The 127,033-nt window shown below is 32.0% G+C and overlaps 1 protein-coding gene and 1 long non-coding RNA gene across 2 annotated transcripts; one reads left to right on the forward strand and one right to left on the reverse strand.

The window, feature by feature from the left end:
- Positions 1-19,695: 19,695 nt before the first annotated feature.
- Positions 19,696-28,471, forward strand: LOC112646014 (uncharacterized). The gene is made up of 4 exons (XR_003127424.3): positions 19,696-19,735; positions 20,476-20,540; positions 26,355-26,600; positions 28,296-28,471. It is a non-coding gene; the product is annotated as an uncharacterized LOC112646014 (long non-coding RNA).
- A 3,518-nt stretch (positions 28,472-31,989) lies between these two features.
- SI (sucrase-isomaltase) lies at positions 31,990-120,838 on the reverse strand. Its single transcript, XM_025425462.3, has 48 exons — positions 120,682-120,838; positions 119,225-119,342; positions 118,029-118,165; positions 113,012-113,129; positions 112,608-112,717; positions 111,554-111,705; positions 110,050-110,221; positions 108,060-108,159; positions 106,828-106,940; positions 104,106-104,231; positions 103,377-103,508; positions 103,168-103,287; positions 101,214-101,327; positions 98,159-98,243; positions 97,085-97,202; positions 95,535-95,706; positions 91,855-91,971; positions 89,748-89,902; positions 88,637-88,721; positions 87,868-87,924; positions 86,853-86,977; positions 85,145-85,233; positions 81,963-82,012; positions 81,099-81,269; positions 78,703-78,858; positions 76,852-77,055; positions 74,227-74,381; positions 72,558-72,726; positions 69,867-69,963; positions 69,653-69,765; positions 69,445-69,570; positions 67,857-67,985; positions 66,806-66,916; positions 64,815-64,877; positions 58,410-58,526; positions 54,349-54,436; positions 53,308-53,446; positions 46,955-47,088; positions 45,738-45,772; positions 45,539-45,655; positions 43,340-43,488; positions 41,210-41,294; positions 41,069-41,125; positions 40,362-40,483; positions 37,677-37,765; positions 35,692-35,741; positions 35,286-35,453; positions 31,990-32,231 (listed from the first exon to the last, which is right to left on the reverse strand). Exons 2-48 carry the CDS (start codon positions 119,340-119,342, stop codon positions 32,163-32,165), a joined length of 5,478 nt encoding a protein of 1,825 aa, XP_025281247.3. The 5' UTR covers positions 120,682-120,838; the 3' UTR covers positions 31,990-32,162.
- Between the last annotated feature and the right edge of the window lie 6,195 nt (positions 120,839-127,033).

Consider the following 127,033-nt stretch of genomic DNA (forward strand, 5'->3'; position numbering starts at 1 on the left):
TGCTATCAATAACTTCATTTCATTTATCAATTTCCACAGAAATTTCTTATGAATGAGAGAAAGTCAAAGGGATTCTTTCCAGGAAATGAGGAAATTTTAATGCCTGTGTTCATCAGTACCACCTATCACCTGGATTATTTATTTTCTTTATGCCTTTGTCATTGCCCACCAATTTACTCATGCACTTTTTTTTCTCCTTTCTTTCTGTTTCTATTTTTTATTTGGAATGTATCTTCCTTTCCCAGCAAGAACAATGAGGATATACAAGAATAAAGAACCATATAAAATCAGGTACAGAATACTGACACACTCTGAGGAATACACATTCCCCCTGACATTCCTAGTAGCCAACCTACCATAATAGCTACATTTTTGAATTTCAGTATAATTTGCAATGTAAGAATTTCAAAGATGTCAACAGAAAAGAGATTTTAACAATTGAAGATCCTGGTAAAAGAAAGAAAATAATGAATTTTTTTGTTTTGAAAGTCTTGAAGTTTTGAATATTTTATCCAGGTAGTCCACTTTCAATTATCTATGTTCAGTGGAATAATGCTATGGCTCCCCTACATGAAAATATTAGGAAATTCATGAAATATTATATGTATCTTGGTGTTACCAGGAAAACAGTTCATTTGTTTTGTGTATGCTCTTAAGGTGATCATATCATGATTAGGAAGTAAGGTAGAGATATTCATCCTTTGAAGCCAGGCAGTTATTGAGGGAAAATAGGCAGAGTAGAGTTAGAAGTAAGCCTCTATATTATTATATAAATAATGCACATATATAAAATCCAGAATTACATATACCTACTTTATAAATATTAAATTGATCTCAAGCTTTGAGAAAACAATATTATCCTAAATGGTCATAGGAACAATTATCCTGAGTATTTGGTCTAGTTTTCATAAATTACTTCAACAAATGAGTAAAAAATCCCTCATCCTAATAGAGCTTGCTTTCCTTTCACACAAAATATATTCTAAATGCTCTAAAATCATACTATTTTTGTACCTAAATAATAATTGCTGTAATACATAAAGATTCATGTTGCATGTTTTGAGCTCCCAGGAAATCACTCTTGCTTATTCACTTTTGATTTAATTTAGTATCCCCTCACTATCACCTGAAATGGAGTTCACCTTTGTTGGGTGTCTGGCCAAAAGACACAATCTAGCCAAAGAATAGGAAAAGAAAGTGTTTTACTTGCAACAAGTAAAAATAAACACCAGGGATATTTCTCAACTATTGTCTCCTCAAACAACAAAACTGGGGAAGTTTCATGCTAAGGGGGAAACATATTCCTGAAGGGGCTTGTCCAATGGGGAATTCAGCCTCAACTTGGGACCAAATTATTTCAAGGTTACATAATCCAGGTTGAATTTATGAGGGCCAACAAGAGTCTGTGCCATCAATTCCATCAATTCTCTGGATTTAGTCATCTGAGTGTTCAAAGGTGTTTAGATCCTGCAAAGATAACTAAAGAACATGTTGGAGGGTTAATCTTCACTTTTGAATTAGGATTGGAAATTTTACAACTGACTCATTGTCCTTGATATGATGAGGCCATCTCCCAGCCTGATAGTAGCTCTTCATTCTTAATTTTTTTAACAAGATGGCTGGCTGCCTAAAATGACTCTTCTTATGCCAAGAAGGCTATGTCTGTTTTTTATTGTTGTTGTTGTTTTTCTGGAGACCCCTAACTCTTTCTGCTTACATCATCTCTAATGGGTCATGTTTTTGTTCCATTTATGTTCATTCCAGTCATGAGCTTTCCTTGAGTCAGACTTTTTAAAAATTGTCAGCCTAGATTCCATCACAAAATAATCTCAATATGTAGCCTCTAAAACACCCCTATGATTCCATCTTCTCAGTTTCCTTTCTCAGAGTTAAATTAATATGTGAAATTATTTGATACAAGTCATGCAGTGAATTAGTGAACCAGGCCTAAACCTATGACTCAGATTCCTGATTCATTTTATCTAACCTTTTAAGCAACACTTAAGTACTTTAAACCTTTTTTTATGTTCCATCTTTTATCAGAGCATTCTACTAGTTATCTTCCCCAAACATTATCTGTTCCCTATCATTAAATGGTGTAGATAATGACTACTATCTCCAAAAGCTACCTTTTACTGTTTTTGAAGAGAATTCCTTTGTGGTTATATTTGATTTTCACTGCTGTGACCTTGTTCTTTTTATCACAAATGTGTTAGCTGTCATAGGTCATTTTATATCCATTTTTACCAAATGTATTGCTGTCCTTCTAATTTCTTTCTATTGTCAAGGACATTTCTGAATGTCCTCAACAGTAATGAGCAGACTATATAAATTACTGAAATAAAAGTGTATATAAATAAATCCTTTCAGCTCCAGAATTTGAGAGTAGTATAAAAAGACATGGAAGCTGATTTTAAGCTGTGTATATTATGCATCTCAATATTTTTCATTTCAAGTTTATAGTGAGTAAAGTATATGACTGCTTCCTTATTTTTTCAGTGTATAAATACCAAAATGCATAGACATAGCAGATGTTTTACAATCAATATGAAGTAGAGGTTCAAGGAATATAGGATAACTTGAATTTATCCTGCATCCTTTGGCCTCAATCCATAGGCAATCCTAGAGCAACATGAGTCATGCAAAATTTAGTTACTTTTTGGTATAGAAAGAAAAGATATTTATGAAAAATTTGTGCGAACATCAGTTTACAAAGTGTTTTCTTATTTCTGATGCCAGTATTTTATTACTCTTTTGTTTTTGTTTTTAAAATTTTATTTATTTATTCATGAGAGGCACAGAGAGAGAGGTGGAGACATAGAGGGAGAAGCAGGCTCCCTGTGGGGAGCCTGATGAAAAACTCGATCCCAGGACCCTGGGATCACGACCTGAGCCAAAGGCAGACACCTGAGACCAGGTGCCCCTTCTTTTATTAATCTAAAACTGTTTGAATTCATAGGTTATCCTCATTCTTTTCCATCTTCTCTAAACAACATCCCTCCACTATCACAATATATACTCTTCACTTTCAAAGCCAGTTTCTAGACACTTCCTACCAATACATTATAGTGAATATATGGTACTTCTGATCTTCCTAGCATTCTCTCCATTTTAGAACTTCTTTTTTCTCTTCAGGCTGTAAATCTCATGAGCCTACCATTCCCAAGAACTGGGCTGTCCACTTGGCAAAGATTAGCTGGTCAGCAAATCCTATCCACCTGCTCACATTAGCTGGTTCAAGGATAGTCAACTCATGTGAATAAATCAATCAATAAATCTCTCCAAACTGTGTTGGTGCCATTGAAAAAGATATGTACTCTCTTTCCTCTGCAATCATTAACCATAAGGATAATAAAAACCTTGGAGATATTAGTGACTTCTTTTTACTTTCATGCATACAAAACTTGAATGAAATAGTGCAGCCTGGGTGGCTCAGGATTTAGCGCTGCCTTCAGCTCAGGTCATGATCCTGGAGACCCAGGATTGAGTCCCATAGTCAGGCTCCCTGCATGGAGCCTGTTCTTCCCTCTGCCTGTGTCTCTGCCTCTCTCTCTCTCTCCCTCTGTGTGTGTGTCTCTCATGAATAAATAAAATCTTAAAGAAAAAAAAAAAAACTTGACTGAAATAAAGCTAAGAAAAAATAAGAAACTCCTCTGTTCTTAAGAGGTACCGGGAAAATTATGCAATATTGCTGCCTTTCCAGCCTCTTTGTGTAATAGCCAATTATGCTTTGACCCATGTTATGGCATGAGAAATGCATAAAATCCCAGATGTCTTTGGAAAATGATAGGGTGAGGGCCATATGAAGTATGTCCTGGAAAACAGAGGCTCACAGGTTAGCTGTAGAAAGAATAAAGAGTTAGTGTGAATATTCTTCAAATGTTTAAAATCTGCAATAATTTATTGTATTGGCATGAGACATTTCTTTAAAAAAAATAACAATTGTTCAAAATGCATCTTCAATGAAAAATCCTATTCCATGCATTTGCAGAATCTAACTTTGTCAAACATTCAATGGAATCATGAAAAAAAGAAAACTTTTTGCAAAGTCTAGTCTTATAAAAAATATTTACTGAAGAAAACCACTCTGAATGAGGGCAAAAAGTAGTGCCTGTAGAAATATTTGAACTAAAATATTTATACATTTCAATACAAAATAATAGAATTAGGTATATGCTCCATTTAGCAGAATTGGTTCTGAGTTTACAAGTCCCTGAGAACCTGTGTGAGAGTATTTTAATTAAAAATGCTATTTTCTACAGAAAAGAATCTATGAAAGGTGTGAAAAATTTCAAGTTTAGAATATAAAATATAACACTAAAAAAGATTCTAGGAGGGGCACTTGGGTTGCTCAGTCTGACTCTTGATTTTGGCTCGGGTCTTGGGATTGAGCCCTGGGTGGAACTCTGCGCTCAGCAGAGAGTCTGCTTGAGATTTTTTTCTACCTCTTCCCCTCCCGCCTCTAATAAATAAATAAATCTTTAAAAAAATAAAAAGATTGTAGGAAATCTAATGAAAAATTAGAATAATGAGGCTTTGATGGTTAAATTTATGTGTCAACTTGGCTAAGCTATGGTGCCCGGGTGTTTGGTCAAATACTTCAAAGGCTATCTAGTCTAGATGTCACTGTGAAGGTATCTGATAGCTGTGACCAACATTTATAATTAGTAGACATTATGTAAGGGAGATCACCCTTGATAATGCAGATGGACCTCATCCAATAATTCAAATATTGGATTGAGACTTAAGAGTTAAAATAGGTTTACAGGAGAAAACATTCTTTCTGCATCCAGACTGTAATATAGAAACCTTGTCCTAATTTCCAGTCTGGTGGCCTGCCCTACAGATTCTCAAGAAAACATCAAGAAGTGATTGTGTTTAGAATATGGCCTGAGAGAACCTTCTGGACATTTCCTATTGCCCAGTGTAAGTTGAAAGGAAAAGAGAAATTCCCACATCCTCAAGTACAGAAAGCTATAGCATAAACTGGTCAGAGCTCAAAGTCCAAGAGAGAGGAATAAAGGATACTGAGGAAAAGACCATCCTCAGTCAAGACCAAGGGAAAGTAGACAACCATGCTGATGGCTAAAGGGATAGATGGCATCAATTACCAGACAGGACTACCTTCATACTATGGAAGACCCCCAAACTAAGATGTAATGTTGGAAAACTTAGAAACTGCACTTGCTTAGATAACTGTTCTCAACTGATAGCCAAAGTTATTACTTAAAACAGAAATTAAACTAATTTAGTGGCAAAACATTGTTATGTTTACATGTATTAGTGCGAAAACTGTATGCTCTATTCAACATCCACTCATGATAAAAATTCTCAAAAAAACTGTTGGGGGGAAAATCTTCAACTCCCTAAGAAATATTTAAAAGAAAAAAAAAACCCACAGGGAATGTCATATCTAATGGTAAGTAAATAGGTACTTTCTTATTAAGATGAGGAGGAAGGTATGGATGTCCCTTCTTACCGTATCATATCATACTGGAAGTCCCCCCTAATGCAATAAGGCAAAAAAAAAAAAAAGAGAGAGAGAGAGAGAGAGAGAGAGAGAAAGAAAGAAAAAAGAAAGAAAGAGAAAGAAAGAAGAGAAAGAAGAAGAAAGAAAGAAAGAAGAAAGAAAGAAAGAAAGAAAGAAAGAAAGAAAGAAAGAAAGAAGAAAGGAAAGAAAGAAGGAAAGAAAGAAGAAAGAAAAGAAAGAAAAGGAAAGAAAGAAAGAAAGAAAGAAAGAAAGAAAGAAAGAAGAAGAAAGAAAGAGAAAGAAAGAAAGAAAGAGAAAGAAAAAGTATATAGATTGGGAAGGAAGAAATAAAAAATAAAATAGTCTTTGTTAGCAGACAATATAATGCCTATGTAGAAAATCCCAAAGAATCAACAAAAAGTCTACTGGAATTAGTAAATTTTGCTAAGCATGTAGAATTTAGATTAAAGCAATAATGATCTGCTAAATGCTTTCAAATAACATGATTACAGTATCAGAATACTGTACATATGACATATATTATGAAATTAACCTACTGAGCCAGCCAGCGCCCCCTTATATCATGTGATTATGTGTAACTACCTCTATGCATCTCTCACTAATGCTTCATATGTAAATTGAGGTAGAATCATCTCAGTCTTATGACACACAATTGTATTTTTAGCTCTTTGAGGATACTTAAGAAAATCTCCCATGTTTTATTCTTTCATTATTTACCTAATAAAGAGGGGGGGGGGAGCCCAAAGAAAATACTAGAAGATCTATGGAAAGAAAAAAGTTTTGAGGGCACCTGGGTGGCTCAGTGGTTGAGCATCCGCCTTTGGCTCAGGGTGTGAATCCCAGGGTCCTGGGATCGGTCTCCTCACAGGGACCCTGCTTCTCCCTCCACATATGTCTGTGCCTCTTTCTTTGTGTCTCTCATGAATAAATACATAAAATCTTAAAAAAAAGAAACAAGTTTTGATAATTTGACTATATCAGCAAGTCTCAGTTCTCTTCTTTTTAGTATCTACCTCCCAGTTTCTGTTCTTCAACTGTCTGCTGCTACTCACAATCCTGTAGCCAAAATACATGATTCCTTTTTTGCTTTTCACTGCCATGACAAATGTTATACAAAAAAAGTGATGTGCAAAACTATGGGAAACTATCTTATAAATGATAAAAGGTATAAATATGATCCAATCCAGAAAATGTGTATTTCTGACCTGCTTTCCAGAAACTTAAAATGCATTAATTTCTGCCTACCAGGAAATTAAAAAAAAAAAAAAAAGTGGAATGAATGGATGCAAACTACTGAGATGAATTTCTGGTACATTCTAAGTAGTTACTTGGGATGATGTGAGATTCCTTGAGTGGAAAGTGGAACTCTTGTCATTTGGGTAGCTAAGCATTTACATAAATCTAAACATTCAGATATTGTGCTCTCCATCACTTTTACAAAAAAAAAGGAGGAATATCTCACCATTCCAAGCTTTAGTACAATGCTGAGCATAGTAGGGCTTCAAAGTACTTTTCAATAACTGAATAAGACATCTAGACAACGGCAATTGAGAAATAGATTATAACTAATATGCAGCTTAGTTATAACATGACCTTCTATGATTTATGGCACCTACTGAAGCCACTGATTCCTAGATCATATCTCCAAATAACAAAATATGTAATCAAGGGTTATGATCTAAATGGTGAATGCAGGCATGGAAAGATTAGTGAGGGCTCTAAAACAAATTATTAGTGCTACATATCATGCTGCCTACCCACTTCCTTTTAAAAGCACATAGTATTAGCTTTCTTTTTTTTTTTTTAATTTTTATTTATTTATGATAGTCACACAGAGAGAGAGAGAGAGGCAGAGACATAGGCAGAGGGAGAAGCAGGCTCCATGCACCGGGAGCCCGACGTGGGATTCGATCCCGGGTCTCCAGGATCGCGCCCTGGGCCAAAGGCAGGCGCTAAACCACTGTGCCACCCAGGGATCCCTAGTATTAGCTTTCTAGGGCTACTGTAGCAAACTAAATAGCTTAGAACAAAAGAAACTCGGGGCCTTACAAATCTGGGGGTTAGAAGTCCAAGACCAAGATTGTGACAGGATTGGTCCTTATGAGGGCTGTGAGGCAACATCTCTGTTCCTTGTATGTCTCCTAGCTGCTGGGTATTTGCTGGCAATCTCTGTCATTCTTTGGCTTGTAGATGCATCACTCTAGCCTCAACCTTCATCTTCAGAACACCCTCTCCTTTTGTGTCTTCTGAGAGTCTTACCTCTGTGCTGCCCATCTCTATAACCAAATTCTCCCCCGCTTTTTTTAAAGATTTTATTCATTCATGAGAGACACAGGGAGAGAGAGAGAAGCAGAGACACAGGCAGAGGGAGAAGCAGGCTCCATGTGGGGAGCTTGATGTGGGACTCGATCCCGGGTCTCCAGGATCACACCCTGGGCCAAAGGCAGCACTAAACTGCTGAGCCACCTGGACTGCCCCCCCCATATTCCCTTTTTAATAAGGACACCAGTCACATTGCATTGTGTTCCACCTTAACGACCTCCATTTAAATATATATGTATATGATTGATTGGTTTTAATACATCCCTATAGTACTCAGTGTTCATCAAGATAAGTGTACTCTTAATCCCCTTCATCTATTCCACCCATTCCTCCCCTCCCAACCTCATCTCCTGGTAACTATCTGTTCTCTATAGCTAAGAGTCTATTTTTGGTTTCTCTCTTTCTCTCTCTCTTTTTTCTTCTTTTTTTGTTTGCCTAACAATCTCATTTTAACTTGATTATTTCTATAAAGACCATATTTCCAGAAAAGGTAACAATTTAAAGTATCCCCTGATGGGGGTTAGTACTACAGCATATTTTGGGAGACTAACACACTTCAACTCATGATGATATCATTTGTTATATCCTTATATTTTAGGAAGCAAGGCTAAAACAGTCCAAAAGAGTAGAAAGGGAACTTAACCTAGTCTGTGGATAGGTGCTCACTCTGTTTCTGACAAACCAGAAGCCATAGGAAGAACTCATGCCACGAGAGTCTCATTATAAAGGTTACTCTAGGGATGCCTGGGTGGCTCAGTGATTTAGCCTCTGCCTTTGGCTCAGGGTGTGATCCCAAGGTCCTGAGATCAAGTCCCACATTGGGCTTCCTGCATGGAGCCTGCTTCTCCCTCTCCCTGTGTCTCTGCCTCTCTCTCTCTCGGTCTCTCATGAATAAGTAAATAAAATCTTTTTTTAAAAATTTGAAAAATAAAGATTATGTGTATAAATCTAGTCATGGAAAGAAATATTATGGGATTAAAATAATTAAGCAATTCAAGCTTTAATTAGGAGGGCCTAGGGAGTGCCTGGGTAGTTCAGTTTATCATCTGACTCTTGATTTCAACTTAGGTCTTAATCTCCGTGTCCTGAGTTCAAACCCTGCATTGAGCTCCACACTGGGTCTGAGTGTGGGCCTACTTAAAAAAAAGGGGGGGGGGGGGCAAGAAGAATGGCACACATAGTATTTCTCCTAGATAATAAGTCCTAGGCTACCTCATGCAGCCAGGTATTCAGGCAGAGCTGTCCCCTAAAATTATAGAATTAACTTTTTCACCAGACAGAAGAAATTACTTGTATCCTCTCCTTTAATTTATATATTTAACATCCTGTGACACATATTTCCTTTTTGGATTTTCACAGATTCCTTAGGAAAATTACTCTCATACATCACGCTCAGTTTTGCCCAAATTTGGTAACTCTTTATAAATGAAATAATTTCAAATTACCATTTTTAATCCTTTTTGAGTTTTATTATCTGCTTTTCTATGTGTTCTAACCCTTTAGCCACTTGTATCCCCACACCATGGTGTTACAACATCTGTTCAGCCATGAATCTGCTTTCATGCAGTGTACTCTCACTGGCTACTCTTTTTGAATTAAACTTTTGAATTTTATAGATATATCACTTAATAACTTCCTTAAAATGACAAAATATTCTTCATGTGTTTACAATGCTATTTATTAGATATCTGTATATTTTTACCACAAAAGTAAGGGAAAGATGTGTCAAAAACTACCTTGAAACTCTATATACCCTTTTCCAGTTATTTTAAGCAGATAATAATAAATTATCACTTAAGGTGATAATTACTCACCTTAATTTTCTTTCTGCTAATATACACAGGCATTACTACTTCTTCATCATTGTAATTAAAAGAAGAAAATTTAGGAAAGAGGCTGGGAGTGCAGGCCCCAAAGTGAGGGAAGGAGTGTGGCACCCACCCCGTGTGCACAAGGGTTGGGGCATAATTCATGCTCAGTTGGTTGGCCATGGCCATTAGAATAAAAAAGAAAAGAAAGAAAGAAAGGAAATTTTATAGACTACTCAGGTATAATCTAATGGCTAAGATATATTTTTGGTTTAATGATAAATTTTTTAAACAAGTATGAAAATGTAATTTTTTTCCTGTTCAGTTGAATTTGTGGACAATACTGATAAATGCGGAATTATTAGGCAAAAAACTAATGCTCTTTTTATGGAGAAAGCATATTTCCTTCCCACATCTGTACATGACTTATTTTTATAATTTTTAAATAAGTGATTCTGCTTTAACTCTTATTTAAAAAAATTTTTTAGCATTGTATATATTTTTTTTCAAATACCTAAGCAATAATCAAATTGCCTTACTCTTTTAAACATGAGTATAGTTTTACTGTTTCTTCTATGTTCAGTAGACATAAACATTATCAATATACCTGAGGATATAATATTTCTTGTTCTTTCACTCTATTTGTTAACATTTATAAGTATTGATACTTTAGGACCACCACCAACAAGATGGATTTTTTTTTTCTGGAAATAACAGGTTTTAGATTTATAGAAAGAGAGAAAGAATAAAATTTATAAATTTTTATAGATGATTTGTGAACTATCATTTCAAGATAAATTAAAAATATGTCTCCTTGAGGGACGCCTGGGTGGCTCAGCAGTTGAGCATCTGCCTTCCGCTTAGGTCATGATCCTGGGGTCCTGGTATGAGTCCTCCATTGGGCTCCCTGCAGGAAGCCTGCTTCTCCCTCTATGTCTCTGCCTGTCTCTGTGTCTCTCATGAATAAATAAATAAAATCTTAAAAAAAAAATATGTCTTCTTGGTAAGTGTACTCAATGATATGGTTCCTTATTATCATAATTTAGACTGCACCATGTCTATTCAACATGTTTTTTTCTCAGAGGGCTTATTACTATTATATGACAGGATTCAAAGAATTAGGGACATGGAGATATAATGCCAAATCCTATGAATTTATAACCAGTTTCTAAACTTTTTACTGTTTTTATCTTCTAGTTTCAGTAAGTAAACATTGTAGAAGTAAAACTAGTCTTGTACACTTACACAAATATTCCATGTAGAGGTCTGCAAGGTAGACCTTCAGCATAATTCATCTATAAGTAATTTCAATAGCACCTAAGCTCATGTACAAGTGTACATGCACACACTTTTTGAATATAAAATAATACACAATTTGTATGGTTATTAAACAGAACAGCTGGAACTCAGTTTTCCTAAACAATGCTATTACATCATAGAAAATTAAATTAAACTAAATAGTTGAATGAAATTAAAATCCCTGTATATTCTCTTTTCAAGAACAATATAGTTGTATTTGTCAACACATTTTTTTCTAAAATCTAAAAGAATATTTCAGCTTGCTATAAGTACCTAAACCAATATAATTTGATGTTAAGAAATATGTTACTACTTTGGGGTGCCCGGTGGCTCAGTGGATTAAGCATCTGCTTTCATTTCAGGTCATGATCCCAGGATTGTAGGATAGAGCCCCAGGTCCCGTCCACACCCACTTTTCCCTCTTCCTCTGCCCTTCACTTTCCTAGTGTGTCCTCTAAGGGATACAACTGTGGAGATGTGCTCCTTCCAAGTAAGAAAGAGTGAGAAGGAGAGAGAAAAGAAATAACTTGGTTAAAATATCCTGGAATCAAACACATGTCATAGGTATAAGATGACACACTCATCCCTCTCTGAAATCCTAAAGTTTAAAAAATGTTTAATCATATAAAATCTATTTTCTCTTGTTAAATAAGGAAGCAGTACTGCAGAATATAAACATCTGCTCAGTGCATATGACTTTTCATAGATATCCTATTGTAATAGATTCCCATAACAATATTCAAAGAATCAGAATAAAATTAGTTTTTATACCCAGAGAATCATTTGAGTAACAGATGGAAAGCATTGTCCAGTATTCAATGGCAATGAATAAAATCAATGTTAATTCAAAGTCTTCTAATAGTTTGCCATGTTATTCTGAAATGAAAAGTCTTAGATTTCTATTTGTAACATTGGAAAATAGTAATATTTTTACTAAAAGATGCTTATGATTAATTTAGAAAATGACACTCTGAATCATGATGCAATTGTGTCTTATAGGAAATCATCATTGTAAGACTGATTAAATTTGGCTATGCAAATAATTTATGTAATCTAGGTAATAAAAATAGGAATTTCACTAAATGGGTTACCTTGCCTCCCCCAAATTAGTATGGTACAACCCAAATCTAAGCAGAACAAATAAATTTTAAGAGGACTATACCAATACTCTACTAATTATATTATTTGGAATAATGACTCCACTATATGTTAAAACATATTATGGAAAATATATTTGATGGACATATGAGCTTGAAAATTGCTATAAAAACTAATTTATATAAGTTTTAATATTTCAGGATTGTATAGTACACTTCATATGCTAATAAACATTTCAATTTCCATAAAAAATATATGCATAGAATCTTTCCTTTTTTTTCCCAGGATCATCTCCTAAAGCAAGTATTGTGATAAATTATTGTTTGCCAATTCTATAACTTTTTTAGATTAGACAATTACTCCTATATTTTAGAATCAAAAATTAGAAAACAATTACATTTTACTATAGAATGAAAAATGAGAAAAAGGTATTTTGAGCCTTAACTATTTTAAAAAGTAGACCCAATATATCTAATTTATCTCTGTATAAGATTTTTATTGCAAATAAGAAACAATATATGCAATGATTATGTTATTTTTATTGTAAAACCTTATCTTACTCAAAACTGACAGTGAAATATCACCCCCCATGAGATAACCATTTTGATTTTCAATCATTTTTCAATATGAATTATTAATGTAATTATTACTCAATATTTGCTAACTGACGGTTTATTCAATACTATTGAAATTCATTATAAACTAATCTGATCTATATCTATTTCCAATAAGCATTTGTTATTTATTAAGTACAAAATCCAACCTCATGGGAGCAAACATTGCTAATATAATACCCAGAGGAGAGAAATCGCCTAAGCAAACAAACAAACAATAAGAAAATGGAGTCTGTCTCTGGAAATTTCAGGTATTTTTCCTTTTTTTTTTTTTTTTTCATTAGAATTTCTTTGTGTTTCCCTCACCTTTTTTGTTGGACAAATGAGCATTATAGTGCAAATGGCATATTTATATTGAAATAGATTAACTATACAAAGTAAAAGAAGATATTAATAATCTGGGATTGCTAAAAAAAAACAGCTCTAATTTGAAGTGAAGGTAGTCACTCATATATTTTACCAGTTGTCCTATTCCTTAACAAAATTAAATATAAAATTTCTAACTTCCCTAAAGAAATGTCTTGAATTACTCCTGGATTATTACAAATTTGGTAAGGGTGGCCAGGGTGTTTTTGTCTATAAACTGCTCACTTGGGGTTTGGAAATGCTGAGCCTCAGAGAAGTTAGTGATACAGGTGGGACTAGACTGCAGTTTTTAGTTCTCAGTTCATGTTTTTTTAAATTTTCTTTTCATATTCTACCATTTCATTATTGAAGTTGGATAACATGTTTTGTTTTCTTGTTTCCTGTGCCTCTCTGATGACTTTTTCTCAATTCAACTTGAAATTATTTAATCTCTTTGACTTCAGGAGATCATTCCCTGTGTTTTTTAATATCACTCAGACTAATCTTAAATTATCTTCAAAAGTTTCTTTTACTTTCCCAAATATTAAATGTTCATCTTTTCCAGAGTTCTCTCTTTATCGCACATTTTCCTTATGTTAGATGCCCTTCAATGATTATTTCACTTACATACATGATTTCAACCAGTATACTGGGTAAGAAACTGACTTTTGAGCCAGAAAAAAGGTGAAATAAAATATTTAACTTCATAAAAGATGATTGAAAGATGCTTGATTGTTTCTACCTAATTCTCTCCTTCCTTGTACATCCAAAAGAAAAAAGAAATTTTGGTAATTTTAGCAAATTCCTGCTGTGCTATCTGCCCAGCAACTCCTCCTCTCTATTTTGGAACTTCCCCTTGTTTTCTTACCTTATCATCAATATCTCAGTTGATAGTACTACCATCTTCCCAGTTATCAAGCTACACAAGAAAATCACATAGGCATTTGCTGAGCCAGCTCTTCTCCACTGCTGCTGTTCCATTTTGATGCTCAGCTCCTGGCAATTGAACATCTGTGTGCTGCAATTCTTTACACCACTGAAATTCTTATTTCTGCAAAATAAAATGTAGAGCAACTATGTCAAAGTGGTTTATAAAAATTCAAAACATCCAGATATTATTAATCTCAGAGCTAGCCGATTTTACTCTCAAGCACAATAATAAATTTATCTGATGGTCTATATGCCCTAAATTTAAATGCACATTTTTTGAGATCTCTAGTAAGAAGAAAGTTGGCCACTTTGTCCATGGTGATTCAGAGAAATCAGTATGTGTAGCCACAAGTTTGTACTGCCTTGAACTATCCAAGAACCAGAACCTGCCCAGCAGCCTTGCAAATTCAGGAGAAAGATTTTTTATCAGGTCACCAAGAGTGAATTTATTTTTCTCAAGCAATCTGAAAGAGTCAGAGTTATAGCTTTCTTTAAATAATTCAAAGCAACTTCTTGAAATCAAGCCAGAAGTGCAAATATAAATATCTGTAATGAAATGTCATAAAAACTTTCATTTGCATTCTTGGTTCGGACAATTCATGAATGACTGGGTAAGTCTGTGGCATGGTAATTTGCAACTTTGCAGTGGAACAAATTCAATCATACACATGTGGAAAGGAGTCATTTATCTGGGAATTGAGCTTAGTTTACTACACAGCGTCAAAAACTCCATGCAGTTTACCTCTTCTACACGTGTGTCTGTTCCCTCAATGATCTTAATGTGAGGCTGGAGGGTATTATTGAAGATTTCATTGGTAGTTTGTATGTATAAAATTTGGAAATTTGAGTCCTGGGAATGAGCTTACAAATGTTTAGTTCCTAATAAAGATAAGAATCTTAAAAACCCCTCTCTGAAACTACCATATACACACATACATAAACACATATTCATGCACAACATGTTGTGCTAGGAAGGCTGTAGTCCTAAGGTCATTTGAAGGTAAAAATTAAAGTCAAAGAGAAAGAGATTTTTATTCCTTTTCACAGAATAAAAGAATATGATTTTATCTTTTCTAACACCTTCCTAATGACAACATAAACAGAATATTTTAAAACAACAGTTTTAAATAAAACTGCAATGCGGTAACTCCTATAATTACAAGTCTATACATTTTTCTAAGATAGTACTAGTTATAAAATGTGTAAGAAGAACAGAAAGAAGAATATAAAATCTGTTGGACTTTTTATGCTGCGACACTAATGCTGAAAATTAAACATTCTATAAGAAACAGGTTTTGATGTCTCTTCACATATAAATATTGAGATTTCTAGAATGGTGGTCATCAAATGTAAATGACAGCCATTTTGGGGTGGTGTGATCTGGATGACTTTAAATATTTTCTCTGTAATTTTCTGCTTTGCTTAATTAAAAAAATGGCAATACGGTGTATTTACTTAAATAATAGATAATTTAAAATAACAAAAACCCTTTCTATTATCTTTATATATTACAGAGGCCTTGCATGCTTTTATTATGCACTAAATACAATAGAAAGATCAGGTTCAAGTCAATTGAGTTCAATGCACAATAGTTTTTTATTTTTTATTTTTATTTTTTTAATTTATTTTTTATTGGTGTTCAATTTACTAACATACAGAATAACACCCAGTGCCCGTCACCCATTCACTCCCACCCCCCCGCCCTTCTCCCCTTCCACCACCCCTAGTTCGTTTCCCAGAGTTAGCAGTCTTTACGTTCTGTCTCCCTTTCTGATATTTCCCACACATTTCTTCTCCCTTCCCTTAGTTTTTTATCGAAATGGAAGTGGGGAGAAAATGTTTTTCATGGATTATTTCTTTTAGCATTCTTTCTCAAGACAAAGCTAGATGTAATCACATGCCCTGTTTTACATTTCATATATTTCTATTCAGCTTTAATTTACTGATGGACCAAACAAATTAATGTCTAATCAGAAGATACGTATTCAATTTAAATGTATTATTAGTGATAATAATTATTAATGACATTGACTTCAATATATTGATCATTTACTGTACCAGTCATGTGTTTTCTCATATGTGAATTGATCTACATCTTACAGTTGATAAAAAGAAAGGCTAGAGGATTAAATAATTTAGCAAATATCTAGAACTAGTAAGTGATACAATAATCAGAATTTAAATCCAGGTCCACCTGACTCTTTTTAATTAAAACAGGAACAGCTAAGCTATATTAAGCTCTTCCTATGTATCAGATTTCCTTGAAATTATTTCCAAGGATCATTTTCTTTAATCTATGCAAAAATATAAAGTAAATAGTATTATTATCCCTGTTTTAGAGATGAAAATAATTACCTTATTTACCCAGAGTCATATTGCTAATATTTCCAATAATGCCTACTGATATTCAATACCACGCCTGTCTTTCTAAACTCTCACCACAGGGCATTTGGTTAAACATTTCCCAGACTTTCTTGTCAATTAATTCCTGTTAGAGGACTTGTATTTGTTACAGAATCCAGAAGAGAAGTCATTATTCCATAGTGACAGCTATGGGCTGATGCATGGACATCTTCAGAAATTACATGCAAGATTCTGCCCACAGTGATTAGATATCTTCCTGAATCAAAGTTATAGACTCTAGATATATACATTATTAACATTTCTTTTTTTTCATTATTAACATTTCTACTCTAAAATATTACTTATAGATTTAAAGTTCTGTATATGAAAACAACAGTTCTGAGTGTCACTTGAGGTTATACTTTAAATATCAGTGTATTAGTTTTTTACAGCTACTGTAACAAAATATTACAAACTTAAACATAGAGTATTAAAATGATGCAAATTTATTATCTTAGAGTTCTGGAGATCAGAAGTCTGAAATGAGCCTTACCAGCTAAAATGAACATGTCAGGAGAGCTTCATTATTTCTGGAGGCTTCAGGTGAAAATAGGTTTTCTTACTTTTTCCACCTTCCAAAAATTTCATGGATTTCTTGTTTTGAGCCCCTCTTCCATCTTCAAGTCAAAAATGGCCAATCACATCACTCTCCTCTGTATTCCTCTTCTGCTTATAAAGATCCTTGAGATATATTGGGACTACTCAGATAATCCAGTCCTTAACTGAATGACTAGCTGATTTTTGTGATCTTATGTTTGGGCAAATACAAATGCAAGTTTTTTCAAAGAAATAATGCATTTGCTGTAGTAGTTCTTGTGATGGTAGCTATCTGTGGCAATGTTTTGTGGATATTTCACTATTGTAAATATAGAATGTAACATGAAGTTTCTAAAGTTTTCATTTCATAACATAATTCCTAGCAAGGGAAATTTTGTTCCTTTTAAGGAAAAGTCTATTTTAAAAGTTAACAATATTTGAAGAGATAAAACACATTTGTGAATCCCATTTTAAACCAATTTACACCTATTAGGATGTGTTGAACTGAAAAAGGAAGCATCCATATTTTCAGTGTGTCAAGTGCAAATATTTCTTGTATTTTGATGTTTCTGGGGTGAGAATGCTCCTCAGATCAGCTATGTTTTACCTCATACATGACTAATTAAATGCAGAAGTCCATCAGTGCCAAGGTAAATATTATTGATTTCTGTTTCCCTATAAGATACATAATTTAAAATAAATAGAAACAGGGAAATGGAGTGCCCTAGGAATGCCCAAATATAATAGCCATTGTGCTAGAGGAAACACTTTATTCTTCTGATTTATGCAAGTACATATGAGGGCATCAAATCAGAGTGTTTAGTAGCCAAACAGCTGAGATTCTCTATTCCCTGTTCCACCACTTTCTTGCTGCCTGACCTTATCAGTCAGCTTCCTCATTTTAAAAGTAAAGGTAAAAATATAAACTTTGAATGTTGTCCAGAGTATTAAATAAGATCATCTAATTCCTCCAAAAACATGTATTGAGTGCTGACTCCCTGGCAGGCAAGCTTCTAGGAGTGAGGGATAAGGCAATGAGCAAACAAGAAAGCCCTGTTCTCAAAAGAGCTCACATCCTGGGGTGAGGGAAGCCAGGTAATACACGGATACATAAATAAAATATATACTGTGTCTTATGGCAATAAGTGCTGAATGAACAATGGAAGAGGGATACAGAGTGCAGGGGTGTGGTCAAGTACAAAGTCATTGAGAGGTTGATGCTTGACAAAGGCCTGAAGGGAACGAGGAAGCTGGATGTGCTATTACCTGAAGAACAAGATATGTTCATAAGGAAGAGTCTGTTCAAATGTCTCAAGAGAGAAGAAGCATGGAATTTCTAGGAACATAAAGAAAGTGAGTATAATTGGAGCGGGGAGACCGAAGGATAGCTTGACACAAGTAAGTATGGAAACCTAAATCGATACCAAATTAGAAAGAATCCTGGGCTCATTTTAAGGCTTTATTTCTACCCTAAGAGTGAAGGCAAGGTAATGATGGAATGCATGGTGGTAATATAACTGTATTTGTGTTTTTATTGAAAATCACTTTGACTTCTGCCAAGAGAATAGAGGGAGAGGGCAGGAATTGAGGAAATTAAAGAAAGTGGAGTTGTTGGCTATTGGGGTGTGCCAGAGGAACCTGAACAATGGCTTCTACTGTGGTGGCAAGAGAGATGAAGAGCAGGAGATAGAGTCAAGAAAGATTTAGGACCTAGATTTGACAGGACTTGGTGACACCTTAGATTTGAGATATAAGAGAGAAGCCACTGTCAAAAATGACCCCCAAATTTGACATGAGCCACTGGATGAGCTGTGGGGTCATATTCCCAAATAAGAAGAAATAGATGAAGAGCTGGTTTGGCAGTTAGAGTGGAGTTGGGGAGGTGTGCAAGATTATGAGTTTAGTTTTGAAAAGTTTGCATTTGGTGTATGTGTGAGATGTCCAAGGAACTGCTAAAAAGGAAGGAGTTGACAACATAGGTGTGAAGCCACTCTTAGGAGCTGGAGACTGCTAACATTCAAAATAATAAATAGCCAGAGAAGCAGTGTTATCAGGATCAGCCAGGCTTCAGCTGAGGACAACAATGTGTTGAGGAGGTGTCTGGAGGAGAAGTTGGAGATCTGGACATCTGATGACCATGAAGCTGGAATGTTTAAGACTTAGAGAAAGATTAGAAGGTGAAGCAAAGATCTGTGAAAGGGAAAAGAACCTAGCTGGCCTTTGGGGGATGTAGAATGTTACTAAGTTTAATTTACAATTTTCACTATGAGATAATCACATGTTGATTTTTGAGACACTTTTATTTTCATATTCCCAGGATTTGCCTTTTTATAACTTTATATATTGAAAATAAGTTTCATATTTTAACTAAATACATCAAAGGAAACTTAAGGGTAAAATTAGGGTAAATGCTATTGAATCTTACTATATTTCTAGAAAATTATTCTTCCAAATAACTATCATCAATTTTGATTGCACCCTTTTTGCATATTATATCATATTTATGCATATCAAGTATGAATGTCACACAGGTGAGTTATATTTTTTCAAACTTACTAATAAGAAATGAGATACTTGTTAATCAGTGAAAAGATCACAGTGATAAATGGACTAAAGTATAGTAATATGTGTTTTTTTCCTGTTAACATATTTTTGCAGTCTCATTTTTAAAATAAAGTGTTAGTAAGTGTTACTACATGCTGTTAATGTTTATATTAAAAGCAAACCAAAATAAAAAATAAAAAAAAATAAAAGCAAACCAATATGCATCTCCATAGTAAACAGAAAGTTACATCAAGGATCCTGAGAATATTTACTAAAGTGACATCACAAAACATAAACGACATGTGTCATAGGAGGCAAAGCTTAACCAGGCATTTGGCAGGAATGTGAGTTAGGAATAAAATGTGAAGTTTGGGTAATTAAGGGAATAATTACTTGATTGAATGGTTGATTGATAATTTCAGGTCCTACATGATATGTCGAGTTTAAAAAGGAACAAACTTACACCAGAATATAGGATATTTATAGGATATTTATAGGATTTATAGGATTTCCAGAATTCTTGTAATATCCAAGAATATGAGAAGGAGCTGGAAAAACAAGTAGCAGAAGGAGAATTATTTTATTAAAGTACACATTTCAAACAATTTTTCAAACTTTAATTAAGGACTGGGAATAGAAAGTACAATTTCATTAGAAGAAAATATAAGGAAAAAAATATTTAAATTTTGAGAGAAAACAAAAGATTTATTTTGGAGGGTATAAAAACTAAGGAAAACATATCAATAAGTAACTACAAACCATTGTACTCATAACCATAAAATACTAATAAATAACTACAAACCATTGTACTCATAACCATAAAATACTACATGTACTCTCAAAAGAGATGACAAGAGGATTTATTTATTTATTATCTCATCACACCATTTAATCTCTGAAATCAAAGAGTTGTATATTGAAAAATAGATTGTAAATGGGCAAATAAAATAGTTATAATAATTAAAATATTAATTTTGAAACATGCATCCATAAAAAGTTGAAATGATCCCAATAGAAAAGCACCTCAATCTCCTCTGCAATTTGTCACCTGCTCAAAAGATGAATCTCAACATTCCCTACCTAGTTGAACCAAAAGAATTCTGAAGGAGAGCCATCAACACAGTGTACCTCTGCTCTCACATCTTTGATGTAAGTAAAAACATTAACTTCACGTAGACTAAATTAAACAGATTTGGTTCTCCACAGAGAATATGATAGTGATTAGTTTGCCCCTGCCTTATTCTTGGATTTCTCCTCACTTAGCATAACATTCTGAAATCTATGCAAGCAAGCAAGCAAGCAAACACAAAAATTATTGTCTCCTTTTTACTTATTAAAAATCTCATCTATTTTTTCCTAATCTATCAATTTTCCAACCACTATTTCTGTTTATGTCAAATGAAAACTTGCATTGAATGACCTAGTAATCAGAGGAAAACACATTAGTTGTGACTTAATTTCATGTTGTATATGAAGGATAATCAGAGAAAACAGATATGTCCACAATATTTACATAGTTCAAATTTAATTTCCACATCATTGCCTCTTTTACTTTGTGTTTGTGTCATTCCAATGTTTTTAACCTCAAGTTATTTGGGGATATTGTTGAGATATAATTAGAGGAGAAATTAATTTGCTAGTAGTGGAATTTTGCTTAATATATATAATGCCTTATGCAATTCCTCCTAAATATAAGTTCCAGTAAAATTAATACTGAGCAGGCAATGAAGATTTTCAATGTCAGCATGGAGCCAAACAACAGAAAGGAGGAGCTGGAGGAAAGAATATAATCTGGTAGTTTGTCAGTTTGCCACTTCTCTAGAGGAAGACTGTATTCCTTCACCTCCTTGAGTCTAGTCTGTGACTGTTTTTACTAGTTGTATCACTTCCTGCCTCTTGGATCTCTGAGCTTCCACCTAAGAAATCCAAGCAACTCAATTATAGAGAGAGGTCATGAGGACGAACAATGAGTCCTCACATAGAAATGAAGGTGTCATTTTGTTTGTTTTTTGTTTTGTTTTTAAGATTTTATTTATTTTTTTCAAGAAAGACACACAGAGAGAGGCAGAGACATAGACAGAGGGAGAAGCAGGCTCCTTGCAGGGAGCCATTGTGGGGCGGGGGGGTGGGACTCAATCCCAGGACCCCAGGATCATGCCCTGAGCTGAAGGCCAATGCTCAACTGCTGAGCCACCCAGGCATCCTGAAGGCATCATTTTGGATTTCTAGGCAATCGAGACTTCAACTGACTCATGTTCCAATCTATATCTGATACAATACATGACACACCCAATGCAGGGTCATAAAACCATGAAAGATACTCAAAATGATTTTTTAAAATCACAGGATGTTGGGGTGATTTTTCACATCGCACAAATGAACAAACGAATAGGTAGCACCATTTTTTCTTTGGAAATGAAACAAAAAAATGTAGAGAGAAGTTGGATCATATAAGTAATGAGTAAGCAGAGGAAAATGAGAATTGATAAGCTTAACCAAGTCTGTGCAATGTATTGGCATAGAGTGTGATATCTAGAATAAGGTGGATTTTATCTCCAGTATTTATTGCTATATGGTCTTGGGCAAGTTAACTTTCTGTTCCTTACTTTCCTCATTTATAAAATTAGGATAATGATATTACATACTTATTAAATGTTATTGGAGAAAAACTAAGATTTATAAAGCATCTCACAGAAACTAAATGTTATAACTATTAATATAGCCTATGATCATACATCTAGCATTGTATAATATTAATGCCAAAACAGAAGTCTGACTTCACAGCAACAGAACTTAACTTACTAGCCCACAGTTTCTTCTCAGATTGCAGAAAATATTTCCGGATAGGCTAACAATATTAAACTTTAATTCTGTTGGGGAAAAAAATGGAAAAATTTGCAAGCATGCTAAGAAGGAAACAGGAATCATGAAAGTGAAGTTTGGGAACAATTTTCCTGAAATTACAGAATGGATTACAGAGAGATTACAGTAGATTACAGAATGGAGAGATTGAAGACAGTTTACAAAAGAAGTATTTTAGTAATATAGAGTTTGAGATGATGAAGATGTTCGTTAGATGATAGTATTGCAAGGAAAAGAAGGGACTAGATTGACAAATACTGTGGTGCAAAAGAAAAAAAAATAGAAAAGCCTGAAAGGATAAAGTGAAAGAGATTGTAGACAAAATATCATGTCAAGGTTTTCGAATATCTGAGTGCAGAACTGTGACTCATTCAGTGAAAGAAAGTTAGAAAGGGAGACTTCTGAGGGAACACGTGGGAATGTAGGTCCTTTGTGTCCTGTAAATATCTTTCTGATACTCATTTTGTGAGTTATATATGTGATGTGTTCAAATTTTAATTGCATGAGTTTGAGAAAAGCAAACTACCTACGCATTTGACCACTTGTGTAATTTAAAAGGTAGTGCATGTGAGAAAAGGATATATAAACAAATGTGCTTCTATACATATAAAATATTGACAAAGGTTTATTATTTTAAAAAGCTAATATATTGGTTGGAGGGGAAATGAAAAGTTAATTTGATAATTTCACAAGTTATGTACTTTTTGATTTTCAATCCCTATTATGTAAAACTGCATTAAAAAATATACCCCAAAGGCAGATTGAAATTTGAGTTTGGGACTGAGCTGAAAAATGTGAAGGAGATATAGACAAAATAGTTGACCTCATTGAGAGGATACTAAAATCAAAAGAAAGAATAAGATTAAGAAATAGAATCATAAAAGAGACCAGTAGAAGACTTAACCAACATACTTCAATTAATTTATGAAAAGTTTTGTCAGGATTTTTTATTGTGTGTATATCTGTATTCCATGGTAATTGCTGTAAAATAATCCTGTGCCAGATATAACAGTTCTGATTACATAGAATTATGGATCAAACCTTTTTCACATAAGACAGAGATTTCTCCAAGAAGTAAAATATAGGGGGTCACCTGGGTGGCTCAGGTGGTTGGATGTTTGATTCTTGATTTTGGCTCAGGTCATGATCTTTGGGTTATGAGCTCAAGCCCCGTGTCATGGTCAGCACAGAGTCTGCTGGAAATTCTCTTTCTCCCTCTCCCTTTGCTCCTCCCCCTACTCACACTCTCCCTCTCTAAATAAATAGATAAATTAATTAAATATTCTCCTTTAAAAAGAAAGACAATATAGGAACTAAAAATCATCAAATATATTTCTAATTACCTCATCTGTGAAGCCCTTCAATTTTTAAGCTATGGACATCTACATGTAAAAATACAAATAAAAGCTAAATGTAGAACTAAAATAATTTCCACAAAATTAAGTCACCTTTGGAATCAAAACTTGACCAAGGGAAAGAACATTACCAGCACCTAGAAACCATGTTTATGCCCTTCTGGACACAACCCCCACAAAGGTTACTACTCCTATCACCAATTGATTAGTTTTGCCTGCTTTTTTATCTTAAATACTTGGATTTATATTATATATTTTTTTTACTTTCGTATATGGTTTAACTTTTATGATAAAATTTATCCTTTTAAGTAAGCAGTTTATAATTTCTCAGAAATACATATCTCAGTGTAACTGTCACCAAAATAAGGATTAGAACAATTTCATTGCCCCAAAATAAGTCTCCATGTTTCGTTGTCACCATTCACCTCCCCCACCTCATGTCCCTGACAACTCTGGTCTGTCTTTTGTCTCAGCTTTACTTTAACAGAATTTCAAATAAATGAATTTTGAATAATTCAAATAATTTTGAATTTGTTTGAGTTTCTATACTTAGTATAATGCATTAAGGTTTCTTCCATGATTTTATAAGTTTTAGTCATTTATTTCTTTTTTTTGGGTTCCCATAATTTATTTATGCATCTTGTAGTTGAGGTGTATTTGGATGCTTTCCAGACTTTGGTAATTATGATTAAAGCCACTCTAATATTTCAAAATAGGCTTTTTCATGGACACAAGCCCTAATTTAATTAAATATAAGATAAATATATAAGAGTAAGATTGGTGGGTCACATGATAGGTGAATACTTAACTTTTTAAGAACTCCAAACTGGGGGGGGGGAAAGGCAAGGGGAGAAAGAAAGAATCCCAAGCAGTCTCTATGCCCAATGTGGAGCTGGACGTGGGGCTCAATTTCATGACCCTATGATCACGACCTGAGCCAAAATCAACAGTTGGACACTCAACCTACTGAGCCACTGAGGCATCCCTCTTTTGTCCATTGTTTAATCAACATGTTTGTTTTATTTTATTTGTATTGTGTATTAAGAGTTCTTTATATATATTTGGATAAAAGTTCTACATAAGATATATAATTTCTAAATATTTTCTCTCAGTTGGTAGTTTGTCTTTGCATTCTCTATACAGTACCTATAGCAGAGCAGAAGCTTTTACATCTTCATAAAAACAAATTTGTCAGGTTTTTTTTTTTTTGTGATCTATTGTGCTTTTGATATCATATCACCAAAATAAAGCTAATACAAGGTAACAAAGTTTTCTCCTGTGTTTTTATTCTAGATAATTAATAGGTTTTAGTTTTTATATATAGGACTATAAATTACTTTGAATTAATTTTTAAATATGATCCAAGAGATCAGTATCTGCCTTAGACTCAGGTCATGATCCCCTACATTGGGCTCCCTGCTCAGTGAGGATCCTATTTCTTCCACTCTCTCTGCCTGCTGCTCCCCATGCTTATGCTCTCTCTGCCCACTCTCTGTTAAATAAATAAATAAATAAATAAATAAATAAATAAATAAATATCTTTTTAAAAAGAAGGTTGTCATTTTTCTATGAGCTGTACTTTCACCTAAATAAAAAATTAATTGCCCACTTATTACTGGGGCTATTTATTTACACTTCATTTGTATTCATTCTTTATACACTTTCATGCACATGGCATATACACTCATATAAGTCACATAGACTTTCTCCAAAGATGTACAAATAGTCAATAAGCACATGAAAAGATGCTCAACATCATTTATTATTTTGGATGCAAAACTACAGTAAGGTAGTACTCCACACACCCCAAGATGGCTATAATCAAAAAGAATTTTAAGCGTGGTGAAGATAGGAAGAAATTGAAACCCTCATATACTGTTGGTAGGAATGTAAAATGGTGCAACCACTTTGGAAAAGTTTTGAAGTTTCTCAAAATGCTAAACAAGGACCTACCATATTATTTAGCAATTCCATTCGTAGGTCTATATTGAAAAGGTATGAAAACATGTCTTGTACACAAATATGTGTGCCTTTATTATAGTAACACTACTCATGACAGTTAACAAGTGGAATTAATACAGATGTCTATCAATGAAAGATGAATAAACAAATGTAGTATATCCATAAAATGAAATATTATTCATTAATAAAAAGGAGTAAATTGCTGATATATGCTACAACATAAAATGAACCTTGAAAACATTATGCTAAGTTGTAAGAATCCAGCCACAAAAGATTATGAACTGTATGATTCTATTTATATAAAATGTCCAGAATGAACAAATCTATAGACAAGTAAATTACTGGTTGCCAGGGGCAGGAAGGGTAGAATGAAGTGGATGAATGGATATTAATGTGAATGGAGTAGTTGGGGGGATGATGAAAACAACCTAAAATTAGATACTGTGCTGGTTGCCCAATTCTGGGACTATATAGTAACAATAACTGATTAGTACACTTTAAATAATGAATTTTATGGTTTGTGAATGATATCTCAATAAAGCCATCATAAAATGTATTAACACTGGCAAAGATGATATACATTCAAAGTCAATGATTTCAAATTAATTTACTATTAATATTCTTTCAATGCCCAATGTTTATTTTGTAAGAAATATGCAAATTTCATCTGAGAAAATAAGAGATTTGTTATGGATTGCTCTTTATTCTGTTAGGCATAAGCAAATAGTGGTTATCGAAGAGCAGAATAGCTTGCTTACTGATATGTACTTTTTTTTTTTTTCAGTTCAGGTCCCAGGGCCCCTCGGCTTTGCTGACACATGAGTCTCCTTTATGTCTTTGCCTCCTTAGCCAATATGGATCCTTCTATTGGTTCTGGTACTAATATCTCTGCCTAGAAGTCTGGGACTGAGTCTCCTTTCAATTGTGTCACTGGGCTCAATATGACAGTTTTATTAGCCAGGAACTACAAGAATCTCAGGAGTGCAAGCCAGACCTTTGCTTTGCAAGTTAACAGCTTCCCATCCCTCAGGTTAAGCCTATTCTGAAAATCAATTTCTTCCCCAAATTCTCAATTAATAGGAAGTCAGGAATCCTTCATTCTTATTTCTTCACCTCATAGTGTAAAATGTTTTTTTGTTCACTCTGGGTTTTTATGATAACACTAGTTGGGAAAAATGGCACTAGATTGCCCTTCTTGCTCTTGTTTTTTTAAAATCTTTGTCCTTTTTATGGGCAATTTTCTGGATCTAGGAAAAGTAAGACATTGTATATATATTTTCCTGTATCCTATTCTCTTCTCATTCTGTCATGGGAAAAAAGCCTTAATAAACGATTTATCTTCTCTACTCAACTATTAAGAGCTTAATAAAATTTTTAACTTCCTTTTTTTGTATTTATTCAACACATTTATTAGCATTATGCACTGAGTTAGACAGTAGAAGATGGGAGGCAGTCCCTGTTCTTTGGCCTCAAAACCCTATACTTGGAAGATATAAATAACCAATTTCAATTTCAAATTAATGTAATACAGGAAGTACCATGGGAATATGAAGGAAGAGAGAACTAATTTTGCTTCAAGGAGATAGAAAATCATGCCCATTAATTTGACAATGAAGCTTAATGTTAACATAGCAGGAATTTGTTAAGAGAATAAGGCAGAAAAAAGCAGCATTTTAGGTAGTAAAGGAGGAAGAAACACAATGAGTGTGAGAGATTAAGTTAAAACTAAACCTCTTTATCAAAAACAAGGTATTTCTTTCCAAAATATTTAATTTTTGTCATGCTCTTTAGTAGAACTTTACTTTTTTAAAGATCTTTTAGTTGGAAACTTGCTTATAACCATAAAAGTTTTGGATTTTATTTGAGGTGAATCACAGAAGTGTGATCAAGAAAATAAAATGATATTTGTAGTTTGTATTTTTACTGTATTGTGTGGTAATTGGGAAAGTTTGGAAGAGATGAGAATAGAAACAAGAAGAGATATTTAGGAAGCTCTAAAAAAAAATGTTTCCAGATTAGAAACAATGGGGACCTGAAGAAGAATAGAGAGGAGATAATACACTGGAGAAGGGTTTGAAATATAAAGCATAAGGCTTTTTAACACTCAGGTCATTTTATTTTGGATTATGACATAGTAAGTCTCCTTCACGTAGTTATCACCAAATTAATCTTCTTAGCCCCTTTAAATCAGATTTGCAACATTGATTTTGTGAATCACGGAGGAAGATAGTGAATGTCATGTATTTTCTACTTTATAAGATAACTTGTATGTTTTGAAACACAGGCGTTAGTCGCTACTTAGGAACAATAAAGATCGCCAAGATTATGCAGGGGATGCCCCCCACTCCATGTCACACCATTACATGTTGGAAGCCAAAATTAGACTCATCTGTTTGCCCTCGATTTTATGTTCGTTGAGTAGCCAAATGCATAAGTCACATAAACCAGAGCTAATATGGGTGAAATGAGGATGGGGTAGGAGATTTGGCCGGCTAAATCTTTCTCTTTATTTAGCTACAGAAGGCCTTAGAGAAATGTTAGGGCTCTGTTGGGGGCTGCATTTCTAAATCATTGGTCTATACTATTCTGTATTTTGTATATTAACTCACTGGCAAGAACATAAAGCAAGCACACTTCTTTTAAATAGACGATCATAATTTGAACATATATATTCAGTGAAACACTTTTCGATGGCAGAGCACTCATTTTGAATTTTTTTTTTCAGGTTTGATAATATATGCTGGCTTTCTGAGGAATAAGAATGGATTATCAGTACCTGTTGTTTCTATCTCCATTTGAAATTTGGTTCTAAAGGCCAACTGGTGTCTTATACAAGCTTTATGTGTAATTAGTACTCAGCAAATACTTGCTAATTAATTATTAAAGTGTTTATTGGGTCTACAGACATACTTGTCTTTGGTGTATGGTTTTGAAATCCTTAGTGGATCCTTATTTCTATCAATTTGATAGTGTTCTGTCTGGCACGTGGAAAAGTTTTGGAGTGCAGCAGGTGGAATTTAAGATGACTCCTCTAAGCATCACCTTCTGAAATTCACAATTTTGTGTAATTTTCTACCCTTGAGTGTGGACAGGGCATATCAATTACTCTACTCATGGGACTATGACAAGTTGATAAGACATAATTTCCATGATCATAAAATGTTATGTAAGGCTCCACCTTCCTAGCAGACTTGCTCCAGAGATTCTCCTTAGTGCAATAAGTAAGTGGCAATGTAAAGGAAGCATACACAGTAAGGAACTCTGCATGGCCACTGGGAAGCGAGGGCAATATCTAGAAGCTGAGGGCAGCCTGTAACTTGTGATCACCAAGAAAGCAAGTCCTTAGTCCTACTGACGCAAGAAAATGAATTTTGCCGACAACCTGAGTGAGTTTGGAAGTAAATTCTTTCCCAATCTAGTCTCAGGATGAAGACATAATACAGTCAACCTCATGATTTCAGTTTTGTGAGGGCCTGAGTGGAGGAGCCAGCTAAGCCAGGACCCACCTCCTGACTCTTGGAAACTGTGAAATAATAAAATTGAATTCTTTTAAACTGCTATATTTGTGATAATTTGTTACAAAGCAATAGAAAACTAATGTGGGAAAACTTGTTTTGATAGGCTGAAGTTCCCCAGAGAAAATCTCTTCTTCCTTGCCCAGATAAGAGGAAGTTAGTGTCTGTGGAACACATTATAAGAAGAAATCACAGTGGTGCAGAACAGAGGCATGATGGCCTCAGGTTGTCTAGGAGAGACAAGAATGGGATGAGCATCTCATTTTTATGTGAACAGCTATAAGTAATTTCTCATTCTCTCTTAAACGTATACCTGAATGCCTCTACACTTGTATATGAAATATGCCGTTGAGAATTAAATATAATTGCTAGAGTAATAATTACATTACACAAGTTAGCTTTATTTTTAAAGCTAACATATTTTGACCGGTTTCATCATGGGACCAATTTTTTCCTACAAAATGACTTAGGATTCATAAATACTATTGTCACTAAGACCCCTACTAGGACAGAGCTATCTCCACTTCTCTTACTACCATAGTCAACAGTGATGCCTTTTATATTACTGGGTTTCTTTCTTCTCTGGAAGGTGGAAGGAATGGAATGGGACTACAGCTGCAATTGATTAAAAAAAAAAAAAAAAGGCAGATTACTCATATAAGTCCAGAGAAGCAGGTGTTTGGTATTTTATGATTTTGAGTATTTTTATCGTTTCCTGACTCAAAAATGATTATGGAATAGTCTTGTTTTTGTCTTGCTCCACTGTGGGCAGATGTTTGTGACCTGTTTATTTTCAGTAGAAAAACCTTATGGCTTAATTCTTACAGCCAAACTAACTCCAGGCTAACAGCATTGATGATTTTTTTTTTCTTTTTCAACAACAAGCAGCAAATATGCTTGTATGTACCTCTTTGTGCACCTCTGTGAAAGCATCTCAAGGATGGAACTCTGGGTTGAAGCAAATACACCAACTTACTTTTACTGACTACTACATGATTGCCATTCAAAAATGGCTATGTTCATTTATAATCGCATCTGTAGTGACTGGATTCATTGCCAACACCTGATTTTATAATTTAGAATCTGTTTGTAAATTCTCCACAATTGCTATAATATTTCTTAACAGTAAATTTATTTTTAGTGTTGTTATTATTGCAATTATCATCATTATTATTGTTTTCCCTGGTCCTTGTATTTTGAGTTATGAATTGTCTTAAATATTCCATTATAACAGTATTCTAATACTTTTATTTTGTTTTCTTTTTAATTTTCTTTTTTCTTTACCTTTCTTTTCTATTTTTCTTTTCTCTCCTTACCGTTTGACCCTCCTCTCCCATTTCTTTTAACCCTCCCCTTCTCCCCCACTTCTGGCAACCATCAATCTGCTCACTACATCTATGAACTTGTTTTTTATGAGTTTGTTTGTTTGTTTTTAAGGTCCACATATAAGAGAAATTATCTGGTATTTGTCTTTCTCTGTATGATTTATTTTACTTAGGAAATTTGTTCTCGAGGTCCAACCATGTTACCACAAATGGCAAATAAGATTTCATTGTTTTTATGGCTGAATAATATTCTGCTGTGTGTACATACCACAATTTCTTTATCCATTCATCCATAAATCGACACTTAAATTATTTCCATATGTTGGCTATTATAAATAGTGTTGCAATGAACATAGAGTCTGTATATATTTTTGAATTAATATTTTTGTTTTATTCAGATAAATACCCAGAAATAGAATTGCTGTATCTTATGATAGTTTATTTTTAATTTTTTGAGGAGCCTTCATATTCTTTTCCAAAGTGACTACACCAATTTACATACCTGCCAATAGAAAGCAAGTGTTCTCTTTTATCCACATCCTCATCAATACTCTGTATTCCTGGTCTATTTTATAATAGCCATCATTGTTCTTATTATTATTTCCCCACTCCTTGTATTCTGAGTTTGAGTTGTCTTAAGGATTCCATTATAATAATATTTTAATTTTTAATTAGAAAAGAATTACGTCAAGTTACAGATATTCTTTGATGAAGTAACTTCAAGGAAACCTAAGTGTTAAAATACCAATGAATACTATTTTAGATCATGATTTAGAGTCTTCCAACCTACATGAATGCGCTAGAATAAGGTTTATTTAACCAACTAAATAGAATAAACTTTAATATTTGTCTTCCTATATAGAAAGCACAGCTAAAAAAGAAATTTTGATTTCTGCTCTGGACTGAATGCTTGAGTACTTCCCAAATTATTTGGCTGAATCCCTAATCTCCAGTATGACAGCAGTTGGATATGACACCTTTGGAAGGTAATTAGGTCATGAGAGTGAAGCCCCATGAACGGGATTAGTGCCTGTAAGAATGAACATCAGAGAGCTTGCGTCTTTTCTTTCTGGTCTTCACCATGGGAAGATACAAGGAGAAGATGGCCACCTGCAAAACCAGGAAGAGTGTCCTCACCAGACACCATCTGTTGGCAGCTTGATTAGACTTCTGAGCCTCCAGAACAATGAGAAATAAATGTTTATTGCCTAAACCAATCTATGATAATTTTATAGCAATCCAAATTAGGACAATTTCCTTTTAGAAAATAAAGAGAAATGTACACTTTCTATACTTATATACATTTTATTTTCTGTTTTTTAATTAAATGTACATACTAAGAAATAATTAAATCTGATGACAACTACTGTTACATGTCTTAAAATTGCTAAACCTTGAAGAAAATATTTTATACAATTATACAAAATTTTCATTTAAAAAATCACCTGTTTTAATTATATCTAAGCTACACACATATATATTTAGTAACTAGTTTACAGTTTTGGTTAATATTTGCAAGGTAACTAGAACCACTTAAATCCTGCTAAATATGTTAAAAATTGGATCCAGAACACATTAATATAAAAAATTAGTTTTAATATTATTGTACACTGTGGGATAACTTTAGATAGATATTATGAAAATCATATTTTACACAATATAAGAAATCATCAAAAAGGGAAAACTATAAGTACAGTGAAACTTAAATCCAGGTGCTAATTTCCCTTTGACAACTGGAATTGATGGTGATCTTCATGACCAGATGATTTGAAATGGTTCATCTAGAGTAACATTATTCACTGTCAGATCAATATTTAATATCTAAAAAGAAAATAAAATGGTAATTATTTTTTTATTCAGAACTGTGTTGTTTTTTGTTTTTCTAAGTAAGACTATTTCCATAAATAAATTTTCTGTAAGCAGCATAATAGTCTTTGTTTCTCTTTTTTTTTTTTTTTTTTGGTGAATTTTTATTCCAGAGAGTTCACAACTATTACAGCAATAATCTCACCCAACCCACTCATTTTGCAGTTAAAAATAAATCCCAGAGAGGTGGAATAGTTGTTAAGAGACTATGAAAACTAAAACTTTTAAAAAAAATTAAAATAAAATAAAATAAAACTATTAACCAATTATCTTGATTTATATTACTTTATTTTTTCTCAATATTCCTAAACATAGAATTATTTATAATTGCAGTACATAAATCTCTATGCTTCTTGCCTTCAAATATTAGAGCACATCTACATGCAAAAATTAGACTGTAAATATGTTTTCTTTTGTATCAATCCTAAAATGCTTTAGGATGATTAATTTATTGCCAATAATTTCAACTTTGTTGTGTTACTTTCTTTCATTGGACAGAATCTGGACTAAATATGGAGGTGACTAATTAAGCAGCTGCAGTCAACCATTTGTAATATTTTTATAATATGATTACATTAGACCTTATTGCTTTTTCTCCAATACACTCACATGACTTTCTGTGCTTTAGCTCAGAAAATTTAGTTTCAATTATCATATATTGAAGAGAAGAGGAAGAGAATTCAACATTCCTTTACTGCTTATTGAATACCAGGTACTCTGAGTCTTTATAAAATATATTCCTCACTAAAACACAACATTCTAGAATTTATTTCCCATATTGTACAGTAGAGGAGTTTAAAAGATAAAAGTTAAGCATTTTTTAAAATATATATTAGCCAGATTTGAAACATTCATCTTACACCAAAACCTAAGCTAGTTCCTTTATATCAAAAGTGAAAAGCAACAAGTACATCAGATAGCTTTTAATACCTGTACAAAAGACAACAAAACATAATTGTTGCTAGGAAAATGTTTTTAAAATTGTATTGATAGAGGAGCACCCGGATGGCTCAGTTGGTTAAACATCTGGCTTCAGTTCAGGTCTTGATCTCAGGGTCCTGGGTTTGAGCCCTGTGTCTGGCTCCCTGCTCAGTAAGGAGTCTTATGATCCCTCTCTTTCTGCCCCTACCCCTGTTCATGCACTCTCTCTCTTTCTCTTTCTCTCAAATAAGTAAATAAAATCTTTTAAAAAATACACTAGATAAAATTGCATTGATAGAGCAATTAAATCATGCTTTACATATAATTCCCACACTGACGGAGAAAGGCAACCAAGATAGAGAAAAAAAAATGACCATTCTTTACTTTTAGCATATATCTATAAAGTTTGGAAACATTAGACACTCATAAATATTTGTTTTATTGAATGAATTTAGAAGGAACTGTTCAATTGTTAGTAATTAAAATTAGTATCTTCTTTTGGAATCACCGAGGTAATAAAATACCGTAAAAATTTCTTCTTAAAACTTAAAATTCTTTTTGAATGAGTTTGGAAGCAGTGGAATGAACTTTTTGTAAATGATGTGTTTTTATACCAAGTATCTGGTCAAAATGAACTTGAAATAATACTTGATATGTTAAAATATCTTATTTGACATTGTTCATCTGACTGTATTTAGTTTATTTTTATAGCAAAAAATTAGGAGCTTTATTTTTTATCAATGTAGTACTAAATAAAGAGCAAGAAAATTATATGGCAAATTATCCCTTTTAATCTGGTTGAACATTGGCCAGGTCAAAAACATGGATTCTAATTGTGACCAATAACTATTGACTATTCCTAGAAAATTAATTTTCCTTTTGAAGGACTCAATTTCTTGGTGTGCTGTAGGTGACCTCTAGACTAAATCAGTGATTCCCTTACCCTGCAATTTTACAAACCAGTGAAATTTTAAAAAGAAGAAAAATGGGGATGAGGCACTGAGCTATCAACTTTTTATTTTACAAAGGAAGAACATTAAGTATACAAAACTCTAACTTCCCAATCTTGATATAATATAAAGAAATAAAAGCATTTTGATGCTAAAATGGGAATTAAGACATGGTTCTATATTAAAGGGGAAATAATACTTGCCTAGGACAGGTACTAAGTTTCGAATGGATGGAGTGACGTTTCAGGTGCTGTTCACTTCTCACATTCATAAAATCTATGAGAACCTAATACTATGGTCCAAGACACAATTATTATTTTTTTCAGTTGAAGTCAGTCAAACGACTGGCTGTTTTGTAAGCTAGCTTTATCTGAAGTGACTGGTTGATTAACAACTAGCTATTTTTATTCAGCCATAAACACTAACAGGTGCATACACACACACACAATTTAGCAGTAGAGACATAGCCTTGTATCATTTATAACACTTAGCTGTTGTCTAGAACATATGTTTTTTGAACTCTACCTTTTTGAGACATGGATTCCAGGATTTAGAACTGGAAGGAACTGAAGAAATTGTTTACTTGTGTATTTTTATTGAGTTTGAAAGAAAAAGGAAGCTTAAAATTTTTGTTCAAAGTAAAAAACTAATTACTGGTTGCAGTGGGATTTTGACAAAAAAATCCTGAATATTTATTTAACATATATCAGATCCTTACACACCTGTATGTCAAATTATTCATGAGTGCCAATAGACAATCTATTAATTTTGCAAGGATTTCCAAATATATTTTATCCGAGATGTATTAAATATTTAAATGTAGACATTTTATATTTGAAAAAAATTAAATTTTGAGGCACTTTACCATATAGGGATAACAATGACTTAGAAGCTTAATGTCAGTTTAATCTTGCTTTGATTATGTCGGGAAAATTGTAACACAGATCCCACTAGGTTGATTCGTATGACAGGTTACTAAGGATGATAATATGGAGATCAATTTGGAAGTTTAAGAAAAATGAATAAACAACGGAAGTCATAGGTAACTCGTAATTATGTTTCATTAGGGTTAAGAAATAGAAGACATCCATATAGATGTTTTGAAAAACTCCATTAAAATTGTTGGTGTGTCACTTACCTCCTTGTCTGCTTCTTGAATAAATTTAACTGCTTCTGTATTTCCATTATATATGAGATTAACCCCAGTAACAGGAGTCTTTCCTTTCCCCCATATGATGATGAACCCAAGCCTCATTTCATCTTTGTTTATGTAACCATTTTGCAATATAGTGCTTGTCAAGGTATTCTATAAAGACAAAGAAAAATAAGTAATTTAAACCATCCACTTTCAAAAGCAATTAAGACTTTTAAAGCACATACCTGTTAACCAAAATGTATATAATAATATAGTAAATTATTTATTCATATATTTAAAATGAGTTCTGTTATGCAATAAATATAAAATACAAAAATATAAGTATGGAATAAAACTTCAAATATTATTTAACACAATTGCATACAAATGATCGGACATGAATACATACATTGTTTAAATTAAATTGTGCCGAGAAATAGAAGCCTCTTTCATAGGAATCTGTAGAAGGAAAAAAAAGTATTTATATTTACAAAGAAGAAACATAGTAAAAATATTTTGCTTCTCTTTCCTAGTTAAAAGGATATCAAATATTATCATTGCATATCTAATTTTTCTCTAAGTTTATTTAACTTAACCATGGATGAGGGAGATCTGTTGAATATTGTCTTTGATTTTCTTTGACAGAAAAAAATATGTCAGGAAATAACATTTTATAAAATGTGAATGTACTTAAAGGAGGAAATCATTTCGTGCCTATCAACTAGATTGACAAGCTTGCTGTAAGAGAAAACTTCTTCGGAGATTCCAACCTGCAGAATCAGACATGATAAGCATTTGTTGCATATTGTTGTGGCTGTTTGCTCAAGGGATTATCTGAAATCTTTGTACTTAATTACAACATATATACTGAGTTTGTGAGATATAACAAAAAAAAAATACAATTGGCCAGAAGAATTTTGTATGTTTACATGGAAAGACTATAAATAAATATTTGAATTAAGTTGTTACTTTCCAGTGATTAAAAAATAAAATCTGCCATGAAACTTTGATAGGGTAATACTCATACCAAGTTCTTTTATCTGTATCTTAATTTGATAGGGAGAGCTGGAGAAAATTTCTAAGAGAAGCATTGTCTCCTTTGCTGTTCAATTGAATTAATTTATTACATAGGTAAATTCAAAGATTCCAAGACAAAGATGCAAATTATGCATAATTCAACCTTACAACCCTGGGAAACTGTAGGCAAATACAAAGTGCAGCCTGCTGGGCCCAGGTGAGAAAGGCTACAAACTTTGCAGAACTCCAGCTAATGTGTTAAAGAAGGTCAAGACTCTAAAAATATAAGATTTTAACTAATAGTGGTTGATTCTTCACCTTAAATCACAAAATACTAGGAAAAGTTTTTTTGTTGTTGTTTTTAAGAGTCTTGCTTTTTACCATAGACTCTTGTATCAACCTTCTGGTATGCTTTATTTACTAATAAATAGATTCCTATTTCTTAGGGTTCCAAAATATTAACTAGGGTTTACCTAAAAATATGAAAGACGTATGTCTTGACTAGTAATGAAAAATCTCTCTTCTGTGAATAATTTAAATCCCAGTAAACTGCCTCATGTGACCATCAGCTCCACATAGATGTTAGTTTTTACAACTAACATTTGTGTAAAGAGAATGTTCAGAACTCCCATCTAAGTAGAGTAGCACTGTTAATGACAGTCAATAAGCCTAAATCCACACTGGTGTATATTTAACAGCATAATAATCATCTAAAGGTGATACCTAGGCTTCTCCCCAAATTAATGGAAATAAAATTCTCCTTAGAATCTGCATCTTAAACTGCCCCAAGTGATTCTGATGACAATGGTCAGCAAAGCACACACTGCTGGAAGCCTAGCAGTTAGTTCTGTGTGGTCTTAAGAAAAAGTCATAGAGTAAACATAGATCTAAGTTTAAATCCTTAAACTTCACATGTAAAAAAATATCGAATTTAAAAAAATAGGCATGAGGTACTGAGACCAAACTTGAATTTTGTTTCTAAACTATCTCACATTTTAATATATATATACCCTTTAGGCATTGCCCTGCACACATGGAACCTGGTTTTTCAGCATTGCAGACCTCATGCATACTGAATGTCTATCGTGTGAATGGCATGACAACAGATAATCAATATACATTCTCGGTCCATACACATTTCTTAGTTTTTCAGACATTTACCATAAGGATTAACTATATTTAGGCTTAGAGGAAAGTCTATAATGTTTAGACACTACATTTTTAAGTTGATTTAGCTAATTATTAAGCTACTTTGGCTTTGGATAATATTATTAGCCTTTCACTTAGCTTACAAGGTACAATAGTAGATAACATAAAAGTAATGCTAGATAATATGTATGCCATCAATTACATTTATCTACTAAATGGGACACTCACCTATACTCTCTCCGTCATCCCAAAACAGAGACCCCTGTGCCCTCTGGTTAACATCTGCAGCAACAATGAGCTTCATGTAATTTTGTCGGCTAAAAAAAAAAGATATAATTTCACCTATGTTTATAGAATAGCACATGTTTAGCTATGATGTGGCATCCATATAAATATCCAAAGGAAAACTAAGAATACCAACTAAGGAGAATACAAACTGTTTTAGACAAAGAAAATTAAAGGACTTTCCTTAATGAGTTACTGGGAATGATATAAACCATAAAATCCTTCATATTTAATAGAAAATATCATGCATTGTCTTTTGATCTCAAGAGATCATCTATTGTAACAAATCAAAAGGGCCTCATTTATAATAATTAAAGTTGTTTATTGATATATTTATTTTTCTCTCTGCTAATCCTGCCACTGACCATTAACCATGAAACTACATTAATAGCATTATTTATCTATTATAATTTAAGCCCTCTTCACATTTTCATACATAAATCACTGTTATCATTGGAAATTATTCATAAGAATGTGATGAGTAGCCTGCAAGTTGTAATTTCTATCCTTGAAGTGGGTAATACCTCCCAACCTTGCGCCTACATGAACTAAATATCTGCTTCCTCACTCACAGTGGTTTGGTTTGACAGCTTCATATTGCTAAGAAGGATTTCTCAGGCATTTTATGCATAGCTGCTATTGCCTTTTCCAATCACAAATGTTGAAAATTGTATTGCCATCGACTTCCCTAAAATATCCAGATTATCTAGAGTTCAAATCTCTATAGCAACTTGATTTTTCCTTGTAAAAATTTTAACATGTCTTAGTATGAATACATATAGATATATGTTCATATATACTTATATATATATTTCAGTTTATAGTAACTGGGGTAAAAGATAAGAATATCTTATTAGCAACATTAAATATCTGATTTTTCCATAATTTTCCAACATATTTAAAGCTTAAGATTAAACAATGTTTCACAGTTTACATTCTATCCTATCTATATACTTAACCCTGGGGCCTATTTACTTTACCCCCTACACACTCACACACACTCACACACACTCTCTCTCTCTCTTACACACATACACACACACACACACACACAGTGGCCTCTCTACTGTTCTCTTACAACAAAAGGTTTCTTCAAGGCCCAACTTTTTAATGGTCTTCTCCACGAAGCTCTCACTTCTCAAGGAATAATTGTTTTTCTCCTCTTTAATTGATATCAGGGTAGAATATTAAAATAAATGGATTTGAATCTTTCTGGGAGATAGAAAAAGTCCATTCATGCCACATGGGGCTGTCAGCATGTAGATCACCAAATAAGAGGATACAGCATAAGATGAGAAAAGGAACAGAGACTGAGTCCTCTAGAATCTGAATGTCTAAGCCAGGAATTTAGACAATGAAAATAGACACTCTGAGTGGTAAAAAGATTCACTCTTACATCAGTCACAAAAGGCATAATGGACCCATGATCTCTGGTAGGTTGAATATATTGCTGAATGAGAGGGAGAGGATACCAGGTAGAGCTCTTAGGGCAAAGAAGAGAAGGTCTTAGCCAGATGATCAGTTATGAATGGTAATGGGTAGGAAATATGAATTATCTTTCATCTTTATATGGGACAAGGCTGCTAATAAACAGGTCTGGTTCTTCTCTGGACATCAGTAGACCTGAAGTTTGAAGAAGCAGTGATGTTTTCAATGGGCATCTACATTTTCATAGACTAAAGTGATTTGGAGACTATTTCACAGGAGTGACGCAGGGAAGTAGAAAGGGGGAATAGAAAAGGTGGAAGGAAAGAAAAGTTGTCTGAGTAATATTTGCTTAAAATTTATAGAAAGGTTCATTTAAAAAATCATGTCTCTATGAAGTAAATAATATTTCTTTCTACAAGTCAGAGGCATCAAAATGATGAGTACTTAGGTAAGGCAGCCACTCAGAATACAAGAAGGCATTCATTTATCAATCCCTTTGCAAATTTATAGAGAGACATGAAGTTTTAGTTATTATTTTCATCTGGGAAGTCTTCTTACTATTAGAAGGAATACCATGTTGGAAGACAATTTTTCATGAATCTCAAATATCTGCATATCTTGCATATGAGGGAGGGGTAAAGAGAGAGAGAGAGAGAGAGAATCCTAATCCAACTCCCCATTGAGCACACAGCCCTATGTGGGGCTCAATCCCACGACCCTAAGATCATGACCTGAGCCAAAATCAAGAGTTGGATCCCCCACCAACTGAGTAACCCAGGTGTCCCTGAATTATATTTTAAGGGATGTTTTTAAAGTAGACAGTATTGGAAGATAGGACAGGTTTGGTTTAAATTAATTTTTAAAGAAATTTACTGGCCATTATAAAGGACTGAGCACCTAAGCCTGGAATTCCTTAGGTGTGACACAAACCTCCTCCATGCGCAGCATCTGCCTAGGCATAGTCCACTCCATGTTATCTCCATGGGACTTTGGGGACAAGAAAAACTTAAGCAAACATGAATTTCACATCTCTTGCTATGCCATGAGTAAGAAAGACCTTTGTCTTTTAGCCAACATCCATGACACTGTGGCAGACTAACTTGAGAGTAGGGTAAAATCTTAAACCCTTCCCAGTTATTGACAATTCTAGCATCACATACCTCAAAATTTAATCTGAGCTCTTGTAAACACTTCACTTACCTGTGAAATGTGTTTTGAGCAGGCTCTTGACATGGTAGGATATGACCACCACGGACATGTAGGTTTATTGTATTTAAAGGAGCATTAAATAAAACAAATCCTTTGACACCAATATCTTGACCCTGGAAACAAGAAGGTTGCAAGGAAGAACACAAGCAGCAAGAAATAGAATCATCAGCAATATTGGTACTTGAGGGGACACATTTATAAAATCAAATGATATATTTAATTTAAAAATTAATAAAAATTCAAACATATTCAGGAAATCATATTATTTAAAGTGTATAATTAGTTCTTAGTTATTAAGAGCTTTGGAAGTAATTCACCATTATTTATTTTTGTGATGCTCTCATGCAGAAAATACGAGTTTTCAAAAGTCACAAAAGTTATTCCTGATTTGTCAAACACATTATTCTCAGAAGGACTATATCACCTTTAATAGTAATTATGCAGATTTGATACAGGACAAGGACTTTTTGTGTACAATGTGCATTCTCTATATTTATTCAATAAAATAAATCAATGACTCCGTAACAAACTATGGTGGAATAAATTCTCTTTCACTATAAATTTGATTCAGCTGTAATCAACAAGAGATATCTTTTTAAGTGTAAAGTAAACCAAATATGTCCCTAATGAAAAGGCTGGGATTAAATTGTTAACTCATTTCCTCTTAGTCAATTTCCCAGAATTCCTTAACGACTTACCGTATGATAATCAAACCACCGGGCATCAGGGACGTAGCCTTGTACAGTGTTAGCATGCTGGAATTTAAAGATATAGTCATTAAAAACATATGGGCCAAAGCAAAAAATATTTTGTGAACAAAAATAAATGATAGGACTTACAGGCTCCAATACAGGGGTGACCATAAATGCAGGACCCCACAAGAACTGCTTGAATATATCCCAGGTTATCCTGTCGTTAAAGAACCTTGACAAAATATTTACAAATAATTAAATCAATAAACTTCTTTTTTTTTTCTGGAATACCATGAAATAAGTATTCAAATCACATTTTGCAGTAGATTGAAGTGAAAACTAAACTATAACAAATCAAAACCAATTCTATCTCTTGGAGTTTAAATTGTAATAAGTAGTACAATATTTTATGAGTAAATGTAGACCACAACTAAACTTCCTGACAAAATACAGAGAATTTGTATAAGGCTAACTAAATGAGAAATCTTTGAAGAGAATTCACAGAGGTACAAATATTGTTACCTAGTAGATGATCAACAAACTAGGAAGCAAAAATTATCAATACACTGGAACAGAATTGTGAGACAAGTGTGCTATAAGAATCTTGATTTGGTAATTTAAAAAGATTTTGCTTATCTCACTTAAATTAGAACTCACTGAATAGTGCATTTAATATAGTTCTGAATTTCAGATACAACTGGTTAGAAACACAAAAACCTGTTTTTCATAGTTTGAGAAAGTCACTATTAAATGTCCGCATTTTCTTCTCCAAATGAAATGGAATTGCAAATTTTTGTTTGTTCTTTTGTTTTTGTTTTAACTATAAACTGAGATTAATGCCAAATTGGACTGCTAAATTTACTCCTTCGTGGACTTCTCATGGGATAAAAAGGCCCAGATGTTTTCCACAGGACAGGAGTTTGCATAGTTAATAATAACGTTCCTGGCTGGGGACTCAATCCAAGCTGATATTCTTACTCTTCTGAGAAGCTAATAGGGAGAAAGTTTGGAAATAAGAGAGGTGAGATACTAATAAAAATTTACCAGAAATAAAGAGTAGATTATGATAGATAAATAAATAAAGCTACTAGAGGATAATGTGAATCTAGGAAAACCTAGATTTTTAAAAACCCTATCATCAGAACAGAAGGCATATTGATCAACTTATTATTTTTGTCATTTTGCCTTACATACTATTATTTTATTTAGTAAATATGTGCTGTGTATTTTTACTGATTTATCAATTGTGCAATCTAACAAATCACCTCATTCAATTACTCTGGTAATATAGGGTACACAAGAAGTATGATTATTTTAAAGGTTTTGGTATTTTTTGTTTGAATGTGTGTTTGTTTTTTGTGACATCAACAGTAAAAACTGTCTTGTATTTGCCTTAGAAATAGAACAGGCTAAATTTTTTGCAACTATGCACCATAAAATAGAATTTCAAGATTTGCTCATATATCAGTTTGAGCTTTAAGGAATGAATCCAGAACAATTGTCTAAGGAAAGTGTTAGAATTGTTCTAGGGTGCTCTATAACATACATCCAACAAGAGGAGAGATGGCTACCTTCAGTTAGGCAAATATATATAGTGGATTTACTTAACTGCTATAAACTTCAATTAATCAAATCATTCTATAGAAATAATATTACTTGCCTCCATTTTTAAAATACTCCTTATAATAAAGTATGCAAATCTAAAATAATGCTAGGTATATAGTAATTATTTCTAAGAATTATTACTTTTTAATAACTGATTAATGATTAATGGACCCCAAGATCACTTTTAATATCATCCTGGTTATTAATATTTTTATATAAATGTTTATTAACCCAAAATGTATACTAAAATAACAGTGAATGGGATGCCTGGGTGGCTCAGCAGCTCGACGCCTGCCTTCAGCCCAGGGCATGATCCTGGAGTCCCGGGATCGAGTCCTGCATCGGGCTCCCTGAATGAAGCCTGTTTCTCCCTCTGCCTGTGTCTCTGCCTCTCTCTGTGTGTCTCTCTCTCGGGAGAGAGAGAGAGAGAGATCATGAATAAACGATATAAATAATAATGAAATATAAATAAATAAATAAATAAATAAATAATAATGACATAAATAAATGAATAAATTCATGATATATATCATGAATAAATAAAAAATCATTAAAAGTAAATAAAAAATAAAATAACTGAAAAAGTTTCCAATTTCAAATATTCTATGATATTACTAAGTAAACTAAGTGAAAACTATCTCTTTTCGGTAGGAAAAAATAATTTGCACTTACTCATGCAAAAGGGGTCGAATAACAGTGCCACCATTAACATGAATTTCATGCATCTGTGTATAGAAATAGGGCAATAAAGTATATCTAATATTTAGAATATTCCTTGACATTTCAGAAAAAGTTGAATTCCAGGAAGCAGGATCTTGTCTCTGAAACAAAACAGAAGAAAATAATCATAAGCTCTTGTTCTTGTTTAAATCATAATTTTCAGACACGTTTGGAGAATAAAAAGTAGAAAAGAATATTCATACACTGCCAATTTGCTATATACTTTCTTCACAAAAATCTTATGCAATAATACTACTATCTCATATGATGAAGAGAAAAAGAACTGATACTTTAATAAGAAAAATGAAAATTACACCCACAGCTTGATTTAGTTTAGGTGAACATATGTAAAGTGCAGTTCACATTTGAATAGGTCGCAAATATATTGTCAATCATGGTGCTAATCACTAAGGGGTGAAAAGACTGGTAAGTAAATGAAATGCTGTAAAAATGTGGATTTAAATAAACAGAGACAGGCAGAGCCCATCATGGTGACACCCACATTGTGAGTTCTCATGAGAAATGGATAAATTGTGATATGAAAAAATTAAAAGTATAGGAGAAAGAGAGGACCTAAATTAATGCTGGATAAGAAAGAAGAACATGCCCTAGTCTGCCCTGGAATATACACTCCAGGTAAAAAGATGAAAATTGACTCTGGAAAGATTAAAACCTATTTAAAAAATGTTGAGTGGTGCCTGGGTGGCCTAGTGAGTTAAGCATCCAACTCTTTTTTTTTTCTTTTTAAGATTTTATTTATTTATTTGACAGAGGCCTATGTGGGGCTCAATCTCAGGACCCTGAGATCACGACCTGCGCCAAAGGCAGACACTTAACTGACTGAGCCATCCAGGTGCCTGAAGCACCCAACTCTTGATTTTGGCTCAGGTCATGACCTCAGGGTCAAGAGATAGAGCCCCCGTGAGGCTCGGCACTGAGACTGGAGCCTGCTTAAGAGTCTCTCTCCCAGGGAACCTTGGGTGGCTCAGTGGTTTAGCACCTGCCTTTGGCCGAGGACATGATCCTGGAGTCCCCGTCGGGCTCTCGGCATGGAGCCTGCTTCTCCCTCTGCCTGTGTCTCTGCCTCTCTCTCTCTCTCTCTCTCTCTCTCTCTCTATCATGAATAAATAAATAAAAAATCTTAAAAAAAAATAGTCTCTCTCCTTCTCTCTCTGTCCCTCTCCCCACTTGTACAGCTCTCTCTCTCTCTCTCTTTCAAAAAATGTTGTTGCAGTTACTGGTTAAAAAATAATAGGGAAGGTATTGCCTTCTATCTATCTTTAAATAGATTTTCATTTTTATTTTCATTTTCTAAAATAAATCCTTATCCCAATCTAACTAAAATTTCCCAGGAGGGACATAAGGATTTGATAGCACCTAATGAGCTCCACCACTCAGTTACTACGCTAGAATCCATCCTTCAAAGACTAGCTCTATCTACAGCTACTCCATGAAGTATTTTTTGATAATTCATCTTTCCTCTGCATTTCTTCACTAAAAGTCAGTAGCACAAATCTTAGTGCTTAGTTATATGTTGCCTTCAAATTATTCATACTTTTCCATAATTTTTAATATTGTCACCCCTTACTCCAATATTTCTTTCACAATTTAGTAATATAGAGAATTGTGCTACCACACAAGAATTAGATCTCATAATTCCCTTTTCCTTTTTCTCAATTTCTCAACTCATTGTCTTAACATTTGCCTTTTAAATCTGCTCATTTTCATGTACTGATACTAGCATTTCAAATGACTTTTCACTTCTAATATTTAGTTTAAGTCCGATTTTTGTGTTCCTTCTGTCTTAGTTTAGAAGAAGTTTCAGAAGCAGATTTTTTTTCCCCTGGCTATTTCAAAATTATACAGAACAGAGCAGTAAGCATGCCAGCTAACTTGGTTATATATATATATATATATATACTATATATATATATATATACACTTTGGGATATATATATATATATATCCCAAAGTATAAGGTAAAGTGACTCAAATCAGAAAATTCTCAAAGCAATGGGCTCAGATATCCTTAGTAAATGTAAAGAGGCTCATTCAAAGTATGCACTGGAAATGAGCCAGATTTGGTGAATTCTTTTTAAAAATTTCTAAGGTTAGTAAGGAGAAACAAATAAGAGTGTAGTAACTACATACCCTAGTATTTGCAATGTTGTGATTTCTTGAGTATGGATAAAATGCTCCAAGTTGCATCCAGCGGGCACAGAGCTCATATTCTGAATTGTTGAAGAAACCACAGATATCTGCTCCAGTCTAAAATATATTATAATGTTTAATTTTAATGGTTTGTTTCTTAATGTTTATAAGTTAAGATGAAAGGAATAGAGCTACTTACATATGAGATTCCAAAGAGACTAAATTCCATCATACCTAAAAAAATCAAGAAAAAACCTTAGAAAGCTACTATTTCATATATTTTAATATTTGATTTTTTGTATTTATTGAGGTGTCCTATTTCTAATAACCTAATCCAATGAAACATTTTCAGATTGTTAATAGAACTTTCTATTATTTCCTCTTAGAATATTCATGGTTTTTTTTTTGTCATCGTGTTAATGACATTTATAAAAATAAGACACTATGCTTCTTTGTCACTTTCAAGATGATATGCTTAGAGCACAAAATAGTGATAAATACATTACAGTACGAGAAAAAAAAGTGGTAACATTTTCCTTGGTTTCATTTTTTAAAATGAAAAGCCATATATGTAATTATTTAACCATAGGTCTCATCATTTGGGAAAAAATAATTATCTTTATTTAAAAAAAATCATCTGAGATCACTTCAATAAAGTAGGATTCATGTAATACCCCAGCTCTTTTATTTTTTTATTTATTTTTATTTATTTTTAAAGATTTTATTTATTCATGAGAGACACAGAGAGAGAGAGAGGCAGAGACACAGGCAGAGGAAGAAGCAGGCTCCATGCAGGGAGCCCGATGTGGGACTCAATCCCCAGACTCCAGGATCCCACCCTGGGCTGAAGGCAGTGGCCAAACTGCTGAGCCACCCGGGGATCCCCACCCCAGGTCTTTTAAGGTAATATTTCTAAACATTGATTATTTTTTATCCTGATATAAACAGTAAAGAATTTTTAATACTAGATCTGAAACATAAAAGTATCCATTTCCCCTTCAGAATAATAATGTCTTATTTACTATTTACCCAACGATTGTCAAAAGACTCTTTAAAAATTTGGCTTTAAATGCTTTGTTCATTAGCATCTATGAGCATCATTATTCTCTAGAATCTCTACCCATTTATATTCTTAACTCTAGATGCTATCTTTCCCAGTTCCTGCCCTTTCCCAGGGAACTGAGACCAAAAAGGATGAAATTATTTTCTCAGAATAAACTATATCATTAGTTTCTATAAAGCATCCCAGAACCTGTTTTCTGGCCTACTGCCTTTTCATCAAGCTATTTGTCATAGAACATGATCCAAAAGCATGTTTTTGAGGAGGACTTGTAACGTATATGTACTAGTACCAGCAAAAGTGAATACCTAACAGAAAACTCAAAAAAGTAATGATAAAGATGGTGACTCACATACCAATGATTGATTTGTCCAGATTGTCCCATTTTGCATAATTGTCTCCAAGCCAATGTCCTCCCCATCGTCCACCAGAAGGATAGGTGGAGCGAGAAATAACAATTCCTCTTTTGCCAGTTGTCTTCTGTAATGCACTAATATAGATGGAGAGTATTTATATTAAGGTATTCTCAGACATTTCTGCTTATGAGCATCTCATTTAAAAAAGTGGGGTTTTTTATGGTGTCTTTGTTTTCTCTTACTACTACTAGCTCTTTATAAATGAGTCTTCTCTCATTATCCTATAAAATTCTCACACACATAAAGGACATTTTTCTTCCCTTCCACCATTTACCAGACTGACATGCCTAAGTGGCCTTTGCTTATTTGTTCAACAAATATAAGTTAAGTCAACTACTGAAGTTATCAAATCAACTAATCATATCTTGGGAGTTTTTTTTAATGAATTCATTTTATTCTACTTAAATGTGTTCTCTTGAATAATGGTCTAAGCTCTAACTATTGATTGCTCCAGTCTTTCTCAATTCTAATATACTTGTCAACACTTAATCTCCATACTACTCTACAGAGAATCTTTGCTATAATATTCTGTTTTAGAAGGCAGGTTAAAGAGAGTGAGGTTTTTGGGGGTGCTAAAAATAAACCTAGTTGTTCTATTTCAAGCACAGAATCTATCCAAAGCCAGATCTCAAGACAATTTTACAATAAACCTCTTATTTTTTTTCTTTTCTCCCCTCCTCAGTCTTTGAAGACTTACTCTTCATTTTAAAACATATTCTAGTGCTAATAATTATATAATAATGCATTATTTTATATCACCTGCATTCTTTCTGTGATATTTTAAGAGCATCTAAAGTAGAAAAATATTCCACTATTAATTGGAACTAAAGTGTTTATTTTTATATTATTTAAAATAAATTGCATATGAATAAGGACTACAGAACTGTCTCAGGAAAAAGAAATACTTCAAATATCTAATTAGGCAGACTTAGCAATCATTTTCTTATTACAACATGGATGACAGTGTTTGTACTGATTTCTTTATACATAAAGTTTCTTCTGTGAAACCTTGAGATTCTTGAAGTTAAAGATAATGTCTTATTCTTTTTTGTATTTTTTATACCTAATATAGTGTTTGGTAAATACTAATAGCTCAATAAATTTTTGAATTAATGAATATCTCAAATCAAAATTACAGAAAACTGAAAGTGTTTTCTTTTTTAAAGGCACCTTTTAAAAGATTCTTATTTTTCTTTACTTGACTGAGAGAGAAAGGGAGCACAAGCAGGAGGAGTGGCAAGCAGAGGGAAAGGGAGAAGCAGGCTTTCTGCTGAGCAAAGATGCCAACCAGAACCCTGGGATCATGATCCAGGCAGAAGGCAGAGTCTTAACCAACTGAGCCACCAAGGCACTTCCTGAAAGTATTTTCAATGGACATCAGATGATAAATCGAACCATTTGTTAACAATAAAGACCATATTGTATTTGCTAACTTAAAATTTCCTACTTGCATGTATGTCAATCCTTAAAAAGATCATATATTAGAAAACCATTTTCATTACTTCATTTTCTACAATAAAGGATCTAGTCTATTTAGGAACGTTAATATATTTAACATACATCACATATATTAGCTGACATTTAACAAGAAATGAATGATTATTTATATAGAGAATAAAAAACACTGATGATCAATCTAAACATATATGTGAAAACGTACATTCTAAGTAGTTAATTTGCGAACAAAATTAATTTTATTTAACTAATACAAAAACTATTTATAAGGATGGAGTTTTCCCAAATTCTTAATGTGTTCACACTCAAGAAATACATTTGAAGTTATCACAGGATTATTTTTCTCAATATTTATTTAAGCAAACTCTTTGAAAGCTAAATATATCTCTTTAAATTACTTTTTTAGTAAGCAATCATTCAATATTATACATTTAACATTCATTAGAAATAGTAACTGGCCCATTTCATATCTCAGACTCACCATTAGATCAGAAAATGTAATTTCAGTTTCAGGTTTAGAGTTGGATAATAAGTTTTTGTAAGTTTAACGGTTTCCATTGTTAGTGCACAATAAAAACAAATTTAAATTTCCATTAGTGAGAGGATAATGTGAAGGGGTGAACCATGGAAATAGTTCTATGGAATCAGATCTCAATTTTGATACCAGCTAGATCAACATTCAACTCAGACATATTAATCAGGAAGTAAAGTCCAAGAGACAAGGTTGAGTATCTGTTCAGATGACTAACAAAGTCACAGCTGTAAACAAGAAAATTTCCAAATTAGTGGGAGGGTGAGCTATATTGTGTTTTGACCTACCAATCTTATTTTTTGTTAAAAGAATTACAAGAGGTCACTTCCTACATTACACAATTCTCCCACTCAAAAAGGCATCTTTCGGGATCCCTGGATGGCTCAGTAGTTTAGTGGCTGCCTTCAGCCCAAGGCGTGGTCCTGGAATCTTAGGATCGAGTCCCACATAGGGCTTCCTGCATGGAACCTACTTCTCTCTCAGCCTATGTCTCTGCCTCTCTCTCTCTCTCTCTGTGTCTCTCATGAATAAATAAATAATATCCTTTAAAAAGGCATCTTTATTTTTCCAGGAGATATATTAAACTTAGAAATGGGATATGGTTTTTCCATTTGCCATCTAACCCAGTCTATAGGAATATCTAAGAAAATAACTTGTATCTACTGATTTTTCAAATTCCATTCTAAATTATGATTACAAAAATCAGGGGCATTTACTTAAAAGTTACATATTTAACAAAAAAGGGAGAATTTCCAAAGGGAGACAAAGATTTTGATTTTTCTATATCCTCTCTAATGAAAAATATATAATAATCTTTTAAAGTCACTCTAGGTATTGTTAAAGTTGAAAATATGGAATATATACTCATATAATTCTTTAATTGTCTGATATTTGAACACAGAATTTGAGGTAGTTTTTAAAGCGTACTTATTCCTACATTTGAACACCAGGCCTTATATCAGTTCAACACTGAATTTAATTTGATTTTTTATATATTTTTTAATTAAAGTTCGATTTGCCAACCTATAGTATAACACCCAGTGCTCATCCCATCAAGTGCCCTCCTCAGTCACTCAGTCACCCCATTCCCCCGCCTGCCGCCCCTTCCACTACCCCTTGTTCATTTCCCAGAGTTAGGAGTCTCTCATGTTTTGTCACCCTCTCTAATTTTTCCCACTCATTTTCTCTACTTTCCCCTATAATCCCTTTCACTGAATTTTAAATAAGGGAAAGAGATGTATTGAAGACAAAGTTTTTGTATGGGATTTAAATATGAAACTTCATTTGCCACTGGTCCAAGGTCCTTCCTTTTAAACTGCTATTTCTCAAGTGATTATCTCCTGTTTTTGAATCCACTCACTGTATTCTTTCCTTGTTTTGCTTGTTTGTGACATGTTTAGTGAAGAGGACAGTAGCAAGAACTAGTTGATGTTAAATCTGCACCAGTTTTGAAAGGCACAAACTGCGTCAAAAAAAAAAAAAAAAAAAAAAAAGAACAATAAAATGCTACAGTCTGGATACCTTGAAGAAAAAAATTATGTTTTAACCCTTTCACTTTTCCCCAATGATTAATAAAGTCTTTACTATCCATCCTTTGCTTAAATGTAAATGTAATGTCCTTTTACATTTGCCAAGGTCTTTAAAAACACAGACTACGTTTAATCTCTACTATTTCTGAAGGAGAGTTCAACATTTTTTTTAATATAACTGAAAAAAAAATAAATATCAAGAAATTAGGTAAAACATAAAAGTCGAGACACCTGGGTAGTTCAGTGGTTGAGTATCTGCCTTCAGCTCAGGGTGTGATCCCAGAGTCCTGGGATCCAGTCCCTTATCAGAGACTGTGGAGACCCTGCTTCTCCTTCTGCCTCTCTCTGTGTCTCTCATCAATAAATAAATAAGATCTTTATAATAAATAAAAAATAAAAAAAACATGAAAAGACTATCACTATATGTAAATTGAGCTATTTAACTCAACATTTAACATTTATTCATCTCTAATTTAAATAACAAATGTGGTTGACACCTTTACTGAAAATTTTATGAATGGGAACAAAATCAACACTATTAAAGAAACGTATTATGACTTAAATTAAAAACTGTTCTTCGGAAGACTGTACTGATCTCCTCATAATGTTTGTTATTTAAGAGTAAAATGTACTTTAAATATCACTAAATATCTTTGTATATCAATTATTTAGAAATTTACCTACATTTCCTTAAATTTACTAAGCATCCTACAGTGTGTTAGGAACCATGAAATGTGTTCCAGTACAATTTACTACCTCAGTTGAGAAATATTTTTTCAATTTTCCTTAAACTACAGTTTCATCCCAAAATGCATAAGTTTTGCCAAAAAGATTATCAATCAATTTTTAGTATTTTTATTCTTTTTTAGCACCTATATTTCTATGATAAAATGAGGTTAGCTGAGGATAAAAAAGTGAGGATAATTATACTTCAAAATTATATTCCAGTAGGGTAAATTTAATTAAACATTTATCCCAATAAAAAAAAAATTGTTGAAGACCAATTTGCTTACTCTTAAAAATGACATTTCCTAGTCTTTCTATATGATTTTAGTGTCCTTACATTGGAATTTGGTGAGCAAATCTGTGGTCATTCATTCACATAATAACATCTTTAAATAATTCACCTCTTATAGGTTGAAAAAGTTTGGTGCTAGAAATGAGATAAGCATGTTTCACTAACTGAGGAAATATTACCTATACCCTTTACTCCAAAATGCTTTTCATTCTTTTACCAACTTCAATCATATACTAGAGCTGTGGTTTTCTTTTTTATTTTATTTTCTTTTTATTTTATTTATTATTTGTGTGTGTGTGGTTTTCAACCCTAGATGCTCACTGGCACTACCTGGGAAATTTTTTAAAATTCAGATCTTAGGCTATAGTACAGACCAAGTAAATCAATACATTTATTAAAAATCTCTAGTGGTTGATTATACTGTGTAGTTAAGAGCCAGTGACACATATTGCACTGTGTGACAAGGTGCCCACTAGCCACATGGAACTATTTAATTTGAGTTTAAATTTATTACAATTAAATAAAATTTAAAATTCCATTTCTGGGGATGCCTGAGTGCTCAGTTGGTTAAGTGTCCAACTTTTGATTTCAGAAAAAGTCATGATAGGGTCGTGAGATCAAGTTTCATGTGAGTCTCCAAGCTCAGCACATAGTCTCTCTTAGATTCTCACTCTCACTCTCCTACTGCCTCTCCCCCTGCTTGCACTCTTTCTCTCACTCTCTCTCTCTCTCTCTCTCAAATATATGAATAAATAAAATCTTAAAAAAATAAAATAAAATAAAAATTCTGAGTCACACTAGCCATATTGTTCAATAACCTTATATGGCTAGTACATACCATACTGGACAACACAGAATCAGAAAATACTTCTATCATTGCAAAAAGTCTTATTGGACAGTGGTAATAAAGACTTGATAGTCAAAGAATGGTTTGTGTTCCATTATCACTGGCCTCACATAAAAATTTGTTTATTGTGGACATTAAGTCAAGTTCACTTACACATATTTTAATTTGGTAATAATGGATTTAAATAACAGATTTAACCAAGCTCTAATGCCTTAATTAATGGACTGTATTATTTTATTATTTATTAATACTATATTAATTGTTATAAATATAAATATAAGATCATATATTAAATTAAAATAATACTTATATAGAAGTGATATGTATATGTAAATATATATAAAACTGAGGGGGGCACTTGATGGGATGAGCACTGGGTGTTATGCTATATGTTGGCAAATTGAACTCCAATAAAAAATAATATATAAATAAAAATAAAAATATATAAAATACATATATTAAAATAATTACATATTATTAACTAATCATATATTATTTACTCATTTATTCATTCACAGCTATATTTTGAAGGCCTATTATTATAATCTCTATGCTACTATGAGCTAGGGAGAAACAAAATAACATTATTCAGGATTGCTTTTGGAATGGGATGAAATTTAAAATAATGATAAATGATACAAGAATTGCTTTTGGAATAGGATGAAATTTAAAACAATGATAAATGATACACAATGATAAATGAAAGAGGTAGAGAGACAGAGGGAGAGAGAGAGAGAAATACAATAATTCTAAGTGCCATAAAGGACCAAGTAAGTTACAGAGAACATTGGAAAGTAAAGTGTTATCAGATAGGTCAGCAGGGAAAAACTCTTAAAACTAATTTAGGTATTAAATCTAATATCTAATATCTAAAAGATAACAGTAAAAAAGGATAATATGAACATTGCTTACTCATAACTAGGTTTCATTTGTGACCATCCATATAGATTGTGAACATTGTAATGCAAAACAGATGATCCATCACTAAGAATCTGCTCGGTTTCCATACACATAGTTCTGAAATGTAATCCACTAGTTCTTTTTGTGAGTTCTGGGGAAAATCAATGGAAAAATATTAATATATTATGAAGTACCCTCTATTCAAATGTGTAAATCATACCTATATATTCTTTTGGTAAAACATCAATCATTATTTAAAATAATATTGATTTCTTAACCATTTGAACACTTTGCCTCTGCTAATTAAAGTGAACAAAAATGGCAGATACAACTGTGACTGAAAAATATGTGAAAAACTTTACTGTACTCAGCAATGAAAATGTTACTAATTAACATGAATAAATAAAAACCTGAAAAATAGGGGCACTCTTAAATGTGTACTATAATTTGTGTACTCATATGAGACATACTGATTAGAAAGACTTTTGTTAAAAATCCATTTGGTAACATAAAGCCCCGGGGTTAAGAACTGAGCAAAATCTATAACAACATTATATTTTGATCCACTTTTTTTTCGGCTAAAGATGCATGTTTTCAGAGCTTTGCAGTCACTTTAGGTGTCAACAGTTTATGAATATAGAGTATCAGGATGAATGCTGAGTGACTAGACCCCTCTTTCCTGGGTCAGGGACAATCAAAGAAATGTCAGTATTCTTTCAATTTTTCTTAATGGAAAGAAATTTTAAAAGAAAACTTTATAAAAGGTTCTTTAATCTTAAGGAATATTGAGAATTTTCAAATCTGGGTAGATTTTAAGAAAATCAAAGCAACAGTTTTAAGCATTCTTAGAAATGTGTTTATATAAATAAGACATATTTCTTGATTTTTCTTCCCAAATAGTGTTAAATGGTTTTGGTAACCGTTCGAGGTATGGTTCAATGTGTAAAAGGGTAGTGGGAATTAGGAATGTGAATCCTATTCACTACATCATAAGGTATATAAACCTGATTAATAAATACCAATAACATCAAAGGAATAGCAACAATATTGTACCTGGGAGATAAGGTGGATAATTTAACTCTGTGTTCCTGCATTGATTAGAAACTGTTCCATGTACAAAACTTGATGGTTCATTCATATCCTTAAAAAAAAGAGAAAAGTGAACAAAAAGAATTTAGAAAATGTATTCTCAAAGGAACTGCTTCAGATAGCTAATAAAGGAGTATATTTGAGTAATGGCACATTTACTATTGTAAAGGACAAAATACAAAGCATATCAATAATAATTAAGACTTAGTTTATGTGTTTTTTGCATTTCATGACTCCTTTTGAAACACATAAAATGTCCTACTTTATAAATATAAAGTAAAAAGTGCAGTTTCTATGCTTTATAAACATTAAATTAAATTATAATGGTGTATCTTCTCCTATGCTCTTCTCTCCATTCCTGCCCCAGAGCCTTCTATCATTTTTTTTTAAATAAAGCAATAATTTATGGTTTCTTAAAACCATAAAATATAGTTTACATTCAGAAAACTATTTGTTTTATTTTTATTTATTAAGTGTAGAATTTAGTGATTCATCACTTACATACAATACCCAATGCTCATCACCCAGTTAAACCATCCCTCTGCCCACCTTCCCTCCAGCAACCCTAGTTTTGATTTGTATTTCCCTGATGCCCAGTGACATTGAGCATCTTTTCATGTGTCTGTTAGCCATCTGGATTTCTTCTTTGGAAAAACGTTCATGTCTTCTTCCCATTTCTTGTCTGCGTTCTTTGCATTTTGGGTGTTGAGTTTCAATAAGTTCTTTATAGATTTTGGATACTAGCCCTTTAACTGATAATGTCATTTGCAAATATCTTCTCCCATTCCATAGGTCGCCTTTTAGTTTCATTGATTGTTTACTTTGCTGTTCAGAACCTTTTTATCTTGATGAAGTTTCAAAAGTTCATTAGGACTCGCCTCCACAGACGTTTCTAATAAGAAGCTGCTATGTCAAACAGTTGTCCTCTAGAATTCTGATGGTTTCCTGCCTCACATTTAGGTCTTTCATCCATTTGGAGTTTATTTTTTGTGTATGGCGTAAGAAAGTGGTCCAGTTTTCTTTATTGAAGAAACTGCTTGTTTTTCATTGGGTATTCTTTCTTGCTTTGCCAAAGTTTAGTTGACCATACAGTTAAGGGGCTATTTTTGAGTTCTCTATTCTGTTCCATTGATCTACGTGTCTGTTTCTGTGCCAGTACCACACTGTCTTGATGACTATAGCTTTGTAATACAGCTTGAAGTTCAGAATTGTGATGCAACCAGCTTTGCTTTTCTTTTTCAAGAATGCTTTGGTTATTTAGGGCCTTTGTGGTTCCATACAAATTTTAGGATTGTTTGTTCTAGCTCTGTGAAAAATGTTGGTGGCATTTTGATAGGGATTGCATTAAAACTGTAGAGTGCTTTGGATAGTATAGGCATTTTAACAATGTTTGTTTTTCTAGTCCATGAACATAGATTTTTTTTTCCATTTCTTTGTGTCCTCTTCAGTTTCTTTCATAAGTGTTTTATAATTTTCAGAGTATAGATTTTTTACCTATTTGGTTAGGTAGCTTATGGTTTTTGGTGTAATTATAAATGGGATCTATTCCTTGATTTCTCTTTGTGCTGCTTCATTATTGGTGCACAGAAATGCAACAGATTTCTGTTCATTGATTTTGTGTCCTATGACTTTACTGAATTCATGTATGAGTTCTAGAAGTTTTTTGGTGGAATGTTTCAGGCTTTATACATAGAGTATCATGTTGTCTGCAAAGGATAAAAGGTTTGGCTTCCTCCTTGCCAATTTGGATGTCTTTTATTTCTCTTTGTTTTCAAATTGCTGAGGCTAAGACTTCCAGTATTATGTTAAATAACAATGGTGAGAGTGGATATCCCTGTCTTCTTCCCCACCTTAGAGGTCAGTTTGCCCATTAAGGATGTTATTAGCTATGAGTTTTCCTTATATGGTCTTCATGACGTTGAGGTATGTTCCCTTTATCTCTAGTTTGTTGAGGGTTTTTAACAAGCATGGATGTTGTACTTTGTCAAATGCTTTTTCTGCATCTACTGGGAGGATCATATGGTTCTTATTCTTTCTTTTATTAACGTGGTGTATCACATTGATTGATTTGTGAATACAGAGCCAACCTTGCAACACAGGAATAAATCCCACTTGATCATGGTGAATGATTTTTTTTTAATATACTATTGGATCCAATTTGCTAATATGTTGTTGAGAATTTTTGCATCCATGTTCATCAAGGATATCGGTCTGTAATTTTTCTTTTAGTCAGGTCTTTGGTTTGGGAATCAAGATAATCCTGTCATTGTTTCTGGATATATTCTCTGTTTCATTCTAGTCTTTGTTGCTTTTGGTCTTTCCCATTCACCGAGTCCCCTTTAATATTTCTTGCAGAGATGGTTTAGTGAACATGAACTCCTCTAATTTTTGCTTGTCTGGGAAACTATCTCTCCTTCTATTCTGAATGACAGTCTTGCTGTATAGAGTATACTTGACTGCAGATTTTTCCCATTCAGCATGATGAATATACCCTGCCACTCTCCACTGGCTTGTCTAGTTTCTGTGGATAGATCTACTGCAAACCTTATTTGATTTCCCTTGTAGGTTAAGAACTTTTCCCCCCTTTGCTTCTTTCAAGATTCTTTCCTGATTGATGCATTTTGCAAATTTTACTATATTATGTCTTGGTGTTGGCCAGCTTTTGTTGATTCCTGGATTTGGAAGTCTGTTTCCTTCACAGATTAAAGATGATTTCAGCTATAAACCCCTCAAATATAACTGCCCCCCTTTTCTCTTTTTCTAGGACTCATATGATACAAATGTTATTACTCATCATAGAATCACTGAGTTCCCTAAGTCTACTTTCATGATCTAATATTTTTCTTTCTCTCTTCTTGTCAGCTTCATTATTTTTCATCATTTTATCTTCTATATAAATTTCATTCCTTTGCTTTTTCCATCTTGTGGTCATTACATCCATCAGTTTGAATCTCACTTATTGAATTTTTTCATTTCAGCCTGATTGGTTTTAAGCTCTTTTATCTCTGAGATATGGGTGTTCCAGATGTCTTATATGTTTTTCTCAAGCCTAGTTAGTATCCTTATGATTGCTGCTTTAAAAGCTGGATCAGACATATGACATATCTGTTTTGATTAGATCCCTGGCCATGATCCTTTCTTATTCTTTCTTTTGGGATGAATTTCTTCATCTTGGCATTTTGTCTAGGTTTCTGTCCTCTTCTGTGTATTATGACAGCCTGCTATGTTTCCTGCTTTTGAGAGTAATGAATTTATGAAGAAGAAGTCATATAATATCCAGGGCCTGACACTTCAGGAAGTGTCTCTAGTGTGTAATGGATGCTCTATCCCTCAGGTTACTCCTTTGCAGAGTTTATCTTTGTCTGCAATGGGGAGTGTTTGGACCTTGACCAGTGTGTGGTGAGTTTTAATTATGTGTGCTTTGATTTGCTTGTTAAAAGAGACCTGATGCTATTTCCATTAGAACTGAAGCTTTGGGAAAAAAAAAGAAGAAGAAGAAGAAGAAGAAAAAGAACTGAAGCTTTGCAGGACTCTATGGTCAGTAGACATGGTGTTGCAGGGGCCTGTGCTGTTCTCTGTCCCTCATGAATAAATAAATTAAATATTTAAAAACTTTAAAAAAATTAAAAATAAAATTAGGAGATTGAAAGATAATTTACTACATTTGTAAGAGATTATGATTTCTTGTACCAATGACTGACAGTTGTGAAAGATTTATTTCTACATTAAATAAAAGAAAAATAAATGTTTATAAGCATTTATGAATAATTAGAAAGATAATTTGGTTCCTTGGTGAGGTTGAAAATATTCAAGAAATAGCATCTGTATATATAAAATGAATTGTTAACACTGTATTTTACAGTCCTTTGCATATTGAAATGCTTTTTCTTTCTATGGAAAAATTAGTATTTTCACAAAAAATACTTTGTTGCCATTATTAGAATCTAGTAAGAATTTTTGCATAATCACTGCATAAGAAATAAAACAACATAACTTAAAATATAAATTGTTCAAAGTTTACTTACAATCCACAAGCCATCAAACTTCATCTGGTTATTGTAGAAATCTATAATTTCTGTTGCCCACCACTCGGCTGTGGAATTCCTGAAAAAGTCTGGAAAAGCTACATGAGCTCTGGAAGCCTGTAAAAAGATGTAGAAAGTCAGAAGAGACATCATGCATGTGTAAGTCAGACATTTATCTATCAAATTCACAAGCTGTGTGCAGGTGATAATGAAGGCAACCTGATCCTAACTTTAATTTCATGAATGCATATAATTTTTCTATAACCAAAAACAATAAAGAATGAAAAGAGAGAGATATACATGGAGAGAGAAGGGAGAAAGCTTGGAATCCTTATGGATTGTTTTTAAAAAAAGTTCACAACACAAGACACAGAAATATATTTTGAGTGCTTCTTAGAGTTTTAGGGAATTTTTTTCTTTGTATCCTTAGAGCCTTATACTGCAGATTTACTTTTGTGGAACATGATAGGAAAGGAAAAGACCTGGTTTAGCCTGTTTATTTGATTTAAAAAAAATTGTTTACCCTGCTTTCTGCTCTTCCAGGACCAATATATTGCTTTAAAACCAACTCAACCATTTGTCTTTCTTTCTCACATCTAACCTTTCCCACATCAGCAGAGAAGAGATTATTTACTTCTTTCTCTACCAAGAAAATTCCTTGCTTGTCAGCCTACCTATATAAATGCTAAGGTCAAAGTTTATGTGCTAGCAGAGGATTGACCTTCTGTAAGTAAATCAATTGCCTGGAAAACATGGTATCATCTGCATGCTTTCCTGTCACACTAAAGTCTATGTAGTAACTGCCAGAATAGTGTTCTGAATGAATAAAATATGGAAAGGCATTATGCATAGAGATAATGCAAAGGGTAAGGAATATAGGGATTTACAAAACATATGGTACCAGCACAAAAACAGACACATAGATCGATGGAACAGAACAGAGAATCCAGAAATGAACTCCCAACTCAATGGTCAACTAATCTTTGGCAAAACAGGAAAAAAATATCCAATGGGGGGAAAAAGTCTCTTCAACAAACAGTGTTGGGATAAATTGGACAGTCACATGCAGAAAAATGAAACTGAACCACTTCTTACACCACACATAAAGAAACTTAAAATGGATGAAAGACCTAAATGTGAGACAGGAAACCATCAAAATCCTAGAGGAGAGCACAGAGAACAATCTCTCTGACCTCAGCTACAGTAACTTCTTGCCAGACACATCTACAAAGGCAAGAGAAATAAGAGCAAAAATGAACTATTGGGACTTCATCCAGATAAAAAGCTTTTGCACAGCAAAGGAAATGCTCAACAAAACTAAAAGGCAACCAATGAGATGAGAGAAGATATTTGCAAATGTCTTATCAGATAAAGGGCTAGTATCCAAAATCTATAAAGAACTTATAAACTCAACTCCCAATAAACAAAAAATTCAGTCAAGAGATGAGCAGAATATATGAACAGACATTTCTCTAAAGAAGACGTAGCAAATGGTCAACAGACACATCAAAAATGCTCGACGTTATTTGGCATCAGGGAAATACAAATCAAAATCACAATGAGATTCCACCTCACCCCAGTCAGAATAACTAAAATGAATAATTAGAAAATGACAGATGTTGGCAAGGATGCAGAAAAAGGGGAGCTCTCTTACACTGTTGGTGGGAATGCAAACTGGTACAGCTGCTTTGGAAAACAGTATGGAGGTTCCTTAAAAATTAAAAATAAAGCTATCAGAGGATAGCTCAGCGTCTGCACTACTAAATATTTATCCAAAGGATACAAACATAGTGATTCGAATGGGTACACGTACCCCAACATTTGTAGCAACAATATCCACAATAGTCAAAATATAGAAAGAGCCCATATGTCCATTGACAGATGAACACACAAAGAAAATGTGCTATATGCAACTGATGAATCACTAAGTTCTACCTCTGAAACTAATAAAGAAAAACACATATCATAGATACTTTAGAGCCGATATAATGATATACTTCAATATATCATTTTGCTTGATAATTACTTTATTCATAAGGAAAGAGGCTCAATGGGTTTATAATCAACAAATATTTTCTCTGCTAGATTGTAATTTCTCCTCTAAATTATAATAAAAAATAAGTACAAAACATAAAATCATGTTTTGTTTAACTTCTATTGTTGTCCTCTTTCCACAATTCATGCATTTTTCTATTTGCTTTATTCACTTAGGTGATTCACAAATCATTAATTATATCCAAAACTTTCATCAAATACATATGATCCAAGATTCTCTATACCTTCTGTGTTAGAGTATCCCAAAGGATTCTACATAAACCACTGTAAATTGAAGGGGTCTTCCAAATTTATATGAAGAAGCCATGCCTTCCTCTCCATTACTCTTGTGCTAATATTACACAAGAGTAATGGGTAGAACTGCAGTTGAGATAAAACTCTATTTTTCCCAAATAACATTGTTCAGTAATCCTTTGGCTCAACTCTAGAAACAATTTAGTAAGTTTTAAGTAAGTATTTCTTTCTAATTTTTCACACATGAACCTGTATGACTTACTGATTAGAGTAACTGACCTAAACTATTGACTGCCAACTATGAAGTTTCACTGATTTTGTTCTATTGTCTTGATATTTTTTCTTTCATTTATTTTTGGACTAATTTTTATCATTTCCTTTTTTCTGTTAGTTTAGGGTTTAGTTTGCTCTTCTCAGAGTTCCTGGAGGTGTATAGTTAGGTTGTTTATTTGATAGGTTCTTTACTGTGGGTATTTATTATTATAAACTTCCCTCTTGCCACATCTTATAACTTTTGGTGTGTGGGATATTCAATTTTGTTTGTCTTAACAAATTTTATAATTTCCCTTTCAATTTCTTTTCTCACTGGCTGTTCAAAAGTGCGCTCTTCAATTTCTGCATATTTGTGAATTTTCCAATTTTCCTTTGGATATTGATTTCAGCTTCATTCCATTGTGGTCAGAAAACATACTTGGTGTAATTTGACCATTCTTAAATTTAAGACTTAAAACCAGTCTTACTTTGCAATCTAGTATGTGATATATCCTGGAAAATATTGCATGTGTTCTTAGGTAAAATGTTCTGCAGCTCTTAGGTAGAATGTCCTGTAAATGTCTATTAAGTCCATATGCTCTATACTGTTGTTTAAGTCCACTTTCTCTCTCTCTCTCTCTCTCTTTTTTAAAGATTTTATTTATTTACTTGACAGAGTGAGATAGAGAGCACAAGCAAGGGGATCGGTGGCAGAGGGAGAGGGGAAAGGAGGTTCCATGCCAAGCAAGGAGCCTAATGTAGGCTCACTCCTAGAACCTCAGGATCATGACCTGAGCCAAAGGCAGATGCTTAACAGACTGAGCCACTCAGGCACCCTTAGACTCCTGATTTTCTGTCTGCTTGCTCCACCCATTATTGAAGACGTATTAAAGTATCCTACTATTATTGTACCACTGTGTACTTCTCCTTCAGTTCTGTCAATGTTTGTTACATATATTTAAGTGCTCAGATGTTGAGTGCATATATATTCACAATTGTTCTGTCTTCTTGATGAATTGAACCTATTGTCATTCATCATGTCCCTATTCGTCTCCTGTGACAGTTTTTCACTTAAAATCTATTTTTTTCTGATATGAGTATATCCACCCTTGCTCTCTTTTGGTTGCCATTTGTCTAGAGTATCTTTTTTTCACATTTCTTCACTTTCTGCCTATAAAAAAAAACTATGAGAGGCTAGTATGAATAATTAAACACCAGCAAACTGAATAACTTAGAAGAAATGGATAAATTCCTAGAATCATAAAACCTAATAAAACCGAATCGTGATGAAATAGATACCTAAAAAGACCAATTCTTTGTAAGGAGATTGAATCAGTAATCAAAAACCTCTTAAAGAAGAGCCCAGGACCAAATGATTACATTGGAAATTGTACTAAACACATAAGGAAGAATTAATGCCAATCCTTCCAAATTTATCCCCCCAAAACTGAAACGGTTAGAATGCTTCCAAACCCATTTGAAAAGGCCAGCATAACTCTCATACAAAAGTCAAAGATATCACAAGAAAAAGAAAAACTACAGAATAATACCCCTTATGACTACAAATGCAAACATCCTCAACAAAATACTAGAGAACCATGTTCAGCAGCATATTAAAAAGTTCATACACATGAACAAGCAGAATTTGTTCAATGCAAGGATTGTTCAACATATGAAAATCAATTAATGTGACATACCACATTAACAGAATGACTATAAAAATCACATGATCATCTGAAAAAGTATTGCAGAAAAAGGTACTTGAAAAAATTCAACACCCTTTCATGATAAAAACTCTTAAAAAATTAGGAAAAGAAGGAAATACCTCAACATAATAAAGATCATTCAGTAAACACCCCCAGCTAATATCATACTTATTCAGAAAAAAAATGGAGTTTTTTCTCTCTCTCACACACAGTTAGAATTATTAAATTAAAGTTGTAGAAAGTAAAACCAACATGCAAAAATCAGTAGCATGTTTATACACCAACATGAACTATCAAAAAAGTAAATTAGGAAAATATAATCCAATTTACAACAGCAACACAAATAATACTTATGAATAAAAGCAAGGAGGTGGGAGACTTGTACACTGAAAACTACAAAACACTGCTTAAAGATAATGAAAAAGACTCAAACATATAGAAAGGTAGTCTAAGTTAATGGATTAGAAGAATTAATATTATGAAAAATTTCTGTACTACCCAAAGCAATCTGTAGATTCAAAGCAACCTCTATCAAAATTCCAATGGCATCTTTTATAGAAATATAAAAACAATTCTGCAATTTATGGAACTACAAAAACCCTGAATAGCCAAAATCATCTTGAGAAAGTAGAACAAAGCTGGAGGCATCACATACCTTGATTTCAAAATATACTTCAAAGCCACAGTAATTAATATAATACCAGCATAAAAATAGATATATAGATTAGTGGCAGAGAATAGAGAGCACAGAAATCAATCCATACATATATAGTCAATTGATTGACAAGAATTCCAAAAATACACAATGGAGAAAGGATAGTCTCTTCAAAAAATGGTGCAGAAGAATGAAACTGGGCCCTTATCTCACATCATACATAAAAATCAGTTCAAAATGGAGTAAAGACATGTAACACATGAAACTGAAAAACTTTCAGGAGAAAACAAAGGGGAAAAGCTTCATGACATTGGTCTTGGCAAATATTTTACCCATATGACACCAAAACACAGGCAACAAAAGCAAAAGTAAACAGGTGACTACATCAAACAAAAAACTTCTGCACAACAAAGGAAACAAACAACAAAGTGAAAGGCAACCTACAGAGCAAGATAAAATATTTAAACACCATATATCAGATAAAGTGTGAATCTCCAAATTATATAAGAAAGTCCTACACTCAATAGGAGAAGAAGAAAGAAAATAAAAAAGAAAGAAATGAAGAAGAAGAAGAAAGAAAGAAAGAAAGAAAGAAAGAAAGAAAGAAAGAAAGAAGAAAGAAAGAAAGAAAGAAGAAAGAAAGAAAGAAAGAAAGAAAGAAAGAAAGAAGAAAGGAGAAATATAAAAAAAGAAAGGAGAAATAAAGAAGAAGAAAGAAAAAGAAAGAAGAAAGAAAGAAAGAAAGAAAGAAAGAAGAAAGAAAGAAAGAGAAAGAGAAAGAAAGAAAGAAAGAAAGAAAGAAAGAAAGAAAGAAAGAAAGAAAAGAAGAAAGAAAGAAGGGAATGAAGGAAGGAAGGAAGGAAGGAAGGAAGGAAGGAAGAGGAAGGAAGGGAGAGAGAGAGAAGGAGAGAGAAAGGAAGAAAAAAGAAAGAAAGAAAAGAAAGAAAGAAAGAAAGAAAGAAAGAAAGAAAGAAAGAAAGAAAGAAAGAAAAAGAAGAAAGAAAGAAGATAGAAAGAGAAATCAAGAAGAAAGAAAGAAAAGAATGCTAATAACCTGTTAAATTATGGGCAAAGACTTGAATAGACATTTCTCTAAAGAACACATGCAAATGGCCAACAGGTAGATGAAAAAATACCCAAATTCACTTATAATCAAGGAAATGCAAAACCACAATGAGATATCACTTCACACCTATTATCATGGGCTATTATCCAAAAAACAAACACAATAAGTTTTGGAAAGGCTATGGAGAAATTGGAATCCTGTGCACTGTTGGAAGTGCACAAGGGAATGCAAAGTGGTGCAGCCACTTAGGAAAACAGCATGGATATTCCTCCAAAAATTAAGAATAGAAATACCATACAATTTAAATATGGCCTGGTATAGATCATTTAAAAGTAAGTAATCTACTTTTTTTTAAAGAAAATATTCAAATTGAATTATTGGTCAAAGTGATCGTTAAGTCCAAGCGCTGAATTGTAGTTGATCATTGTAAAACTTACATTCACAGCTTCATCTTCAGTTAGACTCTCATCTATTGTTATATTGGGCAAATCTGGCCAAACCTACAGAGAAAGAAAAATGGGAAAATAGTTGAAAATAAATTCAGCACGATATGACTATGTTGTAAATAAAGTATAATAGAGTTTTGGAAGCATATTATTATACCAAAGATGCCCAGGTCAGTAATTCCTTCAATTGTTTTTTTCAGTTTGTGTTTTGGTAAATGTATCATTTGCAAACTATTCCCATTTCCAGATTAATTTCCTCTTTAACATCACAAATAGGAAATAGAATCCCAATCTTTGTAGTAGTTACTTTAAAACCAATGCATGTAACCAAAAGTTCTAGTCAAGAACTAATATGAAGGCATATACTAAATTTAATTTAATGTGGTATATTAAAACTGTTTCTTTTTTTTTTTTTAATTTTTATTATTCATGATAGTCACACACAGAGAGAGAGAGAGAGAGAGAGGCAGAGACATAGGCAGAGGGAGAAGCAGGCTCCATGCACCGGGAGCCCGACGTGGGATTCGATCCCAGGTTTCCAGGATCGCGCCCTGGGCCAGAGGCAGGCGCTAAACCGCTGCGCCACCCAGGGATCCCTAAAACTGTTTCTATAATAAAACCGTTTCTATAATTATTCCAGTATTAAAATCTAAAAATAATAAATATATTTTTATTTAAAAGGAATTGAAATTTGAGTTGGATAATGCCATGCTGAGGCAAATATTTTCTTAGTTTTCACAATTAGTACTAAATACTCCTCTCTCTCACCCTCCCTACCTTCATCTCTGTTTCCATGCCTACCAATGTGTTCTGCTACCTCAACCACAAACACACAACTTGAACCCACATTCAATCATGCTAAAAGCTCTGAGAATTTGTATCTGTGAAGTAAAAGTTAGATAGTTCCATATAGAAAAAAATCTAGATAATTCCGAAGGACTAATTACCTACAAAGCATTAGTTGCTGATGTAGTATAGTACTCTAAAGGAATGGAACAGAAGACAGAAAACTGAGAAAAATGTACAGATATATTGAATGGGAAGAAAATAGGAAGAAAAAAAACAACCTTTCTGTGGCCAACATGCCATGCCCTATACTTGCATGTTTCTTAAATGTTATGATTCCTCATTAAGTTTATTGTATGATGTTTTCTATTTTATTTTTAACTTTTCGTTTTGAAATATTTTCAGACTTACAGAAAGCTACAAAAATTGTAACTAGAGTTCTATTTCCTTCATTGTTTCTACTAATGTTAACATATTTATAACCTCTCTACAATTATTAAAACCAAGAAATCGGCATTCATACAATATTATTAAGTAATCTAAAGGCCATATTTTAATTTCACCACTTTTATCACTAGTGTGCTATTTTTGGTCCAGGATTTAAAAAAAAAAAATATTTTACATTGCAATTCATTGTGTTTCCCGTTACAGAAATCTGTTTTTGTTTTTCATTCTAGCTAGAATTAATGGATTTTTTGTTTACTCTTTTATATATAACCAAATTTAGGATATTTCTGTATTAATATACCCGTCTAAATATTTTTGCTTAAAAGTAATTCAATAAATTATATTCCTTGTTCAAGTCAGGAATATAAGTATAGCCCTTGAAAACATTGTCTCTTTTATTAATGAAAGATGTACAAACATTTAAATGACTTGCAGTGTAGAATAATGAACAACCATCTTATTAATGTTAATTTTATAGTAAAATACAAGACATTCTAAGAAATGCAATAAAAGACAATTTAAAGATGAAACAAATAGTATTTAGACATATGAACTATACAAATTCACTGTTTCTAATAATTTTAATTGAAATCAGAATACGTATTATTTTATTAGCTATTAAATCATTACATTTCTGTATTCTGTATCTCTCCCTCTGAATATGTCAACAGGTTTTTTTCTTACTCAATAGAAACTTTCAATGAAATAACATTTTATGCTTATTTTATCTCAAGATATCAATTCAGTACCTTCGCCCAACAAATATCATTGGTGTTAGGCCATTTGACAAAAACATCTTTCTCCTGTCCTCTTTCAAATGCGGAGTAATACTTTGTTTCATTTCCTGAAATTGCTGGATCCTAAAATTAAAATGAAAGACACACCAGGTAACTCTGGAATAAAGTATAGTCACTCGAGTCACTGTTATGAAACAAATTTTCCACAATTACATTATCATTTTACTGTGTTCTCACATAGACTGACAAATAGACAGTATACACTTCAATGTTCTAGCTAGATTGTCCTCTAAATCCCATAGAAGGAAATTTTAAGAACTTTTGAAAATGTATTTGTTATGATTTCAAGAAAGATTGCTAGTATTTTTCATTTTGTTTTTATTTCTACCAGTGGGATTACTGCCTGCCTAGCTTGCTTCCTGTAAGATATTGATAAAATATTCTCCCCACTGAATCACTAACTTGAAGTCAAATTTTTAAACATGACCAACATAAGAAGTAGTCCCATAGAATGATTTGAGAATTGTATAGAAATGGAAAAATCCATCATTACTTTGTGATAGCTTCTATAAACTGATACTAGTTTGCAGCTCCAATGATTATTAGACAATAGCATGCCTTTGACTTCCAGATTCAATCTTAAATCTCTAAGGATATACCAAAATGTAAAGGTAGCCTGGTAGTGGCCCATGTAAATAAAAATGTTAAAGGAAGAATTTAAAGTAATAGTCTTATAAAATAAAATAAAATAAAATAAAATAAAATAAAATAAAATAAATAAAATAATAAACAATAATAAAATAAAATATAATAAAATAAAATAAAATAAATAAATAATAAAATAAAATAATAAAATAAAAAATAATAAAATAAAATAATAAAATAAAATAAAATAAATAAAATAAATAATAAAATAAAATAAATAAAATAAAATAAAATAATAAAATAAAATAAATAAAGGTCTTCTATTTTGAAACACCTCCCTCCCACCTCATTCTAAGAGAGAAATTTTAAGGAAATCAAGATAATAAGTCTCAGAAAAATATAAAATATAAATACTGACCAGGATAATAATGTATCTCATTCCTTCCTGTCTTATTTTGTCAACAAACGCAGGAAGGTCACGGAAGTTTTCATCAATTGTAAAGTCTAGTTGCCTTTCCATGTAATCAATGTCTGTATACTGAACATCCTAAAACATATGAAGAATATAGTAGTGGGGTAAGAATCACAGGAGTCAGTGCATCTCTTTCTGTCATCTTATAAAAGTAATAGCACTATGAAATTTTAAATGCTTTTTCACTTAATCCTAAAGAGAATTAAGTAAGTAACACAAGGTTCAACAAAAAAAACCTAACATATAAAATGCAAAATAGTCCATGAACAAGTTCATATAAATGTTGCTTATTAACAGTACACTTAACAATTTTCATTTCTAAAAATTCCTTCAGATCAGTACCTTTTGTTATGTACTTCCCAAAGGAAATAGGAAGACACAGGAGTAAAGGATTTACGAGGCAATGAAATTACAATAAATGGCAATTTGGAATTTTGTACAACATATACAGAAATAGATGCTGTTCTATTTCCAGAAACATAAAGGCAAGAGGGGAATATTTCAAATAATTCTAACATTGCCAGAGGGAAAGGAAAAAGTATTAGCAAATCCACTAAGATTCTTTTATTATCTACTGAAATCTTTTTAGAATGATAGCCCAAGCTTAAATAAGCAAAATATTGCTTACAAATAGTTACTAACAAATATGCTTAAACTAATAAATGTTTGAATTCTATCATGACATCTTTAATTTAGACCTAAATAACAAAATTTTAAATTATTTTCTGTTAATAGACATTAATTCAATTTCTTCTTCTAGGTGTTATAAAACTACAGCTGGTAGAGTGGACCCAATTGATAATGGAAAAAACTCCCTTTTTATAAAAAATTTTCACTTGCATATTTCTGTATCATCTACCTATACAATTAATTTCCTCATAATGTATTCAGGGATCATATACTTGATTTTAATACATGTACCAAAGTCTTATAATGAGGCCCTTATTCTTCTTTGAGTGAGTACTTATATACCAAGCATTCTGGATTTCACTGTTTAAGTGCTCCCAGAAAGACACCTGGTATTCCTTAATCTTTCTAAAAAATAAAATCACAGGGATGATTGTTTCTAGAGACTCGATAATATTTAGTTTACTGAAGAGTTCTGTGTTCTAACATTCACCTATTCCAGGGCAAAAATCATTCAGTTTCATCTCCAATGTCTTCTCCATAATTTGTCACATAAGTTGATGAAGTAGGTTTCTGTGGAGTCTTGTTCTCATATAAAGAAAATATGGGAAATATATCTGACTCTTAGGCAACTCAAAGTTTGTGAGAGAAAACCAAGTGCACAATGTCTTATTTAGTACAACTGAGGGTCATGGACTAGAGAGAAAGGAGAAAAAGGAATGGTATTATCCCTTTTCCTTCATCTAATAAAGACACTTTATAAAAATCTCATAACTAAGTCATTAGATGCTACAAAAAAACTAAGTATCAATTATTGCCAAATGCTTAATTTTAAAGTCTATTTATTTACTTCATTTTGCTCTAATAGATAACACATTTAACACTGTTTTAAAACTAATATACATACATAGGGGATCTGAGCAGCCACCATCTCATCATATACTTGCTGAACTTGTGAAGTATTTCTGTACCCATAACGACATATTTGGAATCCCAAAGCCCAGTAAGGTGGCATGACTGGTCGGCCAATTACCTTTGGAGAAAAAAAATTATTTGTGAACTAAGAGAGTTACTCTATTTTACAAAGAAAACTTTAAAAAATTATATAATCATACTTCATGGTATTGCTTTGTTGCAACTTCTGGAGTTGGGCCCAAAAACATATAAAAGTCCAAGATTCCTCCAATCACACGGTAAGTTAGAGCAGGAGTTGGCTGAAATGTAACATCTGGAAATTCAAAATATGATTACATGTTTATTTACATATAAGATATTAGTTTACTAAAGAGTCACATAAAATATGAGAATTTCAACAAATGATTGTTTTACCCATTGCATTGCTGTTAAGTAATAAAACTCCATGAGCATAGCCTTCGTCTTCCAGAGCCATGTAATAGGGATGAAATCCATAGGAATTAAGTTTATACTAAAATAAAAAATTAAACATAATATAAATATTTAATAAGAGCATAATATTTAAAAATAGCATATGAGTTTTGTCAAAGTAATATTTAAATTAATCATAAGATTGAGCCTATATGAATTTAAAAGTTCCTCTTTGTACACAAAACTATGCTTAAATTAAAATAAATATATTTCCTTTAGAAAATAATCTCTATTATTTGAACCATTACTGCTTTAGAGCATACAAATTCATGTACAGATTTGTAATTCTGTACATGAAAATTCATGTAACCCACAAATACTGTCACATTAACTGATGTAAAAACCATTAGGGTAGTTGGGTTTCCTTCAACAGGTATATCTTATCTATAAATTGGAACTTCATTTTTGATAACAAAATTTCCTAGAAATAATTAAAATGATGAAAGTATTCAAACTTACAAATAACTTATATGGTAATACCTATGTTTATTTTTATGATAATATTTTAAATGATAATATCTTGTTTATATAATAGTTTACAAAACATTTAATTTCATTCTCAGCTAGATCTTTTCACTTTTCAGTATAAAAAATTTATACTCAGGGTCATGAAATGAATTGTCAAAAGTCACAAAACCTTTAAGTTAATGATCTCTAATCAAACTGACATCTTTAGGGGCACGAGGGTGGCTCAGTCAGTTAAGTCTCCAACTCTTGATTTCAACTCAGGTCAATCTCAGGGCCATGAGATCGAGCCTCGAGTGGGTTTGTGATTCTCTCTCTACTTTCTCTCTACTCCCCTGCCCCACCCCCATAACTCTTGCTTGTGTTCTGTCTCTAGAAAGAAAGAAAGAAGAAGAAGAAGAAGAAGAAGAAGAAGAAGAAGAAGAAGAAGAAGAAGAAAGAAAGAAAGAAAGAAAGAAAGAAAGAAAGAAAGAAAGAAGAAAGAAAGAAAGAAAGAAAGAAAGAAAGAAAGAAAGAAAGAAAAAGAAAGAAGAAAGAAAGAAAAAGAAAGAAGAAAGAAAGAGAGAGAGAAAGAAAGAAAGAAAGAAAGAAGAAGAAGAAGAAGAAGAAGAAGAAAGAAAGAAAGAAAGAAAGAAAGAAAGAAGAAAGAAAGAAAGAAGAAAGAAAGAAGAAAGAAAGAAAGAAAGAAAGAAAAGAAAGAAGAAAGAAAGAAAAAGAAAGAAGAAAGAAAGAGAGAGAGAAAGAAAGAAAGAAAGAAAGAAGAAGAAAGAAAAAGAAAGAAAGAAAGAAAGAAAGAAACAAAGAAAGAAAGAAAAAGAAAGAAAGAAAGAGAAAAAAAGAGAAAGAAAGAAAGAAAGAAAGAAAGAAAGAAAGAAAGAAAGAAAGAAAGAAAGAAACCTCTTTGATTCACACTGTATCCCAGTAATTAACATGTGAAAGATTTATATATTGGGAATCAAGATGATATTAAACTAATAATGCCAATACTTAGGTTGCATAGTTTTTAAAAATACATTTTTAACATATTGTATTTATTTATTCATGAGAGACACAGAGAGAGAGAGGCAGAGACATAGGCAAAGGGAGAAGCAGGCTCCATGCAGGAAGCTCAATGTAGGACTTGATCCTGTGACTCTGGGATCACTTCCTGAGCCAAAGGCAAATGGTCAACCACTGAGCTACCCAGGCATCCCTAAAAAAATACATTTTGTAAAACATACTGTCAAGTTGATACAAATAAAAACAGCCTTTATAAACTAAGTTTGAATTAAGCTGTTTAAGCACCTCACAATAAGTGTTTGCAATAGTATACACATTTATGTATTTATTTTTAAAGATTTTCTGTATTTATTTGAGAAAGACAGAGATAATAAGTGAAAGTGAGGGAGAACACAAGCAGAAAAGAGAAGTAGTCTCCCCACTGAACAGGGAGCCCTATGTGGGGCTCAATCGCAGGAATCATGAACTGAAGGCAGAGCTTAACAGACTGAACTACCCAGGCACCCCAGTACACTTAAAATCTCATACTGAATATATCCTTTAGATCAAATAATGTGTGAAAAATGGAAATGAGCTAGTATGTTTTATTAAAACATGTTTTTTTCATGATATGGTTAGAAAAATTACAGTTAATATCAGCTGTGCAATGCATTAAATATTCATGAAATGTATTCCATTAATAAGACAAAACATTGGGAAAAGTGACATGAGTATATAAAAACATTTTCTACAGATGTAGCTAATAGTATGGCCTCATAAAAATGCACACCTGTAGCTGGGTATCATAAAGGAAAATGTTAGCATCAAATCAGTATCAAAGGAGTAAAAAAAAAAAATCAAAGACAACTCTAGTCAATTACTAAAAGCTGAGAGTTAAAGTAGATTTGGCAGGGGATTCTGAATCTGAATATTTTGTTCGACATAGTTGAGAGGATAAGGGATGGGTTGCACCTCACTTTTCACTGTAATCAAGGATGTTATCCATCCAGTCCTCTGCCTTCACCTGTAATTTATTGTGGCTTTTTTGTTTGCTTTTTAGAAAATCACAGTAGCAAATCTGGGGCCCCCTTGTCATTACTTCATTACTGAAGTCTAGGCCTACAGAGAAGTTGCTGAGATCCTAATCATGGTCTTAACTGCCTCATGGAGTGGTCAAATATTGATACCTACACCAGGGGGTTGGTCTCTTGTGAACATTCCCCAGGTATTCCAGTTCAGGTCTCTCTTAAATGCTGTATGTTCCACTTCCCCAAAACCATATATATATTCTGATGGCAGGCGAGTAGATATTTGAATAAACTGGTCATTAAAAGCAAATCCTGGCAGCTGAGAATCCCAACTGAAAAGAAAAGAATACAATTCTAATCCTGAAAATATATACAAATTAGCACTACAAATACTTGGTAATTCTTTCTTAGGTTATCTGAAAAGCAGTAATATTTTTCTCTATATACCTTATTGTTGTACTGAAACCCCAAATGACAAGAACTATCCCACTACATTTTTCTTTTGACTAAGTTAGAGAATATCTAAAGTATGTTTCATTTATTAAACATTATTAATAAAATAAATTATATGATGAATATGATATGTTTATCTTTAGATATATATTGCTTTAAAAATAAAATTAATATTAGTATAACTAATATTAATATAACTTATTAATAAAATTAATAAGTTATAAATATGACCTAGAAGTAATATATTTCCAAGAAATGAAAAGTTCTGTTTTCCTGTTCCCTTGAGATAATCACAGTAAACTTTTTTTATGTATAGAATGAAATGAAATCAGTATCAAAATAAACTATAAGGCATGATGGATATTTTAATTCCAAGCTTTCCCTAATTACTACTCCCAATCATTTTCTTCTTTTATTTTGTATTTATAAAAATTGGTGTTTAAAAATAAATCCAGAAGAAATGTGTTACAGAGAATATATTGTTTTTCTAGTGATTTGCAAGAATGTAAAGGAAGAAGAAAAGAAGTTAAGGTTGGAAGGAAAAATAAATGTAATAATTACAAATAATTTGGGACACATAAATTTCTATATTAAGTATTTAGGAGAACCATTTACTAAAAATAATGCTTTCCAAATAAAAATAAATAATGCCATTGCACCAGAAGTCATTTACAAAATGACTTCACTTCTTATCCTCTGAAACAAAAATATTGTCATCATACAATTTTTAAAACTCTACAGACATAATTTTCTTCATTATTTGTATCCATCCTGACAGTACCTGAAAAAATTCTGACAACATCTTCTATAAAGAAGCATGGCAAGCTTAAATTAGTAAAATTTTCTTTTAATATACTATAGTTTGTCTACAAGCTCTACATTTTACTAAAATAAAAATAATCTTTTTACATAAATTTATTCATTGTAACATAAAAATATAGACAGGTGTATATATCATAATTTCCTTTCATTAATACCTGGTGGAGATAGTATTAATTGTCAGATTTCAGAATTAATAAACTTCAACTTCAATTAATTTCTTATTAAATATTTACATAATACATTTCCAAATACTTATTTTGTTAACACACATACTTTTCAAGAGGAATCTTGATTTTGGTTGTAACTTGATTAGAAGAATGAGTGTGATAATAACGAAATCACATCCAAAATGTAGATAAAATTTTACTAATCCTTAATGATAGTCTCATGAGTGTGATAATTGTTTGGTTTAAAAATGTTAAAACAGGCAAAGTTATTTAATAGAAATAAAAACCTTTTCAGTGTGATGACTGATACTGTAGCACAGTGAAAATCTTACTTTTCCCCTCTAACTTAAAATAAAAATATTCTTCATATCAAATAATTCAATCACTTACATAACTCTTCCTGTACTTCTTCTTCGAACCTGGATGCCAAAAGGATTTTCTCTGATTTCAACATCATAAAGCCTATTTTCATAGGTACTTGTTGGCACGTCTGGAATGTTTAAAGGTATTGGAACTTCATATCTCTTTGTTTGGGGATCATAAATCTATTGCAGAGAAACAATGAAAATAAATGTTTCACTCTTATTGTTAAAACATCATGTAAATAACAAATAATTCAAATAATTCCTCAAACAAGAACATTAGAATTCTTGTTTAATAATTCTTAATTCTGTATCTATGGCCCATTATCTATACAGGAAACCTCATTCACATGTATTGAGATCAAATTATGAACTGCATTTTATCATTTGTTTAATATTTTATAATTCATTTTGCCATACAATGAGAAATCTTCAAAAAATGAGAGCTAAATATTCTCCTTTGTGGATATACAGAATTATTTACCACTTCATGGTTAGACTCAGAAGTTGTTTCAGTATTTCTGGTCACATGTATGATCCTACAATGAATATTAATGATTATTTATGTTTATTCATGTCTTTATTTCCCCAGTACATTTCTGAGAAGTGATAGTATTAGGCTAGTATTAGTGTGCTAAAATTTGTAGGGTCTTTAATATCTATTTTCCAGACATAGTATACTAATTAATATTCTTACCAAAATGTGTACTCTAATACTATTTCCTATTAAACTAAAAGCATTTTTTAAATTGTCATGTATTTCTTTGCTGATGAGAATCAACCTTTTTCTACATGATATTCAACATTTAGGTTTCCCATTTTTTAAACTCTCCTTTTGTTCCTTTTATTTTCCACTAATATAAGCATTTTAATATTTTTATCTCTAAATTTAATTTCTTCTATTAAATGTCTGCTTAGGAGGTCTTAACCTTTTTTTTTTTTTGGTTACATGAGTTGTAATTGCTTGGTTTCTGTCATGTATGTGGCAAATACTTATCCATTTTTTGTTTGCCTTCTAATTGTTTATAGTGTTTGTTGATGTTGAAATATATTTAATCGTTATGTGAGAAAATATAGATTTTTATCTGTGGAATTTATATTTTTGTATCCGTGGTTTGAAAGGTTTTCACTAGGCAGATGCAAGATATAAATGTAGCTATTTTTTTTTCTGAGCTTATGTTTGGTTGATTTTGTATATACACAAGCACATCTTTTATACACACACACATATATCTTTTATGCTATCTTCTTTCAATAAACTTTCAGGTAATTCTGGCTGTAGTTCAGTACTGTTTAAATTCTGTAAATTTTATGTCTTCTTTTTCTGCATTTTAACTATTGCCATTATCATAGGTTTGTTTTTCCAGATGAACTTAAAGAAAATGAGTAAACTTAAAAAAAACAGGATTGGGATTTTTAAAATGTGCTTGTTTTCATAAGGTTATTTAAAATCTATCAACACTTTTTTGGGGAGTGCCTAGATGGTACAATCAGTTGGGCATTGAACTCTTGTTTTTGACCCAGGTTGATGGTGATCTCAGGGCCTTCAGATCAGCCCTGAATACTGCTCCTTGCTCAGCAGGGAGTCTGCTTGAGACTTTCCCTCTTCCCCCCCACTCCATCTTGTTGGAGCAAAAGTATGCAGGTGTATGCTTTCTCTCTTAGATAAATAAATAAATCTTTTTAAAAATCTATCAACACCTTCTAAGTCTTTTTCTTATAAACAATTTACTCCTATGATTTTTGATATTTTTTGTTGCTAATTTGATTGTTTTTCTCATTTGATTTTACTAATAGGACTTGCCTCCATTTCAATTTCTAAACAGTGAATGATAGCATACAGCAAAACATTTTTTTGGAGATACTTTACATCTAGTCATTTTGCTGATCTTCGTATCATTTTTAATAGTTTTCTTAATGGACTCCCTTGGAGCTCTTAAGTAAAAATAATGAGAATAAACTGATTGTTGCCAGACAAGAGGAGTGGAGGCTTCCACAAAGTGGGTGAAAGGGCTTGGGAGATGCAGACTTCCAATTGTGGAATGAATACATTAGGGAGATGAAAGGTACAGTTTAGGGAATGTACTGTAATAAGGTTATATGGTGACAGATGGTAGCTACACTTCTGTTGAACATAGCATAATGCATAGATTTGTGAAATCACTACTTTGTACACCTCAAACCAATTCAACATTTTGTGCCAACTATACTTCAATTTAAGAAAATAATCAGTAAATGTACTATTTAATGAAAAAAAAATTTTAGATCTGCTGCATTGGTCTGAAAATTCAGGTCACTATTTAAAAATAATGGAAATAGTATCCTGTTTTGTTAATTTTTTTGTTTTGTTTACTTTAATGGTACTATAAATATAGTCCGATTCTAAGTAATTTATGTATTAAGAAGAATTCAATAGTTTTTTAAATCACCAGTACATGTTTAATTATTCACAAAGTTGCAAAAATAAGAAGCCTTATTTACTGAGCACCTAGCTATGAGTTGCATAGGAAAAAGGCTTTATTTTTGTAAAATCAAAATGTCTCCAACTAAATTTATAATCCTTAATATTACACTAAAATCGAAATATCTAAGCTATTCAGAATCTCATCTTGGGAGATAAGTCATGGATTGGGAGAGTTTATATTAAACATACCTTAAACTGCAGCATATCATTTTTGTGATATTTCACTTCCACACGAAGAGTTGAGATGGGTTCAGAAGGTAGCTTTATTCGAGCACTTGTAGGATTAAGTTGCAGGTCAGTTGTTATACCCATTGATGAATACTGAGTTGAACGGACTAAATATGGGTTGGATTGTCTAGGAAAGTAACACTCTGGTGCTTTGGAGCTAAAAGACTAAAAACATGATACACGTTTGTTACCAGAAATTGTAAGCATCGTTACATTGATCTCTTCAAAACAGGTAGACATGTTTAATCACATGTATAATTTATAAATTTTGTTATTTAATACTAAAATAAAATTATAATCACTACACAAAATACCTATTATGCAACCCAAAACACCATATACTAAAACGTTATATATAATTTTATATTTTGACTCTAAAGACAGACCAATAGAGGAAGAGAATCAAATGTCATAGCTTTTCAACAGAAAATAGAATGATTCTGTTGTCTTTGCAAAAATTAAGTATGTTACACATAAATTTTGATTTCATGCTTGTTCTATTCATATTGACTATTGACTTTGATGTGTAAAATGGCTCTACAACAGCCCTCAAAGGGCCTGTACTTAAAGTTCTTTTCTTTTACTTATAATGAAACTATATCATTCCTTATTTCATGACTGGTCCTTATACTGGTCAATAATATCCTGACCAGTATTTGAATAGGAACTGTGGCCAAAGATCAAAGTTAATTGGTTTAAAAAAAAATGTAATTGGTTTATATAAGGGTGGAAGCGAAGACCTAAGAAAAAGAATGATAAATAGTGGTACTGAGGGCTAGTTGCCTTATAATAGCCCATTCTCCCATCTTTCTTATTTATTAAACTGGGAGAAGCAACATGCCCATCTACATGTCCCAGCCACTTCTGAGGAAGTTATATATGATCTCTAAAACCTCTTTAAAAGAAAAGAGTATAAGCTGATTAAAATAGGATGCCCTTCTTCCTTCTACCTATGGGCTTGGAATGCCTACATAATGACAGAAGACATAATACAACCTTGAGGATAAAAAGAAATAGATTATCATAAGAAATTGATGACATTGAGAGGCCAGTATATTAGGTGTGGGACTCTCTTTTTTTTGCAAGAGAAAAATAAATCGTGTCTTGTTTAACCAAATCATCATTCTGTTGAATGAATGACCAAAATAACTGGCTAGAAATTATCCCTTAGTAGAACTTATAATAGTGCATCAATTTCAGAAGTTTTAATAACTTTAGACAACGCTTTTGAAAAACTGTCTCCTAGTGGTATAATACCTTAGTTAATTAAGCTAGTCGGCTATAGACAACATCTAACGAGTCCAACAAATAGAGGACTACTTTACTAAGTAAAATGGGCACACTTTATTAAGTAAAGTAAGGCACACTGTCCAAACTGCCTGGAAAGCAATTTACACATTCATTTAGCCTGACATTTACTAAGCTATGTCTTTGGAGAATTAATTAAGGTAAAAATAAATTATCCATCAAAGTCCTAATTTCAAATTTTTTTTAAAATTTTATTTATTTATGATAGTCACATAGAGAGAGAGAGAGAGAGGCAGAGACATAGGCAGAGGGAGAAGCAGGCTCCATGCACCAGGAGCCTGACGTGGGATTCGATCCGGGTCTCCAGGATCGCGCCCTGGGCCAAAGGCAGGCGCCAAACCGCTGCGCCACCCAGGGATCCCAAAGTCCTAATTTCAAATTCCCAATGTTTTTCTAGATGAATTTAGTTCATATGTTGTAGAATTAAAATTATAATACATAATCATTACGTTGAGATATTTATGTAAAAGCCATATTATGAATCATAATTAAAATTCTCAGTACCGTTTCCCATAAACAGCCACGTGCTTCACATTTTTCTTTAGTTGCAGTGTCTGCATCTGGGTAACAATTAAACTTTTCATTTTCTGAGAAATTTTGATTCCACTGAACAGTAAAGTTTCCTCCAAGGTTCAACTTGAGATTGTAAATTAGGAGACTCTGAAGACAAAGAAACATTAAAGAATATTTGTGAGCACTGGATTATTTAAAAATACTTAACACATAAAATGCAGCAACCACAGCAATTCTTCAAAACAAATCATTTGTACTTTTAATAGAATACTTAAAGAAGAGATGAGAAAGGGGAAAATATGTCATGCCACTAAAATGGCTAGAACCTCAAGACAAGAAAACTATGAGAAACTGTAGAATATTAATGAAAGACATTATTGCTAAATCCAGACATGAGTTCAGTTCTCAGTTCTGCCATTTAATGCTTATAAATCTTTGGGAAAATTGACTATCCTCTATTATCTTCAATTTCCTCCCCCTATAAAATGGGGATGATGGTTACTACTAAAGGGTGTTGCTATACAGAATGCATGATAAATGAAATTCATAGCACTTAACACAGTGTCTGGGGCAGATTAGGTGTGAAATAAATGTTAGTTCCCTCAAGGGTGGGAGAAGTTAACCACTTAAGTTGATATGGAAGACGCCAGAGTCAGAAAAGGGAAATATGTATTTCTTCAGTTCTGCCTCTAATTTCAGGAACAAGTTAGGAAAAGAACATGGCATGATGCAAAAAAGAAAAAAATAATTAGACAATGATTATATACATATATATATTCTAATACATAATTCTTTCTATTATTAGGATATTGAAAAGTTATGTTTGTTGTCTCTATACCCTGAGAATAATTTGGGCAAAATTTATCCCAGAGCTTCCATCTTCATAGCTTACTTTTTGATATCAACTTACTTTCATATATCTTTCTGTATAAGCATAAATACAAACACAGATATAAATTGAGATTGCAAAAATGAAATAAAATTATTTTTGTATTATACTCTCCTGATAATCTTTGTTAGAGTCGTAAAGTTTTTAGTAGGGCTATATTGTCTAATTTATAATAATTATTACAGTCCTAGGAATATATATATTATATATATAATATAATATATATTATAGTATTTTTGCTAAATAAAAATGATTAGCTAATACAAATTTTTATGAAAATTACCAGCTGAAAAACTTGGCCAGAGGACTTAGGAATTAGAAAAATATACTCTAGGAGAATATTGTCTCAAGTAAATCAGAATTTATGCTGACATTACCAGTAATTTAGGTTGTATATGAACCGTGGGGAAAAAATGTCAATAAAAATCACTTCAGGGGCACCTGGGTGGCTCACTGGATTAAGTTTCCACCTTCTGGGCAGCCCAGGTAGCTGAGCGGTTTAGCGCCGCCTTCAGCCCAGTTTAAATACAGTGATTTATTACCCAAAGCAAATTTATTATTTAAATGTTACATTTTATAGGTGAGGAAGCTGAGATAAGAGATTATTTTGATATGTTTTAATGCACAGATCGCAGGGCTGGAATTCAAGCCCTATCCTATAACTCTTTTCCTTCCCTAGTACTCATCTTCAGATTTTATTTTATTTTATTTTGTTTATTAAGATTTTTTTATTCATTTATTTTGATAGAGCACAAGTAGGTAGAGCAGCAGGGAGATGGAGAGGTAGAAGCAGGATCTCCTTTGAGTAGAGAGCTCGATGTGGGGCTCAATCTCAGAACCCTGGGTTCAGGACCTGAGCCAAGGAAGACGCTTAACCAACTCAGCCAACCAGGTACCCCTTGAGATTTTATTTTTAAGGAATCTCTATACTCGACATGGAGTTTGAACTCACAACCCTGAGACCAAGAGTCCTATGTGCTCTACTGAGTGAGCTGGCCAGGTGCCTCTCTAGTACATATCTTAAAAGAGACAAAAATTACAATTGCACTAGAAGAGAAGAATGTAAACAAAAATTCAAACAAAAAAATACAAGATATATCAAGGACACTGAGAGTTCTTGAAAGGAGAAGACAGCATAAGGAATGACTGAAGAAAGGGATTATATCAATATCTTAAAGAGTACTAAATGAGAAGCTAAAGCATTTAGAACCTTTACTGTATGCAACTTCTTCAGAGTAAGAAAATGGTATGATAAAATATTAAGAAGGAATATATAAGAGATATCAAAGATAAAATGAAATATGGAGAAGCAGTAAGGAGTCCTTTTCATGTTGATATCTGAAATTGGAATGACCTAAAATGGAATATTGGTAGCAAAAGGGGGGAGAAAAGGAATGTCATGAAGAAAAAAAGTCACAAAACCAAGAGACTGAATGGTTACGCAATGTTAAATGTGAGAATATATGACAGCCAAAATATTTTAAAATTTTTAATTTACCTGGTTGGAAGCAGTATAAGTAAAATTGTAGTGATTCTTCATTGGCTGATTATTTTCCACCACTGTAACTTGTGTAACAGAATCTATCAACCCAAGGATTTTTATAGTCTCAAATGCTAAAGTGGTTCCTTCCTGGTATGATGAATGTGTGCATATAATATCTAATTTGTTCTGTAAAGAAATACATAACAGTATATATTAAGTAGAAAGTCATTGGATGCAAACTTGAAAAAACAATACAGGTATGAAACAGAAAAAGAACCAATCATCTATCCTTACATTCCCACCAGCTCTCCACTTCCAAATAGCCTATACTATAAAATTTATTTTCAGAGATAACTTGAATTATTCATGATACAACTCATATATATCTCTTCTCATTCTAGCCTTTGTTGATGAAGGATAACAGCTTTCGAATAAAGAATATATGAAGAAATCCAACATCTACGAAAACTATTGCTATCATTTATTATAATTTAGCCTTGTGTGTAGATGTTTCATCCTCTCTCATAATTAATAACAATTATTACTGTGACTGATATAGTAAACCATTTTCAAGTATGTTGACACTTTTTTCCTACATATCATTTGAAATAGACACAGCACTTTAAGATGTTTGGAGATTTTTGTGCATCAATCTCATAATTACAAACTTATGTATTATGTTTAAATATAAACATTTAAGGTAACAATGTATTTATAATTTAACAACTTAAATTTAAAAATTTAACAATTTATTTCATTCCTTTCCATTGAAATCGGAAGGTACATGTAAACATCTTAACAAATAGAATTCCATGATAAAAGCATAACTCTGCATTAGGAAGATAGATGTTTGGCTGTGTGTCCAAGAAGAATACTTACATTGGAAACTGAAAAAGTATATAAAATGTAATTGCCATTTTGTACAGTATCTGAAATGGGAAAAAAAAAACGGCATTATTAAATCAAAATGTAATTCTTCACTCTATTAGTTAAATCCTCTATTTTTATAGTTATACAACAAAAACATTTAAGATATTTGAAAAAAAAGATACTGTTTAGGGGTGACTGGGTGGCTCAGTTGGTTGAGCATCCTGACTCTTGATTTAGGATCAGGTCATGGTCTCAGGGCCTGAGATTGAGCCTCAGGTCAGACTCTGTGGTCCATGGGCGGTCCACTTCCCCTTCTCCCTCTCCTTCTGCCTCTCTCCCCACTTGCACGCATGCGCTGGTGCCCACATCCACACCCTCTCAAGTAAATAAATAAATAAATAAATAAATAAATAAATAAATAAATCTTTTAAATTATAAAGAAAGATAGTTTTATTAATGAAGCAAATCAAAAAATTATCTTTTCAAATTAAATTTTTAATCTCTTGTATACAAAACAATCTTGGCAGTGTATTATCTCAGTAAGTAAAGGTAATGAATACATATGTGCCTACTTGAATTTTTTCAAAGATGGCTAAAATATTTCTGGAAGTTAAGAGAAAAGAAACTTATAGTAAAATATAGTCATTATAAATTAATTATTTTGAATATTTTATCTCTTTCTAGTAAACCATATAATATTCAATTATCTTTGGAAAATATGGGACACTACGATTTCATTTTGCATATTTTAATTTTTTTTTTTCAGGAGCAGCCCTGGTGGCTCAGCGGTTTGGCGCCGCCTTCAGCCCAGGGCCTGATCCTGGAGACCCAGGAGCAAGTCCCACGTGGGCTCCCTACATGGAGCCTGCTTCTCCCTCTGCCTGTGTCTCTGCCTCTGTGTGTGTGTCTCCCATGAATAAATAAATACAATCTTTAATTTTTTTTCATTGTTTGAGGCAATAAAGTGAATCTGTAGATATAGACTGAAATAAAATTTAATGAGGAAAATGGAAGAAGACAATTATTTGCCACACTATCTATGTAATAGAATTTTTTAACATGTTTCTTTAACAGAGAAACTGAAGATTATCGCTAAAATAATTAGAAAGTGAAAAAGTAAAAGGAATCTGAGAATTTATATATATTTCCAACATTAATTTATCTAAAATTTTAATCCTAGTTAATGAAATCAAAATCAAAATCTGAAAAAAAAATCAAAATCAGAACTGAAGTCATTTTATTGTTATGTTTATTTACAATTTGATTATTTAGAAAACTCTGATTTTAACTTTTCACAGCACATAACTATGTAGATACCATATTAGATGATTAATTGAATCCTATCCATCTTTTTAACCATTTTCCTATATGAAAGTAAATAATCAATGTATATTTTTATATAGAAAGAAATATATTGAGTATATTTATATAATTTGAGAAAAAAAGAGTAACCTTAAAATCAAGACCCACATGCTACCAATACAGGATTATCTCAGCAATAAAATAATTTAATTCAGCAGGAATCCAATCTTAAGAAACTTCTATGTAGTAAGTGTTTGGAACCTATTTTCATAGGAGAGCTCACCCTACAGTGCTTAAGCTGTAAGGCATTTGAAATAGAGCTAGAAGGCTGTTGTGCTGGAGTAGAATGAGAACTAGAGAGCAGTAGGGGATATGTGTGTGTGTATGTGTGTGTGCATACGTGCAAAAACAGCAAGCTGGTGAGTGGTCTAGGTCGGTAAAGAGTATGGCTTCTAACTGAATAAAATGGAGAATCATAGGGGGTTTTGAGTGGAGGTGTGATGATTTGAGTCATCTTTTAAAATGAGTACTCCACCTGCTGGATTATAAATTTACATTATAAATGTAAATGGGATTTGACAAGAACTATAGACAGACCAGTTAGGAAGATATTATAGGAATTAAAATGGAAGATAGTAGTGATAGTGATGGAACTGATGAGAGAACCCAGGTCATAGGTTGACCAAGAGATATTTCTAGGTTGTGAGAGAATAGTCAACTAAAGTTTTTAGCATCTTGTAGAATTGGAATCATCAACTGACAAGAGAAGACCAAAGGTGAAGCAGATATATTGTGGTAATCTATATTTTCATAGATAAGCCTTAAAAAAAACATGAACTTTTTCATAGATTCCATATTTTCAAATTATAAGACAGCACACAAATACATAGACTATTTCTTGAAGTTAAGCTAGAGAAGTTTGGATGTTTCACACACATATAGAGACATATGGGATGTTCTTTTTTTTTTTTTTAAGACTTTATTTATTTGAGAGAGAGAGATAGAAAGAGAAAAACAGCAGGAGGAAGGATCAGAGGGCGAGAGAGGAGACTCTGCATTGTGCGGGGAGGCTTGAGGTAGGGATGAATTCCAGAACCCTGAGATCATGACCTAAGCTGAAATCAAATGCTTAACAGACTGAGCCACACTCAAGTGTCCTTGGGATATTCTTTAATACATCTGGGAAGTACTGAGCTAAAACAGTAGCCAAACCATAATTTTTTGTACACACATATACAACATACCTTAGTCTTCTATTAAAAGAAATAGGATAAAAAAACCCACAAATTTATGAGGGTAATTGTAATTGACCAAATCTAAACAGATAAATTTACTATAGAATAATTATATATTAGCAAAAAAAAAGGCTCATTTTTTATTCACTTGGGTACTGCCTTCTCAAGTTTGGAGCTCATGAAATAAAATTAAAGATATTTATTAATTAAATTGTGAAACATTTATATGATAATATTCTTACCTCAAACAATTTAACATTAATTAAACAAAATTTTAAATGTGAAGGCATCTTTTACAGTACTAAAATTTTAGTTTTTAACCACTACAATAATTTAAGAGAATTGAAAACATGATGAAAAATTTATGTCTGAATTTATTAACTCATCTAACTAGAAGTTATAATCTAATAAAGATATCTATACTTGTCAAAGACTTTTACGATGAACCAATAGACAAAAATATTATAATTCAATATCTATAATTTAAAGAACAATGTTAAATTTCATAAAGCAACCTAATCCCCTAAGATAAATAAAACCAATAATTAAAAAATAAAACGTGATATTTTTAAATAGATGTGATGTTATATCAATAAAAGTCAATTCTCCCATCATAAGAATGAACATGTAAAAGCATATCACATTGAGACTTACTCTTAGTTTCTCCATCATCCCAGAAAAAGTCCCCTTTTGCTATGTTATTGTCATCCAATGCAACTATAAGTCCTAGAGGGTTCTTTCGGCTGTGAAGTAAGTTTGTATATAAGATTCAAAATATATTTATACTAGTGAAATATCAAATAAATAAGTTCATTTCAACCTAATGGATACATAGGAGTTCTGCATTCATATGATAACATAGTTATCAATGAAATTCATGTCTGTTTCTTAATTTTTTCATAAGAGAAATAATTTACATATTTATAAAATATATAAAATAAATGAAAGAAATATATATAACAAATGTAATATGGAATTTCATGGTAGCTAAGATACCAACAAAATTGAAACAGCATAACAATACTTCAAAGAAGAAAAATTAAATATACCTTATGAATGCAAAATACATTCAACATATACTTGCACATCTCAATTAACTCTACCATGCGATTTATCAAGGCTACGTCTTACATACATAATAAAGAAAAGTACAATATGAAAAAAATTTAATCCTTAGTGGAATATCTAATAATCTTACAAATGAGGCTAATTCTATCATGAGAAATGAGATATGATGAATACAATTTTTTTCTCTATTACTATAGGTTTTTAAATCTAAAATAGTATCCCTGAGGCTATACAGTTCAGGCAAGCTGCTCTATACAGAACTATATTCCATCCTGCATGCTCACCAAAGTGTATGTCTCTCTTGTTCAATACAGCTCTAGAGTAAAACTAATTTTTTGGAGAAGACACTCATGGAACAGTTTCAGTCTGAAAGTAAGCAATTCTAGAATGTCAAAATAATTAATTACTAGCACACATTCATTCACTTACGTATTTGTTCCTTCAACAAATATTTAGCAAAACTAGAGAATATATTATGGACTGGATATTTATTATTGGTTTGGGGACTAAAGCAGGGAAAGTCAAGTCCCTGCCTTAATGGAATTTATAGTCAAAGGGAGTGGACATGCTACATACAAGATAAAGTAAATAAAAAATTCTAGATATTCTTAATATTATGAAGAAAACACAGCAGGAGAAGTAATAGACAGTGACTATCCCTTGGGGGGCTGCAGAATATGGAGAAATATGTGTATTTAATATAACTCCTCCTGTGCCCTTGTACCCAGAATGAATGGTGCAAGCTAGAACACTAGAATTTTCAAGATTCTTCTTTTATTCTAAATGTTTCTGGATTTTATTCTTACTGAACTTAGTTTCTATCTAGTTCTTTCCCTAAACAGAATTATCCATCTCATTTATCATATTAAAAGTAAAACATTTTAGCAGAAAGAAAAACCATCGTGACACTTATGTATTGAAAATCTAAGTATGTAATGGACACTTTCAAACATTATATAACTTACTATAATTTTTCATAATTTTATCAAGAATAAGCAATTAATTTTAATTATACATATTCTATAGAGAATGCAAATACATTTTTGGCATAGGAAAAAATTTATAATCTAATTACATTCATTTTTTTAATCAAGAAATTTGTAACAATGTTATATAATTTGAATCTTCTTTTATAAATGACTATATTTAAGAATTCCCTCAAAAAAAATTCCCTCCATATATCAAATATCTTCTGGTGAAAATAACCAAACATTAATCTTTGACTCTTAATAAAATATGAAATATAAAAACTTGAATTATATTTCATATTTCAGTTAATGAAATTTCATTTTACCTTGCAGTTGTAGTTACAGCAGGTTGCTGAATGGGGATAATATAACCTCCTCTAAGATGTAATCCTATTTTGTCGCCCGGAAGATACATATTAACACGCTGTTTTTTCCATGGCCTTTTTGCACCCTAATATTTGGAAGTTAAAAATATTTTTTTATTAGTGAAGACTTTAATCCCATCTCACAAGAGTTCAATTTTACACATCTAAATAATTTTTACTGTGAGCAATTCATGTCATCTAAATGAATATTAACATGCTCTTTTCTAACCTTGGAAAAAACTTTTTTTCTTCAGTTTACTGAACAAAACAGGAGAAAAATAAGTTCACTTTTTCAAAAAGATTTTTAAAATTTAGAGAAGTCAATTTCTCCTCTACAATAATTAATGTTCTTAATTAGTCTTATTTTTATTCTTTGTTTTGGTTTAAAATTAAGCATATCTTTAAAAACCTTTTAAAAATCATTGTTTCTATAAAAATAGAGTCTGCTTAGCAAATATAAGTGATATGCAAAATAATACCTTTTAAAAGAAATACTTTTCAAGGAATTTTAGCAATTAAAAAAATATGTTGTATATGAAGCTACAATGTTGCCTTTTCAAGTTTGAGGTGAAAAACTTTCCCAAACTTTTGAATGTGCCATGTAAAAACAAATGCTTAGAATCACCTCAATACTAAATTATTGTCAATATGTAATGTAGGAAAAGCATTAAAATGTCACCACTCCTTCCTAAAATTACTTCTGACTTTTATTTCCACAATTTAAAAATGAATAACTTTTACTCTAAAGAATATAACTTTGTATGAATCACAAGTAAGCAGACTTACTTGCTCATATGCAATAAACATATATACTTTCACAAATTTTGCACATTATTCAAATTTGGAATTATTCTTTTTTATAATAATAACACAAATGCCGAAAGTAGATATGCTGTGTGTTGGGAATTAGGTTTCCACGTACAGATGTTTGACCGTATAATACTTGTGAGTCAATTATTATATTAAGGTTACTTACAGTTTCATAATCATACCAAGTAGCATTAGGGATGTATGCACTCACTGTATCTGTTCCCTAAAATAAAGCAGGATAATTTATATGTTTTCACTTGTTTACTTTAATATTTATCAGAAGAGTATCAGATCAAATAGAGTTGGGTTTTAATATTCAAGCAAAAACTTTCTTTGTACTATCAAGTCCAATATTTCCCATAAATAAAAATCAAAAGACTATTTTACTAATTTTATATAATATAATAATATTAAACACACGAAAAGAAGAGTTGAAATTAATTTAAGTAGCAAATAAAAAATGCATTTCTATTGTCATAATCTACATGGTAATTGCAAATGTGTATACATTCATTTCTGTATATTTCCATGTCCATATAGACTTCTAAACAATAGATAAAAGCCAAAAATCTCACTCCACTATATTTTCAATATTTCCACAAACTGAGTTGCCTTTCAAGTTCCCCTTTATTTACAATTTAGCAAAATTTCAACGTGTCTAGTTAAATGAGAGTTCATTGTTATTTTGTGAGATTTGACTTAATTCCATAAATAAAGCTTTCTTTTTTAGAAAAAATATTAATCTTACATAATTTCCTTCTCCCCAGTTACACATTATATATTTAAAAAGCATAAATTTACCTCACATTTTTATAATTTTTCAGAATTTCCTCTACATTTTAGAATTCAGCATTTATCATGTTGAAACAGTAATGTTACTGAACAATTATTCAAACAATTTAAAGCAATAAATTTATTAAAATTGTAAAATCTACCTCTTTTAAGACGGGAGTAATAAGTAACGCAGGGCCCCATAAGAACTGAGTGTCCTCAATCCAGCTTTCTCTGTCATCATAAAACCTAAGAATGGCAATTCACATTATGACAATGTTTACAATATAAAGGTAAAAAATAAATGTATCCAAATTCCTTGTTTAGTTTATCATTTCATTTTTTTCCTATGAATGATTATTAGCTTAAATTTTACTTGTTTGACATGTCATTTTGAATCTACGATTCTCAAGAAAGAAGAAAGGAAGGAAAGGAGAGAGGGAAGAAATGAGGGAAGGAGGAGGAAATTAGTTTATCTGGGCTCAAAATAATCTATCAGACACGATAAGGTTACTTGTTATTTGTAGTAAACAATTAGTGTGCTTAATTCTTTTTCTCCTCTAAGTACCAGAAATCTTTCATATTCTACTTTCTTCCCTTGAAATTTTTCATTATAAATTCCTGTTTTAACCTGGATTTGAAAGAGTCTTTAGTCATTTCTTGAGGAAAGGTCCTGCTTTGCTCAAGATATACAAAGACAGACACAGTTAATTGCTGGGCAACTATACTATACTCTTCATCTTTATGTAAATGATTTTGACAATATATACATAATGTATCTTCAATAACTGCACATTTAATCTTACTAGTATAATTTCTCTAGTATAGTCTATGTATTATTCTTTTATTTATTTTTTTAAAGATTTCATTTATTTATTTATTCATCAGAGACACAAAGAGAAACAGAGAGAGAGAGGCAGAGACATGGGCAGAGGGAGAAGCAGGCTCCATGTAGGGAAGCTTGACATGGGACTCGATCTTGGGTCTCTAGGATCACACCCTGGACTGAAGGCGGCACCAAACCGCTGAGCCACCCGGGCTGCTCTATTATTTTCCTTTTAAATTCTATTCAATTCCTACATTTCTATCTTAATCTTGTCTAATTCATTAAATTAATTATATTTATTTACTATCATTCTATAGTTCATCAAATGATTTATATGAATGTAAAAAAAGCAGAAATCTATTTGACATCTTGATTACTCTCTATTAATTTTTCCATATATGTCTTAATATAATTTGAAAGATACTAAAATTCTTGAATATGGTACTCACTCATGAAGAACAGGCCTTGCTACCGTTTCTCCAAACACATGGGCTTTGTAAAACAGAGTATAGAGGAAAGGTAATAAGGTATAGCGAATATTCAAATAGTGCCTTGATGAATTAACCAAAAGGGAATTCTGGCCAAAAAATGCTGGATCCTGATGCTATGGAATAAAAAGAGAAATTGACATTAAAAAGCTAAAATAATAAATGAAAATTAAAAGAGAAGCATTTAATCTATTTTGAACAACAAATTTTATACGTTTTAGCTTGTTTATAAAAATTTGAAATTGTTCCTCTTTCATCATCAACATATGTATTTTATGTTTTTCATTGGATATACATTTTAATCAAACTTTATTTTAAACTGAGATCTTTCATTTAAATACAGTTAGAGATGAAAATATATTTTAACAAAGGATTTGTCACCTGTATTATTTATAGGAGATTGAATTATTGCCTCTAATTTTCATGTTTCATGTTTCCTTGTACTCACAGCATTCGTTGTGTAGTCTGCAGTCCCTACCGCTAAAGGGGGCTTGTACTCCCCACCTCTTCACTTTGTCCTCAGCTCAGTGACAAACTGGTGTGCACACAGGACACATTCATATAAAGGTTTGAAACGTGCTTGCCTGAGGTCTTACTGCCTTGTGCCTTGTCATTGCCATTAGAAGAAAAAACCCAGATACTCTACTGGCCCAGACATACAGGGAACAGACTGCCTGGCCAGCACATAGGTTTATACCATGAAGGACAGCCTTCCTGCTGAGCCCAAGCTAGACTCTGCTGCAGCGACCTGAGCAAACCTGCTTAGCTCTCCTGCTATGAGCAGCGAAATTAACTGAGGGTACCAGCTACTGCCAACCTGGATTTACCCTAATGTTTACACTGAAGACATATTTCCCTTTTGGCTGCTCCCAGCTAATCAATAAGCATGGTGGGGGTACTGTTCAGGCCCATTCCTGGAAGATACAGGGCTTTCCCAATGGTCAATTTTGCCTTGAGGACTCACCACTGGACTGAGTGGAAACTTCCTTAGAATTAGGCTGCAGTATATGGCTCTCCCTAAAAACCCTTCATCCTTGCCTTCATCTTCACCAGATTCAGACCCCAATTGTGATGTAAATTTTTTCCTGCTCCCTGCCCTTTATCTTTCACAAGTGTTTCACCAATAAATCTAACACGTCTGTCTCGGCATCTGCTTGTTGGAGGCATAAATGAACATAGTGTAATGTAATTCGTATCAGCCTCTCCCATGAGCACAAATTTCTTGAAAGCACCATTTAGGCAGGTTAGGAAATGACTAATCTCCAATTTATACCTTTTACTTCTGTTCTGACATACTTCCTTTCTGGCAGAGTTCTGAGTGGTTGACCCTCTTCTCAAAGAGAATTAATGACTCTGTATGTAACCAGTGTGTGAGCAGTGAATAATTTCTCAACCAACATGCACTTAATTGACTTAATGGTTTCACCTAATTTCCCTCATTTCCTCTGAGAATTATGTCTTTGAGAGTCAGAGCATGCTGAATTCCGAGGGCGGATAGAAGAGCTCAGTATGTCCTTGTGTTTCCACTCCCAGCCAGTTCAGACGCTTGTGGTGATAGTTTTATTTTCCCCAACCTGTCATTCCAGTTTTACTTATTATGGAAAGACTCTGGACTCAAACTACTTTTCAAGTCTCTTAAATTTCTTGTGCTTCTTTAATAAAACAAAAAGTGGAAATCCTTAATATTACATTATATTTTTTATGGAAGAAAAGTTACCTGCAACTTACATTTTTAGAATTTAGACTCAAAAAGCTTGGGCATTAAGTATTAATTATTTTAAGTTTTTTTTTTTAATTATTTAAGTTAAAGCGATGTAACACACTTGTATATGCTTAAGGTTAAAATAAATATTTATGTTGTGACATCATTACATTTCTGATTTCCTTAATTGGACCGTTTTTTTAATATATAAAATATTTACATGCCTTGAGAAGAGGGCTTCTAACTCCTCTTTATGAATTATGCTGCAAATTTTCAGACTATATCTTCTATAGATATGAATTTAAATACATTGGTAAAACTAGAATTAGGTTTTGTTTCAAAACATGGAGAGCAAGAGGCATTTACCTCATATCCATCAGCATTATGGTTCCTGGAAAATGGATAAAATGCCCCAAGTTGCATCCACCTTCTGCAAAGCTCTTCTGTGGTGTTAACCACAAATCCACAGATGTCTGCTCCAACCTAAATAACAAATATATCTATTATTCATAGTGTAAAGAGTCTCAAATTTGCCTAGAGCGTCACATTTTATGCCTCAAATGATTAATTTACATTACTTAACAATCCTTTTGCTTTTTGTCTTTATATATTCTTCCTTAACATAGTTTTATATTTTCCAGTTTTGCTATGTACATACCTCTAATTGCATTATGTTACACTTTTTAAAATTGCTTCCTTATATATTGTAACTGTCATGTATTTACTTTCTCCTTTGATCTAATCATTGTTAACTCAATATATAATGTGGAATTATATTATTAAAATGTGTTGTTTCTTAATCCAAAACTCACTTGCCATGTTTTATTTTTTCGTTTATAATATATTACTGTAACAGTAAAATTGTAAACAATGTCACTTAGCCATATAAAATGTCATTTCTTTCCTTCAAGGTCTTCCAGAAAAAACTATTATCCTTAATTAACTAATTTTTTTTTAATTTCTTTATTTATTCATGAGAGACACAGAGAGAGAGAGAGGCAGAAACATAGGCAGAGGGAGAAGGAGGCTCCCCTCAGGGAGCCCGATGTGGGATCAGGACCTGAGCTGAAGGCAGATGATCAACCACTGAGCAACCTAGGCGTCCCTACTATCCTTAATTTAGTATGTTCACATTTATTTAAAATTTTGCAAGCATTTCTTTATTTTTCTAAATAGTATAGACATATCCATAAACATTATAGTATTGTTTCATATGTTTAACTTTATATAAATGGCATATTGCATGCATGACTCAGAATATCATTTTAGTTCTCAAAGCATTTTTGTGAGATTCATTTATGTTAAATGTGAACATTTAGCTCTTGTTTTCTATAATAATATATGAAAAATGCTCCTATAATATTTATATATAGTTTTCTTTGTGAATATTAAAAACTTACTCTTATTCTGTGGTATTATATATATTAATACTTTGAAGATTATTCTCCTGGCTTATTAGAAATGCACATTGTTTAATCAAAACTCATTGTAATCATTTGTAAGCACAGTGACAGTCTATGAAAATTTCCATTGTTCTGTTTCTTGTCAATTGCTGTTATTTATAGACTTTAATTTTTGCCACCTTATACTTCACCAAAGTTTTTACTTTCATTTCTCTGAATACTAGAGAAGTTGAGAACATTTTCATATTTTTACTGAGTCTACATGGTTTTCTTTTTCTACAGAATTACCCTTTCACATCCTTTCCTAATTTTTCTATTGTTTTTACCTTCTACAAATTTGTAGTAGGCACTTTGAATTGGGTGTTAGGCATTTATAGGCTATATTAATTGAAAAATGTCATTTTCTAGTGTGTGGGCAACTTTTTTTTTTTAACTTTTAAAATAGTCTTAAATGAACAGAAGTTTGTTTTTTTTTCATTTTGTTGTATTCAAATTTATGTGTTTTTATTTTTTTAATTGTGCCTTTTGTGATCTGTTTAAGAAATATCCCCCTAACCTAACATCACAGAGTTACTCATATTTTCTTCAAGTATGTCTGTTTACTTTTTATACATAGATCTTTAATTCATCTGAGATTGATTTTTGTGTATGGTGTGAGGCATGGACCCACTTTATTTTATTTTTTTTATTTTTTTTAATTGTATTTATTTTTTTTTAATTTTTTATTTATTTATGATAGTCACACACAGAGAGAGAGAGAGAGAGAGGCAGAGACACAGGCAGAGGGAGAAGCAGGCTCCATGCACCGGGAACCCGATGTGGGATTCGATCCTGGGTCTCCAGGATCGCGCCCTGGGCCAAAGGCAGGGGCCAAACCGCTGTGCCACACAGGGATCCCTTTATTTTATTTTTTTAAATGGATAATCAATTATCCATATGAATATTTGATATTTCCCTCACTGATCCATAGTGATAGTGCTATTAGTTAATATTTCATTAATGCATGGGCCTATATCTTGTTTTGCCATCTTAATCTATTTGAATACAGAGACAAATATCATTGTGCTATATTACTGTTTTATCAGATAGGGTAAATCTTTGTGCTATTTTCTACTTCTTTAAAATGCGTTGTCTTCAACATGAAGGTTAGATAATCTTGGATGTTCCCCAAATTCACTTTACAGTGTAAGCTGGAATATCACTGAACCTGGATAATAGTTTAGGAGAATGCATATTCCTAATATATTAAGCCTTATTATATATGGACTTGGCATATATTTTCATTTATTTAGTTATTTAAAATTTTCTCCAAAATGTCCTATATTTAGTTTTAATATTTACTCTTGGTTATTTATTAATCACTTGCTATAATAAATAACATCTTAAAATACTAATATTATGAGATTGCTTACTTTTTTCTATTGCAGACAAACTTGCCAAAAATGCTGTATTTATTCACATTTTCAAAGTCACATTTGTAATTTCATTTTGTTAATATTTCTCTAGAAACTTTGCTTTCATTGCACTAATGTCTTCTCTTACTTTCATTGCCTACTTCCTTCTTTAGGTTTATTCTGTTTTCCTTTTTTCCATTTTCTTAATCAATGCACTTTAGTCATTTATATTCAGCATTTCTTTGTTTTTAATCTTAGAAGTTAAGGCTAAAATTTTTCTCTAAAACACACTTAGCTTATATCCCAATTTTGATATGAAGCATAATTGTGAACATTCAGTACTAAGGATTTCCCCCCTCCTTTTCTGTTCAGTTTATTTTTTAACTCATAAATCATTTGATAATGTGTTTTTTATTTTCCAAAGTCAAGACTGTGTGTGTGTGTGTGTGTGTGTGTGTGTGTGTGTGTGTGAAGTTTTTGTTGTTGTTTTGTTGGGTTGGGTTTAGGTTTTCATATTATTTTCTGAAGTACTATAATTTACTAACACTTTTTACATTATTTCTTTTTAGGTAGTGAACGTCTTTAGTGATGAATGTCAACATTGCATACTTAAAAAAAAAAGATTTTATTTATTTATTCATAAGAGACACAGAGAGAGGCAGAGACACAGGCAGACAGAGAAGCAGGCTCCATACAGGGAGCCTGATGTGGGACTCCATCCCGGGACTCCAGGACCATGCCCTGGGCCAAAGGCAGGCACTAAACCACTGAGCCATCCTGGGATCCTTGGCATACTTTTTTAACTTGATATAGAGACATCAGATTTTTTTATGTTTGTGTTGCCTAGCATAAATTTTCTTTACTTTTCAAATTTTGAGATTTTCTCTGTCCTTATTTTTTATCTTTTTTATAATGTTCTTTTATTTTCTTATTTTCCCTATCATCTTATCTGGTACCTTAAGATAATGGGAGCTTTATATATGCTTTGTTTATACTTGTTTTGATATTTGTTTTGTGTATTATCTTGAATTGCTTGAATTTTACTTATTCAATTTTCTCATTCTCATGGCTTGAATATTATAGACATTATTCATATTCTTTTTTTTTTCATAAATTCCCTAAGAATAAAGATTGAATTTTACTGCAACATACTTTTAGTCATTTTTTTGGAAAATCATTAAGGTGATAATATTACAAAATTAAGAGTAATTCACCTAATTTATAAATAACACTCTACGAAATTGCTTACCAAAGGCATTCCAAACAAACTGAACTCCAGCATTCCTGCAATAGACCATTCCATTTGTTCCCATGAAGCAGTATTGTCTCCTAACCAGTGTGCAGCATAGTGCCCAGATCCAGCAAAAGTTGACCGGGTGAGAATAAAGCTTCTCTTACTAGGAAAAACTTTTTCTACAGCTCTAAAAATAAAAGTAAATTTATAAATAAGTTTTATTTTTAAATAAATACAAATATTTTATCATTTTTGTAACAATTTTGTATTTATCTATGAATATTTACTTATTTAAATGCATTCCAATCAAACAAAAAATCTATTAGAAGTGGTTCAGAATTTTATTTTCTCTACCAAATTAAATAGATATTTTTTATCCATTCAATATTTGTTTTAGCATATATGGTCTAAACTCATAGAAATCCCTTTGTGATATAAAATTTAGTAAACTGAACTTGAATTCTACACATTTTTGTGGTGCAGTGATGTTAATGATGTATTAATGCCTGTATTTTCAAATATTAGTATGCAATCTTGGGATAAAAGTTACTTTTTGTTTGTTTCTAGAAGTTTATCATCCACAACTACTGGTATTATTCATCTTACCTCTACTGGTACCTGAGTATCATTGATAATTTTTTCCATAAAAGGAAAATATTCAAAAAAAGATACAGAATTTTTATGTAGTATATAAAAGTATCCAGACTTTCTTAGTAAAAATATAATGTTAATTTCAGGTGGCGTTTCTATATTTTAATCTTTATAACATTGAACTATAATGTTGCCTTTTCTTTTTATAATTTATTTCTTTATACATTTCAATATATGATGCTCTATTGAGTTTAAAAGTTAAGTAAATAAACACTATGAAGACAGTGTATAAAAGTTGTAATATCATGGTGTTTTAGGACTAGACAAATGTGTGTTTTAATTAAACTTGATCATGGTCATTTAATAATGAGAAAACTTAAAATGTATTGAGATCAGGATCTGGGTGCTATTGACTATTGCACTATAGGTCCTAATATAATGCTTGGAAAATAGTAGGCAATCAAGATATGATTGCCTTCCTTTGTACCATATTTTTTCTTTTTTGTATGCAAGTGACACATTGCTTTAGAAAATTACTTTTCTAAAATATAATTTTCAATAATCTATTATATAAAAACTACATCGAAATCCTTGATTTTGAAACATAAAGACTTATTTAGAAACAGCACTCTCCCAGGACAATTGTGAAGTTCATGCTTAGAACACAATTATATTCAGAGATAGCAAACTGATTAAAACTTTGAAACGTAATTTAAATCTTTTTTAAGCATAATTTAAATCTATGAATTAGAAAAAGAATTGCAGCTAATACTACACCACACAGTTCTTGATTAACTAAGTTCCAAATTCAGGAAGATTAGTAAAAATACTGATGCTTTTAATGCCCTAATTTTTCCATGAAAATACTATCTTTGTTTTCTTACTCTTGCTGTTTTCCAACTATTTTAGTAAATTATAACATATATTTCTACACAGTAAATATGAAAGAGATTTCTGAATGAAACTGCACTTACTTCTCTGTGGCTATAGCCATGCTGTACCCATAGAGGCTGTGAACATCATACTGCTTCCCCCAGTACTGCACAGCATCCATGCAAATAGTTTTGGAATACAGGAGTTTGTCAAGAATATCTTAGAAAAAATACGTGAGAAATGTTTTTTAAGATATATTTTGCCATTATAAACTTCATAATCCTTAAATAATGTGCTATGTAAGACCGTACTTAGTTTTAAAAAATATGAAAGACAATTGAAGCAAAGTTCTAATTAGGTCTGCAACTTCTACTCTTGTTGATTAACTGCAAGGTTTGCACTTCCACTAAGAAATACTCTGCTTCCAAATTTCAGTACTAAGTAAATTCATAGAAAAACATCCTTTAAACATATATATAGAAATATATTTATTTGTATTATACATCATATACAACCATTTTAAAGCTTTATAGCTTAGTTTATTTAAATATAATTATTTACTTTATACGTGTCAATCTGTTACACAATTACAAACCATTCAGATCTCTGCTTTTCATTTTTTTGTGCTTTCATTTGCAGGCTTATGTGGGGTTGCCATAATTATTGTCTTCTTTCTTTGTTTTTTTTCTTTCTTTAGATATACTTATTGCTATCTATCTATTCCCCTAAGAGAAAATCTTTTTGTTTTGTTTTTTTAACCCACATTTAATGATGAAAAACTTGTTTTTTAGAATATGTGAGATGTAACTATTCACATTAGGTTCATTCTAAAAACTGCACAGACTTACAGCATAGTGCTCACGGTAAGAATTTGATCATTTAAATTGTAATTTCAAACAGATTTTGTTTCTTTTCATTGATTATTTAATCATGGGCAATTTAACAGTAATAAAATCAATATGCTATACCAAGATTTAAAATCATCCTCCTTTCTTAAGCATAAAAATTTTAGCTCAAAAGTAAACAGAAACAAACAAACCAACAAAAATCACATTGATTTCAGGGTCTCAATATTGTATCAAAGTTTGTGATTTATAGATATATGCTAGAATTTGCCAGACAACAAGGCAAATTATTCTCAGTTAATGGTAAGTAAATAACCAAGTAAAATTTACCAGGAGTAAAAGGTGGATAATTCAGTTTGTTGTTATTGCATCCTTTCTGTGAACCTTGAATAAAGCTGGAAACTTCATTCATGTCCTGCATGGATATAACATAAAGAAGAGCTGATTTTAAATAATAACAGAAGTATCTTAGAAAGGATTCAGATTGTATATCACCAAAAAGTTTTTAATTTACTTAGATTTAATTGTACATGTAAAACATGAATTATAAGTTCAAGCAACTTTCTCAATAGTTAAATCAGTCCTTTCACTGTGAGTCCATCACTGTACACATTTCTAGCACATTCACTTATTCAACATAGTTTGCTCATTTCAGCTAACATTTAGCTAGCTTCTAGATGAGCATTGGTGACAGCAGGCACAGCACTTTTTGCATAGCCCTTAATTCCTATACTCTCATAAGAGAATGAAAGTGAAAATAAGGTAAATAGCATTTTTAGTATTCTAATGAAAACAGTCAGGACCTTACTGAATCCCTGTAAGAGTCTCAGGGAACCCTAGGGCAGCTGGACCATATTATGAGAACCAGTGACTTAAACATCTCTTGGAGGAAGAGCTGTGTTTATAGATTTTTTTTTTTTTTTTGCCATGTAAACCTAAGGCCCTAATATTGTCTTGCCACATCATAGCCCTGTGACCATAACTTTAAATAAAGTCTTTGAAGGGCAAAGACAATGTATATAAAGTTATATTTCACACTACACTATGATCAAGAAATAATGAAATTTTCTCCTCTGCTAATTGCATTGAAGCACTTCTATAATTTTTCAACTTTATTTTCCACAACTCTGTAATATGTAGTCTCTGCTCTCACAAAGTCATAGACTTTCTTCACACTCAGTCAAGTCCCTTGTTAATTTTATTTTCCTCAGAAGAAATATATTTTCTTTATTACTCTTCCCTTCTGTTATCCACATTATGCTCAGATGGAATTAATATGAAAAACTAAGGTTGCTTAAGGGAGGAACAAAATAAATTTCTCATTGTGATAAAAGATATTAAAAGATAAATGTTTCCATTTTCCAAATATTTTCTTAATAGTCATAAAGAAGAAAAATTATGTGGTTATTCTAAAGTATTGGGGTTATTTTATTGAAATTACCTGGAATATTCTATTCAATTTTATTTTCCTATGTCTAGCGAAATTAATATAAAGACATACTACAATTACACAGCCAATAATTTTAGGTGATCTTAAATATTTTTTCATCATGAGTCCACCAATTAAATTAAATTTAAAAACAACTTCAACTGCTGAAATTCATAATTGGGAATTGAATGACAATTAAGCTCACATAATTTTCTGAAGTGAGTGATATTTACACTAAAATTCAAAACAATAGCATGGAATTTAAATTAGAAACCTAGTAAATTATAACGCTACTTTTAAATTTGACATAAAATAAAATTTCAGCCGTTAAATAACAATACTTTTTACTGTATGTTCATTCTATCAGAACAAATCTGAGGAAAGTGAAAGAATTAAGGAACCAGTTTAGCAGTAGGATTTGGCAGTTATTCAAGTAAGAATTGGAAGCAGAATAACCACTGCTTATACATCATATAAATTAATTCAGTGATGCTTAGTGACTTTTGAAATCATACTGATTATCATGTGTTTTGCTTTTTAAGCTCAATCAAATGCTTATGTATTAGTATGAGAACAACTCTGCCTTTCTCAGATGCTCTTCCTCGTCCCATCCCCTCCCTCTCTTTGGAGATGAATCAAGTTTTTGTCTTCAGTGGCTATAGGAAATGAAGTATTCTCTATGTACAGCACAGTCAGATTCTCTTTTACTATTCCTAAAGTGTCATTTATGCCGTAACTCTGCTCTAATGGATTCAAACTGTTCCTAAGCAAAAACAAAAACAGTAATAAAATAAAACAAACAAACAAAAAAACCCAGAAACTTTTAACATGTAATACATTGAGATTGGGGCTAGAACTAAAAACAAAACTCAAGAATGGAATGCAAGTTTTTATTTCTATCAGCAACTAGATATTATTGTGATCTCAGTAGTTCTGTTGTCAAATAGCTAAAGCCTCACTCTCTATCTTCATTTTATTCATCATAAATAATCCTGAAGATTATGCTACCCTCTAACTCAGTTGCAGGTTTTCAGCTAAAAACACAATTTTCTTTTTTGTATTCTCCACGGCATACTTGTTTTATTGATGGTGCAAAGTAAATGCTTCTTAACAAAGTTAACTGATTAAATAAATAATCACTGAATGAATAATGAGCAATTCATGAAAGTAGAGATATTGTGTAACCATACAGCCAAAGAAAAGTATAGCTATCCGTAGGACATCCATTATCTCCTTCCAAAATTCTGTGCAGTTGTAATACCTTTGAATAAAATCCCTGATGGTCTCTCTGTATTCAGGTTTATTAGATTTTTTTTCTGAAATACAGAATTCTGGAATCACCAACTAGTTTCATTCCCCAAATGTGATTGTGGTTTCCATAACAAAAGACACTAAATCATTGACTATCATCCAGTATCATTGTATATAATAAACCCAGAAGCAAGCAATCAATAGTTATAGATATAAAACTTCATTCAAAGAAACTTTGCCTACTGCAATTGTGATTTGTTTTACCCCATAAATTACTAAAAAGAAAGTTTCTAAAGGCTGAGGACTCATTTATTATTATAGCCCACATTGCACATTGTTGCAATCGCTTGAATACTGTAGACTATAAATATTTTTAGAATTGCATTACTTATCTCCAAATCTTAACTGTTTTCAAACATAAATTATGAGTCAGAAAAATATAGCACCTTGTGACAGAAATGAAATTTATTCTATAAAGGGTATTACTGAAGAAGAAAACTCTCCATTTACAGTTTTAGTTTTTATTCTTTTCTAACTCAGGAACATGACAGTTTTGAATTTATACATTCTAGAAAAATATTCTAAAATTTTTTAGTTTCATGTTCAATACATTACAAAATACACCTTGTCAACTTAATAATTGTTTTATAGAAAAATAATTCTACATTAATTGTTCAAAATTACTGGTTTAAAATAACTACTTACAATCCAAAGTCCATCATATTTCACTTCTTGATAGAAAATGCTGCATTCATTTGCCCACCAATCTATGCAGTTTGGATTAGTAAAGTCAGGGAATACTGTTAATCCTGGCCATACCTAAAAGAATAGATCATTCACATACACATAAAAAAGGAAAATAGTGATAATACAGTTATTGAGTGGAAAATAGTAAAAAAATATTAAAGTTATTATACTGTACCATCTATATATTTTTAAATTTTTTCTTTCTTTTTCTCTTCTACTTTTTCTGGGAGAGAGAAAAAGTGTGAGTGGGGGCAGGGGAGGAAGGGCAGGGGACAGGGCAAGAATCCCAAGCAGGCTCAATGCTCAGCTCGGTGCCCGACACAGGGCTAGATTTCACAATCTTGAGTTCATGACATGAGAAATTAAGAGTCAGACATCCAACCAACTAAACTGCTCAGGCGCCCATTGTACCATCTGTATTTATAATAATCTTAGGCCTACTTTAAAATGCATTTAAGTGACAGTAAAGTAGATAAAGACCATAAAGCATATAGGAAGGCAAAAATATAAGAGCATGGAATAAGGCTGGTCTTTTGATTGCAATTAAATTTATTTCTTAGCATCCTCCTAGGTTAGGTTAAAAACAAACAAAAACTATATAATATATTCATTGTCTGATAAAAGAAAGTATACTATTTAATTTCCAAAAAGGCATTTGCTTCCAAGAAATTCAAGTAAAAAGAAGTCTTTTTATATTTATTTTTTGTTTAATGAGAATATGACACTTGTTATGTGATGGGTAGTGTTCCAAGAATTATTATAATTATTAGCTCATTTAATCTTCACTAGAACTATAGGAGAGAGGCATTATTTTTTAATCACTACTTTACAGACGAGTTATTTACTATAATTAAACTCACTCTGCAGATGAGAGAAGTGATAAACAGAGATGTTAAGTACATTTTTCAAGATCACACCACTAATATGTGGCACAGAAGGAATTCAAACATAGCAAACACATCTGAGTCCATGCTATTAAACACTGTACATATTATGCTATCTTTTTGTGATTTATACTTCTTCAAATTATCTACTTATTACTTAAAATCATGACAGGCAAGAGAAATTCAGTTTAACGTGGTCTGAAATAAATCATATTGTATCATATACTAATTATGAACAAAGCATATTCTGTGAGATACTAATAGGCATTATGAGAAAAAAAAATTCAACTTTTATTTCCTGATGGAACCCCTATGTATTTGAATAGACTTTCACCAGAATTTTTGACTGATGACTGTAATAAAAAGTGATAGAATATTCTTCATTATAGTAAATAATGCTATAATAAACATGTTTTTTATAAATCGACATTATCTCTTACTTTATTTTCTTTGACTAAAGTACAGAAGTGGAGTTACGAAGTCAATATAGTTAGGCCTTACAGTTTTGATATGTCTTAAAGGTGTCTCCAAAAGAATTTTTGTTCTTGTTAAAATTATGCATTTGAGATCTTCTGTTTCCTAACTCTGCTTATATTAGCTCTGTGACATTAGGAAAGTTACTATGCCTTTCTCAAATTCACTTCTTCACCTATAAAGTAAGAATTCTAATCATAGCTATCTCATTATTTTATTATGAGGATTAAACATAAATCATAAAATTTAATATCCAGTATTCAACTTATATAAGTAATTATTTTACACATCAAATTACTAGAATCTAATAATTTGTAATCTAAGTTATATTTTGTTAGTTTTGTTTTAATGTGCATAGCATTGAAAATTACCTGTCTTCTTACAAAAAATGTTTTAGAGATCACTGAAATATTTCCTCTGTCTAAAAAATTATTTACACAATTAAAATACCAAGTCCTGATTTGTAAGCAAACACACACATACTCTTACAAAAACTTTGTGGTTACCCAACAGAATATCTCAGCAACACAACTTTAATGAATATAATAATTTACCTCTCCAATAATTGCTGTAGTCCCATCTGAATCATTTACCCACACATTTTTTGCATTTCCCCTGTCATAGGTTTCATATGCTGCTCCATTGGCAAGCTTATCTATGGAAATTGCAGGGTCCTAACAATAGAAAGAAAAAAACTATTAAAAAATCTATTAAGATACAAATGCATAAATACTAAAAACAAATTAATAAATAATGTCATTACCAAGATGATGACATATTTCTGTCCATGGTCATGTAAATCTTGAACAAATTCAGGGAGCCCCTGAAATGCAACTTTGTCATAAGTAAAATCTTTCTTGGCTTCCATATAGTCAACATCAGTGACTTGTGTATCCTGAAAATTAGTAGAGTATATTTCAACAAATAGTAATGAAAGAACTCCAATCACTCTAACCTTTAGGTCCAATGAATTTGTATTATAAACATAATGATTAAAAAGTAAATGAACTTAGATCTTCTATTTCACTAAAAACACAGTGAAATTGTTTATAAAACTAATTTTTTAATTGTAAAGTAAATAAGCATTAAATGATTATTCACGCTTGTTTCCATGATGATCACTGGATAAGTACTATATTTTATATATGGAAATCATTGTATAGAAAACAAAATATACATATTACACAAAATGCTTTACATTTTAATTATATTAAAAAGCACATAGACTGTAAAAGTTAATCCATATTAAAAAACTGAATGTCACGTTCACTGTTAAAAATATATTCTATTCTAATATAACTCATAATCAGTTATTAAAATTTCAAGAAGACTTGGCTTTGCGTATGGGTTTAAAAAACACTTTATCATTAAAATGCAGTTTAATAATTCATACTTATATCATATTATATAATGCTGACAATCCCTACATTTATAATTATGTGATAATATTTAGCTTGGTGTTATAGTCCCACAAACCCTTGATCCCACTTACAAATGGTATGCCAGCATCTCTATTTCTTTTTACCACTTCTTTCACTACATCAAGTGACTTATAATTCCAGCGACTCAGTTGGAATCCAAGACTCCAATAGGCTGGCATTGCTGGTCGTCCAATGAGCTTTAAGTAAATGAATATTTGATTAATTTCAATAAGGAGCATTAAAATTATTATTAATACGCTTCTTATTCTATTATCTCTAGTGTTTATTTGAGTTAAATTACATATTTTGAAAAATATTTAGTGTTACCTGAATTCTATGCCCTGGATATTCTATTAGAACTTTATTATAAAACACTTTACATTTTGTCCCTAATCTCTGTTTTGTTAAAAATTAGAAAGTTAGCTCTTAAAAAAATAGCATTTGCAAAGGTATATTCTGCCGAGCATGCAAAGTTAAAAAAGAGAATATAAAAATAGCATCAAAGAGAAAAAGAAAATTGTCCCACCATACCCTCACTTCCTGTAGCAATAGAATGAATGAATAAGTGAACAAAATGGTCCTCATGTAAGAAAAAAAAATGTTTAAAAGTATACAATTTCTATCCCCTTATATTTTGACACATATTTTTCTCCTTTTCTAAAGATTAATATTTTCAAAATATTTATAAAATATGTGTTCTGTAAGCTCCAACCCAGTTATTATATCAAGTACTTGTCTCATTCACATGCAGGGCATTGGCTTCTCCCCATGGGCCAACAAGAGTCTTCTGTGCACACTCTCTGTGCGCACCAGCAACAGCATATCAGTGTGTCATCACAACAGAGGACATAATTTTGCAATTGGAAATATGGGTGTAACTAATAGTAATTGTTTTCACTAAAACAAAGTATTAGGTTATATAAAGACATTTGTAACATAAGACTTTATTGGCGTGATGGATTTTTAAAATATAGGCACATGTGTATATATTCCATGATTTCTTATCACATATGTCTAAAAAGCTACAATGTAACATTTAAAAAAATTACTCATATTGAATTATTGTATTCTACTCATTAAACACTAAATTTATTTTAAAAATAAATTAGTATCAAAACCAAAAACATTAGCATTTTAAAACTCATTTCATAAACATCTTAGACTTCATAGAATTTCATTAAAGATTAGGACATGTAATTGAAATGTCTGTGTGTGTGTATCATATATACATGGCATAATTTATTTTGAATAAAAGTTTACAAAATATGATTATATATCATATTAATTTATATATTATTTTAAACTTTATATATAAACTTTGTTTTTAAAACTATTTGGTCAGTCTAATAAATTCAATTTTAAATATTAAAATATTGAAACCTCTAGTGGGCTAGCTTATGCAGAAAAAAATTGTTTTTCTTCAAACAAGAAATAAAGCTCTTTTTCCTATTATCTACATAACTATTATCTACATCACAGTGATTAATTGTGCCATATTCTACATAACAATTGTATCTTATTGCTAAAAATCAAGTCTCTGCAAGGCTATCCATAAAAATAAAGCAAGTGTGCATTATACGCTATGCTACGTGTATGCTGTATTCATACACCACACATGACTCAAGCTCAGCTGCTGCTGACCATAGACTTTACTCAGCACATAACAGACAACAATCTAAGCTAATATCTCACAAATCCAATGTCAAATTCTTTCTAAAATGTACTATCCACTGTTTTGATAGTTTGATTACCATATGCACAGTCTGTCTAAAGCTCAGCCTAGCACTGTAATTATGACTTAGTATGACAGACTGTAAATTTTGTGTGCTTTTCTGAAATGCATATTTCTTAATAGCAATTTAGGAAATGTTAGGCACTGTAAATTATTTACTTGTGTAAGACCCTACCTACTCTCATTTCACATTTTTGGATCCTAATTAAAGAAAGTTTTTGATAGTAATTACTTCTCCTTTAACATCATTTTAGCAAATGGGAATTGTATATCAGAGATATATCAATTAAACAAGATTTTAAATTTAGGTAGAGTCCTTAAATCTTATGCCAATAAAAATAATTTATTTTTCTGTAATAACACTAGGAATTATATATTCCAACATTCACAGATCATGTAAAAAAACTTATACAGAAGAAATACAATGTTATATTTTAGAAGCAGGCTCAAGATAAGCCCTGGATTCCTTAACTCTCTAACCCATCTTGGATTTAGGTACATGAAGACATTATTTAATAGGTAAGGAGGAGTTGCTTAGAAGATATAAGACTCCAGACTATATTTCAAAATCTGCCCTTCTATGCCTCAGCATCAGAGCCAACTCTCCTGGAGTTTACCTACTGTGCAGCAAATTAACAGCAAATTTCATTAGCCCTTCTTATAACTCACTTGTCCTCTAGGATTTTTATCAACAAGGTGTATGACCTGTACATCTGTTGCCTATCCTCAGCCTTGAATATAGATACCTCCCTCTGCTTTATCTCACCAAAGTAGGTCATGAATAAGTAAAGATTTAATATGCACTATTTCAAAGAAATCCAACTCTTGAACTCAGTTGCCTAGAAGCAACAAAAATTTGATATCAGAAATATAGACATTTATTATATACATAGTTTTCATGGTATTGGAAAAATAAAAACCACCTACTCATACCCAAAAAATGGTAAGATTTAAAAATATATTTAGCTAAGAAGCTGCAGATATCTTAAATAAAATTAGACATGTGAGACGAAAGAAAATTATGGTAGAAAATAACTTTATAAAATATATGTAAAACATACCTCTTGATACTGTTGAACTACCTGTTCTGGTGTATCTCCTAGAAAGATGTAAAAGTCCAGAATTCCACCAGTAACTCTGTAAGTTACTACTGGAGTAGGCTGGATGAAAATTTCTACAAATAAAATTGGAGAAGCATACATAATTAGTAAAAATAAACACAGTGGTAAAATAATTGCAGTGCTTCATATCAACCACATATTTTTACACTGTTTTAAATAATTAAGGTAAAATAAGATACTGAAAATAGGCAGAATATAGGAGAATAATAGAATGCTACCATATATGAGGTTTATGATAGGATATCCCAGATGTTTCTTTTTACAGATGTTGGCAGAGTCTCACCCTGGAAACTGCATAGCAAAGGATCAGTCCTTTTACAATAAATATATTGTTTTCTAAAATTGGATTTCAATTAGTTATTTTATTTATTTTTTTAAGATTTTATTTATTTATTCATGAGAGACAACAGAGAGAGGCAGAGACATAGGCAGAGGGAGAAGTAAGCTCCTTGTGGGGAGCCCAATGTGGGACAAGATCCCAGAACCCCAGGATCATGACCTGAGCTGAAGGCAGATGCTCAACCACTGAGCCACCCAGGCGTCCCTCAGTTATTTTGGTTGTAGATTCTCTAAAAGACCATATTACCTATCACATGCTAATATCTAAGAATAAAAGTTTTTATTTTTTTCTGATTGTAGACAATATGCCTGGATAACCATATGATATACTGTTCTTGCTGGGACATTGTTCAATTTTGTAGCTTTTTATTATCACTGATTCATCTGTTAAACATTAGTGTTGTACTCACAACATTTAAAAACATATTCTATATTAATGAATTATAATAAGCTAGAAAATTAATCTTCCTTTTTTCTCTCCCCATATGGACCTTTCTCTTTTATGGTTATAGTGGTACATTAACTTATCTTAACAAGTGAGGCTGTGGAAATAGGAATATTCTTTTTCATGAATGTGTTCATTGTTTCTCTGAAGGGACAAGAAAGTCCCTGAATATCATAACATGGTACACTCTCCCGAAAATAGAAACAGTGATAAGCAAAATTCCATTGTTATACTCACTCATACAAAACCTGCTTGTAATAATTTCACATAATAAATCATTACCAATAGAGTGTATTCTGACATACAATACCTATGATTGGAATAAGAGAGGGTCCTAAAATTGAAGTTAAACCTCATTGAAATATATTATCAGATAAATTGCTCTTACCCATTGCATTGCTGTTCATTAAGAAAACACCAAATGATTTTCCAGTCTCGTCTTCAATACACATGAAGAATGTATGATGGCCATATAAATTATTATTATTCTGTAGGGCAAAAATTTGAAAATTAATTTTTAAAGTATATTTAAACAATAAAATTATATAATTAAAATGGCCTATATTGGGGCACCTGGGTGGCTCAGTCAGTTAAGCGTCTGCTTTTGTCTCAGGTCCTAAGATAGAGCTCCATGTCATGCTCCCTGCTCAGTGGGGAGCCTGCTTCTCCCTCTCCTTCTGCCCTGCTTGTGCTTTCTCTCTCTCTCTTTCAAATAAATAATCCTTAAATAAATAAATAAATCCATAAATAAATAAATAAATAAATAAATAAATAAAATAGCCTTTATTCCAATTTGTTTCTGTAATTTACTCTTCATATCTCTATACTAATTTCCTCTACTATACATAACCATATGAAACACTGTAGCAAAAAAAAACTTATTTTAATTATTAATATGTTTATACATAAAATATATAACAATCTATTCATTAAGAATACTTTATGTTTTATTATGATTGAGTTTTAATAAGCTATTAATGATAAGAAAATCGCATATTTATTCATTATGCCCTATGTTTGCCCAAGGCACTTCACGGAATTCCAAGGTAATGTCTATTCTCATAAAACTTCTGCAGTTCATTTGCTAAGAGCTAATGAGTATGTGAAATGGTTGAGACCAACTGGAAACACACTTGAAAAGTAAAGGAAAAAAAGAATGTTTAGCTGGAAATGGAAGTTCAAAGGAAAGAATGTATGAAAAAAAAAAAAAGGAAAGAATGTATGGAGTATAGCTAAGAAGTTCTCAGCCTGGTGTTTATTAATAAATAAACAGTGTAATAAAAGTGTTTATTAAGTGTTCATTACAGATAGAGATGCTATAAAAATAATTGTTAGAATTATTATTAGTTTATTAATAATTGTTCTCTACCAAATGAAGATCTTTAAAGCAACAATCCACTTATTCATTTGGGGAAATGAAATAGTTAACACTGGCATTTTTTTAAAAAAATCACTAAGAGTTGACTCAAAGCAATCATGAATCAAAAAAAATATTTTTTTAATGATATGGTCTTTGTCCTGAAGAATCTCATATTTTAGAAGTATAGTTACATATAAATACATATACTAACCTGTGGTGACTGTCATACTAAAATATGAATAAAGGGTTAGAAAATAAAGACTAATTCCGCATAGGGAATTTGGGAGAAGTTCTTAGGAGGTTGAACTTCAAATTAGCTCTCAGTGACTTATTGTACAAATGATAACCTCAAGTTTCAGTGTTTACAAAAGGAACCAATCCCCAGATATATAAACGTATGGAAGATTATCATATGTTATGGAAGAGGAAGAAGCAGGTGTAGATATACAACATAATGTCCAATAAATAGGCAGACACCGTATAATGCAAAGTGATATAGAACACAGTATTTAGAATTATTCTAGTGCAATGACTAGTCATGGATAGATTTTTGTTTTGTTTTTGCTTTTGTTTTTTTAAGTAGGCTCCATGCCTTTAGCATAGAGTCCAATATGGGGCTTGAACTCACAGCTGTGAGATCAAAATCGAAGCTGAGATCAAGAGTCAGATGCTCAACAGCTCAGATGCCCCACGATGGATACGTTTAAGCATAAGGACTGAAAAGACAATGACAAAATCTAAAAATCAAAATCAAAGAAAATATTCATAAACTAACTATATCTATTTAAGTATTCATAAAATATGTTGGTTACTTTTTGAGTTAACTTAGGACTTTACTATAAATCCTCACCCCCCCAAAAAAATAAAAATAAAAATAAAATAAATCCTCACCCCTAAAGTAAACAAGCTTCTGGATTAAGTATCACTGACATCAAATAAATGATGGTTACAAATAGTCTAAAATTATCAACTGCTCCAATATATTGTATTTATTAAAAAATAAAAGATAGTTCCTTACATCACCAGGAAGTTGATCCCGGGTAAAAATTGGCCATGTTTTCCAGTTTAAATCATGACGAAATCTCTTATGAATATGTTCCCCAATACCATACATATATTCACTAGGAAGTTTGGTTGAGATCTGTAAATACTGGTCAGAGTAAACCAGGGGACCAATGCTGGTATCAAATCTGTACAATAAAATAAATAAGTAAATAAATTATTTAGAAACATACAAATCTTCTACCAAATAAGGGTCTATGTTATCATCCAGAATATTTCATTTTAAATATCATTTCTTGGACTATATGAATTGCATCATAAACAGAATTTGTTAATTCCATCAACACAATTTGCTTCATCACCACCAATATGATTCTTCATACACATCCTTTCTTTTAACTTTTATAACAATCCTAAAGCATAACTACCATTGTTTTTAAAGATTTTCTTTATTTATTCATGAGAAACACAGAGAGAGAGGCAGGGACACAGGCAGAGCGAGAAGCAGGCTCCATGCAGGAAGCCGATGGGCTCCAGGATCATGCCCTGAGCCAAAGGCAGATGCTCAATCGCTAAGCCACCCAGGCATCCCCATAACTACCATTATCAATTCCATTTTACAAATAATACAAATTGGGAAAATTAATTTATGCTTTCTAACGAGACAAATTGGGAAGCAGCGGAGCCAGATTTCAAACCCAGTTCTGCCTTGCTCCAAACACAGTTTTAAAATACAGTCGCATACTGGCTTTCATACCTCTAGCATACGTATTAGGATTAATGAAATTCAAAATAATTTTTCCAAAATGAAAAAGACTGTATGTTTGAGGCATATCAAATATATACTACAAGAAATGCTATATAGCATTTAACACTTTTGTTATTTAACATAATGTCAATTGAAAATTATTAAAATATATTTAAGAAAAGTAATTGCTAAGATTTGATCTTGACACCTGCTTAATTAACCTTCTTAGAGACGTGAGACCATTTATCTTGAAAATCACTAAAACCCTTGCTACAAATATCCCTCAAAATACATTCATAATGAAGGCATTTGAGCAATATTTAATTTAGTTATTATATATGCTTTCATATACATTTCCTATATGCATATATAAATTCCTTTAATATTACTATGGGAATTAGCCCTTTTCTGAATAGTAACTATTTGATCCTACTAACTGGCAACAAAATATGATAAGCAATAGGGAAAGGACACAATAAGAATTCTAGCCATGTAAAAATATAGGTAAAGCTAAAATTCTATCAGTGATGCTCTTTACCTTCACCTTTGGTTGGCTCCAATTTGTATATTTTCATTCACCTTCTCATACCTTTCATCCACAGGAAATAAAACTCTTTTTCCATTATTCTTTACAAGGATGTACACTCACCCTCTCTGGGGAGGAAATTATTTTTTTCAAGAAATGCCTTAAAATTAAAACTTTCCTAATTCTATGATAATAGAATAAAATTGACCAGTTATTTTGACCAGAAATGTAAAATAAGATACTTACAAAATTCTCCCATTGCTTTTTCTAATGACTTTGATGCTGAATGGATTATTTATAACCTGTACATCATACAATGTATTAGAAGCTGCAGTTCCAGTAAATTCTTTTACAAACTGGTGAGGGACTTCATATCTTTTGTTATTTGGATCAGTAATCTGCAAATATTTAAACAAATTAGCATTATTTGATTCAAAACCATTATTTCACTTTCCAATTCTGAATTATCAAATGCAAGTTTTGAATGAAAAAACCTAAATGTAATAATTTAATAGAGGAGCTATTAATCTAGTCAAACTTAATATTGTTGAATGGTTATGCACAGAATTGTATAAATTATTAAGGAATATAGAATTGGTTATAAAAGTATTGTATATAATATAAAGATTTGTATTGACTGATTTAAAATATACAGAAACTAATGATAGTATTACCAAATATTTATTTTTGAATACCGTGTTTTTGTGAATATAAAAATTGTTATTGCTTTTCAGTGTTCATCCCCTTAGAAATCCCATGAAGATTTTGAATTTGCTTAAAAAAAAACCCTCTTAATTCTTGTGAAATTGCTTTAAAAAGTAATATACAAGAGATACGGTGTTGTTTTCACATTCAAATCCAAAAGACCATGCAAGTAAACAACTTGCTTTAAAAATAGCAAAAATTAGTTTATTTAAAACCATGAATAAAAGTGATACCAGTAAAAAAGAACTAGTAAGTATAAGTCCCATTTATAGAGCACAATTAATGTTTCTTAAATTGTAAACTAATTCTTCATCCTAGTCTGGGTTGAAATAATAAAAATTACTAAAGTTTATTGAGTATCTATTCTTCTCAAGACACTGTATCCAATATTTTACACTGACTATAGTATGAAATTCTAACTGCTGGAGAAATTAATGTTACATTTCAGTACACAGGTTCAAGTAAGTGACATAACTAGCCCAATTAGTCCTTTGCTTTGGAATAAATAGTTCTTAAGAGGGAAAAATGTCTTGGTAAAATGAAGGGTATGATCATAACTGCTTTTCATAATTCTCTTTATAAATAAAAAACAAACCTTAAACCGGAAACGATTGGCTGTTTGGTTTTGAGTTGTGAAGAGAACACGGGTAATGTCATTTCCAAACAATGTAGGTGAAGATATCCTGTTTAATGTGGCTTCAAGTCCTTAAAGGAAGAAAAAGTTGTCATGACTGATGATTTTATTTATAAAGATTAGAAAATATTAAATATTTTATAATAATATTTCCTTTATCACAAAATATGACTTATTTTGTTATTTGGAAAATATAATTATGCAAAAAAATAAATCCTTGACATAAACAATTTAAACATTCTTATGTACAAACTTTCCATTTGATTCTATTTAAGATATTTATCCAAAGAAAAATTTTAAACATATTTTTTGTTTTCCACTTAAAATATATTCTTTTGGATCACTAATAACAGAACATTTCTCACCAGTACTTGTTGCTGTCAGTTGTCCAACATTATAACCATGGTTATCTACGAAGAAGCACCAAGGAATAATAGAGTTATTCCATGGCTTCCAGCAGCAACCTCGCATTGCACAAACTGCCTGATAAAACATTTGTAAAAGAAACCATAAGTTACTACTCTTATCATGTGCCAGGCTCTATTTTTCTAAAACATTCATTCCAATAAATGTTTGAATTAAATGTTTGAAAAACAAGCTTATTTCTTCAAGAATATGTTAAAGCATCATCTATTATCTTGTTCCTTTCACTTGGGAGAAATATAAATTGAATTAATTTACACCCTACCAGGAATTGATGCTCTTAGTTGTGATTTATCAAATCAACATATTAATACACATTATTACAAACCTATGATTTTTCTTTGCTGTTAAGTTTTTTTTAAGATTTTATTTATTGGGATCCCTGGGTGGCGCAGTGGTTTAGCGCCTGCCTTTGGCCCAGGGCGCGATCCTGGAGACCGGGTATCGAATCCCACGTCGGGCTCCCGGTGCATGGAGCCTGCTTCTCCCTCTGCCTGTGTCTCTGCCTCTCTCTCTCTCTCTGTGACTATCATAAATAAATAAAAATTTAAAAAAAAAGATTTATTTATTTTATTCATTTGACAGAGAAAGAAAGCACACAAGCAGGGGCAGCAGCAGGCAGACAGAGAGGGAGAAGCAGGTGCCTCACTGAGCCAGGATGCTGACACATGGCTCGATTCCAGGACCCTGAGATCATGATCTGAACCAAAAGCAAACGCTTAAATGACTGAATTACTCAGGTACCCCAACTTTTAATTTTTTTATTTGAATAAAGCAATCTACAGGTTCAATACAATCCATATCAAAATACCAGCATTTTTCACGGAATCAGAACAAATAATACTAAAATTTGTATGGAACCAGAAAAGATCCCATGTAGCCAAAGTAATCTTAAGCACTAAAAACAAAGCTGAAGGTATCACAATCCCAGATCTCAAGTTATACTACTGAGCCTATATATATATATATATATTTTTTTTTTTTTTTTTTAATGTCCTGCCCTGGGTGCCTAGGTGGCTTAGCTGGTTAAGTATCCGACTCTTGATCTTGGCTCAGGTTGTGATCTCTGGGTCACGGGATTGGGCTCCATGCTCAGCACACAGAGTCTGCTTGTCCCTCTCCCTCTGCTCCTCTTTTTTTTTCCTCTCTCTCAAATAAATAAAATCTTTTTAAAAATTTTTTTAAAAAAGTAAAAGTTCCTGCCCTATGAGGAATTATAATCTATTCTGTTGTCATGTAGTCAACCCAGAAATATTGAAATATTTTTGTGTATCAATTATGTATCAAGCTACAAGTGAATTTTGGCTGCCCTGAATTCAAGCCTACAGAAAATGCTTAAGACAGTTAGTTCCAGCCACTTATTAGTTCAGTACTTAAGTAAACAAGTTAAACTAATTTATGGGCCAGGTGTCTCAACTAGTTGAAGACCTTATATCCAATGGATAATATAAAACACTGAACTCTTGAGTAGTATTATGATCTGTATGGAAAGATTATGTGAAGTGGAAAAAGTTCTAAATGCTTATATACCAAAAGTGGTAATGCTGTGTGCTAACATTGGTATAATTAAAAATCTACTTAATATTTAAATTTAATAGTGTGAAACACTTTCATATGAGCATCTATGGTATTTTTTCTTGGTTATTTGCCTTGAAAAAAAGTGTAAAGCCTACATTTTTAGTAGCTGACATGTTAACTTCTCTCCTACTACAACATAAAATTAAAATGGCTTCAGATACACATATGCATGCAAATGGTAAGTACAACTGGTTCTGATATTTTAGAGGGTCATTACCTATCAGAATATAAAGTATGTGTGACTTCTATCAGGCAATTTTCCCTTTACAGTAGTCTTTCTAAAAGACTTTTTTAAAAGGTTGGTACAAAAAAAAATAAATAAAAATAAAAATAAAAGGTTGGTACAAACAAAGAGGCAGAATTACATGTAGATACACTGATTTGGGAAGGTGTAAGGTTCTAAGAAAAAAATAAATAAGCAAATTACAATCACATTTTGCTAAAATAGAAAATATACATTAAAATGGAATTAGATGAAGTTCTTCCAAACATACTGTATTGGGTTACTAGGTGTTGTAACGGCCATAAACAGGGTTGTCTGAATCAACAGAAATGTATTTTCTCACAGTTCTGGAGTCTAGAAGTCCTGCTTCAAGGTGGTAGCAGAACCATGCTCCCTCTAAGGCTCTAGGGAAGACTGCTTCCTTGCCTGTTCCTAGGTTCTGATAGCTCCTGGTAATCTAGAATTTCTTGATTTGAAGATGCCTTACTCCAATCTCTACTTCCATCTTTACTCTGCCTTCTTCCCTGTAGTTCTCTGTATGTCATCCCCTTTCCTTATAAGGACAGCAGCTATGGGATTTAGGGCCCATCCTACTTCAGCATAACCTCATTTAACATTTAATTACATCTGCAAATATTCCTATTTCCAAATAAAGTCATATTTTAAGGCTCCAAGTAGACATGAATTTTTGGAGGACATCACTCATACCACTACATATACACATCAAAATATTAATTTAAAAATGTATATCCTCATTGTTGCTTTTAAAATGAATAATTTTGGTTTATTTGGGGGTATTTTTGTATATTTTTATTAGAGTTTGATTTGCCAACATATAGCATAACACCCAGTGAATTTTGGTTTATTTTTTATAGATTTTTGATACTGGTTATTTATGGTTAGTCATTTTGCCTAGTTTTCAAGATTTCAGGTATTTTCCCCTCTTATTTTAATTCCTAATTTTTTAAAGTTTTTATTTAAATTCCACTTAGTTCAGATACAGTGTTATATAAGTTTCAGGTATACAATATAGTTGATTCAACACTTCCTTATAACACCCAGTGTTCATCACAAGCACCCTCCTTAATCCTCACGATCCTTTTCACGCCCCCCCCCGCATCCACCTCCCCTCTGGTAACCATCAGTATGTTCTCTATAGCTAATACTCTGTTTCTTGATTTGCCCCCTCTCTCTCTTTTTTTTTTTCACCTTTGCTCATTTGTTTTGTTTCTTAAATTCCACATATGAGTGAATTCAATTTTCTTCTTAATTTGAAAAAACAAAAAAAGTAAAGCACATCAATAGGCATAAACTTTGGTAGGTAAAAATACATTTGTTATGTTCTTATCTATATTATATGTGTGTAGGTATGCATATAGAAATATGTGTAATAATATTTATATGACTGTATACGGATGGACTGTATTATGGACTGAATTGAGTCCCGCCACAATTCATAGTTAGGAAGCCCTAACCCTCTAACCCCAATGTGACTGTATTTGGTGATAGGGCATTTCAGAAGGTAATAAAGGTTAAATGAAGTCATAGACTGGTGTACAAATCTGATAGGACTGGTGCTCTGATAAAAAGAAGAGACTCCAGAGCATGGTCACATATATATTGTCTCTCTCTTTCTGTGCATGGAAAGACCTGTGCATTGGAAAGACCATGTGAAGACACAAGAATGCAGCTGTCTACAAGCCAGAAAGAAAAGTCTCACTAGAAACCAACCCTGATGGCATCTTGATTTCTAGCCTCCAGAACAGTGAGAAAATAAAGGTCTGTTGTTTAAGCCACCTAGCTTAACATTTTATTACAGAAGTCCAGGCTGACTTATGCACTCTGGGTAGAATTATAGCTGCTCTCAAATTAAGTTCACCTTCTTTTCTTAAATGACAAATTACATTAGCTGAAATTTGCTAAATTCATAAATTTAATTTGTTTCACATTGAAAACACTCTTTAGCAACCAAACAGACTGACATTAAAAACAGCAGGCATCAAAACCTTAAACCATTGGCTTTGAAATGTTGTTTCCCTTTAAGATCTTAGCAGCCAATATTGTTCCTAATAGAATTCCATGTTAAGCTTTAATTGTTTCCTAAGGAGAATATGCCTGAAGAGAATATCTGGACAATTATCTTAGCATGTCACATTAAACACTATTTATCTAGCTCTTTTATCAGTTACAAAGACCCACTATTCCTAATGTTGTCCTAAGAAAAATCTCATCTATGTGCAACTTTTCATAGCAAATTAATCAGAAAATTATGTGTTAATTATGAGGTTGCAATGGTAGGATAAGGCTAATAGAAATTTTACTGTTAATTTAATCATTTTTGTGATGGAGGGAGAGAGGTGAGATTTAGATATGTTTATTATAGATTTAACATATATTATAGATATGCATATTACATGTATATAATAATATGCTATAGATGTACATATTATATTATAATATGTATATAACATATAATATTTAAAAGCACTGATTAATATATATTTACATTAGTATATATCATAATATATTATTGATTACATACAATACATAGATATTGCAAAATGTGAATGCACACATATTCACACACACACTCTCATTGACCTTTATTCCCACATACATTATGAAGACCACGGAAGAGTCAACTTAGGGTTACATGAACCCATTAAGTTACCCTTAATTTTCTCCATTTGAGCTTCTTCTCCCAAACTACCAAATAATAATAAAAAACTAATAATAATTTTCCAAAATATCAGTATTATTTCATTTTCCAGACACTTCTTAATACCATCATTACAAATACTTTTATGGAGTATTCATATTGTCTCTCAAACATTCTATATGGTCAACGGCTATACCTTTTTAAAGTGTAGATTTGCAAGGATAGAATTTCATAAAGGTTTTAAAATTAACAATAGCTTGTTAAGCATGGAAAAATATTAACTTGTTAATTTAAATTGATTAGAAGTACAGAAAAGCAAGCTCATCAAATTCAATTCTCTCTCATCTCTTTATATGGAGCAGTAATAAAAAGATAAATGAAGCCTAAATGACGACTAGAGCTTTTAAAAATATGGAATTGATCCAATATTGAGCAATTATCTTAATATAATTACTATTATATATATATTCATAAAAAATTAAAGTCTTTTGTTGCTGACCTGTGTTGGAAATTGTTCTGGAATGCAGTTTATTCTCTCATTGATAGGATCATTTAGCTCGCTTGGACATTTTCCTGAACCAGGATACACAGTGGTTGTACGAGTGGTAGGTGGAGTTGAAGTAGAATTACTAATTGCTAGGAAAGAGAGAGAGATCAATAAAATAAACCATGGTGTTAATTTTTTTTCAGATTATTTGGGTAATAAATACCTTACATTGAAAGAATACATTAATTTATATATAAGAAAAATAAATTTTACACTAATAAAATCCCCACAAATTCAAGTCCTAATTACCAAAGGAAAATACTGAAACAAAATTTAAAATTTGACTATGCAGAGCCCTATTGACTATTTCTGCAGAAAAACAAAATATTATCACAGAAGGTTTTGAGGTAGATTCAAAAGGAAGCAAAATGTTCATTTTACCACATTTATGAAAAATGTGTTTTATAGATCAAGAAAGAAGGAGAAATATGGATGGGAAAAGGATATAGAAAAGGAGATAAGAATTAGAGCAAAAAAGGGAGAAATAGGAGGAAAACAATACCTTGAAGTGAATAGTAAAGAAAGCAGGGAACTATAAGGAAAAATAAATCCTAATTCTATATAATAAGAACTTGCCAGCAATAAGATATAGTTAAGATAAAATGATCACGCCACAATGTAGTGAGCTTTCAGTTAACTAGGAGAAGGTAAAACAAATGCCTAATAGCAGTAGAAAACTGAGTTAGACTAGAAGATAATCAGAACATCTTTTCTAAGAGAGAATGATGGAAAAATAGAGATTAGTTGGATCAGAGTAGTAAGCATTTACTCTAAATTAGGATAGAAATATTCAGAAAAAATGATAAACACTTCAAGCTTTGTTTTACCTTCCTTTTACCTGTTTTTGTTATACATCATCTGTTTCTTTTGAAACAAAAATGAGACTAAAATAAAGAGGATGTTCCCCCCCAGATTCTCCACCCCTCCTCCTAGTATCTGAAAGCCAAACCAAAAAATTACAACAGTTCTTCATTGAAATAACTATAATATAATGGATAGAAAAATTTGGAATAATTATGTAACTTACTTGAGATCTTTCTTCACATGTTTCATCTCATGCAGATTTACTTTTAAAAATCCGTAACTATTAAGGGGTAAATTTTTTTTTAACTTCACTATAATGTGTAAGTATCTTTAACATTAGTTACCTTCAACAGCAGGTGTCTTAGTTGCTAAAACAGCAATTAGGGCAATAGCTATTATAGTAACTATAACAAAAAGGACAATCAGAGAGATTTCTAATCCAGTAAATTTCTTCTTTGCCATCTAAAGAAAAAAAAAGAAATTATACATTTAATAAATATGTATTTATATATTTTTTAAGATTTTATATATTTATTCATGAGAGATACAGAGAAAGGCAGAGACACAGGTAGAGGGAGAAGTAGGCTCCCTGTGGGAGCCCAATGTGGGATTCGATCCCAGGACCCCGAGATCATGACCTGAGCTGAAGGCAGATGCTCAACCACTGAGCCACCCAGGTGCCCCAAGTGCATACTATTTAATCTTTCTTTAATCCTTCCACTTTTGCTCTTCTAGGTTGGTCCCAATTTATGCCCAGTTCAATACAATGGTCTTGATGCGTCCTTCCCTATTACTCTTAGACGCAGAGTTAATCTATCTTTTTCCATCTTACCATACCACATAACAAATCTATTGCCTTTATTAATGTATATGTTAATTTCCTTAATTGGATTGTTTTGTTTTGTTTTTAGTTTTTAAATTTTTTTGTTATATTCTTTAAAAAAAAAGATTTATTTATTTATTTGAGAGAGAGAGTGGGAGGGAGGATTAGAGGGAGAGGGAAAGACTTAAGCAGAATCCACACTGAGCTGAGAGCCTCACACAGGGCTTGATGTCACAACCCTAAGATCACAACCTGAGCCAAAACCAAGAGTCTGACACTTAAATGACTGTGCCACCCCATCACTCCAGTATTATTATATTCTTAATAACAATAATCATGGAAGTAGTTCAGAGCCTGACATCAAGTAAGCATTAGCATTCAATTTTAGCATATGGTTTCCTATTACACATATGAAAGTTCTTTATTGAATCTGTAATCTTCAAAGACACAAGTGTAAACTAGGCTTACAAGGGGATATATGAAGCTGTTAAAAAAACGAAACCGAATTGCTCAATGTTCTCTGAGAAAGGACACAGTTGAATTTAATGTTTAACTTTAAATAAGTTTATCTCACTGAAAGTTATATCTTACTTTGGTATCAGGAAGTCAATAAGAACTGTGCCTTTCTATTGTTAAGAAAAGTCTAAAAACAAAAATGCATCTTGTTTCAAAGGAAACCTTTTATCTAGAAGAATCAGAACAAAATTATTGTATTAAAATTAAATTACTCATGTGAGTACTCATATACAATCAGTACTAAAATTGTTCATATGCTACTCTCATATCTTTAAGAAAAACTAAAAATCTAAAAATATTTTGTCCTGTTTTAGTACAAGGACTATATATTTAAAATGGCAAATGAAAATATGTTTTCTATTTTAAACAAGCACCTATAAACAGGAGTATTGCTAACATGTAATAAGGGGAAAATTACTTGGAAACATGAGAGAAACAAAGAAATATGATTTGCAAACTTACCTTATTTCATAGCCTGTTCTGTTTGCTAAGTTGTACCAGAGTTAAGTAAGACTGCCAAAGTAATGATCAAGGAAACTGCTCAGCTATATATTAAGCTACTCATAAAGTTTTATTGCATCTTCACTGGCCTATCAGTATTTAATAAACTTCTGTTCAACGTGCATTGGAAAAACATGTAACCCTGAAAATAGCTGCATAAATATTTCTGTCTAGAAACATAAGTCAATTAATAATTAAGCCCTCAGATAGTCTTTGATTTCTGGAAGCTATTAACTAGTCCAAAAATATAAAAGTATTTATTTATATTTTTCAAAAGTTTATTTCTTTCATTATTTATATAGTTTGAAAATTATTTTACCAAATTATGTGAAATTTAAACTATCACTAAAAAGTAGAAACACTGGTAAACTAGGATCTGAAAAACATTTGCCAGAACAATCAGAAGATAATATTTAATAGAAGATATATAAAATAGTTATAAAATAGAAGATAATATAAAAAGTAATGCTAAAATAAAAGCTCTCTCTTGTTGTCTCACTATTGATGTTAAGTTTGATGGGCTGAACAGATCCATTAGAATACTATGTAAAAGTAGAGATATATAAATAAGTAATCCAGAAATAAAAATTTTATTTATATATTTTTTTATTTAGGGCACATATTTCATTATAAAAATTATACTAAACACCATTTCATACAGTAAAAATTATGGTATCAATTACATTACTGATTTAAGCCAGTATAGTGTTTAAGATCAAAAGATTTGATACAAGAGACTTATATATAAATGCTAGGTCTACTACATATTCCTAAGAAATTGGGGGCAAATTTGTTAATGTTTTTAAGACTAAGTCACTTTACAAAGAGGAAATAAAAATACCTACCCACAGAGTCGTCATGAGATATGCACTAATATAGTCTATTATTATTGCGGTTCTGCTATCATAGATACAATCTGAAATGCTTAGTGTCAGAGTTCTGCACACAATCTGGGCACTACTTTTTAAAAGGAATATACATTAAAATAATGTGTTCATACAAAGTAAAGTAACTGGTTTTTTGAGGCAACCTGAATATGAGTTTAACGAGAAACAGTAGAAGTGAATGTATGGATTATTGTCAAGAATCTGGGGTTGGGACGCCTGGGTGGCTCAGCAATTGAGCATCTGCCTTCAGCTCAGGGCGTGATCCCCAGGATCTGAGATCACTCCCACATTAGGCTCCTTGCAGAAAGCCTGCTTTTCCCACTGCCTGTGTCTCTGCATCTCTCTCTCTCTGTGTCTCTCATGAATAAATAAATAAAATCTTAAAAAAAATAAAAGAATCCGGGGAATAAAAAGGAGAACTTCCAATATATAAAGAGCAGTATATGGAAATAACATTAGAATCATTCTAGATTGACTCAATGGGCACAACTAAGCTCAATGTAATAGAAATCATGAGTGATTTACTCTCTATTCAAAGAATGCATAATTATGTCTGTGGAAAATTCATTAAAACTACCCAAATCCCTTAGAAACAAGATGTGAATGTAGCAAGGTCACAGGATATAGGTTAATATACAAAAGTCAATCATGTTCTTACAAAATAGCAATGAACATTTGGAAACTGAAACTAAATATATTATATACTTACATATGTACATATATATTATATATTCATATATATTTAGAGTTTTAGATATTTTATCTAAATATATATTTAAATTTATTTATATATAGATAAATATTACCTATATACCTATAGACATATATCTAGCATATATCTTTACAAACAGATTAAAGGGATATATAGATAATTTATGATAGCTTGAAAAATGAATATGTGGGTATAAATCTATACCCCATATCAAATATATGCAGAATATCTATTCTGAAAACAACAAAATGTTGATAAAAGAAATCAAAGATCTAAATAAATGGTGAGATAAATTATTCATGGATTAGAAGACTCAGTATTGTTAAATTGTTTATTTTTCACAATTAGATCTACATATTTAATATAATTCCAGTAAAAATCCCAGCAAGTAAATATAGACAAGTTGATTATAAATTTTCTACATCAATGTTTATACAAACTTTGTAATTTCCCCAAATTGGAAACAACTAAGGTGTCTAACCCTAACATACTACTCAGCAATAAAAGTTATGAATATTGATTCATGCAACAACATGGATCAGTCCTAAAACTGAGGTTAGTTTTTTTCCTGCAATTTAAGCTTTCTGATTGATTCAAAATAAAGTAAGTAATTAGCAATTTGTCCACCCTTTTGTTCTTCTAAAAGTGAGATGAAACACTCCAGTTTCTCACTTCTTTGAACTGAACTGTATATCTGTCAAGTTTTAATTAAACATCTTTTAGATTTTCCTTTATTTGTAGAAATATTTTAAATACTGTTTGTCCTCTTGATTTAAAAAGCTTTATGTGATTTGAAATTTTCATGCCTTCTATTTCATATCCAGGTTTCCATGTCTGGTCCTGTGAACTGGCCTTTGCCTTTCCTATGCTCACTTTGGTCCATAGCTCCTCTTATCTTAGCTCTGGTTCCATTCATTAACTTTATGACCATGGAAGTAATGTGCTCATGAATTGCTTATAAAGTGAATTCAGACAAAACTACAATATAAAGGTATTCAAATTATAGACATAAGAAGTTATCCGGAAAAATTGTGTTCTAACTTAAAACATACTGTTTCTACATGAAAGCAATTTTGAGTTTTAAAATTTTTACTTATTAATATAAAAACTGTACAAAAATTTAAAACTCTATGAAGTAAATTAACAAATATTGAGTTAGGTAGGTAATAGGAAAAAAAGGTGTAAACACCAGCAGTAGCATTGAAACATACTTGGTGACTAATACTTTTACTAAACAGAACAGATTAGTGTTCAACTATTCTCCTTATGGACTTTGCTCTACTTAGACTTTGTAAGGTGCATTTCAGAATTTCGAACACATGATAGTTAAATCATTCACATAAAATTTACACTTTGGATTAAAAGGTAGTTAATTTACAATCAATTTACAACTGCACCAAAAACAGTAAGATACCTAGGAATAAACCTAACCTAAAAGATAAAAGACCTGTACTCTGAAAACTATAACATATTGATCAAAGACATTGACAATGACACAAAGAAATGGAAAAACTTTCCATGCTCATGGATTGGAAGAACAAATATTGGGATCCCTGGGTGGCGCAGCGGTTTGGCGCCTGCCTTTGGCCCAGGGCGCGATCCTGGAGACCCGGGATCGAATCCCACATCGGGCTCCCGGTGCATGGAGCCTGCTTCTCCCTCTGCCTGTGTCTCTGTGCCTCTCTCTCTCTCTGTGACTATCATAAATAAAAATAAAATAAAATAAAAATAAAAAAAAAAGGAAGAACAAATATTGTTAAAATGTCTATACTACCCAAAGCAATCTCTACATTCAATGCAATGATAATCAAAATAACACCAGCATTTTTCACAGAACTAGAACAAATACACCTAAAATTTGTATTGAACCGCAAAAGACCCTGAATAGTCAAAGCAATTGTACAAAAGAAAAGCAAAGCTTGAGGCATAACAATTCTGAACTTCAAGCTATATTACAAAGCTGTAGTCACCAAGACAGTAGATACTGGCACAAAGACACAAAAATAAATAAAACAGAAAAGAAAACCCAAAAAAGCCCATAATTATAGCGTCAATTAATCTTCAACAAAGCAGGGAAGAATATCCAATGGGAAAAAGCCTCTTCAACCAATGATAGTGGGAAAATTGGACAGCAACATGCAAAAGACTGAAAATGGACCACTTTCTTACCAAACACAAAAATAAATTCAAAATGAATTAAAAACCTAAGTGTGAAACTTGAAACCATAGAAATTCTACAGGAGAACACAGGCAGTAATCTTTTTGACACTGGCCGTAGCAACTTCTTTCTAAACATGTCTCCAACGGTGATGGAAACAAAAGCAAAAATACACTATTGGCACTTCATCAAGATAAGAAGCTTCTGCTCAACAAAGCTTGCTGATTGATTAACAAAACTAGGAGACAACCGATAGAATGTGAGAAGATATTTTCAAATGACATATCTGATTAAAGGTTAGTATCCAAGATCTATAAAGAACTCATCAAAATCAAAACCCAAAAATAAATAATCCAGTTAAGAAATGGGCCTAAGACATGAACAGACATTTCTCCAAATACAAATGGCTAACAGACATGAAAAAATGCTGAACATCACTTATCACCATGGAAATATAAATCAAAACTTCAATGAGATATCTCCGCATACTTGTCAGAATGGCTAAAATTAACAACTTAGTAAAGAACAGGTGTTGGTGAGGATGAAGAGAAAGGGGAATCCTTTTGGACTGTTGATGGGATTGCACACTGGTGCAGCCACTCTGGAAAATAGAATGGATATTCTTCGAAACATGAAAAATACAACTACTCTATGATGCAGCAATTGCACTACTAAGTATTTATCCAAAAGGAGTTTTTAAAATGCTGATTTGAAGGGGCACATGCACCCCAATATTGACAGCAGCACCATAACCATAGCCAAATTATGGAAAGACCCCTAATGTCCATTGACTGATGTATGGATACATACACACACAAAATGGAATATTAGCCATCAAAAAAATGAAATCTTTCCATTTGCAACAATGTGGATGGAGCTAGAGTGTATTATGCTAATCAAAATAATTCAGTCAGAGAAAGATAAGTACCATATGATCTCACTCCTTTGTGGACTTTAAGAAACAAAACATATGAACACAAGAGAAGGGAAGGATAAAAGTGAGGGAGGCAAACCATAAGAGACCCATAATAATAGAGAACAAATTAAGAGTTGCTGGAGGTGAGGTGGGTAGGAGGAGGGGTTAAATGGGTGATTGACATTAAGGCAGGCACTTGTTGGAATAAATACTAGATGTTATATATAAGTGATGAATCACTAAATTCTATTCCTGAAACCAATACTATGCTATATGTTAACTAAAATTTAAAAAGGAAAAGAAAAATGTTATTATTGTGCCTTTCCCTATTCGTTATCCAATGCTCTCCTTCTCTTTACGTAGATCTGAGTTTTTTACCTTTATCATTTTTTTCTGTATTAAATAATTTCTTTTAATATTTACTGCAAAATGTGTCTACTGGCAACATATTCTTTCAATTTATGTTTGCCAGAGAAAGCATTTCTCCTTCACCTTTGGAAGATATTTTGCTGGAACAAAACTCTAGGTTGGCAATTTCTTTCTCTCAACACTTTAAATGTTTTGCTCTACTCTCTTTTTGCTTACATTGTTTCCAAAAAGTTAGAATTTCAGAAGAAGAAAAGATCTTACTTTTGCTTCTATATAAATAAATTGTTTTAAATCTATGGCTTCTCCCAGGATGTAAATATTTTTTAAATCTTTGGTTTTCTATAGTTGGAAAATGATATTCATGGTTGTGGTTTTTTGAGGATTTATTCTACTCAAAGTTTATGGCTTTCCTGGATCTATGGATTAGTATCTGACATTCCTTTGGGGAAAACGCTCAGCCATTATTGTTTCAAATGTTCGGTTCTGTTCTTTCTTTTTTCTCCTGAAATTCCCATTATGAGTACATTACACTTCCATAGTTTTCCCACAGTCCTTGAATATCCTGTTGTATTTTTCCCACCCTCTTCCTGTTTTTCAGTTTGAGTAGTTTCTATTAGGATTCCCTTAAGCTAAGATATTCTTGCCAAAACCATTTACCATCTACCAACAAACCCACCAAAGCAATTCTTCATTCTGTTACAGTGTTTTTCATCTTAAGCATTTATTTTCGGTTCTTCCTTAGGCTACTCATCTCTTTTCTAAAATTATCCATATGTTTTAGCATGCTTTCTGCTTTATCCATTGGAGATGTTAGATTTCTAGTATTTTTGTTATATTCCAGGTCTGATAGTTCTAACATCTCTGCCATTTTTGATTCAGCTTCTGATGTTCTATTTCTTCAAATTGTTGGTTTTTTCTTTCTTTTCTTTTCTTTTCTTTTCTTTTCTTTTCTTTTCTTTTCTTTTTTCTTTTCTTTTCTTTTTCTTTCTTTTCTTTCTTTTTGGCTTTTAGTAATTCTTGACAGCTGGATATGATGTACCTGGTATAAAGAAAACACTACTCTTAGTGTAAAGAAAACAGTCCTTTATTAACGTTTTGGTAATATATAAGGAGAAGGGAAGAATTCTACAGTGCTATGAGGTCTCATTCTTTTAGTGACCTGTGCTTCCAGACTGTGAACTTCATATATGCTCTTAGGTTTTTACTCTGTCCCAGTTCGGTTGGGCAAAGTAGGTAAAGGCCCAGCTACTGGAGTTAAAGCTCAATAAAGT

Source organism: Canis lupus, chromosome 34, assembly GCF_003254725.2.
Source record: "Canis lupus dingo isolate Sandy chromosome 34, ASM325472v2, whole genome shotgun sequence".
NCBI lineage: Eukaryota > Metazoa > Chordata > Mammalia > Carnivora > Canidae > Canis > Canis lupus.

Bases quoted from the DNA above. Each gene is read 5' to 3' on its own strand.
- SI (XM_025425462.3), bottom strand. From the start codon at position 119,342: ATGGCAAAGAAGAAATTTACTGGATTAGAAATCTCTCTGATTGTCCTT. The intron at 88,722-89,747 runs GTGAGTACCATA...TGCCATTCTTAG, and splicing joins GCAAGGCCTGTTCTTCATGA to GTTTTATGATGACAGAGAAA. The intron at 41,126-41,209 runs GTAAGTCCTATC...TTTAAATTCCAG, and splicing joins TCACCCCTGTATTGGAGCCT to CATGCTAACACTGTACAAGG.